A 133286-nucleotide genomic window follows, 5' to 3' on the forward strand; every position below is an offset into this window, starting at 1 on the left:
CTTGCCCCATAGACCGTCAGGTTTGAAAGGGAAAGTTTTACTTATTTTATATACTTTCTAGATATATGTATATAGTTGCGTATCCACCTCTTCCGCCCTTTACGACTGGGCAGGGGTTCGTAAACAAGAACAATAACTAATAAGGAATAAACACAATTAGCAACTGTTTCTACTACTTAATGCCACTATATAAGTAGAACACTTAACATCAAACCCCCACCACATGGATCACAGTGTGAAAAATACTAATATCTACAACTGAAATACAAAGTCCTTAATGACTACCTTACTTTTCCCTACCCGTCAATTCTAGTCGAGTCTACAGACATATCCTAGTTGCCACCTGCTCACGAGTTGCGTGCCTTTTGGTCTACTAAGCCTGCACTGCCTGTCTCATGTCTGGATCCCCCCCCCCTAAAATAGTGGACTCCCAGAAGTCCAGGTGCAAGGGTAATAGGGCTGGTAAGTAGGTCACCAACCAGTTCTATGGCTCATGCAGGTTTTATTGAGCCGTAGAACTGGTTTGATTGTGTGTATGTGTTTGTTTTTGTTTTTGAGTTTGTGTTTTGGTTAAGGTTTTGGGTTATGTATTATTTTGTCAAAATCCATGCCGGGTATATGCTGCTTAACAAACCTACAAGTTATGGTCCTTTACATATTGATTTTTTACAGTGGCCGTGCAGGGCCTAGCCGCGACGGCTGGTGTATTATATATATATATATATATATATATATATATATATATATATATATATATATATATATATATATATATATATATATGTGTGTGTGTGTGTGTGTTATATAAAATCATCTTCCAGATATTATCTATTGTATATTTTTACTGTCACATTGCTTGTTTCACTTCATTTCCTTGTCTGGTGCCTTAGGTTATCAGTAGATATAACTGCACATATTATATCTAAAAAAAAAGTCAAAATCAGCCAGCCAATCAGTCGTCAATTAAAAAACAGCAGGTCATAAAACCGTCTAGTCGTCACTAGCAAGCCGCCGATCGTCACTTCAAAAACTAGAAGTAAAATAGCAAGCGAAACCAGCACAACCCCACATGCAATCAGGATGCAGTCAACCAGCTAACAAGCAGACAGCAGCCATGACAGATGCGAGCAACCAGCCGGCAAGACGTAAACCAACCACTAGCTAACTACCAAGTGGCCCAAGACAGAGCAATGTACACACCAAATTGACACAGTGGCCCAATATGTACAAGCCATTTTGAAACAGTTGCTCGAGACAGAGAACTGTACACAATTAACCAGTGGCGTAGTGAGGTGGAGTGTCACTCGGTACGGCTCTTAATGGTGTCACCCCCCAGAGGCGTAGCGACCCTTCCCGGGAACAAACTTTCAACTTTTGATTTGCACCCCCCTGCCCCGTCAAACTTCCGATTTGCACCCCCTCTCAAACTTTTGATTTGCCCCCCCCCCCCTTAAACTTTCGATTTCCACCCCCTCAAGTTTTTCTCTATATATTTTGCTTTTTTTTGCCTTGGTTTCACCCCCCCCCTAAATGGTGTCACCCGGTGTGGTCCGCACCCCCGCCCCCCCCCCCTCCCCCTCGCTACGCCTCTGCAATTAACTCTACAGTGATGTATCGTCTTTACAAAACTGTAGTGTTCTCGATTGTGATCTGTTCCAATCCTCTAGCCCTTATGTGTCTATTCACTTAGATATTATTGTGTATACCTGTTTCTATAACGCTTATTGTTTTATATCAAATCAGCAATACAATTCGAATAACTAAATTGTAACGCCATCATGTTAGCTATGCATTCTGTATTTTCATGTTTTAAGCCACAATATTATGACTTTATAATTAATTATAAAGATTACATGTCCTTAAAATTAAGTCAGAATTAAAGTTTTTATTAATGAACATTTTGATCAATCCAGTCAATTTTTTGTACACAGTTTATCACTTAGGGCTTAGTATTCTACGCTCGGCACATTTTAGAGCTATCGACATAAAAAGATGTGTAATAAAACCTTTTTTTACTTACACATTAGCAGGATATAATATGTATAGAGTATATACACATTCCATTTTTTCTGTATAGTATTGCTACTTTGGTTTTAGTCTATTCTGAGTATGTATGTATGTCGAGAATTATTATTCGTCTGAGGCCATAATAAGAGAAGCTATAATTAAATATATCGAATGATATATGTTTTGACTTGCAAGTGTTTAAAATAATGATTAAAACTTTTGAAGTAGTAGTTGTTTACAGAATTGCTTTAAAATTTTGAATTGTAAAACCTGTCTTGGTATTTGTATGTTTTCCAGAGTTTGTTTCCTCACTGATGTTTGTGTGTTTGGTGGGGGGGGGGGGGGTGGAAACTGCAACTGCCTCCCACCCACCCTTAACCCCCACATACGACGTATAATATTTATATAGAGAATATATACTTTTTTTTATACTTTTTATATTTTCTAATTTTTGTAGAAACGACTAAAATATTAGCTTTAAAGCACCATCCGTTCCTTGCGATATCCAAAATACGATTTTCTGCCCCGTGAATGCAGTTAACAGACAACAGCTCACCAGACTGATCAGATAGTAGCGTTTAGCTAGTTATCTCCCCTTCTGTTATCAAATTTAGTGATCTATCGAGCGATTTAATTTTTTTTATTACCCCTTAGCTTCTAAACAGTTTAATTCATTATATTGACTAATCAAACATCTAATCAAATAAAAAAATCATTATACTTGTATTGTCATCGCAGTGGAACGTGTATTGAAAGTTTGAAAGAAATCGCTGCATTCGAAGTGGGCCGAAACTGAATGGTAACAAACACTTAAAACAAACAAACAAACAAACAAACAATAAAACAAAAAAAACGAACAAACAAATGAACTAACTAACTAACAGACTTTGCGAACTAAATAAAAAATTGTTAAAGCTAAATTTATTTATGTTTGATTTGATACCACATTTAATTAGCAAAAATAATCAGTAGCCTAGAAAATTATTTTTTTTTAAAACGCGTTAAATTAGGAATTATTAAAAAGTATTAAAATAAAACAAATTTAAAAAAAAAACTTAATAGTAAAAAGCCTTTAAATGCACAGAAATTAAGAAAATATAACTAATTTACTTTCGTTAATACAAGGTTTTGTCGCTAAAATATGTAAAAGATCTTATGAGCGAAAAAGCATTTATGAAAGAAAGTAAGTTTTATGTTCTTATTTACGGAGCACCTCAAGCATGTTGAAATAAAGTTGTTTTTTTTTTATATTTTTCTCCTTACGAAATTTTACGGAGTTAACAAAAAGTTTTAACTTTTTGTGGGTTTGTGGCGAATATTGTAACTCAATTTTGACAAACTTCCAACGCAGCAATTTCGTTCAAACTTTTTAGATAAGGTCTTCTTCGAAGACAATGCAAGGATATATATTTTTAAACTAATTAAACATAACTTTAATCGTTACAATGTAATTTAAATTTCTATATTTAATACTAAAAGGGGAGATAACTGGATTAATTACTAGCAATTACTCATTCAACTGGCCGTCGAAGGTGAACGGTCTGTCAATGCTGGTTGATTTCTTGGTTGAGCGTCGACCACCAACTAAGTAGGGAAAGATAACTATCTTTTACAAAAATATTTATTAAGTTTAACCTATGCAAGTTGTTTTATTTTTTTTTATTATCAGAGCATTTGAAACGTTAATATTTTAAAGAATGTGTTTATTTTACTTAATAAGAGCTCAATATTGTAGTAGTTAAAATCCGCCTACAAATTCTCCTGTACTGTGAGTCTCTAGCCTACCTGCAGTATATAATGTCCCTACAAATCTTCCTGTAGTCTCTAGCCTACCTGCAGTATAAAATTTCCCTACAAATCTTCCTGTAGTCTCTAGTCTACCTACAGTATAAAATTTCCCTACAAATCTTCCTGTAGTCTCTTGTCTACCTGCAGTATAAAATTTCCCTACAAATCTTCCTGTAGTCTCTAGTCTACCTGCAGTATAATATTTTCCTACAAATCTTCCTGTACTGTGAGTCTCTAGTCAACCTGCAGTATAAAATTTCCCCACAAATCCTCCTGTACTGTGAGTCTCTAGTCTACCTGCAGTATAAAATTTCCTTACGAATCTTCATATAGTCTCTATTCTACAGTCTACTTGCAGTATAAAATGTCCCTACAAATCTTCCTGTAGTCTCTAGTCTATCTGCAGAATAAAATTTCCTTACGAATCTTCATATAGTTTCTATTCTACAGTCTACTTGCAGTATAAAATGTCCCTACTAATCTTCCTGTAGTCGCTAGTCTACCTGCAGTATAAAATGTCCCTACAAATCCTCCTGTACTGTGAGTTAAACTTGTAGTACATGACCAGCTGTAGACCTGCGTGAACGTGAGTGCAGGTGTAGCAGAGTGTGGCGACGATGAGGTACAGACGCAAGTATTTTCCCCTGTCGCTAAACCCTGGGACCAAGACCTCGGTCAGGCCAGTTACAGACTTGACAAGTACGGTAGCCATCAGGCTAATGGAGATAGCCACAACTTGTTTGATAACGTGAATGTCTTTCTTGTTTAACACTCCAGACAAAGTTGTGAATTCATCGTTATTGTGATGATCTGAGGTATTGGTCTGTCGTGATTTATTTTGTGGCGTCATCAACTTTAATCTGATAGTCGACGCCTTAACGAGGGCGTTAGATAAGACGACGGAACAGCCGAGAACAATAAAGAAAACCGTGTTGGGATAGACCGTGTTGTTGACGAGGTTGTTGAACTCAACAACTGAACGGTAGTCCTTAGAGAACCAAGCAACAATCTGGGTGATGTTTGTCCTGGGGTTGACGGAAACCACAAACCCCGTTGTAGTGTACATCGGCAAAGATATAGCAAAGATCGGTATAAAAATAATGGCTAAAACTATAATGGTTCGTTGCACTGTAAAAGTATACCTAAATCTGAAAGCTATAACAATACAACAGCATTTAGTTACAGCGATGAAAGCTATAATAGAAAGAGAATAATCTAGAAAGAGGCCCTCGTATAAAAGAGCTAGCCCACCTAGTTGGACTACATTAACAGGGAGGTAATCCTGACCTCCACACAGTCCGATGATTGAAGCAACAGCTGAGATAAAAGCAAGGATCAGTTACAAAAAATCTGACACGGATAGCACCTGAAACGAAACGACAACACTGTCTTTGGTTTTCATCTTGGCGAATACGATAATGTTTACAAGGTTAGCGCAAATACCGAGACTTATCCCCACTGGGAAAACTGCAACAGAGATAATTGTCGAAAGTATTTTAAACAGGTAGTCGTCGATAACTCCAATGTCGGACTTAAATGTTATGGTGGCGTTGTTTGAACACATAATTAGACTGGAATGAGATCGTCGGAGTAGAAATTAAATCTTAAGTTTATTCAGCTCGGCACTAAACTAAAAACGTTGATTAATTAACTGCACATTTTGTTATCTTTTAGAAAAGTAATAAACAATAGACAAGTTTATATGAACAAAACAAAACCAACGTGAAGTCCTATCAGCAACAGTTGATGAATTACTAGCAGGTTTTAACTAGTTTTCAACATAACTTTGTTGGTGTACTATATAATGTTGATAGGCTACTGTTTATGTATTATTATCGTATGTCTATAGCTCATTAGCAAAATAATTTAGTTGGACTGTAAGGAAACCTTGTTGGACTGCTATCAAATGTTCATGTAACTCGATTGTTGATCTGCCTAATGTACACATACAAGACGCGTCAGTTTAGCATTACGTGTATAACATGAACCACAATATCAACATCTTTTGCCCCCACGCTCGACCAACTTCTGTAAAATTGAAAGAAACTTTTATCAGAAAGAAAATTAGAACACTATAACTGATTTCTAATCAATTTCATTTTTTTTTTAATTTGAAAATGATTGTAACTTTTTTCTTTCTGTATCAAGCTTACAAACACACAGGTAATTTAGCAAAAACTAAATATATCTACTTGATTGTGATTTATGATTATATACGTTTGACCTAACAAATTTAAAAGACAGTTTCAAATTTTCCGAATAAAGAGTATTTTCATCTATTTTTAAAATTATAAAAATAAATAAGATATAATTATTTTCGAATTGAAAATATAAAAAAAACTACAACATTGATGTTTTTATGTAATTAAAATGCACAAATCACAATGTACAGTGCAATTTAACTTGGCTTTTCTAGAAGGAACTATAATTAGTAGTTTTCTGTAGTAAGTTACCGGTAGAAAAAGAAAATAGTTACGTCAATAGAAAACTAAGGAATATAATTAGCGCTTGTGAATACCACCTTGTTAAGACTAAAAATTCAGGTCTGCAACTCCGACAATAGCGTACAATAAAAGGTCTTTGTGTGAGGGAATGAGAGTAGCTAAATCGTAACTTCATTCTTTGCAAATTTATCCGTTATTTAGTTTAATTATTCAGGGTAGCTAAAATCATTCAATGACTATTCCCTTTTTAAGATAAAGGTAAGCGTATAGTAGGAAATTTTCTGTCCATAGTTTCTGATTTTGTTTGGAAATGGAAATGTCAGTTACGTGTTTACACACACATGATGAGCAAAGGTGATATCTGAAGAATGTTGTAAAATAGTTATCATAAATTTTGTGAAACATAAAAGCGAAGAACAAAACCTGTTTTTTTTGTAAAAATAAATAAATAAATAAACATAAAAATAAATAGATACATAAATTATTGTAGTTTTATTTTCAGGCCAAAGCAACATGTGTTCGCCTGGTGTGTGACATTGGGTAGTTGAAGGGCCTGGTCAGCATAATCTCTAGCAGAGTTTCTTCCAGCCATCTCTTCGGAAAAAATTCTACCCCCCCCCCCCCCCCGAACGAAATGAAATGTATATAATTTATATAGAAAATATATACTTTTAACAGTGTCGTCGTCCCCGAAGAAAGTCTACCGCCCCCCCCCCCCCCCCGCGAAAATTTCAAGTGCCCCCCCCCCCCCTCCCGGAGAAAAAAGGCTGGAAGAAACACTGATCTCTAGTCAACTCTGTGTTACATCAGAGCTGAGTGGACTTTGCTATTGAACCCGATGAAGAAATCAGTTTATCTTTACCTCACTCTCCAGCACAGTCTAACAAAAACATATGCTAATATAGTCAACTAACGACTGTATGCTTTGTTATAATAACTTTAATACGTAGATAAAACTTACAAATGAAAATGTTACAACACTTAAAACTATCTTTAAAAACATATATTAAAAAACTAAAAAATATTAAACCACGACAATGACTAGTAAATCTTAGTATTAGCTGCTTTGAAATTCCTAACATAAACAATGTTTTAATATTAACGTTAAATTATATTGTTTCTTCCATTAATTTAAAGCTTCGAGATGAAATCAACATATGGGTATTGAATTTCGAGGTCCAAATTATAGAATCACTGTGGAAAATGGTACTAGATTTCACGCGTTTACTTAAATACATTTTTACAAGCTTTTATTAAGTTGGCAACGTCTGTTTGCTTGTGGGTTTGTGGCAAACCTTGTAACTCAATGTTGACCCACTTTTAATGCAGCTATTTCCTCTAAACCTTCTATATATGTTCGACTTCAATGACAATACAAGTCTATTTATGTTTTATTTTAATTAGATGCTTAGTTAGTCATTAAAAGTTAATTAAACGTTTTCGAAACTAAGGGGAGATAACAAAATTAAATCACTCGATAAATTGCTATATTCAATAACAGAAGGGGAAATAACTAGCTAGACGAATCACCCTAACGGTCTGGTGAGCTGTGGTTCACGCCGAATGTTTACAATCGTAGAGACGGTGGATCTAGTGAAGGCTCTTAGGGGCTGGTAATAAAGTTTTTAAACGATTTGAAACTAAGCGGAAGTAAAAACAAATTAGAACTAGCTGTCGTCTGAAAAATTTGGTCAAGGACGGCTGCTTTCACGAGGCAGATAATCGTCTTTTAGAAAACTCGATCTAGTGATGGTGTTTAAAACAAATATTTTTAGTCGTGTCCACTTCATAATTAGTCGTCACTAAAAAGTAGAAAATAAAACAAATATAAAAAACATTTCTAATAGCAAGCTTTTAAATGCACTGTAAATAAGAAAATAACACTAGTTTGCTTTCTTTCATAAAAGCTTTTGTTACTCTTGGAATATTTTACATATTTTAGCAAACAAAACGTTTATGAAAGAAAGAAAGCTAGTTTTATTTTCTTATTTTCAGTGTTTTTAAGCTTGTTGCGTTAAAAGTTTTTTTCTATTTGTTTTATTAAAAGCTTTTACTTAGCTTACAAAATATGCAAGCTTTTTGTGGGTTTGTGGCAAGTCTTATAACTCAATTTTGACAAAATTCCAATTCAGCAATTTTGTTCAAACCTTTCAAATACTTTCTTATTTAATGACAATGCAAGGGTATCTAATTTAATTTTTAAGAAAATTAAACATACGTTTAGTTGTTAGAGTGTAATTTTTATATTCAACACTCGGAGGGGAGATAACAAGATTAATTACTAGCAATTACTCGTTCAATTGGCCGTCGAAGGTAGTTCGAACTGTCTGTCAAGGCTGGTTGATTTCTTGGTTGAGCGTCGACCACCAACTAAGAAGGAGCAGATAACTATCTTTTAACACAAATATTATTAAGTTTAGCCTAAGTAGTCTTCATTTGAACGAATAACAAAAGAATGTAAATAAAACAAATATTAAACCTTTTATAATAACAGCCTTTAAAATACACTGAAAATAAGAAAATAAAAAAGCGCTTTCTTTGATAAACGTTTCGATTATAAAATAAATAATAAATCGCATGATCTACCAAATATTTTAATAAACAAAGCTAGTTTGTGTTATTTTCATACTTTCAGACCATTTTAAACCTTATTTTGATACATATCTTTTATATTTATTTTACTTAATAACAGCACGATAATATAGTTGTAAAAATCCTCCTACAAATCCTCCTGTAGTCTCTAGTCTACCTGCAGTATAAAATTTCCCTACAAATCTTCCTGTAGTCTCTAGTCTACCTGCAGTATAAAATTTCCCTACAAATCTTCCTGTAGTCTCTTGTCTACCTGCAGTATATTATCCTCCTACAAATCCTCCTGTACTGTGAGTTAAACTTGTAGTAAATGACCAGCTGTAGACCTGCGTGAACGTGAGTGCAGGTGTAGCAGAGTGTGGCAATAATGAGGTACAGACGCACGTATTTTCCGCTGTTGTTGAATTCTGGCACGAAGACCTCGGTCAGGCCAGTTACAGACTTGACCAGTACTGTAGCCATCAGGCTAATGGAGATAGCCACAACTTGTTTGATAACGTGAATGTCTTTCTTGTTTAACGATCCAGATACAATTAAAAAACCATCGTTATTGCACAGATCTGAATCATGGATGTGTCGAGATTCATTCTGTGGCGTCGTCATTTGTAATCTAATAGCCGACGCCTTAACGAGGGCGTTAGATAAGACGACGGAACAGCCGAGAACGATAAAGAAAATCGCGTTAGGATATACCGTGTTGTTGACGAGGTTGTTGAACTCAACAGCTGAACGGTAGTCCTTAGAGAACCAAGCAACAATCTGGGTGATGTTTGTCCTGGGGTTGACGGATACCACAAACCCCGTCGTGATGTAGATGGGAAGTGATATCGCGAGGACGGGGATAAAAATAACCACTAGAACTATAACGGATCGTTTCACTGTAAACACGGATCTGAACCTTATCGCAATGACAATACAACAACATTTTGTTATAGCAGTGTATGCTATGACAGCTAAAGAATAGTCAAGGAAAAGACTTTCGTAAAGCATAGCAAGACCGCCTAGGTTTATCACGTTAATCGGGAGGTAATCCTGAATTCCACTTAACCCGATTATAGTAGTTACCAAAGAGACTAAAGCAAAGAACAGGTATAAATAGTCTGAAACGGATAACACCAGAAAAGAAACGGTGACACTGTCTTTGGCTTTCATTCTAGAAAACACAATAATGTTTACAAGGTTAGCGCAAATACCGAGAAATATCACCACTGGCCATAAAACAAAATAAATAATAGTTAAAAAAATTTGGAATTGATATGCGTTGACAACTCCGATATCAGTTGTAAAAGCAATGTTGGTGTTGTATGAAGACATTGCACGGAATAAAATTCTACTTAATAGGACACAAATGAATCGCAAATGATTAGAAAAAAATATTTCCCGATTGTTTTAAAACTTGATGGGATACTTATGGATCGTCAAAATGTTGATGTGCTACCAGCATAAAGCGGTATCTAACAAAACCCTGATAGTGTTTTTGTTAAGCTGGAGAGATTGAAATTTTATTATACTGTTTAGCTCACAATAAATTTCTAAATTTAAAAAATATAACTATCAAAACTTAAACTTGATTCAATCTTGAAAGTACCCAAAATAAAATAACATGTCAAGTCTTTTTTTTTTCTTTTATTCTAATTATTTTTCGCGACACAGTGCAAGTCAAACGAAATATTTTTTCATTTAAAAGTAGTCTTGGATTTTATAAATTAATAATTAAAAATAAAATCAAAAAGATATTTTTTTTTAATTTCAATAATTAATTGAACAAAATATGTGTCTTGCGTTGAGTTAGTCTATCACGCGTCGACTTAATTGCATTACTTAATTACAGCCCAATTTTGTTGCGGAAACTATTATCAAGAAACAGTAATTAAATAAAAAATGTTTTTTTTAATTTTATTTTCAAGTTAAGGTAAAATTATAATATTTAAAAATATATAAACTAAAATATGCGTGGAAAAGTTGTAATTAATTTTGTGCTCTAGTCATTATATCGAAACAAGGATAATTATTTTAGCGTATCGTGTATTCTAAATTATTCTAAATTAGGAGTCGTTGTTTAAAAAAATTGTAATTAGTCACTGACAGAAAAGTCGATAAGAAGCCTCCATTAATTAGTGTATGTCAATCCCCTGCTTAGTATAGGCCGATCCGCAAGGACAAAAACGTCAAGTCTTTTATTGGGTCAATGCTATTCATAGTTGGTGGTTCTTTTGTAAAATGTAAAATTGTCAGTGTCACAAAAACGTATTTTGTTTTTCAGAAATAAATCAATTATTGCGTGTTTCTTTTACAGGAGATCGCTAAATTATGCTTCAGCTAAATTATTCGCCATAGATAGAGTTCTCTGTGTCTGTTGATATTTAGTTCTCCTATTGAATTTAAAACTCCCATATATCAGCGGGGACAATGCTTCAAAAAGATTCAACAAAACAAATATACAAATACATTATAATAATAAAGACTAAAACAAAAGAAACCAAATTTGATTTCTTGAAAAACTGTTTTGGTCCCTGAATAGTATAAAAGATTTCCTTAGCGTCCAAATCTTTTATTAAAGAAAGCAAGTTTGTTTTATTTGCATATATTGAATACACTTAAAAGCTTGTTCAATTTTATTATAAAGGCTTTTCTATTAGTTTTATTTTCTATTTTATTTTTTATAAATTCATTCTTAATGAACATTAGACCACATAGTACTAAAAATATTTCCCATTTAAAACCATATCAGCAGATATCAATATATTAAAGACAATTATCTTCCCCTTCTTCGTTCATAATATTTTATATATAATAAACCAGGAGTGATCTCCCCTAAACTTTCTCCAATACTCTTATATAACACTATGGCAACTCGGGATGTAGACATGATTTTTAATTGTAGATCTTTTACTTATATGTGAAATTTCGTTCATCTATCTGAAACAATACTCAAGTTACAGAATTTTGAAAAATTGAAAGTAGAATAAGTTCCACTTCCAGTTACCGGAAATCGCTGAAAAGTTGATATAGATCTAAAAATTTGATATAATACTTGTATATGAAATTTCATCAACCTAGATGTAACGGTACTCAATTTATCGTGTTCACAGACACTTACACACGCGGACGGAATTGGATAGTCTAGTTTTTCAGACTCGATTACGCACGCATGAAACGTCAAAATTTTGATGAATCTGGATTTATAATTTTTGCCCGATTAAAATAAGTCCTCTATACTCCGGATGTGATGAAGGACTGAGGAAGTAAAACGGTGAAAACTGTCAAAATTTCAAGTGATTTCTATGCACGATTACAATACTTTCTCGATACTCTGTATAAGAGAAAGTAAAAAGAAGACAAGGGAATGTGCTAAAAAGAAATAAATGATCACTTTTTATGTGTAGTAAATACATGTAGATCAAGGTGAAATCCGGTTAAAAAGCCGATTCTCGATAAAAATCAGTTTTCAATTACATTTTTCGTTTCCGGTTAAATTTGAATTTGAGGTGGTGATTTTGGCTTTGGTTTCGGTTTAGAGAAAAAGACAACACTATCAACCAAGCGCCCGTTGTACCTCAACGGGCCATTTATCTAGTATGTAAAATAATAACAAACACATTTTTACACATTTTCTCATATTGTTTTATTTAGCAACTGCAGCTTTCAACAGAATAATCATGCTAAAATTTTAAAATTAAATCTTCAGAGCTAGAATAGATTTTTGTTTAAGAAATAATGCTTCTAATGGCAGTGCTGGGGAAATCTTATTTCATCATAATCAATTAGGTAGAAGATGTTTGATATACGGAACAATCCAGCTGTGGAATACAAAAGCAATAACGGTTGATTAAAATATAATATTGTTTACATACATGCCGAAATTAATACAGCTACAGTGTTAAAATTTCTTTCACCCGGTCTACAATGTTAGAATGTCTTATACACAGTCGCAATGTTTCGACTGCCTAACATCCGATCACGGTTTCTTGCAGGCATCTCTTCGGGGGGTGGGGGAGGTTGGCGATGAAGAAAGTCTACCGCACTCTCCCCCCCCCCCCCCCCAAGATTGAAATGGAATTTATATAAAATATATATATATATATATACTTTTAACAGTGCCCCCCCCCCCCGGAAATTTTATTCCACCCATCCCCTCAAAACATTTCAAGTCTCCCCCCCCCCCCCCGCGGAGAAAGAGAAAAAAAGTCTGAAAGAAACACTGCATCCATGGATAACTTACATCAATAAACCGGACGGGGATATAATATCAGTGGAGCAGATAGTCCCGGGAAAGGGGGGTGGGGTAATTAACTAGGGAGGGGGTAATATCCCAGACTCATGGGGGGGGGGGTAATATCCCAGACTCATGGGGGGTAATATCCCAGACTCATGCATACACATGTTCTCAATAAACCCTGTTTAAGAAACATAACGTATACTACAGAGAACCGCGATGTTAAAGAATTATAACATGTATTGATTAAATTTAATTAAATTTAAATTTTAAAATAATACGCGATTGATAAAGAATGAATATGGTCATTAGTTCGAGACTGCGTAGAAATAAGTGGTCATCCATAAATGACGCCACGCTTTTTTGACGATTTTTACCTCCCCCCCCCCTCCCATCCGTCACACATCGTCACAAAAAGCCAGACCCCCCCCCCCCCCCCAAAAAATGATTTCACACCTCAGCCTGCAACCCCCCCCCCCCCTCAAAATTGCAGTTGAATTTTTTTTAAAACATCGATATTTTTCCAAAATCTTGTCTAAACTCTGTCAAAATAGAGTATTTAAATCAATTCCTATAACAATTTATTAAAACAGTTTTCTAAAAGGCGAAATAACGTCTAAAATTCGTTTTCTAAAAGTGTGACGTCGCACCATCTGAACCTCCCCCCCCCCCCCCTCGCCCTTATCACAAACCCTCACAAAATTACGCCCCCCTCCCCTCTACGAGTGTGACGTCATTTATCGACAACCCCTAACGAGTGCATGTTTAAGGAGCATAAAATGAACATGTTTGCTTACTTAACAAACTCAACCGATGAGAGATACTTGTCACCGTTTGCGTTCATCGACCCGCGTAAATTTTCGAGATCACTTTTGTCTATAACCTTGTCTTTTGTAACGTCAAAAGCATTAAAGAGTTTGTCCGCGTCAGCTTCTTTGCCGTTTCCGAAAAATCCGGAAAAAATGGTCCTGAATTATTGGAGATCTATTTTCTTGTTTCTGTTTGAGTCTCCTGTCTTGTGAGAGAATAGTGTTTATTATTTGTGATATTACTTCATAATATTCATAATTAGCGAAGAGATGCATCGCTTGTACTTATGATGTTTTTTTTTTTTAAAGTAGTCAGAAAATGTTATATAAATTATAAAGTTCCCCTTTCAAACTTGACGGTCTATAGGGCAAGTGAAGTAGAGTTTACTTGTTTCTTTGACCTCGGCATATGAAGAGATAGTGTGGTCAGCACTATGCCCAGCCGCCTTTACTTTCCTTAACGTGAGTTAGGTACCCATCAGAGTTGGGTGGACTCAGGGACGATCTATTGACTTGAAGTATATAAAGTATGGTGAGAATGATTTTTGGTTTAAACTATGCTATTGTCTTGACAACTTTACTTACCGACAGTGCCGTTAAAAGCTCTTCCACACTCAAATCGCCGTCTTTGTTTTCGTTGGCTTTATCGTACATATGTTTGACGGCATCTTCTGCTTTACCAGCTAATACAATTTGCGCAGGAATCAGAAGCAATAGAAGAATTCTCTTTTTGTCCATGGTCGCCATTAAGGAAAGGTGAAAAGTGTCCTTCGTTATGTGGGAGTTCGGTTCAGAATGTGAATTTCTGGTCGGGTACGATGTTATCTACTGTAAAAAAAAACGAGAAGTATCTGATTTTATTTTTTGCGTTGTGATATAGCTCTTACCCTTTGCAATTTTATGTGGCTTAGAATTTATTTTAGCGTTGTAATATGGCTGTAACCAATTGCAATTTTATGTCACCTTAGAGTTTAGTATTGATTGGAATAGGGATGAAATTCATAAACTGTCAGTTAACCTTGTATCGTGTCAGAAATAGTATTTCTTCCAGACTTTTGTCCTCTAGGAGCACGGGGGTGGGGGGGAGGGCTATTTAAATGTTCGTGGGGTGGGGCGGACTAAAATTTCCAGGGCGGGGACGACAACACTGTATAAAAGTTATCTTGTTCTCAGACACACAGACACACACACACAATCACACAAATACAGACAGACACAGATATATACACACAATCTCTCACACACAGAGACACACACACAGATATACAGAATTTAAAAAAAAAAAAAACCCCATCAAAATTAAGTTCCTACCTTTATCTCTGATTCTTTAAGACTTTTATGGTGTATCAGTCTGGATGTAGTCTACGCACAAAGTACCAAGTTATGACTAGGGGCTGATGATACATTTATTAAATAAATGGAGTTTATTGATTTTTGTTTTCGTGCGGATAAGAAGAATTAAAAAAAAACATAATGCAGAGGCGTGTCCGGTAACCGGGAAGAACGAAGTTTTGTGCAGTTGTAAGCAATCCATCCCCTCTCTCATATAGGGCTGGTAAGTAGGTCACCAATCAGTACTATGGCTCATGCAGGTTTTATTGAGCCGTAGAACTGGTTGGTGACCAACTTACCAGCCCTATTACCTATGCATAATTTTGAACGCGATTACTCTATAAACGCATTCAAAGTCGGTTTTGATTTCTTCAAATTAATCACTTTTAAAATTATATTTGATTTCTTACCTCTGCTCCATTTCCCATGCTTTGAGTTTTATGGCTGGCCAAAGAACTCCTTTTTCGCTGGCCAGGGGAAAATATTGATATCAAATACAAAATTTCTCAAGGCCTGTCTCTAACTGAAAGAACTAGTGCTCTGTTAGCTGACCATAAAACTAGTGTTTTGTTAGCTGACCATAGAACTATTGGCTGACCATTGATACTAGTGTTCTGTTAGTTAACCATCGAACTAGTTGACCATAGAACTAGTGCTCTCTTAGTTGTTTATAGAACAAGTGCTCTATTTATTGACCATAGAACTAATGCACTGTTAATTGACCATAGAATTAGTACTCTGTTAGTTGGCCATAAAACTAGTGTTCTTTTAACTGTTTATATATTGAAATGCTCTGTTAGTTGTTTATAGAACTAGTGCTCTGTTAGTTGTTTATAGAACTAGTGCTCTGTTAGTTGTTTATAGAACTAGTGCTCTGTTAGTTGACCATAGAACTAGTGCTCTGTTAGTTGACCATAGAACGAGTACTCTGTTAGTTTACCATATAACTAGTGCTCTGTTAATTGTTTATAGAACTAGTGCTCTGTAAGTTGACCATAGAAATAGTGCTCTGTTAATTGACCATAGAACTAGTGCTCTGTTAGTTGACCATAGAACTAGTGCTCTGTTAGTTGTTTATAGAACTAGTGCTCTCTTAGTTGACCATAGAAATAGTGCTCTGTTAGTTGTTTATAGAACTAGTGCTCTCTTAGTTGACCATAGAAATAGTGCTCTGTTAGTTGACCATAGAACTAGTGCTCTGTTAGTTGACCATAGAACTAGTGCTCTGTTAGTTGTTTATAGAACTAGTGCTCTCTTAGTTGACCATAGAAATAGTGCTCTGTTAGTTGTTTATAGAACTAGTGCTCTGTTAGTTGACCATAGAAATAGTGCTCTGTTAGTTGTTTATAGAACTAGTGCTCTGTTAGTTGACCATAGAACTAGTGCTCTGTTAGTTCACCATAGAACTAGTGCTCTGTTAGTTGTTTATAGAACTAGTGCTCTCTTAGTTGACCATAGAAATAGTGCTCTGTTAGTTCACCATATAACTAGTGCTCTGTTAATTGTTTATAGAACTAGTGCTCTGTTAATTGACCATAGAACTAGTGCTCTGTTAGTTGACCATAGAAATAGTGCTCTGTTAATTGACCATAGAACTAGTGCTCTGTTAGTTGACCATAGAACTAGTGCTTTGTTAGTTGTTTATAGAACTAGTGCTCTCTTAGTTGACCATAGAAATAGTGCTCTGTTAGTTGTTTATAGAACTAGTGCTCTGTTAGTTGACCATAGAACTAGTGCTCTCTTAGTTAACCATGGAACTAGTGCTCTATTTATTGACCATAGAACTAATGCTCTGTTAGCTGACCATAGAACTAGTGCTCTGTTAATTGACCATAGAACTAGTGCTCTGTTAGCTGACCATAAAACCAGTGTTCTTTTAAATGTTTATTGAAGTAAAACATATATTGAAATGATCAACTACCAAACTTTGAAAATGTTTACGAGATGACACCGAAAATTGAACCCATCACTGTAAGAACATCAAAAGAACACGTTTTCCACACAAGCAATGAAGCCTGTCTAATTCTATCGCAATACACCAAAAGACTTTGATTAATTTTCTAGGCTTTTGCCCACCTTCACCGAGGAAACCAACCATGTTAATCAGGTTATCTCACTTCTTGATTATTCAACAGTACACTTTGTAAAATATGAAATGAATCCTTCTGTTGGCTGGATATAGCTGTATATCTAGCTATACCCAGCTCTGTAAACAATATTTGAATTTTTCGGTTAGTTGTTTATATCACCTGTACTTGTTCAGTTAGCTGGCCATGGAACAGCTATCCTGTTAGCTGGCCATAGAACAGCTGTTCTTTTAGCTGGCAAAAGAGAACTAGTGTTCTTTCAGCTGACCATAGAACTCGTGTTCTGTTAGTTGGTCCTCAGAAGTAGTGTACTTTGTTTCGGCCATAGAAATAGTAAATTGTTTTTGGCCATAAAACCAGGGTTCTATTAATTGTCTATAGGAGTTAAAGAAAATACTGAAATGATCAACTACCAAACTTTAAAACATCGTTACCAAATGACACCGAAAATTGAACGCTTCGTTGCAAGGACATGAAAAGGACACGTTTTCCACAAGATCAATGAAAAACCTGTTTCACTCTATCGCAATACACCAAAAGCAGGGGTTCCCAACCTTTTTTTAGCGCAATTTCCATACTGGCAATTGCGTTTAATAATGCGTCATTTCTGGATGGATGGATGGATGGATGGATGGATGGATGGATGGATGGATGGATGGATGGATGGATGGATGGATGGATGGATGGATGGATGGATGGATGGATGGATGGATGGATGGATGGATGTGTGGATGTGTGTCCGCAGCTTAAAGTCGTATCTCCTCCTCAACGAAGCAATATCGAGGACTAGTTCCAAAAGCAAATATGTTAAGCAACTTCCAAGGATGATTGTGGGCCAAAAAAATTCCCGGAATTCCTTCCTGGATTTCCCGGAAAAGCCAAAAACCCTCGAACAAATGCCGTTTTTGCTCCATATCTCGGCAACCAGACCATTTAGCTACTTGAAACATTTACCAATCGATTCCTGCCATAATTTAGACCAATATTGCCGAAGAAAGTTTTCAAAAATATCGTTTCGTTCGGTCACAAAAAATTAATTAAGAACATTTAAACTGAGCATCGTGTAGGCCTAGGATGATATTTACTACTTTTTTAAACTGAGCATCTTGTAGGACTACTCGTTAAAATAAAACTATTTCCGTTAATATAGGTTAATATAGTTGTCTTTTTTTAGCGCAAAATTAACTTGTTTCAAAACGTTATTTTTGTACCCTATTAATTTATTTATAATTTATATGAGAGTGATAGGGAGTTACAATTACAAGGTTTTGTTTCGCTAGGCCTAATCATTTTTTCACATTTTTTTAAAACAAACTTGATCACTATCTATTTTTAGATAACATTAGGAAATTGCGCTTAAATTGTCACTAGACTTTTTATTAACTTGTTTACTCTAGAGCACATTCTAAAATATCGGTAGGGTGGCGGGCACCACCTATTTTAAATCGACAAACTCCTTCCATAACTTGTCATTTTCCCATAATGTATTTCCTTATTTTCTTATAGTCATAATGTATTAATAAATAATAAACATAAATGTTTCAAAATAATAAAATTATTTGGCATTTTTTCAAATTGCATACACACAGAAAAATGTATTTACAAAACGTAAAGAAAGTAAACAAAACACATAAATACAAAGAAAACATTTAATTAAAAAATATAATAAAGTCAATGTGATCTTGGCATTGCATTTCATTGGCCAGAGCTTCATAATTAGGAGCGTATGACGATAATCCTGTTTGCAGACCATCATAAAGATGCTCATCGGTGAGTCGAGATCTATATCTCGATTTTATTAAGTTGATGTTTGAAAACAATGATTCGCATAAATATGTCGAACCGAAAAATGATTCAATTTTATATGCGCTTTTTTCAACAATGGGAACTTTTCTCACTTCGGGTTTTCTGAGTGTACGAGGTGTAATGTGCAAATAGCACTAGCCGTTCCAGGCTAGCGTAAATAGTGCAGTCTGGCTCGCCGCTAGACAAGTTGGGACAAGAATCGAACATATTTAATAAACCTAGGCAGTCAAAAAAAAACTGTAAAAAATTAATAAAAATAAATCATATTTTAAAATATTGTTTATGAAAAAAATTCTGTCTCTGTCGAATATTGAGAGGCGGGCACATACGAATCGTTCAGCGGGCGCCATGGCGCCCGCGGGCACAGGGTTGGGAACCCCTGTTCTACAGCAATACACCAAAATACTTTAATTGATTTGTCAAGCTTTTGTTCACAATCACCGAGCAAACCAAGCATCTTAATCAGATTATCTCAGTTCTTGATTATTCAACAGTACACTTTGTAAAATATGAAATGAATCGTTCTGTTGGCTGTCTATAGCTGTATATCTAGCTATATCTGCCTCTGTAAGCAATATTTTAAACTGTCGGATAGTTGTTAATATCTCATGTACTTGTTCAGTTAGCTGGCCATGGAACAGCTATCCTGTTAGCTGGCAAAAGAGAACTAGTGTTCTTTCAGCTGACCATAGAACTCGTGTTCTGTTAGTTGGTCCTCAGAAGTAGTGTACTTTGTTTCGGCCATAGAAATATTAAATTGTTTTTGGCCATAAAACCAGGGTTCTATTATTTGACTATAGGAGTTAAAGAAAATACTGAAATGATCATCTACCAAACTTTAAAACATCGTTACCAGATGACACCGAAAATTGAACGCTTCGTTGCAGGGACATGAAAAGGACACGTTTTCCAAAAGATCAATGAAAAACCTGTCTCACTCTACAGCAGGGGTTCCCAGCCTTTTTTTTTACTCTAGAGCACATTTTAAAAATCGGTAGGGTGGCGGGCACCACCTATTTTAAATCGACAAACTCCTTCCATAACTTGTCATTTTCCCATAATTTATTTCCTTATTTTCTTATAGTCATAATGTATTAATAAATAATAAACATTAATGTTTCAAAATAATAAAATTATTTGGCATTTTTTTTTCAAATTGCATACACACAGAGAAATGTATTTACAAAACGTAAAGAAAGTAAACAAAACACATACATACAAATAACACATTTAAATAAAAACATATAATAAAGTCAATGTGAGTTTTGGCATTGCATTTCATTGGCCAGAGCTTTATAATTAGGAGCGTATGACGATAATCCTGTTAGCAGACCATCATAAAGATGCTCATCGGTGAGTCGAGATCTATATCTTGATTTTATTAAGTTCATGTTTGAAAACAATGATTTGCATAAATATGTCGAACCGAAAAATGATTCAATTTTATATGCGCTTTTTTCAACAATGGGAACTTTTCTCACTTCGGGTTTTCTGAGTGTACGAGGTGTAATGTGCAAATAGCACTAGCCGTTCCAGGCTAGCGTAAATAGTTCAGTCTGGCTCGCCGCTAGACAAGTTGGGACAAGTATCGAACATATTTAATAAACCTAGGCAGTAAAAAAAAAATGTAAAAAATTAATAAAAATAAATCATGTTTTAAAATAATGTTTATGAAAAAAATTCTGTCTCTGTCGAATATTGAGAGGCGGGCACATACGAATCGTTCAGCGGGCGCCATGGCGCCCGCGGGCACAGGGTTGGGAACCCCTGTTCTACAGCAATACACCAAAATACTTTAATTGATTTGTCAAGCTTTTGTTCACAATCACCGAGCAAACCAAGCATCTTAATCAGATTATCTCAGTTCTTGATTATTCAACAGTACACTTTGTAAAATATGAAATGAATCGTTGTTTGTGTTGGCTGGCTATAGCTGTATATCTAGCTATATCTGCCTCTGTAAGCAACATTTTAAACTGTCGGTTAGTTGTTAATATCTCATGTACTTGTTCATTTAGCTGGCCATGGAATTGCTGTTCCGTTAGCTGTCCATATAACGTCAGTTCTGTTAGCTGGCCAATTTCTGGCCAAAGAACTGCTATTCTTTAACTGGCCATAGAACTGCTATTTTTTAACTGGCCATAGAACTATTGTTCTTTTAGCTGACCAAAGTACTGCTAATCAATTAGCTGGCTATAGAACTGCTATTTAGTTTATGGCCGTAGAACTGCTGCTCTGTTAACTGGCCATAAAACTGCTGTTCTTTTAGCTGGCCGTAGAACAGCGGTTCTGTTCTTTTAGCTGGCCAGAGAACTGCTGTTCTGTTCTTTTAGCTAGCCATAGAACTGCTGTTCTGTTCTGTTAACTCGACATAGAACAAATGTTCTGTTAGCTGTTCGTAGAACTAGTTTTTTCTTTTGAATGGCCATTTAACTAGTGCACTGCTAGCTTGCCATAGAAATAGTGCTATGTTAGATGACCGTAGAAATACTGCTGTTTAGATTGGCAACAGAATAAGTGTTCTGTTACTTGGCTATAGAAACAGAACTCTTTTAATTGTCTATAGAAATGTGCTCTGTTAGTTAGCTATAGAAATAGTGCTCTTTTAGTTGGCTATAGAAATAGTGCTCTTCTAGTTGGCTATAGAAATAGTGCTCTTTTACTTGGCTATAGAAATAGAGCTTTTAGGTGGGTATAGAAATAGTGCTCTTTAAGTTGTCTATAGAAATAGTGCTCTTTTACTTGGCAATAGAAATAGTGCTCTTCTAGTTGGCTATATAAATAGTGCTCTTTTAGTTGGCTATAGAAATAGTGCTATTTTGTTGGCTATAGAAATATTGTTCTTTTAGATTATATATATATATATATATGTATATATATATATATATATATATATATACATATATATATATATATATATATATATATATATATATATATATATATATATATAATTTACCTTTATATCAAACTTTGATGTAAAACTGAGATGATGTCGATCTTGTTTGGTACATAATGATATGTAATAATATATTTTTTCTAATCCACTTGTATTTTTAGTCAGCTAACTCTATTTTTTTTTGTGCCTTACTTCTAAATTAGCTGTGAAATTCCATCCAGATTCGATAATATACGATGGTGAACAGGTTTAATAATAGCCTGAGGAAAGGGGAAAAGGGGACGGCGTGGTCGGATGGAAGAACGTAGCCCAATAAATTGCAGCTTTCGAATCCAGGGTTCATGTCCGTAGAACGTCCCTGAGTCCACCCAGTTCTGATGAGCACCTGGCTCACTCTAGGGAAAATACTTTTTTAAATCTTTGTCGGGCATTTTATTATTGAATGTATAGTAATGATACAATAGCTAACGAGCTATACCTAGATGTGTTCCCATAGCTGTTATCAATGCAATACCAATCAGCAGTGTTTGATTTTCAGTTTTCTCTCATAGATTGGTTAGAGGGGCGGGAAGGGGAATTATCAAGTGTAGATTTAGGGGGTAATCAGAGACGCATTGCAACTCTAGCCAGGGGGCAACATCGCGACTTGCTGGTTAGTAGTCGAATGCTCTACCATTAGACCATACCGTCTCTCCTATGTGGTGGTAATACATTAATTACCAGTGGTTAATTAACCTATGGTAATGTCTTTGACATTTAAAGAAGAGCAGCAAAAAATGACAGTAGATGTTAAAAAACAGCTTTGAGAAATGGAACACAATACAAAGAACGAATTTTAATGCAAACTGCATGAGAGCATTATGACTGTCAGATCTCGACAATTGGTTTATTTTTTCTCTCTTCATATTCTTAATTTTTAATATTGGGAGGGATTCCCTCTAACAAAATTAAGTATTATGCGCCATATACGCCACTGAATCTTTCTGGATTTGCCTCCATAGCCTTTGTCCAACCAAGAACAAACTACAAGGCAGCATTTGTTTGATTTTGGAGTTGTCTCTCCTAGAAGAGTTGCTGTCCCCAGCTATAGAGCCTCATCAGCCCGGGTATTCGAACTCGAGACTTTACACCGACTTTACCGACTCGACCACGCCGATCCATTTCTAAAATATTTTACATTTGTAAAAATGTAGATTGATGAGGTATTTTTGTCAAATTTTACTAAATTCTGACCAATTTCAAATACAGCGGTGCAATTTCCCAGAAACATTAGATACTTTTCGATGACAACTGAAGAATATTTATTTTCAATCCAATAAGAGATTAAATAAAGAATTAAACATTTATTTGAATATTCAATAACAAGTAATGAGATGGTGGGATTAAGTACAAGCGATCGCTCGATAAATCGATTTACTGAGATAGGTTGTGTTCACTATGTTTCAACTTCTGAGAAACGACCACGGACGACAATTTGGGACTAATGATAGCCCTTTTTATTTTTGTTTAATTTTTGCATGTTCAATAAAATGTATTCTAAAATACCGTGGATGCTAAACTTGTCCTAGATAATATAGAACGTTGCGGTCAGGTGGTAGAGCGCATGACAGCAGACTCGAAAGTATCGAGTTCAAATTCCTAAGTCCCTGACAAAGCTCTTATTTTGCCGCAGTCATATCATTATGTAAACTCAACTTTGCCTTCGCCATTCACAGTACTTTACTGAAACAGTAGGTCTCGTTGATTTATCGGTTCATTTTATAGGCCTAAAGAGATGAGATTTCCCTTATTAATCAAACACTAATCATAATATCATCCGCCAGTGTATGCTCTTTACATCTTCATACAATTATTATTTCACTAGGAGCTCCATGCTTTCGCAGGTAAGGTAATCTGTATCTGCATTGTCTTTATTTTTACAAGCTTTTATTTAACTCACTTCCTCTGTCGTCAGTCTGTCTAGATCGAAACGCCTGAGCGAAATTGCAGGCACTTCTAACTGACAGATACGGTTCGTAGTTGGTACGTGGGTCAAGACATGAAGACAATGCTTCATGACATTCAATTTGACTTAATTGGATACCTAATTATTTAACGAATGCAATCGAATCCCAGAGCACATTTACCAATCCCATCAGGGGTGGCTCCGCTGTGTGGGTGGTACCACATGGGACCGTATATCCCAAACACTTCTGCCAGACTGACCCCTCGCCCCAGGATCAGCACCGAGGCGCCGCTGCTGCCCCGGCAGGTCGGGGTGTCGTAGGTGTACTCAGTCATCTCCGTGTTGTACGCGTCCCCGACAAATAGGTCGTGAACTTTTCTTTCCAGCCATTTCCCCAGGCTGATTCTCTTACTGTACCCGTGGGGATGCGAGACGATGACCGCTAGAGGCGGGCAGGCATGGTCATCAGTGCGGTGATGGTTTAACGTTTTTCTCAACGCGCTGAATTTCTCAAGGGCGACGTGGAGCTTTTGACCGAGTTCTTTATCGTGTGTGAACGCTTCCACTTCACACCAATCGCAGTCGAAGTTGCTTTCTAAAACTTTCAACCCAAATAAAACATTACCCTTTTTCTTGAGTGTATCCTCAACGCATTTTTCAATCGATTTCTCGTCGTCGTCTTCATCATAAAACGCCTCTATCGTACAATTTTTCGCTTCATCGTCATCGAACACAACATGCTTCGCCGTCCGCATTCTGACAATCCACCATCTTGTTCGTTTTTCAGCATCCGGGTTATCAAGACACTCATGACAAGAGCAGGATAAACCTACACGATCCCTGAACCCGCAGTGGTAAACAAAGCCAGTTCCAGTGTGGGTTGTAGTCTGTCCTCCATAGTTTGAGAAAATGTATCCCTTGGGTCGTTTAAAACTGGTGTAGTTGACGTTCACTCGAACAGTGAGTTCGGCAATGGAGGTGATGAGTTTGAGAATGTCCTGGTCCTGGTAGGACTTGGGCAGATGTTGGAGGTGAAAGTCCTGGCACTTGATGAACCCGTGGTGCCCTGGGTTCTTGTGGCATGTGTGCCAGCGTGAGGTGCCGTCCGTTCCTTCTGTCCACACTTCACATTCATGATCTCCTGACAGTAAAAATACAAAGTTCATGTATGTTTGTAGAAAAAAAAAATAATAGTAAAATTATATGTACATCACAAGAACCAGTAGTAAATCATAAGGGGCGTCCATAAGTCATATGGGCCCGTCCTTAAATCACATTGTTTTCTTCTTCTTCTCTTAACCCCATTCGTGCCCAAGACACATAGGGCAGATGAAGTAGAGTTCATCTGATTCGTTGACGTCGGTATGAAGGGATAGTGTGGCCAGATCTGTTTCCCTAACGTGAGTTTGGTACCCATCAGAACTGGGTGGACTCAGAGACGTTCCACTTATTTGAACCCGGATTTGAACTCGAGACTCTCGGGTTAGCAGTCTAGCTCTCTACCGCTACGCCACGAATTATAATTCTACGAGCCGGCCCGCGGCATAACATACGCCGCTATTTAGTTGTTGTTTTTTCTACTTTTCAGCAATTCATAATTTGTGAATTCGACAGTACCAACGCTGACACTGGAAATATTTCTTTAAAACACTATAAGTAGCTCGTTAAAGACCATAACCCCCCCCCTTCCTTCTTCCCCCCTCCCCCCCCCCCCCCCCCCAATGTTTAAAATCGTTTCAAACTAAATTATCTGCCCCTAATAGCCGTCACTAAACCCGACTCCACGAAGGTAAACATAGCGTGAATCACAGCTCACTAAGACCATGTAGGGGTGGGGATGGTAGGGAGCGCGTTTACAGCTTGTTTTCTAGCGTCTCCCAGAAGAGAATTATATATATATATAGATTATATAAGTATATATTACTTTCCTTAGTCTTGCTAAGCCGCACATAATATATTAGCCTATATAATGTTTGCATTGAAAAAGAAAAAACAATACCTTGGTCGTCTCCCTTAGAACTTATTTTTATTTCCTTTTTTTCCGTAGATCTTTGCATATTGTGGATAAGATTTGCGAAAACACAATGTTCGTTAAACCCTGTTACTTTTAACAAACATCTACACCATCGGTAAGGCCTATACAAGAGGCTATGGGTCTGGTTTTAAGTTGGTAGGCCTACAGCTAATATGACGAATATGACCTACTTTATTAGTCTACTCTCTACATGGCGTAAACAAGCGAACACAATGACCTAGATAACACATCCGTTTCGTGTGTCACTTTTCGTCTGTAGGCCTACAAACGAATCTTCTCTTTGTTAATTTTAGGACAAGTGGTGGGACTATTAATGAATCTGTAATACAAATTATAGGCCTACAATACAGTAGGGTTTACGATAGTTGGGGGTGGGCGGCGATGGGATTAAGATGGGGAAAAACAGGGAGGGGGGGTAGAGGGGGGGGGGGCAAAATTCGAAGATAAATTAAATAAAATTTAAATTTAAAAATTCTAGTTTTCATGCATATTAGACTTCATGTTGGTTTTGTAAATAGTATCATAACTTTAGTTACGTTATCGTTATTCTGCAATTACTAGCTATAACACGATGTTGCGTAGTAAAAACAAAACTAAAAACTATATTGTAGTGCATCAGACTGACAAACATTCATAGGATTTCCATACCTTATAGCTCTCCTTTTAATTAAATAGCCGAATAGGGGGCGGCGCCATAACACGTTTACGAAAAGTACAATGCGTGGAGCTCTAATGAATTTATATAGAAAATATATACTTTTGTACTTTTGACAGTGTCCGCCCCCCCCCCCCCCCCCCACCCAGGAAATTGTCCGACCGTCCGCCCCCCCCCCCCCATAAAATTTCAAGTGCCCCCCCCCCCCCCGAGATAAAAATGTCTGGAAGAAGTACTGATTTTCAATTTGAGGACAGTCCCGAATAAAGTCTACCGCCCCCCCCCCCCCTGAACGAAATGGAATTTATATAGAACATATATACTATTGACAGTGTCCACCCCCCACCCCCGGAAATTTCAAGTGCCCCCCCTCCCCGGAGATAAAAGTCTGGAAGAAACACTGATTTCCAGTTTGAGGACATTCCTATATAGAATGTGATTGACACATGGCCAGTGTTAATCAAAAGCTTTCAGCAGAATGGCTAGCAGACTAGAAGCAAGTTACTAAACCAGTGACACAAAACATCATCAATATGACAAGTGATGTGCTTCTGAAACTCACAGAAATACACAGTGTAAAGGATAAACCACACTTTTAATTTATCATGCACAGAGAGAGAGAGAGAGAGTTGGAATTAACAGTACAGTCTTATACCCGGTACTCCCCGACAGACCAGACAGTGGCGTAGGCAAGGGGGGTTGGGGGGGGGGTTATAACCCCCCCCCCCCCCCATGGACCCCTATATATATATATGTATATATATATATATATATATATATATATATATATATATATATATATATATATATATATATATATATATATATATATATATTAGATTATATACATATGAAAAATGTTTGAACCTCTCCCATGACCAATTCCTGGCTACGCCACTGAGACCAGATCATCCAATTGTGCTGCAAGTGACAAACCATGCTCACGATGCCCGAGTCGCTCTCTTGTCTGACCACCCTAAACAATCTTACACAGCTTGCTGCCTGGTCTAAAATCTAAAGACATTCACGCTAAAACAATAGGTATGTGAACAAAACAAATCATTCTTTGAAAAACTGCCAACAGATAAACTGAACAACCCTGAGTCAGAATGTGAAACCAGCGTGAAATTATGACATTGCCATCTGATGTTTAATACTATAGGTCCATGGCTATCAGTATTAGAATAATAAACGATTTTCCAATACATATTGTGTGATTTTTCAATGCTTAAGCGCGAATTAAGTAGCATTTCAAAGGAAAAGGACATATGTCCAAAATGGGTACGCATTTACAAAAAAAACAAAGTGTTCTGAACACTTGGTTCGACTTAGATCTTGTCACTAAATGAATACATTATTTATCAAGGATTGAACCAATTTCATTTAAAATTAATTTTAATTAAAAACGCTACGCATGTGAGCTATACCAGAGGCTGCAAACATTAAATTTCGTTTTTCTCGAAAGTGAAAAAGTGAGATAACTTGTTTAGCCCCTGTGGTCTTCAGATAGATTCAGACTATGACTACCATCAGTGTTTTTTCTTCCAGACTTTTTACTCCGGGGGATGGGGGGGGGGGGGGGGTCAACATTTTCCGGGGGAAGGAGCGGACACTAGTAAAAGTATATGTTTACTATATCAATTCCATCTCGTTCGGGGGGGGGTAGACTTTCTTCGCGAAGAGCTGCCTGAAGAAACTCTGACTACTATGAGACCAAAAATTGATTGTTGAGATACATTTTAGTGAGTCTGTTGGAAAATGAAGGAGTGAATTTTATTTGTTTTTTCATGTGATATAATGTGACTTGTGTTCTAATATAAATTTAGTATAGCCCTATACGACTATAAAAAGTAAAAATTTTGCGCTTAGAAAAACAAAACAAAAAATTAACATCATAATGTATTTCTAATAAACGATGTAATAGATTGAGTTAATTGTGAGGTCAAGGGAACTCACTCTCTGTATTAGTATTATATTTATATTGTTATCTTGAGTGATGTCCCTTACATGTTGTTATCTATATATAGTTGTCTCTGGCCACTTCTTCCTCTTCCTCTCTTTGCAACATGGCGTCTGTACATAATAAAGACTGTTAACAACCAACGCGGCTTCTCGTCAGTCATTACAATCCACGTCATTTGGCGACGAAGGATAAACATCTACTAGAAAGAGCACCTATCTACGCAAAAAAGAGGTTTGCTAGAGCTTATTAGCTAATTATTTCTAGAATTATGGCGCTGTATGGCCAAATAAAAGAATTTGATGCGAATGATGAAATCATTCAAGATTACCTAGAGAGGTTAAGCTTTTACCTAGAAGCTAACGACGTGACGATAGAAGCCAAAAAGAGAGCTGTTTTGTTAACAGTCATAGGGCCTCAACAATTTGGGCTACTAAAAGACTTATGCACACCGGCTAGTCTAACTACCAAGAGCTTTAACGAGCTGAGCAAATTGCTAACAGACCACCATGCGCCTACCCCATCAAAGTTTCTATGTAGAGCTAGATTTGACAGTAGGACTCGTCAACCAAACGAGTCAATAACAGAATATGTTGCTGCTTTACGTCATTTAAGTAGATTTTGTGAATTCGGCGATACGCTGTCTGACAGACTATGTGAAAAGTTTGTGACAGGTGTAAACAGCCCTGATATTCAAAGAAAGTTGCTGCTCGAGTCAGATCTAAAATTGGAAAAAGCAATACAACTTGCAATGTCATTCCAGCAGTCATCAGATGCGGCGAGATCTTTAGCACCTTCAGAGATCCATGCAGTAAACAGCAGGTTAGTCAATAAACATCAACCCCATCAGAGCATTCCAACTTATGCTAAACAGCCTGCTCGTTCAAATCCTAGATCTAAATCTAGTAATAATTATCAAAAATGTCATCGATGCAAAGGTCCCCATGCATCTCATTGGTGCAAGTTCAAGTTAGCAACTTGTTATAAGTGCGGTAAGCAAGGTCACATTGCCAAGGCCTGCTTTGCAAAGTCTTCGTCTGTTGCTAAATCTAGCCAGTCAAGACAGTACCGCAACCAAAGGCAGCACTATGTTAACTCTCACCAAGACTACCTAACCCAACCAATGAACCACTCTACCTGTGAAAATGCTCAAACTGATTCGCAGCCGGATTTCAACCTGTTCTCTGTGAAATCAATAAGTCATGCTCCCATCAATGTACAAGTTAATATCAACGGTAAGAGCATCAGCTTCCAACTTGACACTGGAGCATCTCTAACAGTCATAACAAAGAAAGAGTTTGACGCTGTCACAGGAGGATCAGTGTCTCTACAGCCGTGTCACAAGTGTCTAACAACATACACTGGTGACAATGTTCCGGTAATAGGAGAGTGTATGGTTCATGTAAGTTATAATGGTCAAAGTGTTAAACTTCATCTTCTTGTGGTTGAAGGAAATGGACCGCCATTACTAGGTAGGAACTGGTTAAGTGATCTTAAGTTAAATTGGGAGAGTATTTGTTCATTGAAGAATGTAAAAGAATCTAGTCTTACTTCACTAGATAAAGTTATATCTGAAAATAAATGTGTTTTTGGTAACTCAGGTTTACTAAATGATAGAACAGTGAAGTTAAGCATTAAAGATACAAATCCAAGATACTGCAAAGCTAGAGTTCCACCTTATGCAATGAGGAATAAAATTGAAAATGAGCTAAGTAGATTGGAATCTAATGGCATCATAAAGAAGGTAGACTATTCCGATTGGGCGACACCCATTGTGCCAGTGTTAAAGAAGGATGGTTCTATAAGAATTTGTGGAGATTATAAAACTACACTGAATAAGCAAATAGAGCTAAATAGGTACCCTATACCTAACATTGAGGAAATTTCTTTGAATTTGGCAGGAGGAGACAAATTCACTGAATTAGACTTTAGTCATGCTTACACTCAACTAGAACTGCATCCAGATTCAAAAGTCTATACGACAATAAACACACATAAAGGACTCTACCAATATGAAAGACTATGTTTTGGCATATCATCTAGCCCTGGAATTTTCCAAGCGGTCATGGACAGTATTTTTAAGGATATTCCAAATGTTTGTGTGTACTTTGACAATGTGTACATAACTGGTAAGAATGACACTGAACATCTTAAAACACTAGATAAAGTATTGAAAATTGTTGGTGAAAAAGGTTTAAAGATAAACAAAGATAAATGTCAATTCATGCTGACAGAAATTAGTTTTCTTGGTTATATATTGAGCAAACAAGGCATCAGACCTCAACCTGAGAAAACAAAAGCCATTAAAGAAGCACCCAAACCTGAAAATACCCAACAACTAAGAGCTTTTTTGGGCTTGATAAATTACTATGCAAAGTTCATAGGGAATCTGTCTGGTAAACTATCACCACTGTACAAGCTGCTACAGAAAAATGCAACTTGGCACTGGGGTAAACAACAAGAAGCTGCTTTTAATACAGCAAAAGAGGCTTTGTCTGCTGACACCTTACTAACTCACTATGACCCAGGGAAAAGACTTGTATTGACATGTGATGCTTCACCAGATGGTGTAGGAGCAGTCTGGTCCCGCATGGATGAGAAGGGTGACAGACCCATTGCTTTTGCCAGTAGATCTTTGAACCAGGCTGAGAAAAATTATTCTCAGTTAGATAGGCAAGGCTTAGGCATCATTTTTGGTGTTAAGAAATTTCATAAGTTTCTGTTTGGTAGGAAGTTCACCATCTTTACAGATCATAAACCATTGCTAGGTTTATTTGGAGAAAACAAAACCCTACCTGAGCATGCCTCACCAAGAATTCAAAGATGGGCTATCACACTAACTGCATACAATTATGAATTGAAATACAAACCTGGATCTGAGAATAGTGCAGATAGTCTTAGTAGATTACCTTTAAAAAACCAAAGCCTGAGCTATGTACCAGAAGATGTTTTTGTTCTCTTCACTATCATGGATAACTCCAATATAAATGTGAATGATATTAAGAGAGAAACACAAAAAGATGAGTGCTTAATAAAAGTATATGAGTACTGTAAGAATGGTTGGCCTGAAGAGTCTGTGAATGATGACTTAAGGCCATATTAAATAAGAAATAAAAACCCTTTGTGAAGATAATATAAAAGATGGAGAAGATGCAGTCCATTATCAGTTAGAGTTGCCTAAACAAAGTATTTGTAACTTAATAAATGATTATGGTGATATGGCAATTTCAAATGTTTTAAAGAGAATACATTAGTAAGAAGGAATGTGATCATCAAACAACTTTGCTAACATCATTAGCACTTACAGAAACTAAAAGGGTAACATCAAAAGAAAAGAGCAAAGATTTTTGCCATTGAATACACCCACTTCAAATACTGGATCACAGTTGCAAAGTGATATTGTCCAGGATATTACTTTTAAACAGTATGTTTGGTTACGAAAAAGCACTATCAGATTACCTGAGGAAATTGATCAATCAAAGAAATCTATGCCAGTTAAGGATCTGAATAATAGCATAATACTTTCAGATGCCAATTAAAAAAATTAAATCATGACAAACATTCATTGAAAGAGAATTTGGTGTTAATGAGAATGTGTATCTAAGAAATTATGGGAAAAAGGAAAAATGGATACCAGGTCAAATTGTTCAATGTACAGGACCTATGTCTTATAAAGTTAAAAATAACTTGTGCAGATAATAAGTGTGAATCTGTCAATCCCACCAAGTCTGATCAGTTCACACCAACTCAGTTTGTTCCACAACCAAGTTCTGTTGATATGAGTGAATCAAGTTGTCTAGAGTCAGAAAATGTAAATTCTGGAGTTAATGATTTAAATCCTAGACCTCCTGAGATAGAGAATCCAGATGGTCAGAATCTTGAGTCACCAAATCAGAAGCCACTGAGAAGGTCAAGCAGGACAATCAAAGTCCCAAATAAGTTAGACCTATGATTTTAAGGGTCAAAAGGACTTTGACATCATTGTTTTGTATCTTGATTATGTTGTAGCATATTGTGCATTGTTTGCAAGGATGTAATCTACCATAGTGTTCATGTTACAATATAATTGGTGATTTTAGGATACTATCAATTGTTCTATTGAGAGATGTGTTATTGTGTTCTAAGGGTAAAGGGATGTAATAGATTGAGTTAATTGTGAGGTCAAGGGAACTCACTCTCTGTATTAGTATTATATTTATATTGTTATCTTGAGTGATGTCCCTTACATGTTGTTATCTATATATAGTTGTCTCTGGCCACTTCTTCCTCTTCCTCTCTTTGCAACATGGCGTCTGTACATAATAAAGACTGTTAACAACCAACGCGGCTTCTCGTCAGTCATTACAATCCACGTCAAACGAAATTTGAGTAAATTAACATAAAATATTAACGATTAAGCTAAATAAAAATGGACTGATAGTTCACTTGTCTTTCTATAATCGAGGCCTATTATAAACTTACTACGTTTTAGAATTCAGTTTTTTAGTTGACCATGTGTTATTTGGTAATGTTCTGTTTTATCTACATTTAGTATGACCAATAACAGAAATCAAAATATTATTGAGGCCGAAGCATATTTAATATTTATTTTACTCTCCAGATCTAGAATCTAGATAGGCTAGATCTAATTTCTATTATTACTTACTGCCCAGTGGCCGTAGTCTTACCGGCTATTAGTTTATTACTACTAGAATTTAGACATAAATAATCTATTATTTTTTCAAAAGTAAGTTGTAGCCCAGTTGTAGGATTACTGGTCTGGTTACACTAAAAAACTAAAACTTAAAAAGCAAAATATTCAAATGCCTGCAGTACTGTCACGTCTCTGTGACCTGTGTTCTGTCTCTCATCACTCACTCTCATCATCAGACTTATCATTAATCACTGTAATCAGTAGGCCCTAATCACTGTGATTAAAACATAAAAATTAAAAGGGGACGTTCCTTATTTTATTCTTGCTGGAAATATGCCCAGAATCAGATTACACAAACGAAAAAAATTAAGGATAGTAACCCCTCATTCAGGATTCTATATAGATCTATATGATCATTAGGCCTAAAAAAAAATACATTTGAAATTAAAATCCTTCCCAAAACATACTTATATAACTTACTTAGGCATTTGGCAGTATCGAGCCTACAACATCTGGCACAACAGCCACATGTAGTTCCAGCTACAAGCCTTGTACTTGTATTGGTAAAGTGCGAAACGTTAAATCATGGCTAAATGAAATGGCGAAGCTGCAAGAAAGGGGCTAAAGTGGTGGGTTACGTGACATTATTGTCTCGCAATTTACCACCACCCGATACTTATGCTGGGTGGTGGTAAAATGCTAAGATATCTGCAAAAATTTTAGCAGACTCGATTTAAAGTGATGAAGATTTCATAGATGTTTTCTATATATAGTTAAAACTTCTGATTTTTCAGTCGAGACCCTATATATATATATATATATATATATATATATATATATATATATATATATATATATATATATATATATATATATATATATATATATATATATATATATATATATATACTAGCCCTTGGTACCCGTTACACGTGAATTATCTATCGGTCTATGTATTTTTAATGGTATACATTTTTTAGAAGAATATTTCATAAAATAGTTACTGGTCAAAACGCAATGTGCTTTACTACACGTTTAACGATATTAGTGACAAAGCAAAGAGATAACTAAATAGCAAAAAGTCCAACAGATTTAAAATAACATTGGCTTCTAATACCTATTAAAAAAAATAAAACCAAATTATAATAATTATATACATAATTAGTCAACACAACACCAAATTAAAAATGCACGCATTGATTAAAAGACTTAAATGACTCCGTTAAAAACCGGACTTTTCAATGGTATTTATGTTGTTTTTTTAAAGTAATTTGTATTAGTTTTGGCCGAGGAAATTGTATACATTTCACAAATTACGTCTCGATAAGTAAATCTATAGATCTAAATCAAATTGTAATGAAATAGTTCATTTCTTCTTATTCTTAATTTGGAAGATGACGCCATGGGTTTTGTGTACTATCCGTAGTTCAAACATGTGGCGTGTGACGTCATTGTTTATTGCGTTCTTTTCAAAACAATGAACACTTTTCTCTTTGCATAATTAAAATTGTGTTTCTACATTCAAATATTCCTTCATTTGTATTTTTTTTTCAACAAAAGTCTGTATCAAGTTCTCCATATATCGCTGAAGATTCTGATGTGATATCCTGCGAAAATATTTTGCGGACAGAGAGAGAGAGAAGTGTGCACATGGGTTTTTATATATTAGGATATATATATATATATATATATATATATATATATATATATATATATATATATATATATATATATATATATATATATATATATATATTTGCACTTATACATATATATATATATATATATATATATATATATATATATATATATATATATATATATATATATATATATATATATATATATATATATACACATATATATGTATATATAATGAAAACTAGATAAAAAAAGAACAACATACAAAACTCGTGATAGTGATATAGGCCACATGCTTGTTTAGTTTAAAGCAAAAAAAAATAAGCATCCAAGCAAAACTTTTTTTCGCAATTTACCACATCGCAGTTTCGCGTCTCGCAATTCCCAACTCCCTTGTATAGCATTTTTATCCTTAATTGTATTGAAAACAGTTACAGCTGGAAATAGCCCTTATATGGCTATACCCTATCTATTTGAAATAGAATAGATCTACCTAGATTTTCTAGATCAGATCTAGAAGTAGTAGAATCAAGCTAACTAGCAATAGTAGAGTGGCATATAGTTAGGCCTAGTTTAGTTTAAATTATTTTAAGTAGACCTAGATCAGATTATTAAGATAATAAAAATCTAGATTGTAGGCAGTCTTTACTCAAGGATTGGATAATTTAAAATCAACACTTTGAATCCGTGGCAGAACAAGTCACCCACCAGTAGTTCAGATTTAGAATAAATTATAGAAGAATCTATTTCCAGTCTACTAATACCTATTATTCTATTAAGTCAATTTCAGTATACTTATTCTTTTACGTTCAAGTTAAACTTTCTTCAAGTAAAAGTAAAATTAAGAGAGAAAAAAGCAATCTTTTTTTACAGTCAGGGCTTGCGTTATGATAGTATTATTTTCATAATCTGCTAGTAAATCGACTTCATCATATTAGCCATTAGCTCTCCCTTAGAAATTATAAAAAATAAACAACTGCTGCCTTGCACATTGTTCTTGGAAGGTGAGGTCACAGGCTATGAAAGCACATCCAGAAAGAAAAGCAGGCTAGTTAAAGAAAATTGTCCATACAGCTCATAAAATCTTGACAGTTAATATTTGATTATGTTGAGAGGGAATTCCCTCCAACAAGAGTAAACAAGAAGAAAGAACCTGGGTTTGGCATGTTTAACAACGCTAGTAGATATCATTTCCTTTTTAAAAAATGATGCAGGGCCTAATTTTTAACTTTTAGTTCCTCAGGCTGTGAAGTGAAAATGTCTCTAAAAACCAAGATTTGTTCTTGGCCTAAAATCTTACTGTTTGGTGACTCCATTACTCAGGTAATTGGAAATGCAACAAATTTTGTAAAACTATCAAGTTCCCTTTAGGGTCCATGGGGCAAGTGAAGTAGAGTTCACCTGTTTCTGTGACCTCCGCATATGAAGGAATATGCTCAGCCAACTTTACTTTCCCTTACATGAGTTGGTTACCAATCACCAATCAGAGCTGGGTGGACTCGAGGGCATACTAGTAAATTGAACCCGGATTTGAACTTGAGGCTTGCTTGTTAGCATTCTAGCGTTCTACTGCTAGACCACAAGCCCCCCCCCCCCTCCCCCTGTGAAATTGAAGAGTCAAAATTTTGCATAAGACCTATTAAAAAAAGAATCATCTCCTGAGACCATTTGTTATAAACTCTGACAACCTTTTTGTTCTTTATCTTTCTGGGTGCATATTGACTGCCAGGTTATTAGTATTACTCCTGTAAGTTTTAATCTAAAGATAAACTTTTATAGTAGTGTTAAAATCAAATAGTAGTCTATTGAGTACTCATATTTTCAATATGTTTTAAGTATTGTTTCAGTAAAGAAGGTTGTTGGGGTTCTTTGCTTTCAGACCACCTACAAAGGTAAGAGAGGCTGGTCTTAAGATATTTCTCTTTTAAATATGCATACAAGTCAGGTACATTGTCATTAAATAAATGTAACTGTCAAGAAAAGTAACAACTTTTGATAAAAAAGTGTATGGAATTAAATTTAAATTAGCCACAGATATACATTTTTATATGAACAAATATTTGTCTCCAGGCGTTGTGATATAGTGAACAGAGGATTCTCTGGCTACAATACTCGCTACTGTAAAATTATTTTACCATCGATTTTAAATGAGACCTTGGCCAAGGAGACTGCAGCCATGACAATATTTCTAGGAGCAAATGATTCAAACGATGGTGATCTAAATCCTAGACAGCATGTTCCATTAGAGGAGTATCAACAGAATCTAAAAGAAATGGTCAACTTTGCTATGGTGGGATTTATTTCTATAGCTTTAGTCCACTTTGCTGTGGTGGGGTTTTGTTCTATACCTCTAAAAGTTATGTTTTTTTTTTTAAACCTCACAACTTTGTATTAATTATGTTTTTAATTAGAATTATTTATAAAACAGTGTCATTTACCCTTGTAATGAATACCTATGCTCAAGTTATGACAAACGAGGGTTATTTTATTTTTCTCACAGTCTCAAGGCATCAACAGAGAGAAGATCATTTTAATTTCACCACCAGCATTTCATGTCACTGACTGGGCCATTGTTTGTAAATCAAGAGGTCAGATTTCAGCATAACAATGTAGTGTCTAGCTGTAAATTAGAACACAAAATCTATTTAAAATGTATAAATTTGCCTACATGTACTTTTTAATTTGCTCCTGTAATCTCAATAAATTTAAATGGACAGCAACTCCAAAATCAAACAACTGCTGCCTTGCAGATTGTTCTTGGGTTGACAAAAGCTATATGAGCAAATCCAGAAAGAAAAGCAGGCAGAAATTTAGGTCAACAAACCAAATGGTGCATAATTAATGTTAACACATATAATTGCTCAATGGTGTTGGAGGATATCACCTTTAATATATCATATTACAATTAGGGACAAAGAAGATTCTTATTTTTATGAGCTTCTTAAATTTTGTTATTTGTTACCATAACTGCCATCATTATTTTGATCACATCATCTTTTTCCTTTCATGCTCAAAGCACATGTGAACACCACAGAAAGCTCCTTCCACTATACTATTCCATTTATATTTTCTAGAAAAATTACACAAATTTTTTAACTATTGAAGGTAAACCAGTCAGCAAAAACAACACAACTACAGGTGTTTATGCTCAAGCTTGTTCTAAAGTGGCTGAGGAGTTAGGGACCAAGTATGTTGATCTGTATAACGCCATGATGAAAAGGGAGGTAAGTCACACACTATTACTCTAATAGAGTGATTAACTTTTTGTTTAAGGACATTACTATTTGTAAATTCTCAGTTCTAATGATAGTAAATGTATAAATATAATTAAAAGTGAGAGATCTATGCCTTTTTAAAATAGAAAAACAACCTACTAATTATTGTTATAATAAAGTACTCATCAGTGTGACAAGTAGAAATATCTATTCTTATTTCTCTCTTTATAGGATTTCTGTGTATATTTGAACGATGGGCTGCATTTATCAGAAAAGGGGAGCCAACTGTTGTTTGATTTGATTAAACCAAATATAGACAAGTTAACCTCTGACTTGCCCACTGTATGGTTCCCATTTTGGGATGAAGTTGATGAAAGCAATATAGAGAAAAGTCTATTAAATTTTTAGAACATTACAGTTATATTTGTAAATAATATAAAAATGGCATTATGTAATCTGCTTCATGGTATCAGGGTACATGTTTTCTGGAAGTTTTTTAATGAAATGTTCTTGTTCATCTTGGGTTTTGTTTTTAAATAAAGGGAGATAAAATGGCAGGTTTTTACCTTGTGATGTGTGCCTAATCAAAATGTGATCTTAAGTTGTTTAAAATATATTTTTAATGTTTTCTTATACAAAACTGCTGAATTGTACATTTTTCAAAATATTAAAAGAGCTTATTCACTGTTACATCTTGCTTACTTTAAAAATGTGCTTTAATCTTAGTTGATGTGATTTTATATGGATACATTTTGGTTTGTTGAGTGTTAAGTTCTTGAAACTAAGTCACATGACACCAACAAAAAAACAAACTCCAATAAGTTTGATTGTATTTTATAATGTAACGATATGGATAAAACTTAATTCTTTAATCAACAAAGCAAAGAGATTAACAATGTTTCCTTCTTGCAAGCAAAATATGGACATAAAATAGGTGGCCGATTTTATTTAAGGCAATCACAAAAATTTTTTATATGTATTCTTTTTGACATAAAAAGTATTCTGGGATCTCTGTATGAAATATTAGAAAATTGTTTACTGTAAGCAAAGAGTATGACCTGAACAGGAAACACTACATTAAACATGATTAACATTTTTGTTTTTTTTTATTTTGCCTTTAAGTTAAAGCAGATTAATAAACAATTTAACGTCCTAAACAAAGAACAATTTATTATATTGTAGTACATTCAACATTTTCATGTAAACCATGAGTACTCAACCATACCGCTTCCATGAGTATTAAATAACTTTCACTCATTTTGTATCTCTCTTCCCATACATTCAAACACATCACAAAAACAGGATTGGACTCATTTATGGTCATCAGAAATCAAATAATCAACAGCACCATTTATATGCAAACAATTAGCTTGTGTGCACTGCTATTCTGTTTTATAAATGTTAAATATTTTAAAACCCAATACCAGAATATCCAAAATATGTTTGATTGATAATTAACTTTTTATTAATGATATTAATTAAGATTATACAAAACAGCTTGTCCAAGATAACTCATACATTCTCAAATAATTGTGTTGATTTACAGTGTCTTTGATAATGTCTTGGTTAAGCTCATGTATTAAGAAAAGAAATAAATAAACCAAACAATAAAAGTAAGTCAATAAAATGTAGGCTATATGAAGTAGTACACTGAATATAGCTTTAACGTAAAGTCAATATGCAAGGATTTATAGTAAAACTATTATAAAAAAAATTCTGTGTGCATATGCAGAGGTCAACTTTTGTTGAGTGCTTGATTTGCATATGCAGTGTTAAAATCAGGATTCAACAAAACAGTACTAGTATATACAAGACAAACACTATAAAGTTTACACAACTAAAGAGTAGGATTATCTAGGGTAAAAATGATTTTTTAAAAACAGTCTTAAAAAAAAAAATTTTCAGTAGCAAAATATTTTTTTCTTATTAAAGAATTATCTATTTTATACTAAAACTAAATGGATTTAAAAAAAAATGCCAATAAAAAATTAGTATAGGCCTACTTCTATAGACAATAAAATATAACTAATGTTTAGACAAGGTGCGTATCATACAACATTTAACATCAATAATTGCATATCATCTTTCACCTGAAAGCTCCAAGTTTTTGGTCCAAACTTATTTTGGCGAATAAAACAAACTTTTTAATGTATCAACTAATAGTTTTAAACTGACTTTTATATTCTTGAGTAGCAATAAGTGATATTAAGATAAATACTGGTACTTGGGATTATTTAATTGAACTAGGGCCACCGGATAAAGAAATATTAGCAGATGACTAGTTCATTGTGTTGGAACAAAATGACAAGGCTTGGTACACATAGCAGAAGTAAATATGTACAGTTCTATAGCACACATTGACTTAAAAAGGCAAATTAAATTTTTACTTTGCTGAGTTATCTTTTAAATCAAGAGTAGCTCCCCCTTATTGATGGAGCTGAATACATTTGATATAAAGATAGTCTGAGCATTCTAGTGTGGTCAAGGGCAATAAATCAGCCTGTGGAGGGCGTCATTCTGTAGAATATATAAACATTCCCAAGCCTTGTCCATGCATCATTTTCCTTATAAATCCAAATAGGTGGTTCCTAACAACCACATTTTAAAATTAAAATTTTTTAAAAAGATTTTTCTGCTTGTTGATCAAAGTTTATTACATTTTAATTCAACACAGTAATTTCAGTGTAGCTTGTAGTGGGTTTTATGAGCCAATAGATGAATCTCAAACATTCAAATATGTTTTAGCTTTTTCTGATTGTTTCCCCTTACTACTGCCATGATATTCTACTATCTCAAACCTCTATAAGTAGAAAAGATTTGGCACTTGCATTTATTTACAAGCATATATTGAGAAACCAATACACTGTTGTATTAAGAGGGATTATACGTTTAATATGAACTAATTTACATAATACAACTATTATGCATAAGATATTAAGCTTATCTATAATACATCCGAATATACAAGGAATATTTGATAAATACACAAGAACACATGTTTAGCAGTCACTGAATAAAAAATCTGGCATACAACAGCTGATGCCAGTTTGTAAAATCAGTTTGTCAAAACTACTTGAACATGGAGTAATAAAAACTTTGTAAAAACACATCACAAATTGTCAATGGCACTGTTTAGCTTTCAAGCTTAAATGCAAAGAAAACAGCATTTGTTATGTATCTGATTTGGTTGGTCTCACACAGATAATAACAGTACAAAAATCATACTAGTAGCTGTATGTATATATTGCATCCATGGCATTGAACCACATTTAAAAAAAAACAACTGATTCTGCTCTTTGAAATAACCTACAATGTGTAACTAGAAATAAAAACTAAAAATAAACAAAAATTAAATTAAGATCGTATTTATGATACAATATATAAAACTGATTATACAATACTTAGTTGCTTCCTACCACCAAAATCAGATTTTTTTCTCCATTATCTATGTACAATATAAAATGGCATGCAAAAAGTCTACAGTTTCTATAATCAGCTGTTTGCAAGCAGGCCAGATCAGGACTCTATGATATCCAATCGATTTCCTTTCCTAGCTATTTTAATACTTCCATTAGCAACATCTCCTTGAGTTTTTTTAAATGAAACTTCAACTTTTGAGCCTTTGAAATCTGCATTTAGTCTGAGAATGTAAAAGTTTGCAAAAGTTAAGAAAAAAAAAAATGGTAGAAAAAAAAAATTCTAAGGTATTTAAATACAAACACTGAAACTTTAGGGTCAATTTTCAGTATAACCATTAAATAAGGTAACTTTTTCCACCACATTTATACCTGTGAAAATCTTGGTACTAATGATAAATCCACAGGTAGTTTACAAAATGAATTAGTAAAACTCAGGCTCCCTTTTTCCATTAACCTTATGTAAAAAAAGTAAAGTTTCCCTTTCAACCTGACGGTCTATGGGGCAAGTGAAGTAGAGTTCACTTGTTTCTGTGACCTCGGCATATGAAGAGATAATGTGGTCAGCACTATGCCTTTCCTTAACGTGAGTTAAGATACCCATCAGAGTTGGGTGGACTCAGGGATGGTCTACTGACTTGAACCCGAATTCGCACTCAAGACTTACGGGTTAGCAGTCCAGCTCTGTACCGCTAGACCACTCCGTCCCATAACCTTATGTATTTTCAGCTTGTTAGTCCATACAAGAAATCCACTAAATCAAAGTACTTACTGTGGTACAATTTGAACCTCAGGTGGTTTCCCAACACTGTTCTGTATGACCATCTGTGTTTTGGTCACTGCCTCAATCAGGTGGGTTGTGCTGAATATAAAGTCCCCTTTCTTGGAAGCAATCTCTCCGTTCTCCTGTGGGGAGAAATCAGGCAGAATTTTTATTCTATAATATCAATGTGCTGTCTATAATAATACATGACACTTTTCTAGACAGTGATTAAATGTTTGCAATTGAGGATTTTGTACAAATTCAGTAAGTGCTAATGTAACGTTTGCACAGTGATTTGCACATAATTTTTATTCTATAATCAATGTGCCGTATAGAATAATATATACCATTTTTCTTGACAGTGATTAAATGTTTACAATTGAAGATTTTGTACGAATTCAGTAAGTGCTAATTTAACATGTTTGCACAGTCATTTGCACAGAATTTTTATTCTATAATCAATGTGCCGTATAGAATAATATATGACATCTTTCTAGACAGTGATTAAATGTTTGTAATTGAGGATTTTGTACAAATTCAGTGAATGCTTATGTAACGTGTTTACACGGTGAGTGCTTATGTAAAGTGTTTGCAATGTAGGTCGACTAATCTCATAAGTTAAAAGGGTAAATAATTTTAATCAATATATTTTTTTTAAAATGTATGGCAAGCAACATTTATAATGAACATTCATGCTTTCTCTTTTTGATAAGCCCTTAAAAAAGTATTGTAACATTTATAAGAGATTTTCTTAAAAAAAAAATAAACAGATAGAATATAACATGCAGAATATAACTTAACGAGCCGGCCCGCGGCATAACATACGCCGCTATTTAGTTGTTTCTAATTTTCAATAATTCATAATTTGTGAATTCGACAGTACCAACGCTGACACTGAAAATATTTCTTTAAAACACTATAAGTAGCTCGTTAAGGACCATAACCCCCCCCCCCCCCCCTTCCTTCCCTACCCCCTCCCCCCCCCCTACGTTTAAAATCGTTGGCTCTGCTTGTAAACATTTAGAGTGAACACAGCTCACTAAAACCATGTAGGGGTGGGGAGGTAGGGAGAGCGTTTGCAGCTTGTTTTCTAACGGCTCGAAGAAGAGAATTATATATATAGATTAAAATTATGTTTTTTTTTTATAAATTTCCTGCAAACAGAAGAACAAACATTGATAGTGTTATAAAGTTCTACTGGAAAAAGTAGCTGCACAATAACTTTTGGAAACAATTACAGCATTCACATGAAAATGTATTTCATTTAATTGTTGTGATGGTTTTATATTCATGCATATTTTAAAACATTGTTAGCATCTGAAAGCAAATGAAAATCTTAAACAGCATGCTGTCCATGTGAAATAAAGTGAACATTTTAATTTTTAATCAACACCAAGCAAGCGCCATCATTTGAATTAGATTTTTAAATTTTTTTTACTGTCATAAAGATCACAACAATAATATCAAGGGAAGGCAAAATGCTTGCCATGGGCAACAACTCACTCTTCCATCTTCTTCATCTTCACCATTTTCCTCTTCCTCATCTTCCTCTTTTAGCTGTTGGTGGTAGGTTTAAGCAACGAGATCAAAGTTTTAAAATCAAATTATATTGACGGAAAAGAAAATTTTTGTTCTTTTAGAATTCAAAGTTTCATAACTTGTATAGGAATAAATGCTATATAAGTGGTGTTTAAATATTGCTCAAATTTCCTGCTTGAATACTTGCGAATACTAGAATTTTTAGTTATAAATATTATTTATAGCTTCAAAAAGTTCTTGAACTATAGTATAAGTAGAAAACTGGAAAAAAAAAACCAGTGGAAAAATGTTTCACTTGATTTTTAAAGACAGGTTAATAACTCTGAAGAATGAAATAGATATATTTTTCAAACTTGAATCAATTCTCTACAACTCTCATGTAAATAGCGTAATGATGTTATCTGTTATTTCTATCAAAATGCAGTAGAAAAATAACGTGGGTTAATAAGTGGTCCACATAATACCAGGGTAATGTACTTGTATAATTGTAGCAGGCTAACAACACTAAATAATGTTACAGTGTGAAACACCATACAGGAATAGTCAATATAACAATGGAAACTGCGTTGTGGAGGATACATTGTTAAGTACATTACAAGCACTAAAGTAGTATTCACATTATTAACTGAGATGTTTTCAAAAGTAATATCCATATTACTGTCATTATATTTTTATGCTTATCACTACGCTGATGTAAAACAAAAAAACTATTAGGATGAAAATGCAGATTCAGTTTGATATGATAGAATAAGAGTATTTTGGAACTTTACATGCTACTTTAGCTAGAGTTAAAGTATTAAAAAATGTTAGCAAATGTTAAAATATTTCAATTCAGTTTAAAAAACATGGCAAGTTATGTTGTGTAATAAGAGGAAATTTTAGTACCATATGCACATATTGACTATAATGTTGTAGAATTCTTACCTTATTCAAATGAAAAATACAAAGGTTGTCTTTATAAGGAGAAACAGAGATCTTGTTGATCATGGTGAGGGGAATCCTGTACTTTAATGCTAGAGACTTGTTGTCCAGCACAAGTAAGGCTTGTGTGCTCAAGACTAGAAGTTTGCCCACCATCTGTGGATACAGTAGGAAAATTTGAGATTACAGAGTTAGAAGTTTGCCTACCATCTGTGGATACAGTAGGAAAATTGGAGATTACAGAGTTAGAAGTTTGCCTACCATCTGTGGATACAGTAGGGGAATACAGAGTTAGAAGTTTGCCTACCATCTGTTGATACAGTAGGGGAATACAGAGTTAGAAGTTTGCCTACCATCTGTTGATACAGTAGGAAAATTTGAGATTACAGAGTTAGAAGTTTGCCTACCATCTGTTGATACAGTAGGGGAATACAGAGTTAGAAGTTTGCCTACCATCTGTTGATACAGTAGGAAAATTTGAGATTACAGAGTTAGAAGTTTGCCTACCATCTGTTGATACAGTACTGGGTTATAGATTTTTTTTTTGGGCGGCATATTTAGGTGAAGATATTTAACCATTACTTTCCCCTATTTAGGCCAGATATCTATTAAAGCTGGGTAGACTCTGAGGCCACCTAAAGACTAGAGAAATGTTTAAAATCTAAACAAAAGATATAAAATGATTCCCAAAGGTTAGGATTTTTTTATCCATTGGCAAAAAGGCTATTTATATTACACAAGCAGTATTTATATAACTTTTATTGTTGAAAAAAATCCTTACAATAGATGATAATCGTTATCACAGTTGCCATAATCTCAGGTATGATCTACTTGCCCTACCCTAAGTATGATCTACTTGCCCTACCCTAAGTATGATCTAATTGCCCTACCCTAGTATGATCTACTTGTCCTACACTAACTATGATCTACTTGTCCTACCCTAACATGATCTACTTGCCCTACCCTAAGTATGATCTACTTGCCCTACCCTAAGTATGATCTACTTGCCCTACCCTAAGTATGATCTACTTGTCCTACCCCAAGTATGATCTACTTGTCCTACCCTAAGTATGATCTACTTGCCCTACCCTAAGTATGATCTACTTGCCCTACCCTAAGTATGATCTACTTGCCCTACCCTAAGTATGATCTACTTGTCCTACCCTAACATGATCTACTTGTCCTACCCTTAGTATGATCTACTTGTCCTACCCTTAGTATGATCTACTTGCCCTACCCTAAGTATGATCTACTTGTCCTACCCTAAGTATGATCTACTTGTCCTACCCTAAGTATGATCTACTTGCCCTACCCTAAGTATGATCTACTTGCCCTACCCTAAGTATGATCTACTTGCCCTACCCTAAGTATGATCTACTTGCCCTACCCCAAGTATGATCTACTTGTCCTACCCTAAGTATGATCTACTTGCCCTACCCTAAGTATGATCTACTTGCCCTACCCTAAGTATGATCTACTTGCCCTACCTTAAGTATGATCTACTTGTCCTACCCTAACATGATCTACTTGTCCTACCCCAAGTATGATCTACTTGCCCTACCCCAAGTATAATCTACTTGCCCTACCCCAAGTATGATCTACTTGCCCTACCCCAAGTATGATCTACTTGCCCTACCCCAAGTATGATCTACTTGCCCTACCCCAAGTATGATCTACTTGCCCTACCCCAAGTATGATCTACTTGCCCTACCCTAAGTATGATCTACTTGCCCAACCCTAAGTATGATCTACTTGCCCTACCTTAAGTATGATCTTCTTGCCCTACCTTAAGTATGATCTACTTGCCCTACCCAAAGTATGATCTACTTGTCCTACCCGAAGTATGATCTACTTGTCCTACCCCAAGTATGATCTACTTGCCCTACCCCAAGTATGATCTACTTGCCCCACCCTAAGTATGATCTACTTGCCCTACCCTAAGTATGATCTACTTGCCCTACCCTAAGTATGACCTACTTGTCCTACCCTAAGTATGATCTACTTGTCCTACCCTAAGTATGATCTACTTGCAGTTTACCTTGCCATCAGCTCTGTTAACCTTGCTAATCTGTTCTGCGAAAATGATGGAGGCATCATGGGTGGATTTGTAGAGTTTCTGCCACTTGACATTTGACTTGAGGTCCACATAATCTCCTTGGAATGGCTGAGACACACTGCGGAAAGAGTCAGCATTATAAATAACACACATAGATAGGATACTTTAGGAATTAAACTCTAGCTAATGCAAAAACAATTTAAATCAACTGTAAGTAATGTTCACAGTTCAAAGGACTGATGTCATTAAGATAGAATGATGTGAGGTCACAAAACTAGTTAAATTAAAATGATAGCTGCAGTGAGGATTATGCAAGTAATAATAAAACAGGTAGTGTTAGTATCCGCATAAGTTAAAAACAATTACATGTACAATGGAACCTGAATTGTCTTCAATTTGTGTGGATACTAATACTATCTATTTTATCACTAAACTAGCTCATAACTGTCTAAAAGGTGATTAAAATGGTGACAAATCTTCATTAAAATTGTATACCTATATTAAGCTATTTAAAGTCTTTTCCAAAAGTAATGATAAATTAGCTGGAATACCTTGATGGATAGAGTTCTTTTTTGCCCTTGAACAAATTGCTTGCAATCATTTTTTCTTTCAACTTCTCTTTCATTGTTGGATCCAATCGCCTTCTGTATTTAGCACACTAGTGAAAAAAACATTTGTTGAGTGCCAGTAACAGTGCCATTTAAATTATTAAAATGAGTGAAGTGATGATAATATATTTTGTATTAAACCAAGCTGTGAATGATTATGAGATGTGATGTCTAGTGCCTGTGACTCACCCTCCAGCGATGAAATATTTTACGCAGCTCATCAGAAGTGGATTTAAACCTGTTGGGTGGTGTTGGCCAGTCTTCACTGACTGGACTCATAGAGGGCAGGTTCTCTTTCAGCTTTAGTAAATACTGTTTTTTCTGATGAGAAGAAGATTTCAGAGATTTTTAATTACATTATAATAAAATATATCAAAGAGAACTTTGATCTAGCTTGATCAAGGCAGAATAATATTATGTGTAGGCTATAATGTGATGTTAAGGTTTATTAATGATTGTTGAAGGGAAGGTGCACTTTCAATGTAATGATTAACAAATTTAAAACATCTTTAGCTTTTAATTTTATGAGCCAACGATGGGTGATCCCAAAAATCGTAAACTATTTTGGTTGTCATGCAAAACCTCAACAATCTTAGTCTACCATATTTTTTGAGTCAATTTTCAAAACCCTAAAGATATATAAATGTCAATTTACAACCACCATTTTAAACAAATGTATTGCTTGTATTGTTTTGAAAACTTATTTCAATTTGGTGTTTACTTAGGTTTGTAGTAGACTGAAGCTGCATTATTCTACATTTATAAATCAAGGTTTTGAATTTTGAACAACTCAAATATCGTGATACAGGTAATATAAACTAGAATAAGTATGTAGTACATGTATGTAATAAAAAACCATTCAAAAGGTCTGAAAATGGTAATAATAGTTTTTTAAACTACATTTAAGAATAATTTACATGTTTTTTAATTACAGAAATGGTTCTCAGTTATAAAACAATCAAGAGTTGAAAATTAGTATCTAAATTCTAATGTAAACAAGTTTGTAACTTACTAAGGCAGTGATCATAAACTGTGACACTTTAGGCCCTGCTATCCTCCTGAACTTTGGCCTGTACTGCTGTCTGACCTTCCACCCGCGGAAGTATTTATGGATGACCTGATTGGCCCACAGAACTTTCCTCTCATGTTTCATGGCAGCAAGAAGCTTACGAGCCTGAAATTTAAAGCAACGTTTTTTTAAAAACATATCCTAAAGTTTAAACTTCCAACCGTCTCTGAAACAAAGATGTATCCACTTCCTGTGTAAATGTTTGCATTTTAGGTGGGCTCATGAAAGAAAAATTAAGAAAGATTATCTAGTATGAACATGCATTCATTACTTTAAGAAAAACTTTGGACTTCATACCACCTTGTTGTGCATGTTACCTTTTTAAAATGTTCAAAAAATTATAATTTTATTACTTAGCACTTATTGAAAGATAATGATTACCACATTTTAAACCCTTTTGAACTTTTTAAACCCTTTTGAACTTTTTAAACCCTTTTGAACTTTTTAAACCCTTTTGAACTATTTACAAAATGAAGGTTTTATCACTAAAAAATTTTAATAAACATTTAGCACATGTTTATAGATTGATTATTTACAATTTCCTTTTAGAATTTTTAAACGCTTTTTAAATACATTTTCCTATTGAGAGTTGAAAATTATTATAAGCTTCTGTTATGTTTAACCAACAGTTTATGATTAACAATATAGATCTGATTCAAGATTGAATATTTACAAGGATAAAATACAAACATAAGAAGCATTATAACCATTATGGACCCATGAGTGTTTTTCCAACTACCAGTTTTGTCATTATGTTTTAGGATATGCAAAACAATTATTTAGTTACTTATAATCTTTGGTAATGACATTTTTTTTTATATCTACAAATAGTAAACAAATGATAAATAATTATAACATGCACACTGTAAAAAATTAATTTTACAATGAATTATGTACTTTAAATTTTCAAAAATTGTAACAAAATAATGTAAGGAAATAAAAAAACACATAATATATTGCATTAGCAAAATTAACATTCTAATCTAAATCACTACAATAAAATGAAATTTCATTTAAATAAGATGCAATAAAATTCAGACACAAAAAAATGTGTATTTCTAGTAAACAATGCAAGCAAAATTGAAGTAATAATGAAAATGAATGAAACAAAAAATGATTTTATAAATGGTCAATTACTTCTTATCTGCTTTAGTTAATAATAATACTTTTATTTACTGCCCTATTGGTAATTCCTGAAACATTTTTAAAAGCGTTCTTGTCCTTTCCATCATTAAGAAAAATGTGAATGATCATTCTTTCCTAACAATAAAATACATTAAATTCCTGAAACACTTGAAAACAAGTTCATGCCATTTCCAATAACAACAATGCGTATGACCATTCTTTGCTAACAATAAAATAAACTTAAAATATGCACAGTAAAAAACAAAAACATAGCTAACATAATTCTCCTACAATTAATAAAAAAAAATGCGCTTTCTATATCTTCATAGCTGAATAAAATGAAAAGAAATGTAGCTGTTAGTATATTCTAGTCTACTGAGGGAGGGGGGGGGGGGGGGTGTCAAAGAACCGTAGATCCTATTAGCCAACTGTTGGTTTAAATTCTTTATACTTGGGTATAAATAAGGATTATACTTTATATAAAGGTATACAATCCATCATCCAAGTTAAAACTACTCTGTTAATATATGGTGGTTGTTTTAGATTTTCCTTTTAATTTTTATATAGTGGGAACATCAATCATTTCATCCACCATAGTAAAATACAGCCCTAATACATTTTGTCCAGGCAATAGGTGCATATACAGTCATGCTACAGAGATGCATTCACAGGAACTGAGATGATGACACGTATAGCAAGCAGAATCTTGTGAGGCCTTCAGGTTAATTTGTGAGGGTTAGAGGTTACATTCGTGCATTAGTCTGGTGCGGTAGGGGTGGGATTAGTCGAGGAGGATATAGGACACTGAGTTGAAGAAATGGTGCAAACCTTCCAGCCGAGGTAGGTTTTGCGTATGATGGTCGCACATATGTTGATATATTTCTCGTGCTTCAGCTGAGCAAGCAAACAACGCGCCTGCAGCGATGGGGGTGGAAAAAAATGTAATACAATGGCAGAATTAATTTCAGTTAGATACAAAGTGAAGGCTGATAAATTTTCACATGCAAACTATTTACACATTATTATACATTTTTAACTTAGTTTTTAATGTGCAATTACATGTTATCACATTGATTGACATATATAATTATACAAATGTTTCAATTTTTAAGTCTAAATAAAAGTACTAGCATTAAAAACAGTTAAAATGAATGAAAAAGTAGATTTCCAAATTTCATCCAATATCTTTAATAAACACATACATCTGATCTTTTATTTTTAAAATTGAAAATTTTTAACTAATAATCTATTTTGTTTATGATATAAACTTTATATAATGATAATAATACTGTACAATAATAAAATAAAAAATTATATGAATGATGAACATGTTAGTAGTATCATATGAATAATAATAAGTAATGAGACATATAATGGGGAGGGAACACCATGCTTTTCCCCCCGCAGAAATGTTAGTAAAGGATGGTAAGGTTAACCAGGTACTGAATACAAACTTGTCTGCTAACATGGCTGATATAAGGTATTCAATATTTCTTGCAGTCTACCATGGGGAAAATGTGGTCAATATTGTTACTGGGGTGTACAGATTGTTAAAATAACCATCTTAAAAACTCCACCCTGACACAAACATTTTTATTCAATATAATTATTCTCTTGTTAAAAATATACAGCCAGGCTATATTATAAAAACCCATTAATATGGTAGATATATTTGCACCATAATTTTTCTTGAATTATTTATGTCTGACAAAACATGAAAGTATGTTTATATAAAATTGAAAACATACAAAATCACCTGCTGTTAAAATCACCCGCTGTTAAACAAGTAAATGTGGGCTATGAAAAATAGGTGTTGTAGCCTACAAATATTTGTATCCCTGGTTAGCCTATCCCAACATAAAAACAAAAAACTTAATTTAAAAGAAGTAGTCTAATAACAAATGTTATTTACAGACATAACATATTGATAGACAATGTTTCATGCAGTGAACTTAAGTTCACTTCAGAGCTTCATGTATTCAAAGCATCATTAATTTATTCCAGCAGTACAATAGAACATTTTTTTCCTGAGACTTCTATTTATATTTTAGCTTAAAACATCTATGTTGTTCAGTGTTGTAGCTTTTTATAATTTTAAAATTGATGTAATTTTAAATGATGATTAAAACTAAAGCTGTTTAAGCTAGGTAGAGCCTAATTTATGGAAAAATTCTGCTTGTTTCCTACCACTTCACATCCAAATGTTTGAAGTAATAATAAAAAGTGAAATGATAGTAACTATACAATTCTTTGTGCACTATATTTAAAATCTAGAATGCTTTTAAATGCTGCATAATAAATAATAATGTTGACCAATTGTTTGAAAAGGTAAATAATGAAATATTCAGGGAATGAAAAATCAAAAATAAAAACTACAGTAAATTTGATAAATGTATTAAAATATTATTCTATTAACTTTTGTTACTTTAAAATAAAATATTTTAAAACAGTTAATTTTATTGCTTAAAATATGTGCATCAATTAGAACTTTGAGGGTTAGTGTAAACACACAACAGCACAGAAAGACACAAATTATTTGCTGAAATTTCAGGATGAAGAAGAAAAAAAGGAAATTGCAGTGTTCTGGATTTTAAAAATTATTCAACTGTTACAAGCAAGAGAAATAGGCTTCTTAAAATACTGGCAAGTAAAATGTTTTCTTAAAAATTAGAAATTTTAAAGTATTCTGAAATACAACAATAAATAAGTCCCCAACCTCCAGTTTATAATTATTCAGTTAACAATACATAAACAGCCAGTAATTAATTAAATATTAGAAAATAGATAAGCAGAAAATATCAAAAGCTGATTATAATTGAGAGCGATGCAGGGATAGAGATACACAGTAAGCCTGCACACCTTATAGCCACGATAGATTTTGCATATATACGTAGCTGCCTCTTCCCTCCGCTTGGCTAATTTCAGTTCTCGTAAAATGACGCGGGCCTAAAATAACAATTGGCAAGATGTGTTTGAGTGAGTTATAAAATAGCTATGTAAGCAAGGCGGTATGCTAGTGATGTATAGAAAGTTCAAAGTTGAGTAATCTCAGAAATGCTTGTCTGAAATATACTTAAACAAATATAAAGACTATGTTCCATTACATAATGTATAAAATGATAAATATGTGATGCTATTTTTTTAAATATGTGAATAGTCTGCAGTGTGTTTTTTCATACATGTATTGAAGAAAATAGTTAAGAAAGAAATGTTTAATAGCTGTGGATATAATTACACTGGAGAGAAGAAGGCAAATATAAGACATCTAGGTGGGAAAAAAAAGTAATTATCATCACTCTTCATGCTTAGCAAAGTACTAAAGTCTTAGAACAAATTTCATGCAATGATTTTTTTTTCTTGCGGAAGGCTGAAATGCAGAAATATTTCCAAAACAGTACGTCATTAAACAGGTGTAAATCTAGGTAACGGCAAGAGTAACACTAGAACCATCAAATGTAGCAAAACATAACTACACTTTGAAATATTCCAAATACAATCAACAAAACTACAATATCAAAATTTTTTTAAAAAACGTGAAATATTTAAAAATCACAATTACTGGAAGCTTAGAACTACATAAACCTGTTTCTAATAATATTTTAATTTTTTTTTTGTAAATAGTAAATTTGATAAAGATTTCAACTGTTGATTAAAATACAAGACTTTTATAAATAACTCTGGAAAGTTTGAAACAATGCTGTTTAAACTTTAAATATAGATCTATTTAATGCAAGTGAAGGTATTTTGAGTATAAATATATACAAAAAGCAAGGTTGATAATAGAACAAGTATTGTAACATAGTGGAACATTACCTTCCATCCTCTTGTGTAGCATTGAATGATCAGGGTTGATTTCTTGATTTGTTTGTATCTCTTATGAGCCTGGACAATAAAAACAATGACAACTTCTTTAGATCTTTTTCATTTTAAATACAAACTTATGACATATTTAATATAAATGGTGCAAAAAAATAAATATCAAGGGATATTAACTACAAGAATAAATTCGATATAAAAAACAGAAAGTAAAGGTTATTTTTATGAAACTCCCTTCCAGGAACAATACAAGTTGCATTTCTATTAATCAATCTGTTAGGTCAGAACTTTTTTATAATCTAAATTACTTTTATATTGCTATTTTAGTAAACTTTTAGTATGTTTTAGAAAGTTGCAGAACACTTAATTCTAGCACAACTTTATGTTGCAGCTACATCATAAACAAGTCCCAAAAACAACTTACCCAGTATCCCCTAAATGTTGCAGCAACATTTAAAACAAATCTCAAAGCCACTTACCCAGTATCACCTAAATGTTGCAGCAACATTTAAAACAAATCTCAAAGCCACTTACCCAGTATCCCCTAAATGTTGCAGCAACATTTAAAACAAATCTCAAAGCCACTTACCCAGTATCACCTAAATGTTGCAGCAACATTTAAAACAAATCTCAAAGCCACTTACCCAGTATCCCTAAATGTTGCAGCAACATTTAAAACAAATCTCAAAGCCACTTACCCAGTACCCCCTAAATGTTGCAACATTTAAAACAAATCTCAAAGCCACTTACCCAGTACCCCCTAAATGTTGCAGCAACATTTAAACAAATCTCAAAGCCACTTACCCAGTATCCCCTAAATGTTGCAGCAACATTTAAAACAAATCTCAAAGCCACTTACCCAGTATCCCCTAAATGTTGCAGCAACATTTAAAACAAATCTCAAAGCCACTTACCCAGTATCCCTAAATGTTGCACCAACATTTTAAACAAATCTCAAAGCCACTTACCCAGTATCCCTAAATGTTGCAACATTTAAAACAAATCTCAAAGCCACTTACCCAGTATCCCTAAATGTTGCAGCAACATTTAAAACAAATCTCAAAGCCACTTACCCAGTACCCCCTAAATGTTGCAGCAACATTTAAAACAAATCTCAAAGCCACTTACCCAGTATCCCTAAATGTTGCAGCAACATTTAAAACAAATCTCAAAGCCACTTACCCAGTATCCCTAAATGTTGCAACATTTAAAACAAATCTCAAAGACACTTACCCAGTATCCCCTAAATGTTGCAGCAACATTTAAAACAAATCTCAAAGCCACTTACCCAGTAGCCCCTAAATGTTGCAACAACATTTAAAACAAATCTCAAAGCCACTTACCCAGTATCCCCTAAATGTTGCAGAAATAATAATCTGGCTAGCTTTCATCCTCTGATACAATTTCTGGTGTTTATACTTGAGCCATGTTGCTCTGATCAGTGTAGCTAAGTGATGCATGCGCTCACGTCTTCTCTCCTCCATGTCAAAAAGCTGTATGAGAACATTTGTGTTAGCTTGAAAAATGTTTAATTACATTATAAGTAAGATTTACATACCACACTGTTGATTTCTCTATAACAAACTATGGTTTAGGGATTAAAAAATCATTAGTAAAGATATATAAGAGACAAGCATACAGCGGGCCTACCTATATTTAAATATTCTTAAAATACAAATAATATTCTGAATTTTATTAAAACATGAGCAGGACACTAAAATAATGTTTCTAGATTTTATAATGCCTGTATTGCTGTTATCATCAAGGTTAGGATTAGGCTCGGGACTATGGTGAAGTATTTGTGTAGATTAATGTTACGATGGTTATCAATTGCACGTTCAGGAGTTGGGTTGTTGTTAGATTAGAACTAACGTTATGATCATGGTTAATAAGTGGAAATACTAGCTAGGGTAATGGCATGGTTGGTTGCTAAAGAACACAAGATTTCTAAACTTAATGTCCCTTAGCTCAATCTGACTGAAGTTAAAAAAAATACAGAAGACTGGATACAGAACTGATAACCCACAGCATCCACTTATTTGCAGAGGTTACAGAAACAAACTCTACTTCACCCGCGCTATTCCCCCTTCAAGAACCAAATGGTAACTTAAGTTTTTCTCACTCTAACTCTAGCTATAAAATAGCATCAAGTCAGAAGCATTCATGTTTGAAAAAACTAAAATTTAAATTCTGTATAATCAACTAAGTACAAAAGACAGTTACCAGTCTGGGATTTCTGATGAATATCTTTGTCTTGCCAAAAGCGTATTCTTCTGTGGCGATGTTCTGGGCCTGGAGAATTTTCTCCACCCCGTCCCTGGGGTCACCAGTCCAGTGTGGCCAGGTCTCTGAGGCCAGCATTTTGTAGCGAAACAGGAAGAGAGGGTAGGCTTGACGAAAGGCGTAACCAGCTCTCCTCACTCGAACATTTTCCATCAGCCTGGTGAAAAGAAATTATGGTGATTAAGACACAGGTACAACATACAGCAATGATTATCATTGTATGACTTTATAGTAGTTTATAACTTAGTAGTAGTGAATATTTAAAGAGTTAGTTATATTATATTAGTGAAAAAATTTTTTATATTGGCAAATGGTTGTTGTGCCAATCTAGCATAAAGGTGTTATAAAACCTGTTATCTTTTAACTAGCTAATAGGAACAGACAAATAATGCTTATTTGAATTAGAAATTAATTCAGATTTGTCCCATTAAAAATGTACTGACCCTAAATATCTAACTTGATGTTTGACAATTTCTCTGCTTAATGTATTGGCCTGTTTGAAGTCATTTGGCTGGAGAGAAGAAAGTTAAAATTTGATTTGGATATGCTTAACATGTATTTTGCTGTTAGAAATATCAAAATAGTAAAAAATTAATAAAAATACAATCCAAAATCATTCCAATTCAATTAAATATAGTACAGAAATTTTCAAAATTTCAAATTTACTTCATTTTCTGCAGCAGTATAATTTACTATTCCATTGAAACGGAAAAGTTTTTTATTTATAGTACAACACTGTTTAGTTGAGTTTGTTCCTTACCTTGATACACCGGATGTAGTTTGGATTCTTTGAGCTAAGATTTTTCATCAACTCTGTTACTGAAGTCTAGACAGGTAAAAAAATCTCTTAGGACATTTTACAATAATTTCTTTAAATGTAATTGTATTTGTTTGTTGCAAGCATCTTGAGAAGTTCAAGTTTTAGCAAAATGTATAAAAAAAGTTAAAAAGATAATTTGATTAAATATTCTTACTTTAAACTGTGATCCTGCAGTTATTGGCCTTTTCAAGGAGTTTTCTGTGGGTTTACCTGAAAAATAATTTTTCTTCTGTAACTAAATGAAATCTAAAATAAAAAGTAACAATATTATATCCCAAATAATGCCAACACAACAATACAAAACCTAAATAGTGTTTGGATGTTTGACTTATAAAACAAAAATGGCTACCTTCTGGGAAAAGATCCTGCAGCATTGGGTGTGAACATTGAAACATGGCTTGTGATAAGTCACGAAACAAAAGATCATTGTTTTTGTCAATAAAACCTGAGATTTTGTACAAAACCTGGAGGGAAAGTTCAAACAAATACAAGTCAGAATTAGGTGAACCACTTCAATTCAAATAAATACAAGTTCAGGACAAAAATTAACATATAAAGTTTTAATAAGGAGTACAGCAGAGTGACGGTCTATGGGGCAAGTGAAGTAGAGTTCACTTGTTTCTGTGACCTCGGCATATGAAGAGATAGTGTGGTCAGCACTATGCCCAGCCGCCTTTACTCTCCCTAACGTGAGTTAGGTACCCATCAGAGTTGGGTGGACTCAGGGACGGTCTACTGACTTGAACCCGGATTCGAACTTGAGACCCCATAGACTGTCAGGTTTGAAAGGGAAACTTTACAGCAGAGTGAAGTTTAAACAAAGTGTTCTTTCCAGACATGACACTCATTAGGTGAGAAGGGTTTATCTGTTTCTCTGGGAGCCTGTTATATTTTCCCAAAAGACACTAGCCTAAAAGACAAGTTTGCCCAAAAACAGCCTTCGGATATATGACTTTTGTAATTGTAACATTGGGACAAATATCCATTCAGGAAAATGACCATCGGGCAAATGTCTGATTGGACTTTGAGCATTTTTTCATAGACAAGCTTCTGCATATAAAACTGATTGTGGGGTCAGCTCTAAGCCAAGCTGATTTTAATTTCCCCAACCTGTGTCTGGTTCTTACCAGAACTGCTCAATTCCAGGACAAAATATTCAACATTTTCCAAAATCCAACTTTGGGTTTTTATTTAGTAGATGCATGTATTGTACAAGTATTTTCTATTTATTACATATGCCCAAATCATAAACAAGTATACTCTTTAAAATGGTCATGAAAATAGTGATATTGATATAAATAACATCAGAATAACTAACTAATTATAATTAATACAGAAGCTTACGTTTCCAGCATAATGGCGCAATCTGAAAGCATCATGGGGCAAGGATTTATCAGACTGGTTTTTCTTGCACTTCCTGCTCTCATAGTGGGGGTGGTTGGCACACCTGTTGTCCAGTTTGTCCAAGAAAGTTTGGTCTGAAGTGTTTCCTGGTCGAAGGCACTCTTCATCCAGTAAGGCTAAAATTCCAAGGTTTTGCTGAAAATAAAAAAAAAGAATGTATCATTTTCTTAACTGGAAGCATGGTAGGATCATTGTTTATCAAAGTGTTACAACATTTCGAAATCGCCTTAAGATTTGACTTAATTGATGATTTTAACAATATATACCCATAGTATACAAGTCAACAAAAAAAAACTTTGACTGCTAGATACTCACTTTTTCAATCAATTCACAGATAACAGAGTTGTTGAAGTAATCCACATGGATCCACTCTATGCCCTAAGTATTAAACAAAGATATTTAAATAATATGACATTATTTTTAGTAAAAAGTCATGCAAAGTGTACAAGACTATATTAAAAAAAATATTTTTATTAAAAAATAAGAAGATGAAAGATAAAATTAATTTTTATGAGAACTTTAGAGCATATGGATATGTTTCATTGTATTATGACAAGACTTACCTCTTTCACATACTCATCTTGCTCTTCTTTAAGGGTGAGTTCAATAAAAATTTGCTGAAGCTTTTCATTGCAGTAGTTAATGATAAACTGCTCAAAACTATTGTTCTGTATAAACAATAAAAATAGATGTTTTAGTAACTTACATACTTGCAATCATTTTCTTTAAAATATCAAACTTCTCCAAACAATTGTAAAGATGTATGGGTTGTTTCAACAACCATATGTTTAACAGAGTTTTCATTAATAAGAATAAATGCAATAAATGTAGATTAGTTTTTCTCAGTTTAAATGAACTATTGAGAATAAATCAATTAGTTACCAAATTTCCATTTTTTTCTTAAACTGAATATTTCTAAATAAGTACCTCAAAAACTTCAAATCCATAAATGTCCAAGACACCCATCACCTTTGTCCTGGTCTGCAAGTCATCTCTTACCTAAGAAAGAAAAAGGCAGAAAGTAAAAATGCAATTTGTATGTATAACACACATTTTATGATCATTTTTCTAATTAGCAATTTATATCATGGTATGATAATCTGTAAGAATTTTGTGAACTAACTGCAAAACTGCTGTTTCCACACACAGTTTGAATCTACTACATGCATATATATATATATATATATATATATATATATATATATATATATATATATATATATATATATGATGAGATGTATTTTGTTCACTTACTTTTATACTGCTGTTTATTCTCTTAATTAGCCATGTGAAGAGCCGGCTGTATATGGCTTTACACAAAGCATCTCTGGCATACATTGCCTACAGAAAAAAATGTATACAGTACAGAATTGTATTTTTAAAAAAAAATAAGAATTTGAAAAACTACACCACTGCTTTCATTCATAACATTAGTTCTGAGTAAACAACAACCCATAATTTCCAAACCAATAATATCTCATAACTACCACCAACTTTGTCAAATTGATTGTCAAACCTATAATATCCCTTATTTCTCCATAATATCCCATAGCTTTGCCAAACCATAATATCCCATAGTTTCCCCAACCTATATCCATTAGTTTTCCCAACCCATAATATCCCATAGTTTGTAGAAACATGAAGTGTTCTCCAGAAGTAGGGCACTGATGTCACTATCTAATTAAGTTACAAAACTAATTGACATTTAGGATGGTCATCTAGATCTCCCTCCTGGCCAATTAAGATTGCTCTATCTAAATGAAGACACTGTTATTGGATGAGTGACACCAATTAAAAAGAAGCACCTGCTACTACAGCCCTTATAGTATGAATGTCACTAAATCAAGTCTTGAATAAAATAGAGGTAAAGAAATGTGTTCAGACCCTAGTCTTAGATAAAACTATACAATGTCAGGAAGTTGACCTGTTAATAAAAAGGTATCCCTTATGTTGTAATAAAGAAAAAGAATTTAAAAAAAAGGTTACTCACTCCTGCTAAACTCAGGTCGAATTTGACCACGTCAACCTAACTAAAATGTATACCCTATGACCTAATAAGGCAAATGTTTAAAAAATGCAACCTCACACCAGCTAAGCACAGGTCAGTTTTTACAATGTCAACCTTACTGAAATGTATACCCCATGACATAAGATAAATATTTCTTGACCGTGTCAACCTTACTAAAATGTATACCCCATGGCATAAGGTAAATATTTCTTGACCGTGTCAACCTTACTGAAATGTATACCCCATGACATAAGGTAAATATTAATAAAAAGTTAACCCATTTCAGCTTAATTCTTTACCCTGTCAACCTTACTAAAGATATCTCCCTATCATGTAATATGGTAAATGTTTAAAAACGGTAACTCCATCTAAACTCTTGGCTGTTAACCTTGATAAAATGTCCACCCCATGATGTAATAAGGTAAATGTTTATAAAAAGGGTAACTCACTCCAGCTAAGCTCTGGTCAGTTTTGACCATGTCAACCCTACTAGAATGTCTACCCTACGACCTAATAAGGTAAATGTTAATCAAAAAAGGTAACTAACTCCAGCTAAACTCAGGTCAGTTATGACCATGTCAAACCAACTAGAATGTCTCCCTTATGATGTAATAAGGTAAATTTTAATCAAAAAAGGTAACTCACTCCAGCTAAACTCAGGTCAGTCTTGACCGTGTCCCCCCTAGCAGCTACAGTCCTCTGCATCAGAGATCCAGCCAAAATGTCAACAGAGCAGCCCAACAAGTCACAGACCTGATTCACCTCTGGAACAAAATGTAATTGCTATATAATCACCATTTTATCCCATTCAGCCCAGGAAATTTGGGGCAGATGAAGTAGAGTTCACCTGTTTCAACAACCTCTACATAGGAGGAGATATTGTGGTCAGCACTAGCCCAGCCTGCCTCAGTTTCCCAAACTTAAATCAGGCACTCATCAGAGCTGGGTAAACTCAGGGGCGTTCTCCAGACTAGAGCTCAAAATCCGAACTCAAGATTTTTGGGCTAGCAGTCAAAAGCTCTACCATTCAACCAATGCCCTTTGTGTTATAATAGTACATCTAAAGTAACTTGAAATGTCCATTGAATAACAAATAATTTAACCTCTCATTAGAAGTTCAAAATTAAAATGTATTTTCTTACAACTGTACAAAAAAATTGATCTAGTTTAGAGGAAACACCTAATCCATTGGAAAATTTTAATAGTACATTAAGGGTAAGGTCATTTGTATATTTGTGGTAATGCCATTTGTATATAACTGTAAATGCCATTTGAACATTAAGGTTAATACCATTTTTACATTAATGTTAATGTTATTTGTATATTAAGGTTAATGTTATTTGCATATTAAAGTTAATGCAATGCTACAATGAATGCATTACCATTAATGTTGACAACATCACAGCCATCAGTGCCATCTGCATTGATTCTTTCAGCAAACTCCACATTGCCAAGCTTTAGAATACTGGACAACAGCTGGAATACATTGTGGACTTCATCATTCCGGAACCCTATGATCTCCATACCAGTCTGAAACCAAACACAAACATTTTAAAGCACATCTCACTTATTACATAATAGGAAAATATTCTGGGTTTTAAACTTATTTCTCAACTCATTTGGAAATTTTTTTTTCACGATAATAGCTCTAAAATCTCAATTCTTCTTCTTCTTCTTTGTTCTTAATTTTTAGTGTTGGAAGGGATCGAGCCTTATCTGCCAGAGGGTTTGAACTCGAGACTTTTTTTTCAAATTTATCAACCATGAGGTTTTGCCGACTCCACTATGCCTCCATCACAATTAAGGATACATGTCAACTGGTTATGCGCCATTGAGGCCATTGACTCCAATTTCAGCCTGTTTTTCTTTTTGGATTTGCTTCCATAGCCTTTGTCCAACCAAGAACAAACTACAAGGCAGAAGTTGTTTTATTTTGGAGTTGTCTCTCCTAGAAGAGTGGCTGTCCCCAGCTAATGAGCCTCATCTGCCCGAGGGTTCGAACTCGAGACTTTTCGGTTTAGCAACCATGAGCTTTACTGACTCGACCCCTAGGGCTGGTTGATTTCTTGATTATTACTCATTTTAAATAAATTTGTACAAGAAAGCTGAGGGTAAACACTTAACAACACACAAAAAAGCAAAAAAAAAAGAACAACACAGTGGTAACTCTAAAATCTTCATTATCGTAACTCATTTTAAAAATATGTGTACACAATCACAGATGGTTAAATTAAATTAACAGCTCTTAAATTTCAATTGTCATAATTCATTTAAAATTCATGTATACATAAAAAGCACAAAGTAAACAAAAAACAACCTACAGTGACAGCTCTAAAATCTCCAACATCATCCCTTGTGTCCACCTCCACACATCCGCTCTTATTAAGGAAACTGTAGTTCTCAGCACCACGCACAAGTTTAAGGTCATCTGAGCACAATATAAAAAGAAAAGTTAGTCATAGTGGAATAATTTAAAACACTAAAAATGATCAGAGAATATGTGGTAGATCTATATAACTCGAGTTCAAATACAGGTTCAAGTAGTAGAATGTCTCAGAGTCTATCAGCTATGATGGGTACCTAACTCATGATAGGGAAAGTAAAAGCAGCTGGGAATAGTGCTTACTACACTACCCCTTCATATGCTGAAGTCAAAAAAATAGGGGAACTCTACTAGCCCCATGGGCAGTCAGGTTCAAAAAGGGAACTTTACTTTTTAATATACAACTAAAAATAAAATAAATATTAGATGAATACAGACAGGTGAATTTTTGTTTTTCTGGCCCCAATGAAAATATTGTGGACAATATTTAATGTTGTTATTTAAATAAGGAATGGTAATAACATTGTGCACCCATCAAGCACAATACAAAATAGCTCTGGAACACTTCCACTCACCGAGAGAGCTATCTGCCATGCCAGACAACATCTGATAAAAAATATGAAAACTTCTTTCCCCAGGACTCTGAGATGCAACTCTTGACTGTAGAGAAGAATAGCCAGTTAATTTGATGTTTTTGATACAATTTAACTTAAAAAAATTTCATTTTTTTTTTTATTCTAATATTTTATAAATTTTATTTTAAAAAAAACAACATGAGATTGACTTACTTTTTCCAGCAAATCTATAGGAAAGAAAAAATACTTATGTTATAATGGCGCAAAAAATACAATGCATTTTAAAATAGTCTACTTATTTAATAAGAATTTTATTTTTAAATTTACTATTTTACTCCTATTTATAAAACTACATGTGTAATGAAAGAGATGTATCAAATGTTGACTGAAACTTACAATTTGTGATAACACCTCCCACAGGGTCTCCTTTAAAATCAAACTCAATGTCCATGTATTTGCCCTGATTAATAAAACACAGTATTGAACCCTCTCAGCTTCAGAATTTTGTTTAAGAATCTTAACATTAAATATTTTAAATTTTTTATTTTAATCATGTCAGCAAAAAAAAAAAATCTGATGTTAATGTTTTTAACAAAAAAAAATTAAAATGTTTAATAAGGTTGCTAATAAAGTGTTCTTACAAATCTAGATGAGTTGTCATTTCTTGTTGTTTTAGCATTACCAAATGCTGCAGAAAAAAAACATTTAAGAAGTAATTAGTCTTTTTAGCAAACAATTGACTTCAAATAAGTGAAGATATTTGAACTAAGCTTAACAATTTGTTACCTTCTAAAACAGGATTTGACTGCAGCAGTTGCTCTTTGACTCTGTCGATATCTTGTCCCTTGCCTGAGACTTCAGCAACATACTGCATTATCACTTTACTGGCCTCTGCCATACACAAGTCAAACATTATTTAAAAATTGAACCAATCACTTCAGTTGAAAAACTACGAGTTAAAAAAAAAATGAAGTAACTAGATTCTAAACCCTAACATTAATGCCATTGATAACTAAATTCCCTATATTAAAAAAAACAAAACAAGACATACCTGTCTTTCCAGCGCCACTTTCTCCAGAAATGATGATACACTGGTCCAAATTTTTATCTCGCATCGATCTGTAAGCATCATCTGTGATTGCATATCTGTAAAAAATTAAATAAATTATTGTAGTAGCTGTGTTCAAAATTTTTGTTAACACTTAAAAGATAATGTTTGACATTATTATTAAATAGATAAGGCAAAAGCAGATGTTTATAACTATAGTTTTAAAATATTTTTAGGTGTGATATGAAAATATTAGGGTTGGGGACTGCTTTTATTATTTCCTAGACTGCTTCAACAGTCAGTCCACCCTGATCTTGAATGGAGACATGATTCACTGATAAAAATAGTTTCAGATAGGCCCATGATCATGTAAAATGTAATGGCTTAGCAGCTTAGTAAACTAAGGAGTTAGATCTACTTTAAATTTAAAGTTCTACACAATATCATATGACAAGTCACTGAACTTGAGTGAACATATGGCATGGCGCTATTATATAATTATATATTAGGGTGAATTTCCAATCAGAATTTGGTGCTTATTCTGAATATTCAGCTCTTCTTCCCCCAGCTCCCCATTCCCCAACACTTTTTTCTTAAAACTTTCTTTCATGAAAAGAAAAAGCGTTAATCTCAATAATTGCTTCAACACAACTAGTGTAACTCCACTTAAAGTATATTTACTTAATATTAAGTTAATATTGATAAAGGAATATAATTCATATAGATCTACGACGACGAAAAAATATTGAATCTAGTCTAGTCTAGCTGTTTTCCTTGACAACCGCGTGAAAAAAAGTTTTCAGACGAAGATTGTTTATTGATGAGAGTGATGGGCCTTGGTGAACAAAGCTCCCTTACATACAAATGAGGCTACTTGAAAAACAGAACTTTTTAGCGCAATTTCCATTCTGGAGAATTGCGTTTATTAACCCGTCATTTCTGGATGGATGGATGGATGGATGAATGTGTGTCCGCAGCTTTAAGTCGTATCTCCTCCTCAACGAAGCAATATCGATGACTAGTTCCAAAAGCAATTATGTTAAGCAAGTTACGAGGATGAACATAGGCTATAAAAATTCCGGGTTTCTTTCATGGATTTCCCAGAAAAGCCAAAAAATCTCGAAAAAAAGCAGTTTTTGGCCCATATCTCGGCAACCAGACCACTTAGCGACTTGAAACATGTACCAATCGATTCCTGTCATAATTTAGAACAATATTGCCGAAGAAAGTTTTCAAAAATATTCTCTCGTTCGGTCACAAATTTTAAAATTACATAAACACCTACAAACCGATTGTTCTTCTAGCTTGAACGCACCCCAACATTATACGTCAGAGCTATTTTTAGATAACATAAGGAAATTGCGCACAAATGTCACTAGACTTTTTTAATTAACTTGTTTTGTTAACAGGTGGAACAAAATAGATCTCTATGTGTGAAGACGAGTTTGATGTCAAATGTATTGAGGGACGTTGTTGCTATATGAACATAACAAAAACTTATTACAAATCTAAGCTACGGAACTGGTAGTTTTAAATCCCTCTACAAGTAAAAAAATGGTTTAACTATTTGACTGATGTTGATGATGCAATTTATTTACATTATCCACATTGCAATAACGTGCACTTGTGCATGGCATGTATAGCTGTACAAGACGAGACACACAACTTCAAAAGAAAAAAATCACTTTCTCTCAATAAACAAGTTTCTCACTATGTCAGAAACAGGCATAATAGTTATTCTAGAGATGGGGTAATTACTATTTTGAAAAAAAAAAATTACCCAAGATAATAAACCTGGGTTAGGGGGGAGGGTAATGACCAAAGGTCCCCCACCTTTGCGGGTAAGCTAATGTAGGCTGCTACAAATAACTGAAAAATTCGCTTTAATTTAAAATTATCTAATGGATTCTATTTTTAAAGTAGCGTGGCGTGTTTATATTTTACAGCGAATCTTAGCTTCAGCATAATATAGAAACGTTACCATTAATTTTTTTTCTCATCTTCCCAGAGATTGCGGTATCTGGAATAACCAGAAGCTGTAACGAGAGTTCGAGATTACGTGTGAGTTGACGTAATTATGTAAATAGCTACTGCGCCGTTGCTTTGGTATGCTTAGCTATCAAACAATTATGCGTATCGCATGTTTTTGTGACATTTTAACATCGCCGGGGGGGGGGGGGGGGCATGCTATAAACCTGTTGTCTGAAACTACTCTGTTATACTGTTAGCTTGTAGCAATAGGGAGTAGCTTCCCTTGGGTGGGTGAGGAGTACAAATCTAGGTTTTATTTTAGTACATTTCCTAAGGGGGGGGGGGGCATATCGAGCGAAATAGAAAAAAAAAGATGTTGCTTAGAAAAATGTACTTCTATCATTCTTATAATTGCCCTATGTGGGCCTACCAATCTAGTCTTTAATGTTTTTTTTATAAAATCAAAATTGATTCTTGTAAAAACTTCACGAAGCGTTTGCTAGACGTCAGTAATAGTAGGCATGCCACGACTTATAGTAGCCTACTGTATACGTTTGAGAATCCCAAGATTTATCCATTTATTTATATTAAATTCAAATTCCAATACAGCAGATAGGAATGCAAGTAACCACGATATTAAACACAAAAAAACACAACAACAACAAAAAACAACATACTCCTGTGAGTGTAAAAATAATAAGTTTGCATGAATTTTACATTTTTAAAAACTCATAAGGTTGTCTGTATGCCTAATTGAATTAGAAAAAAGTTCCACGACAATTCCAATATTAATTTAGGATAAAAACAATATGGAGTACGTCAGTCTTTACACGTTGGAGCGAGCTAATCAAATTTAACCATTTTTAAGGCATTGTAAAAAAGAAAAAGAAAAGTAACGTAAATTATTGAATAAGCTTGGAGCGGATCAACCACACCATACTTTTAGACTCGCTGTTGAACTCTTTCTTGCTGAAGTTACAAAAGCCAAATCGATTCCTGCTTAGCTTGCAGATTCTCTTGGCTGGGGGACATTATACTGGGGTGATATTTTAGACTGGTCGAACTGCTACGTGCATTATGTCAGACATTAGACGAGCATGTGATGGTAATGAGAAGTAACAAGTGGGGAGGGGAGTTGGCATCAATGGAGTGGGGAGGGAGATTGGGGGCATCTCAGAGGCGTAGCGAGGGGGGGGAGGCGGGAGGACATATGTCCGCCCCCCGACTTTAGGGGGCGCTAACGCCAAAATGGGTTGGAAAACAAATTGAAAGTTTGACGGGGGGGGGGGGTGCAAATCGAAAGTTTGAGGGGGGGGGGGTGGGTGCAAATCGACAGTGTTTGGGGGGGGGGAGGGTTGCGTTGCAAATCGACAATGTTTGGGGGGGGGGGGGTGCAAATCGACAGTTTGAGGGGGGTGCCTCTGGGGCATCTCATCTAAATAAACAGATTTCATTGATTTTTGTGTGTCAAATTGAACTGCAATGTATGTTGGTATTTTGATATTTCTAACATGTGAAATGTTAGAAATACGGAGAATAGTTAAATAGGTACGCACACGGTTTTATAATGAAATGGATGTATGTATAATCGCATATGTAACAATAAAAATTTAATTGTCAGGTTACCTGTGGTGTGGGCCGTGTGTGGTGTGGGCCGTGTGTGGTGGGTGGTGTGGGCCGTGTGTGGTGGGTGGTGTGTTCCGTGTATGGTGGGTGGTGTGGGCCGTGTGTGGTGGGTGGTGTGTTCCTTGTGTGGTGGGTGGTGTGGGCCGTGTATGGTGGGTGGTGTGGGCCGTGTGTGGTGGGTGGTGTGGGCCGTGTGTGGTGGGTGGTGTGGGCCGTGTGTGGTGGGTGGTGTGGGCCGTGTGTGGTGGGTGGTGTGGGCCGTGTGTGGTGGGTGGTGTGGGCCGTGTGTGGTGTGGGCCATGTGTGGTGTGGGCCATGTGTGGTGTGGGCCATGTGTGGTGTGGGCCATGTGTGGTGTGGGCCATGTGTGGTGTGGGCCGTGTGTGGTGTGGGCCGTGTGTGGTGTGGGCCGTGTGTGTTGTGGGCCGTGTGTGTTGTGGGCCAAGTGTTGTGTGGGCCGTGTGTTGTGTGGGCCGTGTGTGGTGTGGGCCGTGTGTGGTGTGGGCCGTGTGTGGTGTGGGCCGTGTGTGGTGTGGGCCGTGTGTGGTGTGGGCCGTGTGTGTTGTGGTGTGGGCCGTGTGTGGTGTGGGCCGTGTGTGGGGTGGGCCGTGTGTGGTGTGGGCCGTGTGCGGTGTGGGCCGTGTGTGGTGTGAGGTGTGGGCCGTGTGAGGTGTGGGCCATGTGTGGTGTGGGCCTTGTGTGGTGTGGGCCGTGTGTTGAGCGGGCCGTGTGTTGAGCGGGCCCTGCGTGGTGTGTTGTGTGGGCCGTGTGTGGTGTGTATAGCGTGAGCTGTTTATATGTGGGCCATGAGGTTCGGGCCATGTGTGGTGTGGGCCATGTGGGGTATGGGGCATGCCATACAAAGCCATGTGCTGAGAACACGTAGCCAGGATCAGTTTGACATTTTAGAAAAACCAACGACTTTACTGTAATAAATAATTTATTCCACGAAAGTAGTTTCCACATATTATCCAAGTATTCCATTTTTACCCACTATATATCTTAATGCTAACATTATCTAGTCGATAAAATAAGTCTAAGTCAGACAACAGAAATGTTTGAGACTAGAGCATTATATAACGATGGCGGAAATGCCCCGCCCTACCAAATCAATTGAGCGTCGTCTACTTGATATTATCATCCAAAATCTTCTAAATCTCGAGTTTTTTAAACTTTACTTCTAGGTCATTTCCCCCGTTCTGTTCGAGTAAAAAAAAAAACGTAGTCGAAATAAATTTTGAACAAAATGATATGTCTATAGTTTCGATAGCCGGCTGACGCAAATAAGTTACCTGTAAAAATTATTTCGTTCGGTCTACTTAAATGGGTAAAATATAATCCGTTTAATAGGTTTAATATCCGATTGATACAATAATTTACAAGTTACAGTTACTATTTTTCTAAAATAATGCCGTATAACTAGATAATTTAAATATAGTACCGATTTTAAACACTAAAAATATTTTTGAAAATAATGTTTCCTGCTTAGAATAATTAACATTTTTAAAATGTCAAATTAAAACGAATGAAAACGTAAACTAAAGAGGATGTTTACAGTAACTTTTTCAAAAAATGCGAGCCGAAATTGAGTGAGAAACTAGGTCGAGAGCTTATCGAGTTATGTCATGCAGACGCCGGCTTGTACATCTTTCCAAGATTTCACTCAGCCTACTAAATACTTATTAAAATAATTGCCAACGATCCAATGCGTAGAAATGCACAGGTGCAACGTCTGACTCTGGTTGCTAGGGGCGACCAGGGCGTGGCATGTCGCAATGCAACAGGTGGGAGTCGGATCAATGGCGGGAGGATACCTGTCGGAGGCAGACGATCGGCCCGGCAGCAGACGACACACCTTGATTTAATGCTCTCTAAATGAGGACGTACTCAGGAATTTTGGTAGCGTTAATAATAAATTATCGGGAAACAGCTCAACCTTTTTTTTTCCTTTTACATCATAAGCGAAATACGAGATTAAAAGAACATAAGGGCTAGTATAAGAAGATCTCGCTTGTTGTCAATTTTAGAACAGAAGTGGTTTACTTTTTTAAAAATAATGTAAATTAAGGTTTAAAAAGTATGAATTATGTTCTTAATAAAATAAAATTAACCAATTATAATTTTGCTTAGCCTACAAAGTGAAATAAAACACAAAAATAGCTAGTATAATTAAAGCAGAAAAAATTAAATAAATTGATTCTAGTTCTAATTGTAGTTATTATATAGCGAAGACGACATTTTAAAACAGTAACAAGATAACAGGTGCTTCGACGGTTCAGTGTAAACAACCAATGCGCTAACAAGAATGTTACAATAATTATCTACACCATCCTTAGTAAGGGGGATAACAAAGGTAGGTGGGGCTAGGGGTAAGGGAGGGAGGAGGAAATGGAAATAAAAACGGATTATATTTGATAGTACTAGTTTCAAACAGTCGGTTTAATTTAATTATGAAAAAAATATACACATACACGGGGTGATTTTTGATCTGGTGTGACACGTATGACGTTTAGTAGATTTGGTGATGGGATAAGGATATCGCTGGGATAAGTATTGGAAGATTTGACGATGGGATAAGGATATTGCTGGTATTAATACTGCAAGTATGACGTTTTAAAAGATTTTGGATTAGGTTAGGATATCGTGGGAATAAGTATTGCAAGTATGATTTGGCGATGTTGTTAGGTTAGGATATCGCTGGAATAAGTATTGCGCTGGGATAAGGATGGAGTTGAGATAGTTACATGAAGTTCAGTAACGGTAATTATCGATTTCAGTAATGTTTGTTTCTATCGTTTATTAGCAAGCTGCTGCGTACAATAATAAATACAACCCGATGGCGCAGAGATTGAAATGTACAAGTTTAGAAAAGATTAAGACAACAGATTACTTTAAACTAAAACATGTAGAAATTCTTGAAACGGCTCAAAAATCATTAAAAATACTTCAGTATAGAGGACGTCACATATCTTGTATATTAAAACCAGTTATATGACATCATCTTTTTACGCTCGTGCCCAAGTCACATGGGGCAGATGACGTAGAGTTCACCTGTTTCAATGAGCTCGGGATAATGTAGTCAGCACTATGCCAAGCCGCCTTTGTTTCCCCTAGCGTAAGTTAGACGCCCATCATAGCTGGGAATGAACCCGGAATGAACTTGAGACTTTCGGGTTAGCAGTCTATTACTCTACCGTTAGGCCACGCCGTCCCTTATTATGTAGCATGCCACGTACAAACCTACCTCACCACATGTGAATAATTCTTCATAACATTTATATTTAAATAAAGTAAACAACTGCCAACGTTTCTATTTGATCTCAGATTTCCCCCCCCCCCCCCCCCGCAATATCAGGTAAACAATAAGATGGAGAAAGTTCAATGCCCAATGTTCTATGTTCCCTTCTGATTTTATCCAGATGCACTCTTACAGTCAATAACCACCTAGGGTACACCTCGCAGATGCACTTTACCCAACCAAGAACCACCTAAGGTACTGCTCGCACATGCACTTTACCCAGCCAATAACCACCTAGGGTACACCTCGCACATGCACTTTACACAGAGGTGCACACAATTTTACCATTTTCTGCTTCCCCATGCCTTTAATTTCATGGGTGTTTTACTCTGTAATCTACAATACAACAGTGTGGTGTCGAGCGGAATGCAGTTGTGAGTGAGTGAAATTGGGGGGGGGGGGGGTGGAATTAAGAAATCGACACTGTAACTGAACCAGAAATTAGAGTCGAGCATACGATAAGCAAGAAGAATTTTACTATTTTGAAAAAAGTATTTCTTCACGTATTTTCTGGATAATTTAACAAACGTATTTGTAAACCACCCACTCATCGATAAAACACGTAGTACGTTTCGCTATGTTGTTTCCAATATAAACACTCCTTTTAAAGAAGCCATAGCCTACTTAAACGTTTCAGTTCACTGATAAACCTGATGCAGAAGAAAAGAAAAAACTGTATTGATTTCTAAAAAGTCTGCTTCTTCAGCTCCCCCCCCCCCCTCCCACACACACAACGATTCACTACCCCCCCCCCCTCCCCCAATCCCTTATATTGGCGCGTGCACCGTGTCCCAGGAGTCTGCCCGACACTAAGCCGCAAGATAAAATACTTCTGGTAAAGGACACCGTCTGGTTGATGATAGACATGGCCATGTTGATGGCATGATTTCTTAAGACTTGGATGAAAACCAAATCTACTGATTCCAGTTAGAAATCTATTGACGTAAGAAAGCGATACTAACAGCACCACAAAGTGCATTCTATGTTTGTTTCTGATTAGAATGAAACATTTGGTTGTACACCCGGTTTATTAAAACGAAGGTCCGCAACACATGATTATAAAAAAAAAAACGATCCAATTAATAAAATAAAGGTTATATACGTGTTTGATTAAGTCTTAAAGGTAATCTTTTTAATTAAAAAAAAGCCTAATAAATTCAGGGATTCGTTATGAGGTCATCTTTTTATGACATAAACAAAACGATTTTCTATTTACTGTTCATAATCTACAATAACGTTCACAGCTCCCCTCCGCCCCCCCCCCCCTACACACACCCCCACCACGTTCCAGAAATCATAAATGCATGGTCCATAGCTAGTTCGAGAACTTTCCATTCTATCAAGACAAATGTAGTTAATGTACGACCAGACGAAATAAAATCCTTTATACATTCCACACAGACTAATTAATTAGCGGAAATAAAGGTAAAAAACTAAAACAACAACCTTAGGCCAGAACTTAATTAAAATGTCACGTGCAACAGCCACACAGATTTTAATTAAATGTCTGGAGTTAGATGTTATTAGATAGTAACCAGCCTAATAGAATAACAACGATAAAGGTTTAACTGAAAATAAAAAGTGAATTAACTTTTTTTATATTGTTTTTTCTTTCTTTAACAATACCTTCAGCTAATAAGTCAAACATCTGTGTAACTAAAAACTCCGCCCACAAATCGTAACTAAATCTGGCCACAAAACGCAACTAAAACCCTGGTCACAAAACGTAACTAAAACCCTGGTCACAAAACGTAACAAACACCGGCCACAAAACGTAACTAAAACCCTGGTCACAAAACGTAACAAACACCGGCCACAAAACGTAACTAAAACCCTGGTCACAAAACGTAACAAACACCGGCCACAAAACGTAACTAAAACCCTGGTCACTAAACGTAACAAACTCTGGCCACAAAACATAACTAAAACTCCGCCCACACAATACTATGTTCGTGTTAATGTTCATCTTTCTACCTCCTTAAACCTTGAGTTCCAATATTTCTAACACACTGTATTCTACACAATTGACACTGGCCGGTAATTATCTTAATCATCACTTGACGTCAATAACAGCTTACAGCGATTGATCGAAAACTGACGTCTAACCCTAAACCCGGTAATTACCAATGGCTCGAGCTATTTTCCAATCACGTAATGTGAACTTATTATATTGAAATATAATTGGCTCGGTCTGGTTTTTTTTGAAGAGGTCACTTATCTCCCGAGGCTAGATTATCTAAGAGCTGACCTATCTCCCAAAGGCTGGATTATCTAAGAGCTGACCTATCTCCCAAAGGCTGGATTATCTAAGAGTTGACCTATCTCCCAAAGGCTGGATTATCTAAGAGCTGACCTATCTCCCAAAGGTTGGATTATCTAAGAGTTGACCTATCTCCCAAAGGCTGGATTATCTAAGAGCTGACCTATCTCCCAAAGGCTGGATTATCTAAGAGCTGACCTATCTCCCAAAGGCTGGATTATCTAAGAGTTGACCTATCTCCCAAAGGCTGGATTATCTAAGAGCTGACCTATCTCCCAAAGGCTGGATTATCTAAGAGTTGACCTATCTCCCAAAGGCTGGATTATCTAAGAGCTGACCTATCTCCCAAAGGCTGGATTATCTAAGAGTTGACCTATCTCCCAAAGGCTGGATTATCTAAGAGTTGACCTATCTCCCAAAGGCTGGATTATCTAAGAGTTGACCTATCTCCCAAAGGCTGGATTATCTAAGAGTTGACCTATCTCCCAAAGGCTGGATTATCTAAGAGTTGACCTATCTCCCAAAGGCTGGATTATCTAAGAGTTGACCTATCTCCCAAAGGCTGGATTATCTAAGAGTTGACCTATCTCCCAAAGGCTGGATTATCTAAGAGTTGACCTATCTCCCGAGGCTAGATTATCTAAGAGTTGACCTATCTCCCAAAGGCTGGATTATCTAAGAGTTGACCTATCTCCCGAGGCTAGATTATCTAAGAGTTGACCTATCTCCCAAAGGCTGGATTATCTAAGAGTTGACCTATCTCCCGAGGCTAGATTATCTAAGAGTTGACCTATCTCCCAAAGGCTGGATTATCTAAGAGTTGACCTATCTCCCAAAGGCTGGATTATCTAAGAGTTGACCTATCTCCCAAAGGCTGGATTATCTAAGAGTTGACCTATCTCCCAAAGGCTGGATTATCTAAGAGTTGACCTATCTCCCAAAGGCTGGATTATCTAAGAGTTGACCTATCTCCCAAAGGCTGGATTATCTAAGAGTTGACCTATCTCCCAAAGGCTGGATTATCTAAGAGTTGACCTATCTCCCGAGGCTAGATTATCTAAGAGTTGACCTATCTCCCGAGGCTAGATTATCTAAGAGTTGACCTATCTCCCAAAGGCTGGATTATCTAAGAGTTGACCTATCTCCCAAAGGCTGGATTATCTAAGAGTTGACCTATCTCCAAAAGGCTGGATTATCTAAGAGTTGACCTATCTCCCAAAGGCTGGATTATCTAAGAGTTGACCTATCTCCCAAAGGCTGGATTATCTAAGAGTTGACCTATCTCCCAAAGGCTGGATTATCTAAGAGTTGACCTATCTCCTGAGGCTAGATTGTCTAAGAGTTGACCTATCTCCCAAAGGCTGGATTATCTAAGAGTTGACCTATCTCCCAAAGGCTGGATTATCTAAGAGTTGACCTATCTCCAAAAGGCTGGATTATCTAAGAGTTGACCTATCTCCCAAAGGCTGGATTATCTAAGAGTTGACCTATCTCCCAAAGGCTGGATTATCTAAGAGTTGACCTATCTCCCAAAGGCTGGATTATCTAAGAGTTGACCTATCTCCTGAGGCTAGATTATCTAAGAGTTGACCTATCTCCCAAAGGCTGGATTATCTTAGAGTTGATATATCTCCCAAAGGCTGGATTATCTAAGAGTTGACCTATCTCCCAAAGGCTGAATTATCTAAGAGTTGACCTATCTCCCAAAGGCTGGATTATCTAAGAGTTGACCTATCTCCCAAAGGCTAGATTATCTAAGAGTTGACCTATCTCCCAAAGGCTGGATTATCTAAGAGTTGACCTATCTCCCAAAGGCTAGATTATCTAAGAGTTGACCTATCTCCCAAAGGCTGGATTATCTAAGAGTTGACCTATCTCCCGAGGCTAGATTATCTAAGAGTGGACATATCTCCCAAAGGCTGGATTATCTAAGAGTTGACCTATCTCCCAAAGGCTGGATTATCTAAGAGTAACAGGTCATCTATTTCCCGAAGGCCGGATTAGATTATCGAACCGCACATTGTATAATTAAAGACCCGGATACAAAGATCTGCCTGTTTCAGAATTGGAACCAAGTGCTGTAACTCTAGTTCAATATCTGGGTAAATAAATCAGTATAGCCATGAGTTGAGTTGCAGGCATATCCTTACGTCACAACAATTACTATTCTACACAAAACTAATAAGTTAAATAGGCCTACTTTAACAAAAATTGTTGTTTTATTCAATTTGCTACATTCGAACCAAGTCGTGAGAATTACTATTACGTGATAAAGAAAACAGGACAATTCTATTTTCTTCAAGTAAAACAAAAAGCTTAGTTTCTTTCATTTACGAAAAAAAAAATATTTTCATGTTGCCCCCCCCCCCCCCACACCCCACACTAAGATAAAGCTTAAACATGGATCTAGCTGTGTTTTATTTATCAAGATGAACTTTAAGGAAGAGCTACCCGAAATAAAAACGTCTATAACCTCGTAATGAAAACTCTCGAAAATAAGTTTAAACAACGAAAGGTCGATGTGAACTATATTTCAGTTCATCATGGGAAGTAACTCAACGTAAACTATGTTTCAGTTCATCATGGGAAGTAATTTAGATCGATTGACCAAGACAGAGCAAACTTGTAATAATTGACGTTGTCGAATGATTGGTTAATCAGTGTTAAATGGGGACTGTCATGTTAGTATGAAGGCAATGTAAAATACTGAAACAAGGATTTAGAAATAGAATGTATAAATTCCAATATAAAGAATAAATCTCAGATTTTGGAATGTGTTTTAGTTAAATATGTCTATACATAAACAACGAGTAGAAGAAAGGTCAAGAGGTCAAAGTGGATGTAAACATAGACGTAATTACGCGAAAAAAATGTAGGGCTGTGTAAACAGGTAAATAAACCTTCATCAGGTAAGGTAAGACAACATGTTGTTATAGTCTAGCGCAGGTAGATGCCGGGCAGGTCAGGTAAGACAAATGTTGAGTGCCAGACTTGAATGGCTTGACGTGACATATTTATATGTGTGTGTATGTGTTTGTGAGAGGGGGGAGGGGGTGGGGGGCTAGTAGATGGTTTAAGGTGTCAGAGAGCTAAACATGACCAGCTGATGTGTGGTGAGAGTTGGTAGAGTGAGGCGGCTACACCAGTGTGTGTGTGTGTACGTGTGTGTATGGGTGGGGGAGATATGACACGAGTGTGAGGAGAGCTAGTCGGTCAACGTGACACTTAGAAGTGTGAATGGGGAGGGGGGGGGGATTTGCGTGACGTTTTCTTGTGGGGTGGGCAGAGACGGACTGACGTGACATACATGTGTGTGTGGGGGGGGAGGGGGGTGAGGGTGCTCATAGATTGGAATAAAATACCTGTGGGAGGTGGACGTAGACTGATGTGCCATACTAACATGTGTGTGTGTGGGGGGGGGGGGGGGGTAGACTGACGTGCCATACTTACATGTGTGTGTAGGGGGGGGGGTGCCAGTATAATGACGTGCCATACTCACATGTGTGGGGGCAGCTCGTAGATATTTCGACTCCTGTACTCTTCAATGACAGCGTGTGTGTAGAGCGGCAGTTTCTCGTAAGGGTTGACGGAGACCACCACATTACCGATGTAGGTCTGAGGAGGAGAGTATTGAATTGGTTTGGGTGTACATTGAAGACGAGGGGGGGGGGAGTGAATTGGCCTTTTACATGGTAGAAAGGGGAACTGGTCATTTATAAGGCAGAGAGGGGGAGATTGGTCTTATACGGCAGAGAGGGGGAAATTGGTCATGTTTAGGACAGAGAGGAGGGAATCGGTCTTTTAACGGGCAGAGAGGAGGGGGGGGATTTGGTCTTTTACATGGCAGAGAGGGGGAAATGGGTCTGTTACAATATAGAGACAGGGAATTGGTTAAGGAGGATGATTGTTCAACTTTTACATAGACAATTAAAGTTATGTGTCAGTTTTACTTGAGATAAAAAAGATAATATGGCCAAGTTCTACATGGTGGAGATGTGAAAATTGATAAGCTTTTACACAAGAGAGAACAAGCGAGAGAGAGAAAAAGCGAGAGAGGGAGAGAAGGAGGGAGAGAGGGAGGTGGGAAATTTGTCAACTTTTACATCCGAGGAAACTTAACGGCACGATTTCCTCTAAACCTGAGCTTAAATTTTGCAATCTCGGCATTTTATTTAATTATTCAGGTTCGTCTGGCTAAAAAAAACACGACTCTTTATTATTTTCTTTACCCCGGGGGATTAAATCTAATTTAAAAAAAATACAGCAGTGGAAAAAAAAACCTAAGCGAAAATAAAAACAGAAAAATAAGAAGTGGGAGACGAAAAAAAACCCACGAGAAAAATATCGCGTGCCACGCCTTATCGACTACCTGTTGAGGTGTACACAGCTACATAAAGTATCGGGTTTGCGCTGAACTTTGCTTCCCATATTGATCTGCATCCACCTGACTGTGACAAGACCTGCTGATGATAAGCCCACCCTAGCTCGACGGTTGGAGATCTGTATGTAACCGATTTTTCCATGACTTGGTAATTTCCCGATCACCCGACCCTAGTGTCGAAGGTTGAAGATCTGTATGTAACCGATTTTTTCATGACTTGGTAATTTCCCGATCACCCGACCCTAGGTCGAAGGTTGAAGATCTGTATGTAACCGATATTTCCATGACTTGGTAATTTCCCGATCACCCGACCCTAGTCCCGAAGGTTGAAGATCTGTATCTAACCGATTTTTTTCATGACTTTGTAATTCCCCGATCACCCGACCCTAGTGTCAAAGGTAGAAGTTCTGTATCTGATTTTTTTATAACTTAGTAATTTCCCGATAACCCGACCCGTCTTGGAAGTTGAAGATCTGTATGTAAACGATTGTTTCATGACTTGCTAATTTCCCGATCACTCGACCATAGCCCCAAAGGTTGAAGATCTGTATCTAACCGATTTGTTCATAACATCGTAATTTCCCGATCACCCGACCCTAGTGTCGAAGGTTGAAGGTCTGTATCTAGCCGATTTTTCCAAGGCTTGGTAATTTCCCGATCGCCTCAAAGGTTGAAAGTCTGTATCTAACCGATTTTTTCATGACTTTGTAATTCCCCAATGACCCGACCCTAGCCCCGAAGGTTGACTATCGGCATATAGCCTATAGCCACATGACGAATCTACGATCAGTCGATCAGAACACCGCAGCCTCAGAGGTTGATGATCTTCGCTTATATCGATTGGGCGACAATTATGTTTTGAACGGTAGGACTGGCATGCGGTAATTATCGCTTAACCTCGGGAAAAATATGATTACTGCGATGGAAAAGAAAATAAGAAAAACAAAATAATTGCAATCCAGAAATGTTAATCATGTGTGGTATTGACGCAGTTGGGTGGGTGAAAACGCGGTGATTGTCAGAACACACTTGTTATACTTAAAGGTCAGCAACAGGTACTACACTTAATTGGTTTGCTTAGAATTATGCTGAAAGTAGAGAAATCACTTGTTCTACTGCACATATCGTTTTTTTTTACATATTTTGGGTCACTTTGGTCGATTATCACTAACGTACAACGAGTGGGCGGGAATTGTACACACAATTGCACACACTAATATGTAAAGAAGATTAACCATTGAACGTAAATGAAGTAGATTTTACAATGTTTATATAGAAACATGCTTTTAATACACTGTTAATGAAGAAAAAAATATTGTGCAGTTCATTAGGCTTGTACAACACATTCTAAAAGTACATTTAAATAATTCAAATTAAAAAAAAATCAAGGTCGAGCGTCTAAAAATACACTATAGTAAGGAATTGATGAAATCTTAAAATATTGCATCAGCCTTTCTTCTGAGACAGCGCAACTCGCAGGACGGGTGCGATGATTTAAAAATAGCTTTGCTTTTGATTTGTATATTTTAAAGAGATATTGTATGTAAAATGCGAGCCAAGCTACCGATATACTTACATATATCTGCTGGTGTTTGAACCTCTCCTCCAGGTTATCAATGAAAGCCTCTTCGGTCATGGGGTCAAGCAAGACCGCGTCACTGACCCCTACATTGTTCTCAAAGATCTGCAGCGTTCCTACGTGGAGGGCCATTCTGAGGAAGACAAGTCAGTATACGTAAAGATGGTGTACGTAAAGATGGTGTACGTCAAGATGGTGTACGTCAAGATGGTGTACGTCAAGATGGTGTACGTAAAGATGGTGTACGTAAAGATGGTGTACGTAAAGATGGTGTACGTAAAGATGGTGTACGTAAAGATGGTGTACGTAAAGATGGTGTACGTAAAGATGGTGTACGTAAATCTGGTGTACGTAAATCTGGTGTACGTAAATCTGGTGTACGTAAATCTGGTGTACGTAAATCTGGTGTACGTAAATCTGGTGTACGTAAATCTGGTGTACGTAAATCTGGTGTACGTAAATCTGGTGTACGTAAATCTGGTGTACGTAAATCTGGTGTACGTAAATCTGGTGTACGTAAAGATGGCGTACGTACGTAAAGCGGGCGTACGTACGTAAAGCGGGCGTACGTACGTAAAGCGGGCGTACGTACGTAAAGCGGATGTACGTAAAGTTGATGTACGTGTACAGTGTTCATTGTGATTAGGGGTGGTAGAAGACTGGGGGTGGGGGAAAGTAGCGTTGTGTAAAAAAAATGCAAGCTTTACATTTGCTGATAAACGATTAATTTCACCCTGTCTGGCCAAGGTTCTTCGGTAGCTCTAAGCACCCTCAAATTTGACCAATGTTCTGTTACAGTTTTAAGCTTTCCCACCCCCCACCCCACCCCCAACCTGACCGATGTTCTTCTATAGTTCTAAACTCCCCCAAATCTGGCAAATGTTCTTCTATTGTTCTATTATCCTAATCTGGCCAAGGTTCTTCCATAGCTGCCAACACATACAATATCTTTTTACCCTTGCTGAGATAACATTCTGTATCAAGTGGAACATCAAAATGTCAGAGGTCAAAGTGCAAATGCCAGGCAAGAAAAAGAAAATCTCGCTCAAATGCTAACAAGCGGGTAAACAATGCCATCGATTAAATAGCAATTAGTGGCATGATTTTTTTTTCTGAATCTGCAAAACTTGATCTTGTACGCTGGAAACGTTTAAATGCGTACCTTTAATTCCCTTAGAGACACAGACTATTCTTTCCACCCACAAGGTAAAGACATGATAAACTGCCTAGTTATTTCTTATTTAAAAAAAAAACAATGACGAGTTTTTAAAGTAAAAACAAATGAATAATTGCTTCCACTGCGTGCTAGTATAGTTGTATTCATAATAAATGTGTGTTCATCACCTAATGCCGGTTTGATTTATCGATTATCGATAAGACGGTTGATGTTTTGTGTAACAGTGTAAACAAAAGATTTGGACCTTAGGTGCAACGTTGAATAGAAGAATTGTTCTGTGTATTGATTGTATTTACTTATTTAAATAAAAAAAAACGTGGGTTTAAAACTATATCGCACATCAACTCTGTTAAAACATGTACACACGACCCCTAGATCCCATAAAACGTGCTGTACACCTAGATGCCGTAAGACCACAAAAAAACCTTTCCTCTGCACATATTTGGTTTTTCTAGCTGATTAGTTCACACATACACGAGAACGCGCATTCAGTGCAACTGGGTGTGGAGTAGTGATCACTGTTTATTGGCACGGGGGGGGGGGGGGGGGAGGGGAGATCCACATTCGAAAACAATGCATTTTAAAATATAAAATTTTTTTTTACAAAGATTTAAATATTTGATATGCAAGTCATCTATATTTTAAAACATCTTTTAAAAAGAAATACTGATGAGGAACTTAGCCAGTAAGAATGTAATCGTGTGACCTGACTTCACCTATACAAATCCTGAAGTACGCTAGATTAAACATCGCGTGATCTGTTTTATTGCCTCACGTGCCGCTAACAGGTAAACCTACTGTCACGCTAGCCCAACGTAAACAAACGATCACGCCATCACAACATAAGCACCGCTGTCCAGAAATAGCCCATGACAAACGCGTTAATTATAAATCATCGCTGTTGCTGATAAAAGGTGTTTAAGATAGTGTGGCCAGTCTTACTTGACATTCTTAATTGTTAGTTCAGTAAATTAGTCTTATCGCGATCTGGCATCTGAAGATTAGAAGGCCGTATGAGAAATTTAAACTAGATTTAGCTTATTAAACTATTAAACTATGTAAATGTATGAAAACATTCATTATTTTTAAAGGAAGCAATGATAATCACTCGGCAAAGTAGCATAACTTTCTTCTTGAAAATGCATTTTTATAAAAATCACTCGAATGTAATGGTTATTTACAAGTTGTGTGCAGGTTGTGAAGATTTGGGTTACTTAGACTTGGTTTGTTCTAGAAGAACATGCTGATGTTCATTGTAGCCTACATTAGAAGTTTAAAGTAACCCTTTCCGTTAATCCTATAAGATATATTATGTTGTACACTTCGGTTTATGAAGGCACTGTGTACTTCTAGATGGAATGCAGCAAAATAGAATTCAAGTATCTATTTGTAAAAGTGTGTAGAAAGAGAGAGAGAGAGAGAGAGAGAGAGAGAGAGAGAGAGAGAGAGAGAGAGAGAGCGAGAGAGAGATAGAGGGGGGGGGGAGAGAGAGAGGGAGAGAGAAAGGGGGGGGGGGGCGCAAAAAGGACAATTTCAAAAGAAAGACAATAAATCAAAGTTTAAAGAGAGTAGTTAGCCGTAGATAAATTAGCTAAAAGCGAAACAAATGACACTGTCATAAAAGAAGGATAATGAATCAAAGTATGTCTAAAGACAAGAGATAGCCATAGACACCTTAGCTTAAAGCGAAGCAAACTATGACAACATAAAAGAAGAAGAATGAATCAAGCAAGTCTATAGACAAGCGATAGCCGTAGCCGTAGACAAGTCAGCTTAAAGCGATACAAATGACACTGTCGTAAAAGAAGAAGAAATCAAAGCAAGTCTAAAGACAAGAGATAGACACACTAGCCGAAAGCCAAACAAAACGCCAAGTTAATAGATGTCAAGAGGCATTGACACTAATGTGACAAGTGGGCGTGGTTGTGTGGTGACGTAGCTGTGTGATTTTTGACTTGGTCGTACAGATTCTGTGAGGTGGCATTTACGCCTGGTGATCGATTGTTTAAGTGCCTGATTATCATAACGATGACGTGGATGTAGGTTATATGCATACTTAATCAGCAGTTTCCAAAGTATGCATTGTGTACTACGTTGTAATACAAATTCCGGATATCAGAAGTTATTTTAAATCATGTACATTGATGATGAATACATGCTTTATAAAAAAAATAAAAAATAAATGCACCGTTGAAAAATAAAAATTAATCGAAACACCATAAGTTCTTGATTGTTCTAGATCAGCGGTTTTTAAAGTGGGTTCAGACGCCAGGGGTTCGGTGAGTCAGTCTCAAGGGTTCGATGGAGGTCAAGACACACTCCTGACTCTTATGATTCACGATCGGACTTTGTCAGGGCTGATGATACAACTATTAAGAAGGGTTTGGTGATAGCGCGAATGAAACTGGTGTGGTTCGGTTGCTCCAAAAAAGTTAATAACTAGTGTTCTAGATTTTTCTCTGGTGTTATTCAGTGCCTAAATACATGTGACTTCCGCATATAAAATGCCATATGCCCAGCGCGCTTTAATAACTGCATTATTTGAGTGTAGTTAGATGCCCTCGGTCTTTATATCTTACCAGAAGTATAGTTAAGCAATCCCGACCGACTAAAAATAAAAAAGATTATCTAAACATTTAATCTGTTGGTATAGTATATATAGTTATATATTTTAGCGACACGTTTTTTATTTAATAGAAATTTATTTAATAGAAATAACATAAGGACATACGGTTTACCTACACTAACATGTATAAAACGAATGTATTCTCGCACTGTTTCCTAAAAAAGAACTTGTAACAATGTTTTAATAACTGCTGGTTAGTTAATTTTGTTGCCTTTTTGTAATACCTTCATGACACCCACACGAAGTTATCAAATCCAACGATCCAGCTTGTTGATTAACAAAGAAAAACACGAACCGTTGTTTCCATGGCAACCATTTAAACGATAAACAAGATGTATTGTTGAGGTAGACAACTCATTTGACACTGTTTACAATGTAAGGGAGATCAGCCGTTAGTGAATCAACATCTAATATATAAGATTTTTACTGTAATCACCTGTGAACCCATTACATTAGACTGGTGATACCGGTTGTAAACGTAACATGCAAGACTATGGGAATAAATTATTCACACCGAATTAAGTTTCAAATCGGTTTGCCTTCCCAATGAAGCTAAATAATTTTTTTTTTATTATGCACACCAAACGTTTCTTAGATTTGCTCTTACAATACATGTTTTATTAGGCCATATAAAAATAGAAATCACTTTACGAAGACATTAAGTAAAGTGTCTTGTTTTTCTTTAATACTATCAAATTTATACAAGTGTTTATACTCTGCCAAAAAAAAAAAAAATACATGTATTCGCCCAGTAATCAGAAACATAACTTCATCCAAGCTCTACAAGTAAAACTAAAATAGGGCTGGTAAGTAGATCACCAACCAGTTACACGGCTCAATAAAACCTGCATGATCCATATAACTGGTTGGTGACCTACTTACCAGCCGTATTACTAACTTAACTTGACCATAGATATTGTCTTTTGTTATTTGACGTAACACATTGTAGAAAACGTAAATCTGAATACATACATTAACTTTACAATAAAATTTTCTCAAATATAAAAAAAAACTAAACTTCATAGACCAGACCACAAGTTAAAGGACGATACCAAAAAAACCTTACAAAGAGCACAGCGGGACGTTCTAAAAATAGCTCCGAGAAAACCCGCTGATTAGACACATACGCAAGTAAACACCGAGACATTTTTTTCCCCGGCTGGTTTTGATAACGGTGGCCAGGACAACTGGCGGTCTATTTTTAGACGGGACGTATCTGGCCCGGTGGGAGATACCAGGGGCGAGTGAAGCGGACGTTGGTCGGGCTGTTGAGTAATGTGGGAGGAATGTGGGGGTAGGACGTGTGTGTGTGGGGGGGGGGGGGGGTATCGTAAAGATAGGAGTTGACAGTGTGGAGGTAGACCATGATGCTATTTTATGGTTAACTTTGGGGGGGGGGGGGGGAGAACATAAATGACGTCACATCGATTAGTGGTTGTTGGGGGAAGGGGGGGGGGGCAGACTTAATAATGTGACATAAATCGTGTTGCTTAAAAAGCTTTCTTTTAATGAGTCTGCATAATGTAACAAAAAAAAAATATAAAAAACTAACTATAAATACTACTGACCCAGTTACATTAACATTGCACGAAAATTGGAAAGTAAAAAATTTGCAATGTGGCCTGGGTGGAGTATTCCGAAAAGCGAAATCCCCCCCTCTCGTTTATTTAAGTGCCTGCCTACGCCACTGTGGGGAGCGGACCGGGATGTTGATGCATGTCGAGAGGGAGGAGGGGCAAGGAATCAAGTGACATCTTAACATGTCATTTGTAAATAAAGGCTGTTCATGAACATTAATCTTTCTCCATTCTTAGACTCAAATCTTCATGAATCGCTTCAACCCGAGGTATACACAATTTAGCAGTTAAAACCATTAAACCATTTCTAGTCTTAATAATACTTCTAACATATACCACATCGCGTTCAAACATTAACCCTAATCGATTACGAATCCTATCCTTAATCCTAAACCGTGCTATTAAATCTGAAGCAATGAAGTGTAGCTGGTCGATAGAATAATTGGAGCCCATTAAACTACTCGTTACGAATAACTAGGCATATTGATTGTTGAGAAATTAGAGGAAAAAAATTTAAAGCATTTGCTAAATAAATAAATAAAATATACTTAAATAAATGCATGACAACAAAATACTGTATAGTTTTATGATAAACTATACTAAAAAAAACATTGAAATTAATTATACAGATAAATATTGCATTATTTTATGAGAGACGAAACTACAAAACAATTAGATTAATTATATAGAGAAATAGATTCTTGTTTTACTAGTATCAGGTGAATTAAGCCAAGGACTGTGACATATAAAACGGAGTGGAGCTAATGATTTCAATAAAATAAAGCAATGACATTTGTACTGGGTGTTAATTATTCAAGCTGAAACACGATTTTATTTCACTTAGTAAATCAACTAGATTGATATCTCTACTAACAGTAGGTGAATGGCTAGCTTTCAATGTGGCTATATTGACCGGTCAAGTTTTGAATGTAAATATATAGTCCACTCAAAGAGTCAATCCGCTCCCCTAAGAAAATGTTAAACACATAGGCCTACACGAGAGGATTTGGGGGTGTGAGGGGTCAAAACCAACAGCATAACCACAATATATGTAAATACGGGGGCACAGCTAGTATAACTTGTACTATAGGAGAGGTTTTTAACCTTTTTGGAGGTACCGAGCCCCGCCGGCTTCATAATCGTAATGACCGAACTTTTTAATAGGAAAAAAAAGTTATATTACTATGTTGTGTGGTTCTGCTGTTGTATTCGAACTGTCATCATCGGTCGCTTGTTTTATCGTCCGCACTTACAAAATCAGATCCTAAGAGTAGGGAGTGTCACGACCACCGCCGAACCCCTGAGACTGATTCACTGAACCAGTGGGGCTCGATCGAACCCAGGTTAAGAACCACTGCTCTAGACTTAGCTCAATATGTTGGTCAATTAGCCATGAATAACATCGAGATGATTAGTTGTGAGTTACGTCGAGATAATATCTCGATACTGAGGTGTAAGGAAAAGCGAGATTACATTAGGTAGCTGAGTAAATTTAGGGGCAGTGACGGCGGCTGAGCATAAAAGTGACCCGACTATTCCTTTAATATTCCGAGGCCATAGCAACAGGGGAATCCTACTCCACCTACCAACTTTTCTCACTAAATCCATAAAAAGGTATCTATATCAGGTTAAAGTTGACTTAAGGTTCAACTTTATCATCTAAAGTGTTATAGGACTTCAAGTAATACAAGCAGAAAAGTACAGTACAGAACTTTTGCAAACAGTCCCGCAATTATTTTTTACAAGTAAATTAGCACATATTTTTGGACAGGAAACGTGTTAAGAAGATCCTTCAAACTAAAGTGGTGCTTGAGAAAAAAAAAAACCCTCTATATCTTCTGTCCGGGAGGTGAAATCAGATGTTGATTTACAAACAAATTCAAACACCAGACAGCCAAAATTTTAACATCAGAACAAACCCTAGCGCTGTGGATACCATCGGGATGAAAGAGACAGTGAGACTGACAATGCTAATGTTTGTTTGCACAGCTCAGGAGAGTTTTAGAGACGGGGATTCTCAAAGTGGCATGGCGGTGTTTACCATGGCACAGAAGTAGCATCATCAAATAGTCTCGGAATGAGTTTGGGTACTCACAGGCCTAAAGTAACAAATCTCAAGAATTTCAATTGCTAGAATGTTTTTAAGGTATAAATATTTTCTGTTTATTACTTTTCTCCCCACGTAAATGGTGTATATATTGTAAAGTAGGTTTGTAGGACGCCCATGCATCAATCAAGCCATAAAGTTATTTAGAGCAGAGGAAATAAAACGTTAAATATTCATAGAGTCTCTTAAAATGGCGGACTAAAAAGTATTGCCTTCAATTTCATAAAGCTGACCAATGGACAGGCCGAAATTAGGAATGACATGGAGCTGACCTTCAGACGAGCTTCGAGCTGACCTTCAGACGAGCTTTGAGCTGACCTTCAGACGAGCTTCGAGCTGACCTTCAGACGAGCTTCGAGCTGACCTTCAGACGAGCTTCGAGCTGACCTTCAGACGAGCTTCGAGCTGACCTTCAGACGAGCTTCGAGCTGACCTTCAGACGAGCTTCGAGCTGACCTTCAGACGAGCTTTGAGCTGACCTTCAGACGAGCTTCGAGCTGACCTTCAGACGAGCTTCGAGCTGACCTTCAGACGAGCTTCGAGCTGACCTTCAGACGAGCTTCGAGCTGACCTTCAGACGAGCTTCGAGCTGACCTTCAGACGAGCTTCGAGCTGACCTTCAGACGAGCTTCGAGCTGACCTTCAGACGAGCGTCAAGCTGACCTTCAGACGAGCTTCGAGCTGACCTTCAGACGAGCTTCGAGCTGACCTTCAGACGAGCTTCGAGCTGACCTTCAGACGAGCTTTGAGCTGACCTTCAGACGAGCTTCGAGCTGACCTTCAGACGAGCTTCGAGCTGACCTTCAGACGAGCTTCGAGCTGACCTTCAGACGAGCTTCGAGCTGACCTTCAGACGAGCTTCGAGCTGACCTTCAGACGAGCTTCGAGCTGACCTTCAGACGAGCGTCAAGCTGACCTTCAGACGAGCGTCGAGCTGACATTCAGACGAGCGTCGAGCTGACGTTCAGACGAGCTTCGAGCTGACTTTCAGACGAGCTTCGAGCTGACCTTCAGACGAGCTTCGAGCTGACCTTCAGACGAGCTTCGAGCTGACCTTCAGACGAGCTTCGAGCTAACCTTCAGACGAGCTTCGAGCTGACCTTCAGACGAGCTTCGGGCTGACCTTGAGACGAGCGTCGAGCTGACCTTGAGACTAGCTTCTTACTGACCTTGAGACTAGCTGAGTTGACCTTGATACTAGATTCGAGTTGACTTTGATACTGGACTCGAGCTGACCTTTAAACTAGATTCGAGCTGACCTTGAGACTAGATTCAAGCTGACCTTGAGACTAGCTTTGAATTGACCTTGAGACGAGCTCTTAACTGATTTTGAAACTTTCACCGGGATGACCTTAAGGCTAGTGCCGAACTGACATTGTGATTATAGAGCCGACATTTTGTACTCAATACAAACCTTTAATAATGCGTGCCATGTTTCCTTATAGTCACAGCAAATATACCAGGTTTTTTGTGAAGAAACCGATAAAACTTATGTAACAAAAGTTATGCGTCTTTACTGGTGTCTATTGTTAAAATTTATCCCTATAACATGAGTCGTACAGATCGTAACAATGAAATATATGTATGTAGTATGTCACCAGGTAAATGTACACCTGCCTAGCAGTACTTTAATAAAGACAACGTTCTCAATATGTTTTCAAATGAAATCAGAATTTAAGATAAACGAGTTTAACTCTAGCACACTATGCATGTACTAACTCTTATAGATGTAATATAGAATAACAGGAGTAAAACGTCAATAATTATCTTGAAACACCGCATACGTGGACACGTTGAAGAAATTACAATTAATCACCCAGTAATACTTTTCTCGTAATTATAATTTCATGTTATTATTCCATTATTTTATCAACGTTTTAATCTAAAAAAAAATATCACAAATTACTTTACAAATTACCATGTCACTTTATTCACGAAATTAATTAATTAAATTCCCATGCGGACTGATTTTCCCACGTTTTCTTTAACTTGCTTTCTCTGTTTGTGTGTTTGTCTTTCCAATCAAATCTTGCGATCGAAATTTCTGGCACTTCCCAGTTAGCTAGCGCGCTGAAATTTTCAGGGAAGCTTTCTTTTGGATGACCATTGAATATTCAATTGTTATTATTACTAAATTGATCAATGGAAACATTTTATTGAGCATTTTAGACCGCTATATAATCTATATATATAATTCTCCTCTGCTAGCCATTAGAAAAAAAACCAGCGACGCGTACCTCGCGCGCAGTGAAGCGAACGATCACATGTCGCCACAGGCTTAGGGGCAGAGAATTTAGCTTGAACCGAGTTTAAACTTACAGGAGGTAGGCCAGTTTGGGGGAGACGATATGGTCGAGTGGTTGGGCACACGATTGCTATCCCACTCGACACGGGTTCAAATCTATGTGTTCTAGTCAGTAACGTATTCAAACAACGTGTTTTTTACGAGTTGTCTTTTTACGAGTTGTCTTTTTACGAGTTGTCTTTTTACGAGTTGTCTTTTTACGAGTTGTCTTTTTACGAGTTGTCTTTTTACGAGTTGTCTTTTTACGAGTTGTCTTTTTACGAGTTGTCTTTTTACGAGTTGTCTTCGTTTACCCAAAAAAAGTGAAAAGATAAAATCGATAGCAAGATTTTAATGCAAACAAACAGACAAAGACTAAAAAGTAGAAAATAATCTATATATATAAAGCAAAGTGGTCGGGTGCCCGATAGGGCACTTCCCGGCGCCGCAGGCGCGTCAAATTTGGCACGAAGGTGCCTTATGGCGATAGAACACGAGGGCCGGTGACGGTTCGGCAAAAAGTCTACGGACAGGGGGTCAAAACTGACCTCGACTGACCGGCGCCTTATATGGGCTATATTACGAAAAAAAAATTCCTCCGACGACCCCCCTTGAAATTTTGTGAGGTGGTAGGAGAACACCTTGGGGTGTCACAAAAAACTCGGCATATCTGGGAAAACTTCGTAAAGGGGTCAAAACTGACCAGTTGTATTTCCCTATATAATCTTTGTATTTTATGGGAAAAACAGAGGGTCATTTCAACGCAGACTTTAGGGTACTTAAGCTCAGTATATCTGGCTAATTTTGTGCATGCTCCTAGATCAATGGCTTGACCTTTAGGGAAAACTGTCGGTTACACTCAAAGCCCTCGACGAGGGCTAAAAAGTGACCGCGAGTGAAATTCTCTTTATATGAGCTCTATTACGAAAAAAAAATTCCTCCGACGACCCCCCTTGATATTTTGTGAGGTGGTAGGAGAACACCTAGGGGTGTCATAAAAAACTCGGCATATCTGGGAAAACTTCGTAAAGCGGTCAAAACTGACCAGTTGTATTTCCCTATATAATCTTTGTATTTTATGGGAAAAACAGAGGGTCATTTCAACGCAGATTTTAGGGTACTTAAGCTCAGTATATCTGGCTAATTTTTTGCATGCTCCTATGTCAATGGCTTGACCTTTACTGAAAACTGTCGGTTACACTCAAAGCCCTCGACGAGGGCTAAAAAGTGACCGCGAGTGAAATTCTCTTTATATGAGCTCTATTACGAAAAAAAATTTCCTCCGACGACCCCCCTTGAAATTTTGTGAGGTGGTAGGAGAACACCTTGGGGTGTCACAAAAAACTCGGCATATCTGGGAAAACTTCGTAAAGGGGTCAAAACTGACCAGTTGTATTTCCCTATATAATCTTTGTATTTTATGGGAAAAACAGAGGGTCATTTCAACGCAGACTTTAGGATACTTAAGCTCAGTATATCTGGCTAATTTTTTGCACGCTCCTAGGTCAATGGATTGACCTTTAGGGAAAACTGTCGGTTACACTCAAAGCCCTCGACGAGGGCTAAAAAGTGACCGCAAGTGAAATTCTCTTTATATGAGCTCTATTACGAAAAAAAAATTCCTCCGACGACCCCCCTTGAAATTTTGTGAGGTGGTAGGAGAACACCTAGGGGTGTCACAAAAAACTCGGCATATCTGGGAAAACTTCGTAAAGGGGTCAAAACTGACCAGTTGTATTTCCCTATATAATCTTTGTATTTTATGGGCAAAACAGAGGGTCATTTCAACGCAGACTTTAGGGTACTTAAGCTCAGTATATCTGACTAATTTTTTGCATACTCTTAGGTGAATGGCTTGACCTTTAGGGAAAACTGTCGGTTACACTCAAAGCCCTCGACGAGGGCTAAAAAGTGACCGCGAGTGAAATTCTCTTTATATGAGCTCTATTACGAAAAAAAAATTCCTCCGACGACCCCCCTTGAAATTTTGTGAGGTGGTAGGAGAACACCTTGGGGTGTCACAAAAAACTCGGCATATCTGGGAAAACTTCGTAAAGGGGTCAAAACTGACCAGTTGTATTTCTCTATATAATCTTTGTATTTTATGGGAAAAACAGAGGGTCATTTCAACGCAGACTTTAGGGTACTTAAGCTCTTTATATCTGGCTAATTTTTTGCACGCTCCTAGGTCAATGGCTTGACCTTTAGGGAAAACTGTCGGTTACACTCAAAGCCCTCGACGAGGGCTAAAAAGTGAACGCGAGTGAAATTCTCTTTATATGAGCTCTATTACGAAAAAAAAATTCCTCCGACGACCCCCCTTGATATTTTGTGAGGTGGTAGAAGAACACCTAGGGGTGTCACAAAAAACTCGGCATATCTGGGAAAACTTCGTAAAGCGGTCAAAACTGACCAGTTGTATTTCCCTATATAATCTTTGTATTTTATGGGAAAAACAGAGGGTCATTTCAACGCAGACTTTAGGGTACTTAAGCTCAGTATATCTGGCTAATTTTTTGCATGCTCCTAGGTCAATGGCTTGACCTTTAGGGAAAACTGTCGGTTACACTCAAAGCCCTCGACGAGGGCTAAAAAGTGACCGCGAGTGAAATTCTCTTTATATGAGCTCTATTACGAAAAAAAATTTCCTCCGACGACCCCCCTTGATATTTTGTGAGGTGGTAGAAGAACACCTAGGGGTGTCACAAAAAACTCGGCATATCTGGGAAAACTTCGTAAAGCGGTCAAAACTGACCAGTTGTATTTCCCTATATAATCTTTGTATTTTATGGGAAAAACAGAGTGTCCTTTCAACGCAGACTTTAGGGTACTTAAGCTCAGTTTATCTGGCTAATTTTTTGCATGCTCCTAGGTCAATGGCTTGACCTTTAGGGAAAACTGTCGGTTACACTCAAAGCCCTCGACGAGGGCTAAAAAGTGACCGCGAGTGAAATTCTCTTTATATGAGCTCTATTACGAAAAAAAATTTCCTCCGACGACCCCCCTTGATATTTTGTGAGGTGGTAGAAGAACACCTAGGGGTGTCACAAAAAACTCGGCATATCTGGGAAAACTTCGTAAAGCGGTCAAAACTGACCAGTTGTATTTCCCTATATAATCTTTGTATTTTATGGGAAAAACAGAGGGTCATTTCAACGCAGACTTTAGGGTACTTAAGCTCAGTATATCTGGCTAATTTTTTGCATGCTCCTAGGTCAATGGCTTGACCTTTAGGGAAAACTGTCGGTTACACTCAAAGCCCTCGACGAGGGCTAAAAAGTGACCGCGAGTGAAATTCTCTTTATATGAGCTCTATTACGAAAAAAAATTTCCTCCGACGACCCCCCTTGATATTTTGTGAGGTGGTAGAAGAACACCTAGGGGTGTCACAAAAAACTCGGCATATCTGGGAAAACTTCGTAAAGCGGTCCAAACTGACCAGTCGTATTTCCCTATATAATCTTTGTATTTTATGGGAAAAACAGGGAAATTTTAACACAATTTTTAGGTTACTTAACGTCTGTACATCATGCTAAGTTTTTGCATACACTACTATAGATGACTAGGCCGTATGGAAAAACTGTTGGTCAGACTCAAAGCCCTCGACGAGGGCTAAAAGATGATCTTGAGTGAAATTCTCCTTATATGAGAATATATATATAAATAAATTGACGAACGATCCCCTTAATATTATGTGACGTCATAGACCGACCCTGGAGGGTAACAAAAAAACTTTATTCCCGTCGGAAACAGCCATTATAGTCGTTAAATATGTTCATATAACGTAATTTCTTATATAGCAAACAATATAAGTAAACAATGACATTCGTCATACGTTCAGTTTTCAAGGGAGGTAACGTTTTTAAAATTATTAGTTTTTCAAATAATTGTATACTATTTTAAACAGAAACAGAAAATGACGAAGTATAGCATTTGTTTTAGTACAAAATTAAGTTGTTAATTCAGTTATATATCGTAATTAAATAAATAAATAAATTTCAAAAGGCAATGCAATATAAATTATGAGATATACTGTTCATGGAACCAGTGTAGTTCTAATTCCATTTTAGTTATACCTTGCGTACTTTCCAAATAATATGCCTTAATTAAGATATTTAAACAACAAACAACCACATTTTTCTAAAGTTAGCATTACTGTTTAAATTTAATTAAGCACTTCACACCTAATCAATCGCTAAATAATTAAGTATTCAAATTCTCAAATGTTTTCAAGAACCTAAGCGAAGCTAGGCAGTATGCCTAGTCTATATATATAAAGCAAAGTGGTCGGGTGCCCGATAGGGCACTTCCCGGCGCCGCAGGCGCGTCAAATTTGGCACGAAGGTGCCTTATGGCGATAGAACACGAGGGCCGGTGACGGTTCGGCAAAAAGTCTACGGACAGGGGGTCAAAACTGACCTCGACTGACCGGCGCCTTATATGGGCTATATTACGAAAAAAAAATTCCTCCGACGACCCCCCTTGAAATTTTGTGAGGTGGTAGGAGAACACCTTGGGGTGTCACAAAAAACTCGGCATATCTGGGAAAACTTCGTAAAGGGGTCAAAACTGACCAGTTGTATTTCCCTATATAATCTTTGTATTTTATGGGAAAAACAGAGGGTCATTTCAACGCAGACTTTAGGGTACTTAAGCTCAGTATATCTGGCTAAGTTTTTGCATGCTCCTAGGTCAATGGCTTGACCTTTAGGGAAAACTGTCGGTTACACTCAAAGCCCTCGACGAGGGCTTAAAAGTGACCGCGAGTGAAATTCTCTTTATATGAGCTCTATTACGAAAAAAAAATTCCTCCGACGACCCCCCTTGAAATTTTGCGAGGTGGTAGGAGAACACCTTGGGGTGTCACAAAAAACTCGGCATATCTGGGAAAACTTCGTAAAGGGGTCAAAACTGACCAGTTGTATTTCCCTATATAATCTTTGTATTTTATGGGAAAAACAGAGGGTCATTTCAACGCAGACTTTAGGATACTTAAGCTCAGTATATCTGGCTAATTTTTTGCATGCTCCTAGGTCAATGGCTTGACCTTTAGGGAAAACTGTCGGTTACACTCAAAGCCCTCGACGAGGGCTAAAAAGTGACCGCGAGTGAAATTCTCTTTATATGAGCTCTATTACGAAAAAAAATTTCCTCCGACGACCCCCCTTGATATTTTGTGAGGTGGTAGAAGAATACCTAGGGGTGTCACAAAAAACTCGGCATATCTGGGAAAACTTCGTAAAGCGGTCAAAACTGACCAGTTGTATTTCCCTATATAATCTTTGTATTTTATGGGAAAAACAGAGGGTCATTTCAACGCAGACTTAAGGGTACTTAAGCTCAGTATATCTGGCTAATTTTTTGCATGCTCCTAGGTCAATGGCTTGACCTTTAGGGAAAACTGTCGGTTACACTCAAAGCCCTCGACGAGGGCTAAAAAGTGACCGCGAGTGAAATTCTCTTTATATGAGCTCTATTACGAAAAAAAATTTCCTCCGACGACCCCCCTTGATATTTTGTGAGGTGGTAGAAGAACACCTAGGGGTGTCACAAAAAACTCGGCATATCTGGGAAAACTTCGTAAAGCGGTCAAAACTGACCAGTTGTATTTCCCTATATAATCTTTGTATTTTATGGGAAAAACAGAGGGTCATTTCAACGCAGACTTTAGGGTACTTAAGCTCAGTATATCTGGCTAATTTTTTGCATGCTCCTAGGTCAATGGCTTGACCTTTAGGGAAAACTGTCGGTTACACTCAAAGCCCTCGACGAGGGCTAAAAAGTGACCGCGAGTGAAATTCTCTTTATATGAGCTCTATTACGAAAAAAAATTTCCTCCGACGACCCCCCTTGATATTTTGTGAGGTGGTAGAAGAACACCTAGGGGTGTCACAAAAAACTCGGCATATCTGGGAAAACTTCGTAAAGCGGTCAAAACTGACCAGTTGTATTTCCCTATATAATCTTTGTATTTTATGGGAAAAACAGAGGGTCATTTCAACGCAGACTTTAGGGTACTTAAGCTCAGTATATCTGGCTAATTTTTTGCATGCTCCTAGGTCAATGGCTTGACCTTTAGGGAAAACTGTCGGTTACACTCAAAGCCCTCGACGAGGGCTAAAAAGTGACCGCGAGTGAAATTCTCTTTATATGAGCTCTATTACGAAAAAAAATTTCCTCCGACGACCCCCCTTGATATTTTGTGAGGTGGTAGAAGAACACCTAGGGGTGTCATAAAAAACTCGGCATATCTGGGAAAACTTCGTAAAGCGGTCAAAACTGACCAGTTGTATTTCCCTATATAATCTTTGTATTTTATGGGAAAAACAGAGGGTCATTTCAACGCAGACTTTAGGGTACTTAAGCTCAGTATATCTGGCTAATTTTTTGCATGCTCCTAGGTCAATGGCTTGACCTTTAGGGAAAACTGTCGGTTACACTCAAAGCCCTCGACGAGGGCTAAAATGTGACCGCGAGTGAAATTCTCTTTATATGAGCTCTATTACGAAAAAAAAATTCCTCCGACGACCCCCCTTGATATTTTGTGAGGTTGTAGAAGAACGCTTTGGGGTGTCACAAAAAACTCGCCATGTCCGGGAAAAATCGGGAAATGGGTCAAAACTGACCAGTTGTATTTCCTTATATAATCTTTGTATTTTATGGGGAAAACAGAGGGTCATTTCAAAACGGATTTTATGGCACTTACCCTCTTTTCATCTGGCTCAGTTTTGGCATGCTTATAGGTAAATGGCTTGACCTTTAGGGAAAACTGTCGGTTACACTCAAAGCCCTCGACGAGGGCTAAAAAGTGACCGCGAGTGAAATTCTCTTTATATGAGCTCTATTACGAAAAAAAAATTCCTCCGACGACCCCCCTTGATATTTTGTGAGGTGGTAGAAGAACGCCTTGGGGTGTCACAAAAAACTCGCCATGTCCGGGAAAAATCGGGAAATGGGTCAAAACTGACCAGTCGTATTTCCCTATATAATCTTTGTATTTTATGGGGAAAACAGAGGGTCATTTCAAAACGGATTTTATGGCACTTACCCTCTTTACATCTGGCTCAGTTTTGGCATGCTTATAGGTAAATGGCTTAAACTTTAGGGAAAACTGTCGGTTACACTCAAAGCCCTCGAAGAGGGCGAAAAAGTGACCGCGAGTGAAATTCTCTTTATATGAGCTCTATTACGAAAAAAAATTTCCTCCGACGACCCCCCTTGAAATTTTGTGAGGTGGTAGGCGAACACCTTGGGGTGTCAAAAAAAACTCGGCATATCTGGGAAAACTTCGTAAAGCGGTCAAAACTGACCAGTTGTATTTCCCTATATAATCTTTGTATTTTATGGGAAAAACAGAGGGTCATTTCAACGCAGACTTTAGGGTACTTAAGCTCAGTATATCTGGCTAATTTTTTGCATGCTCCTAGGTCAATGGCTTGACCTTTAGGGAAAACTGTCGGTTACACTCAAAGCCCTCGACGAGGGCGAAAAAGTGACCGCGAGTGAAATTCTCTTTATATGAGCTCTATTACGAAAAAAAATTTCCTCCGACGACCCCCCTTGATATTTTGTGAGGTGGTAGAAGAACACCTAGGGGTGTCACAAAAAACTCGCCATGTCCGGGAAAAATCGGGAAATGGGTCAAAACTGACCAGTTGTATTTCCTTATATAATCTTTGTATTTTATGGGGAAAACAGAGGGTCATTTCAAAACGGATTTTATGGCACTTACCCTCTTTTCATCTGGCTCAGTTTTGGCATGCTTATAGGTAAATGGCTTGACCTTTAGGGAAAACTGTCGGTTACACTCAAAGCCCTCGACGAGGGCTAAAAAGTGACCGCGAGTGAAATTCTCTTTATATGAGCTCTATTACGAAAAAAAAATTCCTCCGACGACCCCCCTTGATATTTTGTGAGGTGGTAGAAGAACGCCTTGGGGTGTCACAAAAAACTCGCCATGTCCGGGAAAAATCGGGAAATGGGTCAAAACTGACCAGTCGTATTTCCCTATATAATCTTTGTATTTTATGGGGAAAACAGAGGGTCATTTCAAAACGGATTTTATGGCACTTACCCTCTTTACATCTGGCTCAGTTTTGGCATGCTTATAGGTAAATGGCTTAAACTTTAGGGAAAACTGTCGGTTACACTCAAAGCCCTCGAAGAGGGCGAAAAAGTGACCGCGAGTGAAATTCTCTTTATATGAGCTCTATTACGAAAAAAAATTTCCTCCGACGACCCCCCTTGAAATTTTGTGAGGTGGTAGGCGAACACCTTGGGGTGTCAAAAAAAACTCGGCATATCTGGGAAAACTTCGTAAAGCGGTCAAAACTGACCAGTTGTATTTCCCTATATAATCTTTGTATTTTATGGGAAAAACAGAGGGTCATTTCAACGCAGACTTTAGGGTACTTAAGCTCAGTATATCTGGCTAATTTTTTGCATGCTCCTAGGTCAATGGCTTGACCTTTAGGGAAAACTGTCGGTTACACTCAAAGCCCTCGACGAGGGCGAAAAAGTGACCGCGAGTGAAATTCTCTTTATATGAGCTCTATTACGAAAAAAAATTTCCTCCGACGACCCCCCTTGATATTTTGTGAGGTGGTAGAAGAACACCTAGGGGTGTCATAAAAAACTCGGCATATCTGGGAAAACTTCGTAAAGCGGTCAAAACTGACCAGTTGTATTTCCCTATATAATCTTTGTATTTTATGGGAAAAACAGAGGGTCATTTCAACGCAGACTTTAGGGTACTTAAGCTCAGTATATCTGGCTAATTTTTTGCATGCTCCTAGGTCAATGGCTTGATCTTTAGGGAAAACTGTCGGTTTGACTCAAAGCCCTCGACGAGGGCTAAAAAGTGACCGCGAGTGAAATTCTCTTTATATGAGCTCTATTACGAAAAAAAAATTCCTCCGACGACCCCCCTTGATATTTTATGAGGTGGCAGGAGAACACCTAGGGGTGTCATAAAAAACTCGGCATATCTGGGAAAACTTCGTAAAGGGGTCAAAACTGACCAGTCGTATTTCCCTATATAATCTTTGTATTTTATGGAAAAAAAAACAGGGTAATTTCAACACAATTTTTACGTTACTTAACCTCTGTACATCATGCTAATGTTTTGCATACACTTCTATAGATGACTAGGCCGTATGGAAAAACTGTTGGTCAGACTCAAAGCCCTCGACCAGTGCTAAAAGATGACCGCGAGTGAAATTCTCCTTATATGAGATATATATAAATAATTTGACGATCGATCCCGTTAATATTATTTGAGGTCGTAGACCGACCCTTGAGGGTAACAAAAAAACTTTAATCCCGTCGGAAAAAGCTATTGTAGTCGTTAAATATGTTTATATATCGTATTTTCTTATATAAGCATAGTAACTGTTTGTTTAAAAAAAAAAGTAAACACAGAGATACGTCATTCGGTTAATTTCCAAGGGAGGTAACCTTTTTAAATAATTATTTTTCAAATAATTGTATACTATTTTAAACAGAAACAGAAAACGACAAAGTATAGCATTTGTTTTAGATAAAAATAAGTTATTAATTAAGCTACGTATCATAATTAAATAAAAAATTAATTTTAAAAGTCAATGTAATATAAATTATGAGATATACTGTTCATGGAACCTCTGTAGTTCTATTTCCATCTTAGTTATAAATTGCGTACTTTCGAACATTTTTTTCCAGATAAACAAAAACACATTACTAACAACAGAAACATTACTGGCTATGGACGCCCCATCCACTCTGCTTAGCCTGGTAAAAAATATGTGCACAAAACCGAAGAATCAGTCTAATAAGCTGTAAAGATAAAATAATATTCACCCAATAACAAAATACAAATCCCGCACAATAAAAAAACTACACCCAAAAATGAAAGGAAAACAAATGAAACCAAACTGTATATACACAAAAACCACGAACTAACCACCAAAAATAGTCTGCGATATAAACGTAAGTTTGAAAGCGGACTTTAAACCCCAAAACAACAACAACAACAACATTTTCTCTGAAAGCTGATGTTAAAGAGCATAGGCATACAACATCTTCTCTAAAATTAGCATTACTGTTTACATTTAAGCACTCCACGCCTCATCCATCACCTAATAATTACTATTCAAATTATCAAATGTTTTTGAAAACCTAAGCGAAGCTAGGCAGTATGCCTAGTAATCATTAAAAAAGTTTTAAAAAACCCACGTTTTCTGATTGAACTAAAAAGTAGAAAATAAATGCTATAGGCCCTACATCACAATAATGCAAGCGATCACTCTACTATAAGCGAGCAAAAACGTGGGGCGCCGTGATTTTCTTACAGTTTCTAATACTGTTGACTCTCTACAAGCTCCCTAATAAAAGTCAATAGTATTATCTAATCAATAGTAATATAACTTTTACTTCGGCGCCCCACGTTTTTGATCGCTTATAGTAGAGTGATCGCTTGCATTATTGTGATGTAGGGCCTATAGCATTTATTTTCTACTTTTTAGTTCAATCAGAAAACGTGGGTTTTTTAAAACTTTTTTAATGATTATTATTTGTTTTTCAAATAAATACATCAAGTAAAAAAATCAATTATTTTAATTGACAGCCACAATGAGTTCGTGACCCCAGTTTGAGACGGTGTGTATATTTAGGTCACGTGACTTCTACTGTATGCCGACCGAGCCCTTATCTGTTTCAACCCTCGTCCGAGTCGGGCTAACGGAAGTAAGGGGCTGTAAGCCAACAGAAATCATGTTACGGGACACCACAAAAACTTGGCAGCAAACACAGATATTTGAGGAGCACAGTTATTTCCCTTCGAGATCTCGCTACAGAAGAGTTTACGGGGACGCGCAAAGGGAGATTACCAGTTTTCGGTTGGAAAGGGAAGCAACTGATCATCAATAAAAAAGATAGCAGCTTTTCAATATATTTAAAACAAAATTTAAATTACACTCATAAATTTAGCATTTATAAATATAACGAAACCAACTTGGTGTTTATTTCTATTTACGTTTAAATATTCAGGCTATTATTTTTTTAATGTATTCAAAACGAAAAACACAATTTTTAATGGTAGAATTGTTTCGCTCTTTTTTTTTAACCAAATTATCTGGGACCCTAAACAAGAAAATTACAATAGAAGCTAACGAGCGCCGAAATGACTATTAGTTCGAGATCGAGATCAGTCTTGTTGCTGTTGTCAGTCATGCGGGGGTGTAATCGGATACTTTCTTGTAAACGGGAAACGGGTGTTGTATCGAACTGTGGTGAGGTGGATCGGCGGAAGGTGTGGTCGAGCTTTATAGGGTGTCTCAACTAATAAGGAAGGGGGGAAGTGGCTATAATTTTACAAGGCGTGCCGGCATATGAGAAAAGGGAAGTCTATTTTTTCAATATAATGAGTATGGGGTGATCTAAATGCATATGGTATAACTACATGTTAGAAATGGGTGGTCCCAACATTTAAATAGGTGGTCTACATAACGTGTCCCAATATATAGGCCTAAATGGGTGGTCTACATAACGTGTACCAACATATAAATGGGTGGTCTACATAACGTGTCCCAATATATAAATGGGTGGTGTACATAACGTGTCCCAATATATAGGCCTAAATGGGTGGTCTACATAACGTGTACCAACATATAAATGGGTGGTCCAATTGCATAAGTTGTCCCAACATAGGTGTCTAATTACATAAAGTTGAACATATAAGGGTAAGAAAGTAACGTTCCACTTCCAAAGCTGATGGTCTATGGGGCAAGTGAAGTAAGGTTAACCTGTTTCTGTGACCTCGGCATATGAAGGGATAGTATGGTCAGCACTATGCCCTACCGCCTTTACTCTCCCTAACGTGAGTTAGCTACCCATCAGAGTTGGGTGGACTCAGGTACGATCTACTGGCTTAAACCCGGATTCGAACTCGAGCCACTACCGCTAGGCCACTCCGTCCCACGAACATATAAAGGAAGGGGCTACCAAAATTTACAAGGCCTGCTACCTGCTGTCCTTAAAGTAGTTTTCCTACATGCGCTATAAGCTTCTACGTGAAAATGCGTTCTACAATTTACTACACAATTTACTACACAAGTTGCAATGAAGACAAAAGAGCGCAAATCCACGAGGTTATTTGTTTAACTGAAACAGTACAAAAACATCTGGCAGTAATATGATGGTCCAAACGTCACAAACAAACCACTCAATTAGCAGAAATCACGCGCGCGCGGATACATTGATACGACAGCAAGCTTACTGAACGCCACGACTGATCTAAAGGGCAACACTATAGTACAAAAGTTAGCCCAATGTTTCAGTAAATTGATACGATAGCAAGCTTACTGAACGCCACGACTGATCTAAAGGGCAACACTACAGTACAAAAGTTAGCCCAGTGTTTCAGTAAGTTCACTAATCGGATTACATTCGTACTAAATGCTTGGGTAACAAAAAAAATAATTAACTTGCAGAGGTTTTGGTTAGAGATTATCAGCCATGTGACAAAGTGCGTGTATTTTGTTTACCAATTAAAAAACAAATGAGTGTAAACTTAGATTTGCTTATCTTTTAATTTAAACGCCTACTGTGTATTTTGAAAAAAAAAGTGTTTGTGTTAGGTCAAGATAAATATTACTGCTAAGGCGGAGGTTGCAGGTGAAGAAGAGTAAATCTAGTTTATCTTACAGGCGAAGTAGAGAACAGTTTTGTTACAGGTGAAGTAGAGTGCGTATATTTTTGTTACAGGTGAAGAAGAGCACATCTAGTTTTTGTTACAGGTGTAGTAGAGTGAAATTAGTTTTGTTAATGATGAAGTAGAGTACATGTAGTTTTTGTTGCAGGTGGAGTAGAGTGCACTTAGTTTTGTTACAGGTGAAGTAGAGTACTTGTAGTTTTTGTTACAGGTGAAGTACAGTGCACTTAGTTTTGTTACAGGTGAAGTAGAGTACTTGTAGTTTTTGTTACAGGTGAAGTAGAGTGCATTTGTTGTGTTACAGGTAAAGAAAGGTATATGTAGCTTAGTTACTGGTCAAGAAGATTGCATTTCATTTTGTTTCATGTTACGAAGTTTAAATCAACTTTCGTTATTGGGTGATACAAAAAAAAAATAACTTCCAAACTTCGTTCAGTCAGTCACTAACAAAGTTGGGAATTCCAAACCGTCTAATTATACGTAGATATTAAAAGTATATATAAACTATATACCGATACGTCCAGAAGACTATACTCCACAAATTGCGCCTCTTCAATGTGTCTTTTATACTTTTATATCACGATACACAAATGGTAGCAGGGTCGTATTGAACTGCTTAATACACATCGCGAACCATAACTCTAAGCGTAATAGTTACACTTGTACTATATACTTAAACGTATACCTGTCCAAAAACCTAGCACCCAATAAAGTACATGGTCAACTGGCAAATGATGTAAAGGTACATGTCTATCAGAAACACATTAAGTTAGGGGGTTAGGTTAGCCTGTCGTCCCTCCTGGAACATAAGATGTAGACAAGTGCTTTCCAGGCATCTCTGTCCTGGAGAAAAACATTAGTAGCAATTTCTTTTTGCTCCTAGTTGATTTTAAAAAAATCATATTTCTGTACAAGTGTAACTATCATCTAAAAAAAAGAACATTTTCTTGACTGTAGGCTGTAGGGGTCAAGTGTCAGCTTTTCAAGTGTGAAACACAGATGACAGTTTCTTGTATTATGTTGTTTTAAAGGGGGGGGGGGGGGGGAGCACTTAGTTACAAGTACCCCAACTTGTAACATTTAACACACACTCCATACAGGACTTAATTAAATAGAAGACATATTGGAGCAGCTATCAAATGTTGACTATTCCGCTTCTTGTCCAGACTGATTCAAATGCTTACTTGGTCTTTTAATGACAGATGACCAATACATAGAGCACAGAGACGCGAAACGTGTCGATGACCTACGATTTTATATGACCTACTATGGTGGGGGTCAATCAGTACAGTTTCCGTAAACAAAACAGCAGGTCACACCAGTAGCGTAGCGAGGGGGGGACGACATATGTCCCCGGGAGCCGACCTTAGGGGGCGCCAAAATGGATTGGAAAAATAAATTGAAAGGTTGAGGGGGGTGCAAATTGAAAGTTTGGGGGGGGGGGTGCAGATCGAAATCTTGAGGGTGGGGGTGCAGATCGAAATCTTGAGGAGGGGTGCAAATCGAAAAGTTTGTCCCCAGGCGCCGGGAAGGGTCGCTACGCCTCTGGGTCATACCCCCTCCGTCCACCAACGAAATGTATATAGAAAATATATACCTGTACCAGTGGCTCCACACCAACCCTCGCTTGAAAATTTAGCCCCCCCCCCCCCCCACCCTGGATAAATAAGTGTAAAAGAAACTCTGGTTTAGCCGTATATGTAATAATCAGTACTTTAATCCTTCATGCATGTCTTAATGTTTTATTTATGTAAATGACGGTACAACCATTTCCAACAAACAAAGAGGTACGGTTAACCCACATCTAACGTGTTACATAATATTATACAACAACATATCAAAAGCATTTACTCTCTCTCTCTCTCTATATATATATATATAGTATTCCTACATTGAAACGCGTTCACCTGTAATGTTTATGATGGGGACATTGTACTCTCAATATAAAATATTCATCCATAAAACAAAAGACTATCCCAGCAGCAAAAGAAAACAGTTGTCTACAACTAAATCAATACAAGCAGCGATAATCACAACTAACAACAGTTTAGAGATAATAAATTGGGCAGTAGATGGGATGAAACTGCTGACACAAGTCTAAAACAGGGTATGCAGCCATTATTAATTTTTGTTAGTAATGATTATCATTATTATATTAAATATAATTAGGAAGCCACATTGCAAATGTTTCATTTCTGAAACTTTAAAAAATAATTAAGTAGCCCCATTTTAGCCCAGAAGGTCAACGTGGAAGATGAAACAGTATATCTGTTGTTTTCTCAGCTTAAAGTAATATAGTGCTCAGCACTGTATCCGACAGATTTTACCCCCCCCCCCCCCCACCCCATCAGGTATCAGAGCTGAATGAACTAACGGAAGTTTTACGGGAATGAGCTCGTAAAACGATATTCGAGACTGGCTTTTTAGTAGCAGTTATATTACATTGAAACTAAAGGTAGAAGAATATTTGTACAATTCTTGTCTAAGTGTAATTCATACTTTAAGAGCCAAATGTATTTAATCAAAGAGCCAAATGTATTTACTCAAAGAGACAAATGTATTTTCTCAAAGAGCCAAATGTATTTTCTCAAAGAGCCAAATGTATTTATTCAAAGAGTCACATTTATTTATTCAAAGAGCCAAATGTATTTATTCATAGAACCAAATGCATTTACTCAGAGAGCCAATGTATTTACACAAAGAGCCAAATATATTTATTTTAAGATCCAAAATATATTTACTCAGAGCTTACTGTATTTATTCTTAGGAATAAATATAATTATTTAAAGATCCACATATATTTAACTCAAGAAAAGAAATGAATGTATCATTTATTCAGATACATTCACGCGGTATCTGACCCTTAAGCCGCTGACCACTGACCCTGAAAGATACCACTTATGCTGACCTTCACCTTATCAACAACAATCAACACTAATTCACCCTGCTAGCTACTGAACACACAATACCCTGTGACATTTTCCCCCAACATACCATTACAAATAATTCCTTGTCTTTGTTAAATGCCAGAATCAATACCACACAAAGCGAAAACATAATAATAAAATTCTAACCGCGTACCAACTCTAGGAGTATTGAGTTAAAAAAAAAATACTTACAGAATCGTCATTTTAAAGCCGTATCCTGGAGTGCAGTGGTTTGAAAAAACAAAATTATATTGACAAAGCCAAGCAGGAAGGATGTGAATGTGTTTTATCCACACACGCGAGCTAGTCTAAAGCGCCACGTAATGTGTGACACAGTTCTAAAGCAAATTTTTTTAACTCATCCAACAGGCTGTTGTGTTGTAGTTTTTTTTTCTTGTCTTCAGCGCGGTACCCCGGGTCGCGCAGCTAGGGTGGGGCTGTCGTTATCATCGTACGTCATCGATCAATCTTGGTTTCTTGGTTTGACGGAGCGACGGCCCGTGATGTGAGTCAGATGGTTAAATGAGTCAACGAGACGGAGCCAAGGGCACTTAAACTACGCAACATGGGAGACGACCGGAAGACCAGTGGCGAGGAAGAGCAGCGGTGTGTTAAATCTTACAAATTCCCGCATGCTTTTAACCGCCATAAAAAAAAAGGGGAAGTAAAAAAAAAAAAGATTTGAGTAAGAGAGTTACAATACCAAGGGAGATAACAATTAAAATGTGATTCTGTAAGACGAATGTGCGCGATTTGTGTTGATACAGGCCCCGCGTTCAAACAGGAAACGATGATACGCAGAGTTAACAGGACAGAGGTCAATTCACATCAAATTTGCTCGCTCGTCTGCCCCCGGCAGACGGTAAGGAATTTGGCACTTGGTCCGCACGTCTTGACCTGTGTGTGTGTGTGGGGGTGGGGGGGGGGGGGTGTCACACCTTTTTTGCCCTAGATCCGCTAGTACTGCTACACTATTCACTAACATTGCGTGTCAGATCGCCCTTCAATCTTCACACATCCGCCCCACCATTGAAGAGACGTAGTAATAGAACGTACTATATAAACACTGCGATTGTACGCACAGTGTTTAAATCTGTGGCAGGATGCAGGGCCGGGTTTAGGCTTGATAAGGTCTCAAAAGATTTTCAATATTGGGCCTTTTTGTTAGTCGAGATGTCAGTGATAAAAATTAGCATTATTTAACGAAGAATATATTGTTGACAAAAATGTGTGTTACGAATGTAAAGGAAAGAGAACTCGTCCACCGTTTAAAAAAGAAAAGCAAATTAAAAATTAATAACTAAAAAGAAATCGGTGACAAAATGCCCACGGCTGTTTGAAAAAAAGAAAAGAAAAATATAAACTAATGTTTAAAAAAATAAATTGAGTGACAAAACTTCATTACGATTTTAAAACAAAATACGTTAGGGGAAACCCTAACAAAGGAACGACCTTAAGATATATCTTGTTTTGCATTATACATAACTCCGGCAATGCCAGGAATGTGTAGGGGGGGGGGGGCGCTTTGAAAGCATCGACATCCTTAGGCCGTTAACAGAAAGCCGGCTTACGTTTGGTTAAGACTTATTATCATGTCGCGCCTAATGCTTTCATTTCCAAAAAGGTGAATGTCAAAAAGCCGCAGTTTGTATGCTCTCAAACTAAAATCGTAATTGAGACTTCCCTCCCCAATGCCAATAAAAAAAAGACACCCTAAACAGTTGCCGATGTTGTGCAAAGAGAGTCTAAGAAAAATTCTGTAGTTTTTGCCAATATTGTAAACGTATTTAACTTATTAAAACACCAACTCGGCAACTTGAGGGGATCGTCCAGAAGAGACTTCTAACAACTAAGCCGGGGTTGGGGCGGGGCAGGGGGAAGTTAATCTTAAGAACTGATGTATTACAATGAGGGTGTTATGTCGAGTAGAGAAGTAGCATTTTTTGCATTTCTATAGGAAATTCTTTTTTTAAATAAGTAAATTGACGTTTTATTGGGGTTTTTTGTGTTTAGTGTAGTGGTGGGGTGGTGGGGGGGGGGCTGCTAATAATGTAACAAAAGAGGGGGTTATGGCCTTTGGTAAGTTGTGAAAAAATTACGTAACAAATAGAAGAAACATAATAGCATATTCAGAAATTAAATCACTAAAGAAACATTAACAACTCTTCATCTTGACCCAACAGTAACCACCAACCACAAACGTAACCTAATACTCTATTCAAAATAAAAACTATAAACCCAACCTTCTTTATTTTTAAATAATACAATACTCAAATTGCACAACTAACCCAACTCACAGTTAAGGTACACCTAACCAAACAGTTTAGCTTCCTATTGGAAAACCTATGCATGTTGAGCGTGTTTGATATTCGCATTCTAACAGGAAGATCGTGTCGTTTCGCAAACACGGGGATAATACATTGTGTCTTAGGTAACTCTCTGCTTGTAAAAACCCATGCGAGGTGTGGTTTGTGCGAGTGTGTTCGAAACTATCCGGTCTCACGTCTCACACCAGCGCTGTTCACGTTTTATTTTATTTAAACTTGTTGGGACAAAAAAAAAAAAACAAAAAAAAAAACAACAACAAAAAAAAAAAACATGTCTCTTTGACAGCCTCCTTTCTGTAGAAATCTATTTTCGCGTCAACGTCGAAACGTGAATGCGTCAATGTTTTCTTGCATGGCGCCGTGCCAACTAGCCGGAGAGTGACCAGCACAGGGGCAATAACACATCGATACGATTAGATCACCGCCTGATAATGCCGCGTGAGTCAATCAATTAATGGCCGCGGTTTGATAGATGACATCATGTACATTACAATGGGCTGGACAGTGTTTGGGTGGAGGAGGATGAGTTGGGGGAGGGGGGGGGTGGATAGGGGTGGATGGGTGGATAGGGGTGGATGGGTGGATAGGGGTGGATGGTTGGATAGGGGTGGATAGGGGTGGATGGGTGGATGGATAGGGGTGGATGGGTGGATAGGGGTGGATGGATGGAGGGTTTATAGGTGGAAGGGTTGAGGGGTGGAGGGGTTGATGGGTGGAAGGGTTGATGAACGACGACCCATAAATAAGAACATATTTTAATCACTTAGAAACCGCAGATCAAACCGTACCCCCCCCCCCCCCCCCCCACTCCCCCTTACCGGAGGTCTTTTTTTTTCTTTTTTTTTCTTTCACCCCTTTTCCAGAAGAGAAAGAAAAAAAAATTGGGAAGGGAATGGTGAATATAAACAACAACAACAAGAAAAATGCACCGGGAAAGACAACATAAACTAAACAAGAAACAAAAGAAATTAGTAGATTTAAAAAAACAACAACAACAAGGAACCGGAAACTACAACGACGGAGATAAATGCAATCTTTAGCCTAACGCGGCGTGAACGACATCCGCCCGCAGTCTCAAGGGGTTCTCAGTCTAAGAATAGATGACTCACTGTCTTTTAACAATGGCCAGACAAGTCAATTACCCCAGCCTAGATTATTTCCCCTTGGCAGGTAAGTTTCTTCCTAATTTGGGTTTAACCTTTTTTCGGTGCGGCACTTCCTACAGAGGGGTGGTGCATGTTACAGATGAAATTGTATCCGAGGCTTGACGTCGTGTAGGGGAAGTGGGTCAGGGTGGCGGAGTTGAAAAGCGTAAAGGATTATGGGAATACAACCTTTGGTGTAACGTTGTTGAAGATGTTTATTTATTTAGAAAGGCCACACATTTAATAAATAATTTTAAAAAAGTGTTTTTACAATAAGTGAAAATTGAGATTGTATGCAACGAAAACAATGCAATCACAAGGACATTTAAAAAAATCTTTTATGCATAAGCCATTCTTTTAACAATTGATTATTAATATGATGAATAAGAAATCTGTATATGTTTGTTTCATTTGTTTTTAAATAAATAAAATCAAGACCGTATTTTAAAATGTGGAAAAAAAATACAAAACCGATATGTCTGTTGTGTATTGATTTCGTTTTCTTTCTGTTGTGTATTGAATTAGTTTTCTTTCAAACATTAAACGAAAGGGGAAAATGCGTATACTAATGGATGGATTTAACTGAACAAAGCGAGAATCGATTATGTAGTGAACATGATAAGCTTACGGCTATCAACCAGAAGTAACTAATGCGACAGGTGACTTTGAGGCAACGTATGGTAAATATAAAGCCACATCATGTTGTGATGGTAAACTTTCCTTTCGAACCTAACGTTCTAGGGGTAGGTGAAGTAGAGTTAACCTGTTTCTGATCTTTCCTGATTGTCAAAACGTCAAGTTAAATCATGTAGTGAGCTTAAGTCAGTTATGTCAACAATCTACACATGAACAAAATGAGTAATGTATGAACATGTCGCATACACTCTTGTTATTTAGCACATGATCATTATTTCTATAACATGAGCACAAATATGAGCCAAGCACAAGAAAATAGGAACTCAAAAGCGCTTTGTTGCATTTTTTTCACGTAGGAAATATATCTCCGCACTGGACAGTCGATAAATAGGTTTCTAACGATTTCCCAATTTTTAGCTACAAATATAGCCAAGACAGAATAAACAATGTTTTAATATGTAGCTAGACCGTCAATAACAGGCCATTACAGTGTGTCTTCAGACATCATATGACCATAGAAACACAATCAGCCCACTGGGTATATTAAACAAACTGGTCGATACACCGCCCCCCTACAGGCGAACTACCGTCGATTCGTGGGCTAATCTCGCGATTAAGCGCCCACCCACGGGGGATGCGTAGTTATAGAATTGTTGTCTATTGTAAAGTTATCGGGGAATTTCTTGTATGACAAGAATTGGTGACTATTATAAAGTTATCAGGAAATGTCGTAATGGACTAGAATTGGTCTTTGTAAAGTTGTCGAGGAATGTCTTGTAGGGCAAGACACAATAGAACACAATGCATTGCAAAAAAAAAAAAAACAAAAAAAAAAACGCATGACCGATCTATATTCAGCCCAAAGGCTCCTAGCTAAAAACTCAACCTATTCATATGTGTATGCCAAAACTCTACCACGTGGGGCGTGACCTTGACATTTCTCGGGGGTAAAGGTTTCTATTTTAGACCAAGAGACTTTTGAACCACGAACGCTGAGAGTTTTGGTTTGTTGTTTTTCATGTTTTACGTCTCGATGTATGGCAGTGTTCCAATACAGCATGCTACGTCTGAAGATTACAGCAGTTCCAGAATGTTCGAATTATAATTATGTTGACATTATCCGCTCATCAAAGTAAAGTTCACTTTCCGAAACTGACGGTCCACGCGGCTAGTGAAGTAGTTCACCTGTTTCTATGACCTCGGTATATGGAGAGATAGTGTGGTCAGCACTATGCCCATTGTCTTTACTTTCCATAACGTGATTAGGTACCCATTTGAGCTGGGTGGACTCAGGGACATTCTACTAACATGAACCGGATTCGAAATTGAGACTTGCGGGTTAAGAGCCTAGCCATATCCCAGATTTTCTTTACGATGTTTAAACCTTCTACTTGTTAGAATTTTTTAAAATTATATATATTCTGCAACTATATAGGCGGCTGGTTATATGTATGACTGCATTATCACTTTAAAAAGAGCGGGAGGGAGGTGATGGTGATAGAAACAAAATGGACTCTTCTGCATCCGACGCAAGGTCAGAAATGGTAACTTTAACTTATTCTACTTCTACGTAACCAATTCCGTAAATTACTGAACAAGTATCTAATAGTTCATGTTTTTATACTGCAACAACTATAGACACAGTCTTTATAGAGTGTTTATACTTTATACTGATGTAAACATATCACTGAATAAGGTGGAACTTTACGTTTGCCAATTCAAGAAGTGCGGTTTGACCTTGACATTTGAATACATCCGAGTGCAGGAATACAGGAATAACTAACACATTTTTAGAATGAACACGACGGTTCTAAATTACATCATGGCACTCACCAATATCACAAGTATTTATAAATGCGTGTTATGTTTTCAATCTATACAAAATTTTACTCAATGAGATTGAGGCCGGTTAGATCTGCATAAACACCCCCTCCCCCGCCCTACACACACACAAACGCCGCCCCCCCCCACCCTACACACACACACAAACACCACGCCCCCACCCCCACCCTACACACACACACAAACACCGCGCCCACACAGGAACAAAAAAATTGAAACTGATTTCTTTGTTTGCTCCTGACGCCGGAAATATCCGGCCTGATGTGCGCAACAGAGTGAGTGAATTGTGCTCACAGATCACAATCGGCCGTGACATGGAAAAAACGGAGCATGTGTGAGCGTGTGTGTGCATGTGTGTGTGTAGGTGTGTGTGCATGTGTGTGTATGTGTGTATGAGTGTGCATGTGTGTGTATGTGTGTGTTCAAGTGTGTATGTGTGTGTGCGCGTGTGTGTGTATGTGTATGTGTATGCATGAGTGTATGCATGAGTGTATGCATGAGTGTATGTATGTGTGTATGTATGTGTGTATGTATGTATGTATGTGTGTATGTATGTATGTATGTATGTATGTATGTATTTATGTGTGTATGTATTTATGTGTGTATGTATTTATGTGTGTATGTATTTATGTGTGTATGTATGTCTGGGTGTGTGCCTGTGCACGAGTGTGTATCTGTAAGCATGTGTGTATGTATGTGTGTGCCTGTGTGAGTATGTGTATGCATGTGTGTACCTGTGCATGCGTGTGTGTGTGTGTGAGCGCATGTGTGTGAATGTGTGTTCAAGCGAGAGAGCAAGCCAAGGTCCACGACAATTTCTATAGGCATTGATTTGCTGCAGGACGCTATGAAAGATCATCGTGAATAGTAAAAAAAAGGCAATTTCGTTAATTAATAACGGGCAGTATTTGAATCTTCACGATGAGACAGTTATTTAGAATTATGGGGGCTCTTATTTGTATAGCTGTACCCACATACATCTATTTTTAAACTCACGTACGGCTAAAACAATTGTTTAAACCAATCAGTTAAAACGACATCAACCCTAAACGTTAAATGATCAGTAAACACAACCTTGAGGGTTAAATATGTGGTATAGTCGAGTATGCCAACATGAAATTATTGCTAACCAAAAGGATTAAATTGAACAATAAACAGGCCGTCTATAATTGATTAACTTTTACAGGAGTCGCGATAGAATTAAACAAGAAGACCTGAAACGGATACTTAATAATGTAGGAGACGCCAGTGAGGAGGGGAGGGGGGAGCGGTTCTGTTGATAACAAAAGACGTATGATTCAACTGCCACGGCGACCTGGAGACAAAGAAAATATGCAGGTGCAAGGCTGAGCTGTCATAGAAATGGGGTGAGGGTGGGGTAGGTAGGTGGGGGATGGCATATGCCTCCTGCCCGGTAACAGCATTAACGGTTTTAAAGTGCTGTACGCGTAACGGCGTACTCCAGAAACGTGAGCAGTCAGAACTGGGTCAGGAGAGTAAACGAGTTGAAAGCCCATCCTACGTTCTCACTCGATGTCTTTTAGGTTGAGTTAGAGGGCAGGGGAGGGGAGAGGGGGGAGGAGGGGGTGGGGGGAGAAGACGGGTTTTCATGAATGACTTAAGCGTTGGTGAGGGAGTAGCGGGGTTGTTTGTAAAGGTAACAATGACCCAATTAAGCTCAAGTGCACTTGTTACTGTATGTTTTGGCTCTTTTTTTTAAACAGAAGGTGGTGTGTATTAACTTGATACTAAATTAACAGCCGGGGGCCGGACAAAATGGAAGGTTAATGTAGAGGCCCTATGCTCCATAAGGAGCAGAGGATTTAAATAAGTAACTTAACTTAGTAAGTAAAGTTTCACAACCCCCCCCCCCCTCCATCCCCAACCTAAAATAACATGTATTACTACATCTTTGTGAGAAAGTAAAGTGGTAAAATGGAAATAAAGGAGTTGTGAACTATTTTCTATTATATTACGCTGACATTATTTGTTCAAAGGTATGTAGCTACGATACAACCTAAGCCACACCAACATGCCTCAAATCTTATTAAAACCGTAACTGAAGGAAATAAGATGTACTAATGTAGGGGTGACATTTTTTGTTAACAAAAGACCAATATTTACTGATCCAATACGGTCATTAACTTGAAGCGCCATAAAGGCTACATACTCCTTACGATACAATCAATTCAAAGGGCGTTAACTAAAGTTTCTTCAACAGATTAAAAAGTGACAATTATCCCCCACAGAGATCATAGAAAAATGAAATAACTCAAGGAAGGTAACTCTAATAAACAATGAAGTATAACCAAGGGCATGTGTAGGCGGCTTGCCACTGGTCGCCAGACAAACATTACCATTGTGATTCTCACAACAAAAATACACACGTAATCCCACCCCCTCCCCACACAAATACGCAAAAACACCTACACCCGACCCTAGTCAATTATGCTAATATATTTAACGTGATATTCATACACACAAAAAAACGCGTAGCCCCGCCCGTGCATTCCCTCCCTAGACAAGAAAAGCTCAACACGATATTTACAAAAAAACTAAACCCACCAGTACCCCCCCCCCCCTTTGCCACATGAAAGGTACATGCTCACCACGACATTCACAACAAACAAAAAACACTCCCAGCCCCTCTCCCAAATACACTCCAACCCTCTCAACATTCGTGTGTATTCTTCACTGGTTATAAGCTAGCTGTCATATCACATCAACCTCTCCCCCCCCCCCCCCCCCCCCCCAGACGTTTAAGTCACGCGCTGTTATCGTTGAAGGATTAAATAGATTAACATTTGACGGCGTGTGTCATAAACTATTTGTACCTGGGTGTGTGTGATGGTACACACGTTAAGCCTGCGAAACTGTTTGCAGCATCCCAAAATTAAACTTAGCTTACACCATGTAACAATTCCAAACAATATATTCATCAAAGCTCAAATGAGCGTGGTTTTTTTGCAGGACCATTGTGTACGATATCAATGTGTTGTGTGTTGAAATGCTATCTTAAGCCTGGATCTAATCCGAAAGGAACATACAGTTTTTACTGGCAAATGAACATCGACGTCACACTATTTTGCTCACTAAAATCGTAAACAGGTAAATGATATTGCCAGTCAATATTGGAAAGAAGCAACACGCTTTAAATATCTTATAAACTTGCGATTAAGGACTCTTCGATCTAGTCTGCAAAGTAAATGATTAACCGTTTAGGAATGGCAATTAGATTAAACAAGGAAAATTGTCGTAGATGACATAGGGTAAAATTAAACGGGTTACATTTGACTGATCGGACATAAGCTTTTTCATACAATATGATATCGACCCTTGCTTCAAGTATTTTCAACGACAATACATATCGAAAACTTGAATCCTAAATTATGGACTTTACAATAAGAATACAATCGCCAAAGCTGAACGTCAAATCATTAGTCAAGAGACCACAGCTGTTATTACTAATTAATTAAACACTAATTCGTCAATTAGAACTATACATAATCATGTAGATGTGGCTGCCCGATAAGAACTGAATAAACTAACAGTCTGTTCTTCTACTACCTAAGTGCCCGTTAGTCTACAAAACCATACGAGCCAAGCTTGTTGTGCCAGACAGGCCACATACACGAGAACTCAGGTTAGGGGATGATACCAGCAGACGTGATCCAACCGTCTCAGCGCAGATCACACGAGATAATTAGTCTGGTCAATTCAGCTAATTAAATTAAGTATGCACAAAATTATTCCTACATTGGCCAGTGAGGATGGGCTTGCTATGTCGACTTATCTAGAAGGTCTGTACGTCATGCCAACTTAGGCACGTACAGAGTTTCTATCACCACCCTCACCCCCCACCCATAGCAAATATAATTTATATACTTTCAAATAGTCCGCCCGAAACATTTAGTCCTCCCCCCTCCCCTCAGAGGAGAAAAAAAAGAATGAAAGAGACACTGAATTATTGAGGATGTGTATGACCTAGAAGGTCGACACAGACAATGGGATGGCGTGGCCGGATGCTAGAGCTTAAGCTTACTAAACCACAAGTCTTGAGTTCGGATCACTAAATTGAGTCCGTAGGACGTTCCTGAGTCCACTCAGCCTTGATGAGTTCCTGACTAAAGTTAGGACAAGTAATGCTGACCACACTATCCCTTTATATACCGATGTGAACACAACAAATGAACTCTACTTTATATGTCCCGTGGACCGCCTGTTATGAAAAATGACATTTACTTTACTCGTTTTTATTTCTAAAGAGACATGACGAATTTAAAATCTCGAAAACAGTGAAAAAAAAACATGTCTGCTTATGAAAATTAAACTAGATTTAATACAGTACAATGAAACTAAACCTAGTTCTAGCATAGATAGTATTTAGTATGAACATAATGTTATTCGACTAATAAAAACAGTTCTACCTAACAGCGCCATTAAACTCGACAGGCGTCAATGCCAAGCCTTCAAATATAATTCACCTCCACAGTAAACCCATCCCTAAAAGAGTTACGCCGTAGTTAATGAAACTGCAATTAACGTGGGATTAGTTATTTTCGGCAAACTCCGCAACTTTTTTTGCGTGCCTTTGCGTACACAACACTGCACAACCCCCCCCCCCCCCTGTTAAGTCATTAGCGGGTGATGAATGGGTTGCAATGCCAGGAGTAAGAGACAGACCAGTAGAGTCTGGCTGCTTGGTTTCTGCTCGGACCAGACAACTAGGGCACGTGCACTACAGCAGACGTAGGGCAGGGTATCGGTTTTGGATTGATCAAACTCTGGGGACAAGGCTAATGTTTATTCAGTTTAGATAATGGATGGTAAGAATTGCGGCATTTCGTGTGGCGTTGTGATGTAGCTTGATATTACGTTTGGTTGTTCTTGATGGTTTTTGGATAAGAAAATATAGCGTTATGATATTGTTAGGATAAGGCTATATAAACTTTAGGATAAGGCTACTTAGTGTAAGAATATGACTTAGCAAAATGAGATTAGTTAGGGCTATATGGTGTTAGGATACGGCTATTTAGTATTAGAGTAAGGCTATATGGTGTTAGGATAAGGATATATAGTTTTAGGGTAAAGCTATATACTTAGGGTTAGGGTAAAGCTATATAGTTTGAAGATAAGGCTATATAGTTTGAGGATAAGGCTATATAGTTTGAGGATAAGGCTATATAATGTTAGGATAAGGCTATATAGTTTGAGGATAAGGCTATATAATGTTAGGATCAAGCTATATGGTTTGAGGATAAGTCTATATAGTGTTAAAGTAAGATAAATGCTGTCGGAATAACAGCAACTGAGTGAAAACGATACACAACTCTAAATTATTCTGGCGGTCAATACACAAGTCTAGAATCTTGGATGACCCTATATACATAGGACTTCTTTCTTGTACCTCGTAGACATCACTTTAGAAGATCCCCCTCCCCCTCGAATATTTATCACAACGGAAGTGATAAGCAGAAAATATGTTAGTTACAGCGGGTGAAATAGATTGGCATAGCTTTTCAATATATACTATTTAGACATCAGTCACTAATTAATGTATCAAGTAGTGTAGTTTACGCAACACACATTATTCTAGTAGAATACATTAAATAAGACATGGTAATAATTTTAAAAGTGCTGAAGGGTATGCCACTAATAAAGTGTGGGAACCTCTGATGTACCTCAAACCCATTAAAAATTAACGTGTGTCTTTGAAGTTCTAAAGTAATGTTTAACCAGTGGATGATTTCACTCTTGCCAGTTGTACTTCAAGGAGACTGACAAAAATCTGGCATTTCTACCAGGTGCAGCAGGTAATGTTAAAATTATTGAGGAAGAAAACGTGCGTCTGATATGATAGGTTTCATGTCTTATATAGTCGTGTCTAAAACATGGCGGGCGGAAACACGTGACCAAATGTCGACCAAAGTCTGAATACACTGATAGACCAAGGATGGTTGAGCAGCATAAGTGTGACAGTTAAAGTTCCAGAGATCAGAATGGTGTTTTATAACGTAGCGCCAGACGGCTACTTTTTAGAGATGGGGTAGAGGGATTTAGGGACGAGAGGGGTTGGGTACTTAGGGCATAGAGGTTGAAAAATGTAGAAGGAGAAAAATTTGGGCATGAGGGGGGGGGAATTTTGGGCATAGATGGTGGAAAATTGTGGGCAGAGGGGAAACAGAGCATAGAGGGGAAAGATTTAGGGCATCGAGGGGGGAAAGACATGGCATTGCGAGGGAAAGACATGGCATTGCGAGGGAAAGACATGGCATTGCGAGGGAAAGACATGGCATTGCGAGGGAAAGACATGGCATTGCGAGGGAAAGACATGGCATTGCGAGGGAAAGACATGGCATTGCGAGGGAAAGACATGGCATTGCGAGGGAAAGACATGGCATTGCGAGGGAAAGACATGGCATTGCGAGGGAAAGACATGGCATTGCGAGGGAAAGACATGGCATTGCGAGGGAAAGACATGGCATTGCGAGGGAAAGACATGGCATTGCGAGGGAAAGACATGGCATTGCGAGGGAAAGACATGGCATTGCGAGGGAAAGACGGACTGATGGGTGAAAGACAGGGCATGAAAGGGAAAAGACTTAAGGCATGGGGAAATGTATAGGTATGAGAAGGAAATATTTACAAGGCTGAAAGAGGAAAAGATGTAGGACTAAGAATGAAATGTGTTGGGGGTCGTAGATTCAGAGAGGAAAAAGATGTATATATAAAAAGATGTATATATAAAAAGATGTATATATAAAAAGATGTATATATAAAAAGATGTATATATAAAAAGATGTATATATAAAAAGATGTATATATAAAAAGATGTATATATAAAAAGATGTATATATAAAAAGATGTATATATAAAAAGATGTATATATAAAAAGATGTATATATAAAAAGATGTATATATAAAAAGATGTATATATAAAAAGATGTATATATAAAAAGATGTATATATAAAAAGATGTATATATAAAAAGATGTATATATAAAAAGATGTATATATAAAAAGATGTATATATAAAAAGATGTATATATAAAAAGATGTATATATAAAAAGATGTATATATAAAAAGATGTATATATAAAAAGATGTATATATAAAAAGATGTATATATAAAAAGATGTATATATAAAAAGATGTATATATAAAAAGATGTATATATAAAAAGATGTATATATAAAAAGATGTATATATAAAAAGATGTATATATAAAAAGATGTATATATAAAAAGATGTATATATAAAAAGATGTATATATAAAAAGATGTATATATAAAAAGATGTATATATAAAAAGATGTATATATAAAAAGATGTATATATAAAAAGATGTATATATAAAAAGATGTATATATAAAAAGATGTATGTATAAAAAGATGTATGTATAAAAAGATGTATATATAAAAAGATGTATATATAAAAAGATATATATATATATATATATATATATATATATATTATATATTATATATATATATATATATATATATATATATATATACCTATATATATGAACACAAAGTTCTAAATTGAAAACTATAACGTGGTACGGCTAAACCAATTGTACCCAACAAAATTAAAAATAAACTTACCTTGTATACCAAAGAATAGACCACTATCCTCACACACAAAAAACAGTAAATCCTTATGAAAAGATGTATGTAAAAAAAAACAACTCCAAGATCTTATCCTAGCGTCAGGACAGTGGCAAGCTCACTACTCGTGAATCATGACTTTCATGGAGGATGTGAAGAGGGGGGTGGGGGGAGGTAAGAATTCCGAGAGTCTCAACTTTGAAAGTCTGTGGCGTTTCTCGGCCTCACGTCATCGGAGTTAATCAGCTGAGAGAGGTATGCTGCAACTGTAGGGGGGGGGGGGGAGGAGAGAAAAAAAATGTTTTACTGCAACGGTTTATTTTTTTAAAAGAAATTTAGTTTGAAAATATACTGTAAAAAAGCGAAGCTGATACGTAGTTATATTTAGATATCGCTGTTATTCGAACGTAAAAATAAAGCGTATCTATAATGAAAATATAAGTACATCTACGAATTTAATTTTAAAAAAGCAGTTATATTTAGATATCGCTGTTATTCGAACATAAAAAATAAATCGTATCTATAGTACAAATATAATATATGCACGTATTTTATTTTATACAAAGTTAGAACTTAAATCAAGAATTTGTGAACTTACGTGTAGGTAGAGTACAAGAGTGATGTATTTAAATAAAGAATGTGTTACAGTGTTATAAAGGAACACAAACCTCCAAGCAAGAAAACCAGCAATGAACTCTAATCATGTCAAGACTGTGTGTACACGCTTTTTATTTTTAGGTTTAGATTAGCTCACAGGTAAACTGGTCTGATAAATAAACTGCGTTTTAAACTCAGGTGTTTAAACGTCTTGGCATGATAGGGTCTTGGGTCAACTCATGCGTAAGACGCGTAACAGAGCGGAAATAGCCGTGTCACAGTTAGAGTTAGGGTGATGTGGATTTGTTTTATTACTACACATTCATTGTAGTGTGTTGATTGTGGTAAAATTAAAAGCTGAAGCTAGTGGTATAGATCATGATGACATGATGTTTCTGTGCAGTGGCGTAGCCAGGATCGTATCAAGGGGGGGGGGTTCCAATTTTTACCCGGGGACAGACTTTCGATTTGCACCCCCCCCCCCCTCAAACTTTCGATTTGCACCCCCCCCCCCCCTTAAACTTCCGATTTGGTCCTCCCCCCTCAAACTTTCGATTTGCAGCCCCCTCATACTTTTTATATATATACCGAGGGGTCTATGGGGGGGGGGTTATAAACCCCCCCCCCCCAACTCCCCCTGGCTACGCCACTGTTTATGTGAATAAATTATTACTTAAGTTGCGTTACATTAGGTGGGCATGGGGGCGACGCAATTGGTTACGCCAGTGGAGGTAGGGGGGGGGTTGAAATTTAAAAAATATCAACAAAATTAACTGCTTTAACCAGAACATTTTACAAAAAATGTTAGTAAGTTAAAAAACATATCAAAGCACAGGATGATAAATCTAACGGTGAAACGAAAAGCCTACAGTTTAGGTACAGTAAATATATGGGAAAATTGAATATTTGTATACGTATGCCCGATAATAGACTTCCAAAAAAAGGTGTATTGGGTTGTTAGTGGTATTGTAATCTCAAGTCCGGTTTTATGGTTAGATATTAAGATTAGGTGTAAGGGATATCTATGGTTAAGGGGATAATAGACTATTCCATAAATAGGTGTGTTGGGCTGTTAGTAGTATTGTAATCTCGACTAATTTTATGGTTAGAAATTAGGGTTTGGCGTATGGTTCGACCAGGTTGGGGTAAGGGACAGGGATAGCATTGACATTCGCCAGCCATCTGTGTATTCATTTAACTACCAGTAACCTAACACCCCTTTTTTAAAGAAGATTCCAATATCGGACACCGGTGTAAAAATTCTCCCCATTGCTACACGCATCGTATAATGCTAATGTATTAAGTACAAATTAAATAATGCAACACATTATAATGTAAAACGTATTGAAATGCTAAGCAAGTAAATGTTATGATATCCATAGCAAGCAACACGCACTTGACCAACCTTACAAAGTTAACACTATCTTTACTTTATGCGTATCGTATTATGACAATGTAATGCATACAAATTAAATAATACAACACAGTATAATGTAAAACTTAATGAAATACTCAGCAAGTAAATGTTATGATATCCATAGTAAGTAAGCAACACGCACTTGACCAAGCACTGAATAAAGCTATGCCAGCTTCACAACGTAAACACAAGTGGGTAAACCTGAAGGTCCGCCTATATAGAACAGGGAAGGTAATCAGCCGAGTTAACCAGCGTTCTGTCCCTTTAAACAGACAACAAGCGATTGACTCACGGTGTGTTTATAATCGTGGTTGTTTCTAGATCACGTGGTGCCTATTTTTAACTCACGGTCATAAACATACCATTTCTAATTCTATGGAGGTGAATATACTGAAACGTGTTTTGATTACTGTTCACAGTCGTTAAAGATTGTCCCGGGTTCGTATCCGAGGGGAGGGAAGGGGGAGGGAGGGAGGAAGTAGGTGATGGGAAGGGGATGGAGGAGATGAGGATCTAGAACTAATATTTCAATTGGTCAAAAAGTCTTACTGATAACTTGCGTTGAGCTACATTTAAAATGTACAGTTAAATAAAGTTCTTGTAAAAAAAATATTAGATTAAGTAGGGACATTGAAAGAAAAATCTGTTTTACAATAGAAAGCTCTGGAAACATGAATGTTGTGAAATAAGTAGTACTTAAACTTAAAGCTAATTAATGACAAAACTAATACTAAATGTAACCCTAACACTAAGCGTGTGCCTAAGCATTCGTACTCACTACATAGCTAATATTAAGTAATTTAAAAAAAAAAATCTAACTTTATACCTCAAACTAACTCTAATCATAACTTTGTTACTTACAACGAGTTTCGCGAAACCAAAATAAATGCACTGGCCTTATATACTCAAGAATACTTTAAGAAGTACAAATATACGGATGTTGTGCCAAAATTCCAGTTTAACCATGACCGTATTTTGTTTTTAAACAGTCTCGGAAATAAGATGAACAACTAAAAATGCTTTAAAATATACTAAAAAATATACGGAACAATCAGTTAAATGGGTCTGCACCTCTGCCACGCCGCATACAAAAATCCAGCATCGTACCGTCTGTGACGTCAGTGTCTCGCGTTCACCCCACACTCGCCTCCAAGCTCGTCAAAACAACAGCGCCACAGTTTGGTTTCCTGCTCGCGGTGTGTTTTTTTTCTTCTTTCCGGTTATGCAAGGAGGGGTAAAAAAAGATGAAGGGAGACAACTTGCCATTCATCTCAGAAAGGGGAAACAATCTTGGTTTTATCTTGATCAGCGTATGACACAGCTACGCTTAGTTTGAAACTTGTTTTGATCTTGAAGAATGTTGGCGGGAAGTCCGGATATGAGAACAGACATGCAGTGGACAGAGGTTGAAACAAAAATTACCACACAAGCTATACTTTGTTTATTTGTTTGTTTATAACAGCTGTAGATCAGCGTTACATAAAATGGTAGGCCTTACTAGTTAGCATTTTTCGGTGTGCGCATTTTTCTGTTCGCGCATATTCTGGTTGCGCATTTTTCTCTTTGCGCATTTTTCTGTGTGCGCATTTTTCTATGTGCGCTTTTTCTGTTTGCGCTTTTGTCAGTTGCGCAATTTTTATTGCGCTTTTTTTCCGTTGCGCACCTTTCTGGTCACCAGTTATACCCATAACACAAGGTAGAAAGAGTAGGTAATCTAAAGCCCCCCCCCCCTCTCCACCGCCATGACTTAAGATGGCAGAGAGAGTAGGAAATCTACAGACCCCAAACCCCCCCCCCCCACCCCCCATGATCTAAGATGATAAAGCAGCAATTCTAAAGCCTCCCCCCCCCACTATTTAGGATAGTAGAGAGAGTAGAAAATCTACAGCCCCCCCCCCCCCACACACACACACACTTTAAGAATTGTAGAGAGAGTAGGAAATCTAGACTGGCGTCTAGCGGCGCGTGTGTCTCCCTCGATTTACCCCCACGGTTTAAAACGCCAGTACAGCGCCCCCACACGGCCACGCCCCTCTCGACACCACAGCGGCACGAGGTTAACTTATCTCGAGTAGTCCTCGGCTGTTAACGGCAGAAAATAGCTGCAGCCATAGATATGATGCGTTTATGGCTGGGAGATAAGATGAGAATGCTGGGGCTAGGATTTGTAAGCTTTAGTCAGTGAAAGATGTTACGTAATGTGTTTATAAAACCAGTGGTACTGTTATTCAATCTAGTTATGGGGGAATCCGGTTGATGTTAAACTACATGTAAAATATATTTTTAAATAAGAAATAATATAATCTTTTTTTTTTACACGTTTACACACACACTTTAACACAGTTCACGTTTTTAGACTGCTAGAAAAAACTTGAAGGTTCTGATTTATAACGCTTTATCAAGCCTGTTCTTCCTTCTCCGGTATAAAAGAAATCAACATTAACTATTTTTTGTGTGTATAACAAATGTTTAAAATTGTAAAACAAGTGAGATTTTGTGAATGAATATTAGACTTAATACGACACATAAAAGCTTGCTTAGGCAAACAGGAAACCTTGGTTAAAGCAATTTTGTCGGGAAATGACGTAATGCGAAAACGCCAACACTTATTTTAAAACATGGATAGGATAAAAATCTATATCGTTTATTAAGTGCAGTAGTGTTAACGCCGTTTTGCTTTAATGTAATAAGAAATGTGGCTGGCCACTTATGCTAATCGTTTGCACGCGCTGGTAGTGCTTAGTATCAAGGCTGACGTATTTGTTGGTTCTAACTATATACCCACATATCTGTTGGTGGCCCTAACAATATGTCCACATATATGTTGGTGGGCCTCACAATATGCCCACATATCTGTTGGTGGTCCTCACCTCACAATATGCCCACATATCTGTTGGTGGTCCTTACAATAGACTAACCTATACGGTGGTTCTTAAAATATGCCCACATCTTCAGTGGTCCCAATACCCCTTGCTGGTTTTCGATATGAGCCCACAAAAGCTGGCGGTCCTTAGAATAGACCCACACACGGTGTCATCCTTACAATAAATCTACATAAATATTGGTCGTCCAAAAAATTAGTGGTCCGCACACCATGACACTATGTAGTCCACAATATTGGTGGTCCGTTACTCCAACGGTCCACAGACGACATAGATTACTATGTTACCTAGGTAGAAAAGACAGGCTATACACTATCCTAGACCATTATGTAGACATCAAGCGACAGGTAAACCACATGACGGAATCAGCTTACTGACATCAAGGTGTCAGTCAATGACAGCCAGACTGACATATATGTGAGAGTTACACAACATATCGTGTCAAGAAACATATAAACGAGAACTTGAGGACATTAGCTGATATACGATTGGTTTCATTCGCGTGTTGTAGTTATGTTTTTAAATATATAATAATCGATCGTCTAAAATAACATCCACATGTTTAATTAAAATAATATATGTATGAAGCATGCAAATAAAAAAAAACATTAGGCTTTATTTATACCTTATATAAAGATAATTAATTTTTTAGAAATACACAAATGACGAAAATTAGATTTGGTTACATATGGTCTTCATTTCAATTTAGATAAAAGGCTGACATTTCATGTTTTACAAACTTTTATTTAACTTGATTCTTCTGTCTACCGTGCTCAGTGTTTCGTCCTTTATATAACAAAATTGCCGAACAAAATTTCGAGCACTTCTAACTGACCGATTCGTTTCAAACTAGGCACGTGGGTCAAGACCCGATGACAATGTAATCTGACATCAAATTTGACTTAATTGGATGCCTAATTAATTTAAGTGATTTATTTATGTATAATTACTTCGATTGGCAGTAAGTCTCATGAAGATGCAGCCTATATTTTAACCATACCTTTGAGGTGAGTGGTTCAGCATACAACAAATCTACATGTAGCCATTTGTTACCTGAGTCATATAGTAGTAAGGGATAAACCTGAAGCCGGGTTAAAAAGCAATTTTTACCTGTCACGTGTCACCCGTGATAAACATGGCGGACAGAACAATGAGCTATCGCGTTACCCTGTGACTCAACACTGCTGACAAACAAGCTGTTGTCAGTGGAGCTTGTGTTACAACTTAGGCGAATTGTTTTCATCATTTTGGTATACCAGAAGTAGAGTCTGTGTTATAACTTTGTCGGATTGTTTTATCACTGTGGTGTAATTGGAGTAGAGTCTATGTTACAACTTTAACGTATTTTCTCCATCTATTTTAGAGTGACTTCATCGGTATGGTATACCACATAATTAAATACCAGATCTAGAGTCTGTTACAACGTAGGCAAACTGCCTTCATCGTTGTGGTATACCAAATCTAGAGAATATGTTACAACGTAGGCAAATTGCCTTCATCTTTGTGGTATACCAGATCTAGAGTCTATGTTACAACGTAGGCAAACTGCCTTCATCGTTGTGGTATACCAAATCTAGAGTATATGTTACAACGTAGGCAAATTGCCTTCATCGTTGTGATATACCAGATCTAGAGTATATGTTACAACGTAGGCAAACTGCCTTCATCGTTGTGATATACCAGATCTAGAGTCTATTTTACAACTTAAAAGGATGATTTCATCGTTATGATATAACAAATTTAACTTTTAAATTGTTATGCTGATTTCCTGGTGACTTGTATGCCCATAAGCAGACCACCGTAGTTTAGTATCGAGGCAACTACCTGACAGAGTTTCTTCCAGGCATCCCCCCCCCCCGAATTTTTTTTACCCCCCCCCCCCCCGAACGAAATGAAATTTATATAACTTATATAGAAAATATATACTTTTAACAGTGTCCGCCCCCCCCCCCCCCCGAAAATTTCAAGTGCCCCCCCCCGGAGAAAAAAGTCTGGAAGAAACACTGCTACCTGACCACACAATGACCCTCTTGTACCACCGACAATGTGCATTGCATGATCATTCTATAGCAAAAACTTTTTTTTAAAAACAATGTTGATCTAGAGTCTAGTGTCTTAAGATTAATCTATCTGATCAAAGAGGATGAAACAAACACATGGTGATAGAGTAAAGGAACACGAACCATTTGTTAGTCAGACATGAGTCAAGGCACTGAAGTATGTGTCGATTAGTCAACGCGATTTGTGAGTGATTGTTGTATGAGTGGATGGTCATGACAGGAGGGCTGTGGGCGGGGATGGGGGTGCATGGACAGGGAGAGCTAAGTAGAGTTATGGGGATTGAGTGCATCGTTTAATCGGAGTAATGGGGATTTAGGTAGTTGTTTAATTAGAGTTATGTGATTTGGGTCATCGGTTTTTTTGAGTTAAATGGGGATTTAGTGCTTCGTTTAATTAGAGTTAAGGGGATTTAGTTTTACATAAGCTTTATAGATCTAGCTTATACAAAGTATGTGGATCAATCTTTGCATTAATAATGGTTATGTTCCACATAATCTTTATGGATTTTGTGCTACATTATAGGTTATATGGATATAGTTTAACAAATGTTGTAAGGATTTAGCTTTACATACGTAGTGAATAGTGTGTTATATCGTCGAATGCATGTTTGCCTAGAAAATGAAAATATAACAAGATATAACATGATATGTAGCTAGCGTATGGTTTGTTATTCGAGGACTTAACTTCAAGTATGGCTTCGACATTAGGTCCTAAGATAACGTTTTATATTCATCCCTTATTTTTTATCTTCTTTTTTACCGTTCAAGTTAACATTCAGCTGCAACGGTTTATTCCATACATAATCTAACACTTTTTAAACAACATCTACTAGACATGGTATGAGAGGGTGGGGTCGGGTAGTAGAGCAATCGACTGCCAGCCATAAGGTCTTGAGCTCGGTTTGATTCAGTTCTGATAAGTACATGAATCAAGGTAGGAAGCGTAGAACACGGTAGATGCGGTCGAGGGGGGGGGGGGGGGAGGGAAATATTCGGGGGAGGGAAATGTCTGGGGGGATAATATGTCCTGTAGCCCCGTAAACTTTTTTTTCAAATTATATCATTTATATTTGATTCACAATTATAGCAATGTTTCAAACAGTTACCCGAATTTTATTTTTTTGAAAAGCGTCCCTTGATTTAGGGGATCCAAAATTTTTTTAGTGAGTCTGAATGTTAATTTATGGGTTAAAGAATGTCATCAAATTTAAATAGAACTATGTTATAATAAAGCTACCGTATTTAGACTTTCAAACAAAACCTACGGTTAAGTAGTCAATGAGTAAAATATATTGTTATGACAATATTACATAAATAATACAAGAGTTGTTACAAATTATTACTTATTGAAATTTAGAGCGTTTATTGTGTTTTTCAAACATGCCTTCGTTACACTTAGTTAATTTAGCTATTCTTGTGAAAGTTATTTCCCTTGAATAAAATTTAGGAATTTGGATTTCCAAATGGGAGATAATTCGTTGCTTAACTTTACATTCATTTCAAATTCCTGCACCATAGGTTGACCGCTTACTTAAAAATACAACTTTATGTTATTATTTGGTTTTGTAAAAATTATATAAGCAGACGTTCTAAACAAAACAGTTTAATAGGTTTTTTAAGCATTATCAAGTTAAAAAATAAATTAATGAATAGCCATTGTAGATTGCAATACTTAATGTTAGTAGACATACAATTTGAGCAACAAATGTGTATAAAATCGTCTTAGTCGCAAATTAATCATGCAATTAATTAAGTCTTTTTCATAATTTTCACCATCTCCTAAAGAATGCATATAATATTACAATTGTAGGCTGGAATCTATAACATTTATAACTTGTTATTTTTTTTTAAATCGTTACATAATCACAATATAGAAATTTTACATTATAATTAAGACAGTCAAGCTAAAAACAGGTAAACTGGAACTCACATTGGGAGGTCTGAGGAGACCAACACTATATGAACTGTTTTATTTTCAGTGGTTTTTCTCAGACTTTGTTATTTCGGGGGGGATGGGGTAGCACTTGAAATTTTATGTGGGTGGGGGGGGGGGGGGGCTTTGTCGAAGTACAAAGTAGACTGGTGGACTTAGGAGCCATTTCAATAGAATGTGATAACGCTTGCAAACTGGAATTGAAGGAATTAGTACAACTTTTGCAACGAAAGAGGCTAGTAAAATTTGATTTTGATGCCTACTTATCACGTGTATGCAATAGATAATAAATTGATATGCCACTTTTAATTAATTATTTTCTTATACATATCTTTTAGAAATCAATTTGTGTGAAAGGGGACGTTTTAATAAGTTTTGGCCAGGGCGCTAAATAACCTGGCGCCGGCACTGGATGGGGTAAGGCATATAACTGCGTTGTAATTTTCAATGCCGAAGTCAAAGAAATAGGGAAACTCTACTTCATCAACACTATTGACCGTTTGAGGTCTACATACAAGCCATGCTAGGCTAGAACTTCCGTTTGTTTTTTTAAAACATACATAATTCGTTGACTAATTCATTAGTTAACTAATTATTTATTTTAAAAACATCCTGTTGGCTGCGACCTGGACATCTGGGACCAAACTAATTACCTGCTGTTTTTTTTTTAAACTTGCAATTAATTTGTTTTGCTTAACAGGTACGTAACAACGGTATGTGGAGGTAGTCATTCACACAACTGTAGCAATGGTATAGGTAACTAGTCATACACAGATGTAACAGAGGTATGCGGCACTATTCAAAGTCAGTTGTAAGAATGCTATGCGGAATTAGTCATAGAGTTGTAACAATGGTATGTGGAATTAGTCACAGACAGTTGTAACAATTGTATGTGGAATTAGTCACAGACAGTTGTTACAATGGTATGTGGAATTAGTCACAGACAGTTGTTACAATGGTATGTGGAATTAGTCACAGACAGTTGTAACAATGGTATGTGGAATTAGTCACAGACAGTTGTTACAATGGTATGTGGAATTAGTCACAGACAGTTGTTACAATGGTACGTGGAATTAGTCAAAGACGTCGGCTGCAACAAGGATATGTAAAATAATGGTTATTCATGTTGGTTGTTGCGATGGTAAAATGAAGTAGTCATCAACGCCAGTTTGATTATATGTCATTTATATGCAGTCGTCACACAACGAGCGTTGGTCAAATATGATCTTTAGCAGTGGACGTTTATAATAATTGCTCTATACAATACAACCATATAACTATTTTTATGGTTAATTATGTGTCAAACAATGCAACACGCAAATAACTTAATATGAGAGTTTCTTTTCATCATTACTTTTTTTTAAATAAATTTAAAAAAATAAAATAAACTTTTGTTTCTGTGCTTGTACCATAAATATGATTTATTATAAGTTAAATGTAACATCTTGTGCTGGTAAAAAAAACAATAACGTGTATTAGAATATTATTAAGTTTTACTAATAAGAGGTATCATTAAAAAAATACTTTAAAAAAAAAATTCAGAGTCACGCTTCGTTGGTTACCCGTCCATGCTATTTTATCTCCATTAGGTGAATTGAAACCAAAGAACAATTAGTTGCTAGAGTGTTTAATGATGTACTTTCAATTTTAACAATTTCTCTACAAAATTATATAATTAGCACTGAATCAAAATATGCGCGTAGTTAGAAATTTCAATTATATTTCTACTCCAGTAATCGACTTAAAAATAATACTGTGTTTTTCTAATGTATCTGTGCGTAGTAAAATGTAGCAAGTTGAATATTTGCTTTTTAGTAAGTACAAATAAACATGTAGCGTATCTAATTCTAATCACAGAAAACTGCATGGTCCCTGGCCTAACCCGACTCCATCAAATAGATAACTACATGATCCCCAGCTAAACTTGACCCCCTCGAACACATAGAACTACATGACCCCTGGCTAAACTATCCCATCAAACACATAACTACCTGTTCCCTGGTGTGAGGGTGGGGGTTTTAAGAAGGAGTAACGGATGAATCCAATAACACACAGTTCAAGTTCAACTACAATTGTTCTTTATTAAAATGATATATATATGTTCAAGTTTCTACCTAACTGATCTACACTGTACTATTTACTACTACTACTGACTGTTCATACCACATGCTACCTACTACTACTAACTACACACTCCCGTGACCACTCCTAACACTATCTAACTGTTCTCTAGCTCTGCAAATTACAACCGTCTCTAACCGCTTCCTAACACCTTCTCTCCTCGCTATCTACCTATCAACTGCCTATGGCTCTACTGACCCACGCTTCAGTGGTCAGCTGACCGTCCCATGTGACCGGTCAGTCCTGTGCGCCCATTGGCCTCTCTAACCAACCAACTAGGCCTATAGTCTGTTTCTGCTAACCTATATCTGCTAAACATGTCTGACGTAATCTTGCGTCATCACATATCTCCCTCCCTTTCTGTAGCTGACAAATTATATTTTTCAGCGTCTACTACTAATCTAATACATCAACAACTATCTATCTTACTTACTACTCTATTCTATCCCTAACATCAATTCATATAAATCAAATAAAAAATGGGACAGCACAGTTTACAAAAACATAAAATCTTGTCTGTGTTCCTGAAAAAAAAAAAGTCATTGTTCTAGTTCTCGTGTAAGTATCTTGACGTTGAGTTTTTCTGCTTGATAATGTATGTCTATGTTATGGTATGTGTGAATCCAATCATGTGAAACTCAGTTCTGGCTAGGTTGTCGTGTACTGGCCTTGAGCTAATCTTAGTAGAATGTGTAACTGGTTGAACGGGCTCTGCGAGCAGTGTAAGTGTATGTGTAAGTGTTATGTAATTGCTGGCGTTCCTCTGTGGTGGGTGGGTTGTGGCGAGTTTTGATGTAAATTCCCGTGAGGCGGGTGTAGGCGTAACTTTCGTTGGTCAATGTGATGACGCAACAAACTCAACGCTGGTTGAGACGTCCACGTAGAGTGGTTATACGATGAACTGGAGCTGTCTGATGCGGTGGCGAACAATGACGTAACGTTCCGACGCTGGGAACTTGGACGATGGGTCTTCTACCCTTTGTATGTGCCGACGTAGGTGTACGTAGCTGGCGGTCTGTTATTCAACCCCAGTGCGGGGGCGAAGCGGTGGCGATGCGTCCGTTGTCTTGACCAGGGCAATTCTCCGTTCGGCAGGGCTGTTCGCTGTCCAGGTAATTCAACGTAATCAGGGTTTCAGGTGGCGGCACTCTTTGAAGTGTCGGCTTCATCTCGTCTCATTCTGTATAACGCTGGTGGGTCTGAAATTGTATTACGAGACCATGAGCAATGGCTTTACATGACCATTTATTGCCCGCGCAGACAAGTATTCAGACAGAGGTACCTTCCATTAAAAAAAAAACCTCAATCCCAAATTTAAACGTGCTGAACATTTGTCTGGCGGTACATACAGCATACAAATATAACATTACAAAATTAACCAAATAAAAATCAGTACACTCTAACAACCAATGTGTAAAGCCTAATAAACTCAATAGACGTAAACACTACTAGAGCATAGAAATAGCTTCACAAAAAGAATAGACATGTAAGTTATATAATTAATCGTGCCGTTTCAAATCAACATTTGAATACGTAATCATATAGTGGAGCAGCTCTCACTATCTGAATTCTGACAAAAAACTGGCTAGCTTGACTTAATGACTGACTTCACTTATGACTTCAGTAACCTGACTTATTTCACTTTAACTGACTTCAGTAATTTCACTTATTTCACTTTGACTTCAAAGACTTTTCCTTGACTTCAACGACTTCAATATGACTTCAAAGACTTCACTTTGACATCAACAACTTCAATATGACTTCAAAGACTTCACTTTGACTTCAACGACTTCAATATGACTTCAAAGACTTCACTTTGACTTCAAAGACTTCACTATAACTTCGACGATTTCACTTCTTTACTATGACCTCAACGACTGTAATATAACTTCAAAGACTTTTCTTTGACTGCAACATGACTTCAACTACGTCACTATGACCATAACTACGACTTCAACAACTTATTGACTGACTTGACTGACTTCAAATAACCTCTTTGACTTCACGCCGATTTCTCGGCGACTTAGATTAACAGAAAAAAAAAACTCGACTTGACTTTAGTATTATGTCCGTTGTTCAAAATCATTTATGGAGGCGGTCCGGGTCACATTCTTGGTCATGGGTTGGTGTTCTAGGGCAGTTGCGTGTTATCTATTTGTTTCTCCGATTCACTAATTGTAACGCTAACTCTGCTTTTGTTCTTGACATTTCTTACTATCTTGACTATCTTGTTTCCTAACTTATTCTCTACAAATGTTTCAACTTCTTCTCCTGTTTTGTCTAATGGTATGCCCTGTTTATAGCATTGAAACTCTGCCTCCATGGTTGTGTATGTGTGTGTGTGTGTTGAGGAAAGTAAACAAAACTAAGGCAACAGGGCGTAACATAAGAATGTATAAGGCAGAAAAACCGCTGGCACAACTATCCAGCACGGGTATAAACCCAAACGTTTAAAAAAATGTTGGAAGGTACTTATCTTTTTTGATATGGTGACAGTTCCCTTGTATTGGTAATCCACTCGTTCCGGTTGAAGAAACCCGCTGTTGTGATGAGTTAGAGAAAGCAATACACCAGTCATACTCCGTCATGAATAGCTGATATACGTTCTTTCCCTCACTCGACCCGCGCTCCACCAGATGTGAGGGTGGGGATTTTAAGAGGTGGAACGAATGAATCCAATAACACACAGTTCAAGTTCAACTACAATTGTTCTTTATTAAAATGATATATATATGTTCAAGTTTCTACCTAACTGATCTACACTGTACTATTTACTACTACTACTGACTGTTCATACCACATGCTACCTACTACTACTAACTACACACTCCCGTGACCACTCCTAACACTATCTAACTGTTCTCTAGCTCTGCAAAATTACAACCGTCTCTAACCGCTTCCTAACACCTTCTCTCCTCGCTATCTACCTATCAACTGCCTATGGCTCTACTGACCCACGCTTCAGTGGTCAGCTGACCGTCCCATGTGACCGGTCAGTCCTGTGCGCCCATTGGCCTCTCTAACCAACCAACTAGGCCTATAGTCTGTTTCTGCTAACCTATATCTGCTAAACATGTCTGACGTAATCTTGCGTCATCACACCTGGCCAAACATTACCCATCATCAACCATATATAACTACCAGGTCCCTGCCCTAACACGACCCCATCAAACACAGATCCCTGGCCTAACCCGACTCCATCAAATAGATAACTACATGATCCCCAACCAAACATGACCCCCTCGAACACATAGAACTACATGACCCCTGGCTAAACGATCCATCAAACCCAGAACTACCTGTTCCCTGCCCTAACACGACCCCATCATACACAATGCCAGATCCCTGGCCTAACACGACCCCATCAAACACAGATCCCTGGCCTAACACGACCCCATCAAACACAGATCCCTGGCCTAACACAACCCATCAAACACAGATCCCTGGCCTAACACAACCCCATACACACAGATCCCTGGCCTAACACGACCCCATCAAACACAGAACTACCAGATCCCTGGCCTAACACGACCCCATCAAACACAGATCCCTGCCCTAACACGACCCCTGCCCTAACACGACCCATACAACACAGATCCCTGGCCTAACACGACCTCATCAAACACAGATCCCTGGCCTAATACGACCCCATCAAACACAGATCCCTACCCTAACACGACCCCTGCCCTAACACGACCCCATACAACACAGATCCCTGGCCTAACACGACCTCATCAAACACAGATCCCTGGCCTAATACGACCCCATCAAACACAGATCCCTGGCCTAACACGACCCCATCAAACACAGATCCCTGGCCTAACACGACCCCATACAACACAGATCCCTGGCCTAACACGATTCCATCAAACACAGATCCCTGACCTAACACGATTCCATCAAACACAGATCCCTGGCCTAACACGACCCCATCAAACACAGATCTCTGCCCTAACACGACCCCATCAAACACAGATCTCTGCCCTAACACGACCCCATCAAACACAATCCCTGGTCTAACACGACCCCATCAAACACTGATCCCTGCCCTAACACGACCCCATCAAACACTGATCCCTGCCCTAACACGACCCCATCAAACACTGATCCCTGCCCTAACACGACCCCATCAAACACAAATCCCTGGTCTAACACGACCCCATCAAACACTGATCCCTGCCCTAACACGACCCCATCAAACACTGATCCCTGCCCTAACACGACCCCATCAAACACTGATCCCTGCCCTAACACGACCCCATCAAACACAGATCCCTGGCCTAACACGACCCCATCAAACACAGATCCCTGCCCTAACATGACCCCATCAAACACAGATCCCTGCCCTAACACGACCCCATCAAACACAGATCCCTG

General features: G+C 36.9%; 4 protein-coding genes across 5 annotated transcripts; 1 reads left to right on the forward strand and 3 right to left on the reverse strand.

The window, feature by feature from the left end:
• Window positions 1-4294: 4294 nt before the first annotated feature.
• Window positions 4295-4861, reverse strand: LOC131951115 (uncharacterized). Its single transcript, XM_059313401.1, has one exon. The coding sequence runs from the start codon at window positions 4859-4861 to the stop codon at window positions 4295-4297; it is 567 nt and encodes a 188-aa protein (XP_059169384.1).
• A 19016-nt stretch (window positions 4862-23877) lies between these two features.
• On the reverse strand, window positions 23878-26190 carry LOC131951120 (uncharacterized). The gene is made up of 2 exons (XM_059313410.1): window positions 25925-26190; window positions 23878-25066 (listed from the first exon to the last, which is right to left on the reverse strand). Exons 1-2 carry the CDS (start codon window positions 25980-25982, stop codon window positions 24072-24074), a joined length of 1053 nt encoding a protein of 350 aa, XP_059169393.1. The 5' UTR covers window positions 25983-26190; the 3' UTR covers window positions 23878-24071.
• Window positions 26191-33107: 6917 nt separating this feature from the next.
• LOC131951121 (isoamyl acetate-hydrolyzing esterase 1 homolog) lies at window positions 33108-39161 on the forward strand. Of its 2 annotated transcripts, none has more exons than XM_059313411.1 (7): window positions 33108-33301; window positions 36085-36172; window positions 36686-36741; window positions 36920-37139; window positions 37350-37437; window positions 37955-38073; window positions 38296-39161. In XM_059313411.1, the coding sequence occupies exons 2-7, from the start codon at window positions 36107-36109 to the stop codon at window positions 38470-38472; spliced, it is 726 nt and encodes a 241-aa protein (XP_059169394.1). In that variant the 5' UTR covers window positions 33108-33301; window positions 36085-36106; the 3' UTR covers window positions 38473-39161. The 2 variants fall into 2 exon arrangements, with proteins under 2 accessions (XP_059169394.1, XP_059169395.1); XM_059313412.1 differs by having other exon boundaries at window positions 36093-36172.
• Window positions 39162-41037: 1876 nt separating this feature from the next.
• Window positions 41038-104926, reverse strand: LOC131951122 (unconventional myosin-Ib). The gene is made up of 33 exons (XM_059313413.1): window positions 104532-104926; window positions 78951-79086; window positions 76493-76608; window positions 63842-63936; window positions 63577-63681; window positions 63432-63478; window positions 63187-63250; window positions 63004-63017; window positions 62791-62875; window positions 62214-62320; window positions 61275-61422; window positions 60538-60656; window positions 59139-59225; window positions 58812-58883; window positions 58448-58552; window positions 58200-58262; window positions 57825-58019; window positions 56830-56944; window positions 56635-56690; window positions 56421-56486; window positions 56104-56171; window positions 55601-55817; window positions 54721-54870; window positions 53375-53443; window positions 52421-52507; window positions 50390-50476; window positions 48380-48541; window positions 47557-47688; window positions 47311-47417; window positions 46742-46877; window positions 44707-44859; window positions 42253-42386; window positions 41038-41704 (listed from the first exon to the last, which is right to left on the reverse strand). The coding sequence occupies exons 1-33, from the start codon at window positions 104540-104542 to the stop codon at window positions 41581-41583; spliced, it is 3432 nt and encodes a 1143-aa protein (XP_059169396.1). The 5' UTR covers window positions 104543-104926; the 3' UTR covers window positions 41038-41580.
• Window positions 104927-133286: the final 28360 nt, after the last annotated feature.

The sequence above is a fragment of the Physella acuta genome, unplaced genomic scaffold (assembly GCF_028476545.2).
Source record: "Physella acuta isolate Inbredline_101_S28 unplaced genomic scaffold, ASM2847654v3 ptg000800l, whole genome shotgun sequence".
In the NCBI taxonomy this organism is placed as follows: Eukaryota; Metazoa; Mollusca; class Gastropoda; family Physidae; genus Physella; species Physella acuta.

What these genes read in the sequence shown, in the direction of transcription:
- LOC131951115 (XM_059313401.1), bottom strand. Translation starts at nt 4,861, where the DNA reads ATGTACACTACAACGGGGTTTGTGGTTTCCGTCAACCCCAGGACAAAC.
- LOC131951120 (XM_059313410.1), bottom strand. Translation starts at nt 25,982, where the DNA reads ATGCAAAGATCTACGGAAAAAAAGGAAATAAAAATAAGTTCTAAGGGA. An exon ending in TTCTAAGGGAGACGACCAAG is followed by an intron (nt 25,067 to 25,924) that starts GTATTGTTTTTT and finishes TTTTACTGTCAG; the next exon opens with GAGATCATGAATGTGAAGTG.
- LOC131951121 (XM_059313411.1), top strand. Translation starts at nt 36,107, where the DNA reads ATGTCTCTAAAAACCAAGATTTGTTCTTGGCCTAAAATCTTACTGTTT. An exon ending in TTGGTGACTCCATTACTCAG is followed by an intron (nt 36,173 to 36,685) that starts GTAATTGGAAAT and finishes ATATGTTTTAAG; the next exon opens with TATTGTTTCAGTAAAGAAGG. An exon ending in AAATGGTCAACTTTGCTATG is followed by an intron (nt 37,140 to 37,349) that starts GTGGGATTTATT and finishes TTTTTCTCACAG; the next exon opens with TCTCAAGGCATCAACAGAGA.
- LOC131951122 (XM_059313413.1), bottom strand. An exon ending in GAGATTTTAGAGCTGTCACT is followed by an intron (nt 61,423 to 62,213) that starts GTAGGTTGTTTT and finishes GTTTGGTTTCAG; the next exon opens with ACTGGTATGGAGATCATAGG. An exon ending in CATCAAGTTAGATATTTAGG is followed by an intron (nt 55,818 to 56,103) that starts GTCAGTACATTT and finishes TCTTTTCACCAG; the next exon opens with GCTGATGGAAAATGTTCGAG.